Source organism: Chenopodium quinoa, unplaced genomic scaffold, assembly GCF_001683475.1.
Source record: "Chenopodium quinoa cultivar QQ74 unplaced genomic scaffold, ASM168347v1, whole genome shotgun sequence".
Lineage (NCBI taxonomy): Eukaryota > Viridiplantae > Streptophyta > Magnoliopsida > Caryophyllales > Amaranthaceae > Chenopodium > Chenopodium quinoa.
In genome coordinates, this window is record NW_018745281.1 from 462,744 (window position 1) to 569,710 (window position 106,967).

Consider the following 106,967-nt stretch of genomic DNA (forward strand, 5'->3'; position numbering starts at 1 on the left):
TGATCCTTCAATTTTGACCAAAATCATGAAATACTGACAAGATAGCTGAGTTAGACACTTAGAGGACATGTACTCACACGATTATCCAAATCAAACAACATAGGTTGCATTTATAATTGCCTAAACTTATCAATCTACTTTGTTGGAACGATTCACTTGCTAGTTAATTCGAACATGTAGTAACGACCACTTGTTCGGTTTTGAGTCACATGACTAACTTTTTCAAATCCAAGTTAATTCTATCTCATCACACTACTTACCTTTAATTTATTCTCTTCATCTCTTGATAAATGTAAATAAGTGAGATTAAAAACTGATGGTCTTTTCCAATGTATATAGCTTTTGCAAAATCATCCTAGAAGGCCTTTTTTTTTTTCCTCTTTTGAATTGTGATTAAAATCAAAATTACTCTTTTTAAAAATATTGTAATATTCTTCATACTATTATTAGAGTAAAAGGATGGACAAGATGGTGGAGTTAAGAATCAAATCCTTGCTTTCTCGTACAAGAGAATGAGATGCTTGTTATCCAAATCTTTCTTTATAGTGTTGTTTTTTTCCTTGCAAAGCAAATTTGATGATATTATCACAAGCTTGAGAGACTAGCAAACTACCCAACTCACTAAGATGGAAGCATAGAGCTAGGTTGGGCTAAACCTATAGAATCAATGGACCATACTAAAGAAAAAACTACTGTACTAAATACTGAATTGCAGAATAGTTCATACTCTTAGGCCATGTTTGATAAATGGATTTTTGGTTAGCTTTTGGCTTTTTTATATGGTTAAACAACCAAAAAAAAGTGTTTGATAATTGGCATTTCATGCAGTGAAAAAGCTGACTTTTAAGCCAAAATGAAAAAGCTGCTATGAGTAGCTTTTTTGTTGGTTTTTGGCTTGTTGGCCTACAAATTATCTATTAAACAGCCAACAACCAACAACTAAATTTATCAAACATTTTTATAAACAGCCAGGTTAAACAACCAATTTCAAAGTCCATTATAAACAGCCAAACATTCCAGTTGGTCAAACAAGCCAAGTGAACCAGCCAACCAACAACAACCATTTGCCAAACAAGGCCTTAATTTAAGCGTATAAAAAGAAAAAACCAACTGCACACAAATAATACTCCCTTTGTTTCTATATCGACAAATAGATCTTGCTATTACCCGAACCAAATGACTCATTTATTTTAGTGGACCCACGTGAGGGTAAAGGAAAATACTGTAAACTATGCTTTGTGAGACAACTAACAACTCCTAATCACTGGCCACCTAAAACGTTGTCACCTTGTGTTTTCAATAATTGTATTTAGAATGAGTCTAAGTCTGTCTAACCTTCAAAAGAAAAGGTTATCCATTGGATTAATCTTTAAATACCCCTTTAATATAATACAGTAGTTGAATTGCTATAATGTCGTTGATACAAGTATATGAGTAACTTATGATGCAAAAATATTAGACTAATGATGAAAAGGTCCAATATGATTACTTGCTTAGAATTTAGCCAAATGGTATACTAAATGTCTTCACAATTCAGTTGACAATCATTTAACCTCCAAGACTGTTCTCAAAGTAAGGCCAAAAGGAAAGGCTATGCTTCTAGAATATGATGCTTTCCACAATTAAACAATTTGTTGATGAAGATTGAGTGAAAATGGCCTATTAACTTAAAGAAAAAAACTTTATACTTTTAAGATTTACTCTAAATGTATCATTACTATCTTTGATTATCTTAATGTATCATTATTTCATGCTCATCGGCTATTTGATTGTTTACGTTTGCTGATATACATATTTGATCATTGATATTTTAAATTACAGGAAAAAAAAAAAAAAACCAACGATATCGATCAATTACTTAAATTATAACCAAAAATAAATTTTCAATAAAATCAGTTAATTTATAAAATCAAAATCATTTCAAATTAAATTCAAAAGCAAATGAAAGAGAAAGAAAGACTTAAAATTTATTCAAAAATTATTAAATTAAATTATGGTCAGTCAATATATTAATGGTTTTTATACTATTTTTATATTAGTATTGATGATGTTCATACCTCAAATTTCAGTTAAATAAACTCATTTCGATAATAATTTTTTAATTTATCATATTCACCCCTTAGTTAAGGTGTTTTCACAAAGACTAATTCACTAGTCAGTTTAAGAATAAATCATGTATTAAGAAAATCCACGCACATATTGCATGCATAAAAGACTAGTGGTTATATATTCCAGCACACCCCCTCATACAATAGTCCATTGGGTTTGAAATGTAAATGCAGCATGGCGGACCCTACCATATCCAGTGCTGAATATTTCACTTAAAAAAGACTTTTTGTCACGTTGGTTCATGATATCATATTAAAGAACCAGGTTAACCAAAATCTTAAATTGATGATTAACCCAAGAAATAAGATTATATATTCTAGCAACAATAATGCACAATATTCCAAACAAGAACATGAAAAAAAAAAGAACGATGAAATGGTAAAAATCACAAAACATGATTAAAACTACTTTAAAAGAGTGTGTGATTAAATAATAAAGTCCAAGTGGTGAAAGGGTTAACAAACGAAGGAATTACTAACTAATTTTGGAGATGAATAATTAAAGGGACTTTAACTAGAGAATCTCTAATCCCTATAGGTATAATTAACCTTAATTCCTATGGCAGTAATAGGAGTCAGAAGATCAATGTTGCCAAGAATAATTGGCCAACATTGTTTTCTTTTCCCTTTTTATAATTGAAGTATAATACTTGTACTTCTTTTTGAAGGATAATTAAAGTATAATATTTTAATATAAAATAAATCATGTCTCAAGGTAGACTGGTCTAGAGCTAAAGGAAAATATATTTTGATAATGGCCGTGGTTTATGACCCCAAAATCATGGTCCTTTTGCCTATTATGCCTTGATTAATTAATTAAGCTTAAACAGGCCACTACTAGTGGTTTACCTAACAATAGGCCTTAACAATACAATATACAACCAAGGAAAACGTAAGAAAGGGAGAAAAAAGGGCTTTGTCACACTACCAATTCATCTAGTCATCTATATATGGCTTTAAGCATTTCATATTTTCGAAATTATCGTAAAAGGGTGGATAATATTAACTAGTTTTGGCTCGTAAATTCTCGGTAAATATCAATTTCAATCCATAAACATGAGTTTTAAACAATGATACTTACGGTTGAAGTAAGTTATTACAAAGTACTCCCTCTGTTCTTTATTTTTTGCCCCATTTAACTTTTCACGGTTTTCAAGACGCGTGTTCAAACGTATATATCTTAATTTCTATACGCATAAAAATTATAAAAGTTTGATATTAATAAAATATACAATAAGATGATTCTAACAAGACCCCACATGGATATATTATCACTTATAAATTATCGAGAATTTATGGTCAAAGTTTTATAAGTTTGATCCATAAAATTGCAATGGGGCGAAAAAAAAAAAAAAAGGGACGGAGGGAGTATTAAAGAGTACAAATAACTTAAATTTTTTTGGCTTATTTGTTAAGGAGAATTCCCTTACAAGTAGAGACGAGATTGATGATCGCAATTGTTTAGAGTGAGAATGGAACCCCTGTCAAAGAGTTGGAAGGAGTCTGAGCCGCCAACCAATTAGGAACCTTAATTCTCAAGCAAATAACTTAATGTTGGTAGATTTTGATTGATGAAAACTTGGTTTTTGTACAGCAGCCTACAGCTTTATCAACCAATTATGATCACATGATGATTTATGAGGTAAGATTATTTGTTGTGTATAAATAGTTGCATTAAATCAAATACAAACAAAATTATTAGATCATAAATCTGGAATTATTATCCCCAAATACCGATAAATTACCTACTAAAATTAGCGTACACCCACTAAATAATCTTATCTTGCTCTAATCACACCATTATTCCAAAGATTAACCTTTTAGAGTTATAGGTATATGTGGGTTATGACAAAGAGCAGCTTTTAGACGTGAAAAAGTGTGCATAATGTTAGGCAATTTTGCGTAGATGGTAGGATTTTGTATAATGTGGGAACTCACAAAACTGACAAAAGCCAAGGGCTCAAGGCAGAAAATCATACTCCCACTTACTTATTTTCTTTTTTCACTTGACCCGATTACACTTTGTAATATTCACATACATCATTTTGGTCAATTTTCGTGCTTTATAAAACTTGTTAGGCAAATAGTTGTTGACTGTTGGTGGTTGGTTGGTTCACTTGACTTGTTTGTTTAGTTGGAATGTTTAACTATTTATAATGGCTTTTGAAATTGGCGGTTTAAGCTACCTGTTTATAAAAATATTTGGTAAAATTAGTTGGTGGTTGTTGGTTGTTTATTAGATAATTTGGGGGCCAACAAACCAAAAAGCTACTCATAGCAGCTTTTTCATTTTGGCTTAAAAATCAGCTTTTTCGTTAAATGAAAAGCCAATTACCAAACACTTTTTTTTTTTTTTGTTTGACCACATAAAAAAAGCCAAAAATCAAAAACTAACCAAAAAGCCACTAAAAGCAATTTACCAAACATAGAGTTTGAAGTAAGAATCAGCGCAATGTATAATTGGCAATTATTATTATTGGTCGAAGATTTAAATTCTGCGTAGGCATATGTTACAATCAAATTAAGGTCTTGTTTGGTAAGAGTTTATTATAAAGTTTTGAGCTTATTAAACCCTATTAGATGTTTGACCAGTTTAAAAAGCTAATTTTGGTGTTTGACTGTTTGGTAAATAGCATATTAAAAGAGATTTTTGGGCTTAGAAAATCTTTTAGGAAAAAACTCATTATAAAAGCTTTCTAAAATTAACTTATTGAACAATTAGGTTTTTGGCTATTAATATACTAAAATAGCTAACAATCAACAACTATTTATCAAACACTTATACACAATAAGCTATTTAGAACCAGTTAGTCAAATCAACTAGTTATATTAATCAGTTACCAACTAATGAATCCATACTAAACAAGGCCTAAGACACTTAAAAGAACAGAAGTATTAAAAAAAAAAAACTAAATCAATATAATAAAATAAAAAAGACTGGAAAAAATTGTCAAAAAAGAATGAACTGGCCATGCATCGTGATTGGGGCTTTCATTACCATAGGATTCTCCCCATTTTAATAATTAAAAAAATCAATTTAGGGTCTTAACCAACATTTTGACCACCAAATAGTCGATAATGTCCTTTTTGTCAAGATATACTTAGCATTGTCTTGGAAACATCTGTACCCCATGTTCTTTCATGCTCATTTTCCATAATTTTTATTTTCTTAAATTTCATTTGTAGTCATATTATAAAATTTGTACCCACCCTTTTTTAGTACCCTCTAATATACCTTGCTTAAAATAAAACTATAAACATATGAAAGTGGTTTATAAATAAACTAGTTTAGCTCCCGTGCCATACACGGTAATTTTTAAAAATTACTGTCAACTTTTCATGTTAAAAAGTTAAAAAAAATCTTTAAAATATTAAAAAATATGCACATTACTTTGATGTGAATTCTAATCAATAAATAAATAACTATTTTTTATTAGGGAATAAATATGAATACTTTCTTGAAGTAAATCAAAATATGTCTCAAATCATGTTAATATTTTTTATTATAGTCATAAATGTTTTTGTGGAAAGGTATATCAAATCTTATTTATTTCAAGTAATTATCTCTGTTATTAACATATATAAAAAATTATTTTTGTATAAGATTATTTTATTATTTTATACTATAATTGATTTTTTTTCAAAAAAAATAAAATAAAATACTAAGGACACACCAGGAGATGATACGTGTCATTGATGGCGTGTCTTTTAATATATAGTTATTGATTAATAATGATAATAATTGAGTATATAAATGTTGATTAATTTGTGTTTAGGTGTTGAATCACAATAAGTGTGTTGGGCTAATTGAATTAGAAAGAGTTCCAAACACTCAACCTTATTGTTATTGTACGCTTTAAGTAATTTACTGATTAAATTTTACTCCGAAGTGGAATTTTTTATCCTAACATTAAGCAATTTTTTCACTAACACATCACTATCGATCCTTTTCTCATTATCTATCCCACGTCTATTTACTAGAAGACAATGACATAATCTAATGTTGATCGAATATTATTGTACAAACTTCAAAATAATACGCAAGTTTTTGTTTCATTTGATTTGTCATAATAGGTATTTTTAAAATACATTGTTTTGTTATATTATTGGTACGTAATCAAATATATTAATCGTAAAAAATATGCATTATACTTTATTGATAAACATTGTGAAAAAAGCAAATGTAAGTATTTTGAAATTTGAGATTAATATTATCTTAAATTTGTCTTTAAATTAGGTCTAGTATTATCATTCATTTATAACATATCTTATTATTACTCCGTATTATTTTATATCAAACATTATATCATACGTCAGACCTTTTTTCTTCATTTGGGATACCTTTTGGTTTATATTAACTTTATTCCTTTGTGCATCAATCGAGTGGAGGAACGATGGGTATCAAAGAATCAGAATTATTTGTTTTTTTAGCTTTATTTCTTTTTGGACAAAGCTCCACCCAAAACATAAAATTAAAAAAAAGAGGAATATATTAATAATGAGAAGTCATTGTTAAACTTTCTGGCATTTTTCAGAAATAAATTGAGACTTGTTAACATACCCTAATATACCATGTATACTTGATACTTGTGATAATTGTTGGACCAACAAATGAGGTTCCACAACTTCAAGCTAAGGTTCTTTCTTCATAATAATTATATAGCAAATAATATATTTTTAGTCACAATGTTTAGCAAAAAATTCATAGCATTGAAATCGAAATAAAAGAATTAAGATCTCACATTATAATGTTTATACTATACTCGTACATAATCCCCAGTCCCAATTTGAATGTCGTAGGAAGGTTTGCATAGTTTTAAGAGATGTGTCGCCATTAGCTTATCTAATATGTAACTTATGAATATTTACACAGAAAAATAGATGTGATAACTAATAAGAGCTAGTCAATAAATTTTTCAATTGAACAATGACAGCGTAAGTGAGACCTTATAATTATTTGTAGTACAAATAGAGAGGTGATAATATAGGGTTCGTTTGGCATCGATGTGGTTTTCTTTTTTTGTTTTTCAAAATCATATGATATATGTCATATAATGAATCAAAAATTAGTCAATCTTATTAAAATCATGATAATTTTGAAAACTGACAAAAGAATAGTGAAAATACCTTTTTCTTATTTCCTAAATTTGATTTTTTGTTTTCAAATAAATACAAAACTGAAAACGAAAAATGATGTCAAACAAGTACACTGTGGAATATAAAGCATGTTAATTAGGGATGGCACCGGGTCGGATTTGGAGCGGATTATGCTAAATCCGACTCCGATCCTACAGTATGTCGGAGGCTAAATCTAACTCCGACATCCGTCTCCGAGACTCCGACTCTGATCTGACCCGACTTCGAGTTTTTTTTCGGTTATTCAATATACTTTGAGAAATTGGACTATTTGGGCCTTATCAACCCACACCCACTGCCACCACGACCCACACCCAAATTCACGATCCATCGAAGTCGGAGTCGGATAATCTGTCGAAATCGGACATTTGTCAGAGTCGGATTTTTTTTGTAGGATCCGACTCCGACCCTCCTCTGACTCGGAGTTGGATTATTTTAACGAAGTCGGACTCGGATTACATTTTTCTCGGACTTGGAGCAGATTTTTTTTCCCCGGATCAGGGGGGAGTAGGGTCGGATCCGGAGTGGATTGCCATCTCTAATGTCAATTTAATTGGGACGAACTAATTAAGTAAATAATAGAAGGGGATGAGTACGATATACTCGTATATTTGCCAATTTTATTTTATATACTTTCTCTATTCTTTTTTACTTGACTTATTTCGTTCTTTTATCACGCTTGTCAATGTAAAACTTTAACGATCAATAAATTTAATATTAATACTACATAAGTAAAAATTATAAATGTTATACTACCACCGTTAATTATTATGTACAACAAAGGGTATTATTTGTGAGACATAAAATATTCCTTTGTTGCACATGATAATTAACAGAGGTAGTATATTATGATAGTGCTTATTGAGACAAATTCAAAAAAATCCCACATGAAATGTTTTTTCTTACATATTATTCACAAAAGACAGTTAAAGGAAGGGGTGGTGAATAGTGTAAAAGTCAAAGCGGGTCAAGTAAAAAAGAACGGAGGAAATATATAATACTCATTAAAAGTCTATATTACGAAGTACTACAAGGTCTCTTTCTGTCTTTAAGCATGCTTTTCTTGTTTTGGTTCACATGTTTGGCCCCAAATAAACAAACACAACCGAAGGAGCAAGCCATTTCAAACTTAATTTGTTTAAACATTTTGAGATACTAGCTAAGCCTAATGTAACATTTCAACTAGGTGTGATAACGTACGTATATATAATCATGTAGACAAAGTTTCAGTCACTATTAGAGTATTAGGTTAGGTGAATCGATGCCATGTACATAAAGCATGTTTACAAATCCCCAAACCATTGTGATAAAAGAAGTGTTATTAGTTAATTAGTTTAATTACTTTTTTTTTTTACGAAAAGTTAATTAGTTTAATTTAATCCTTAGTACATAGTAATTTTTTTCTTTTTTTTTTGGGTGAAATGGGTAATATTTAATTAAGTGTTAACATATAATACTTGCAAAGTCATAATTAGCCATGGTAAAAACCAAAACCATTTCCAAATAATAATAATAATGATGATGATACGGAGTAATAATAAAGTCAGATTTCACTTGTATAGTTAAACACTACATATATCCAAAGTAGTAACCTAACACGTTGCTTAGACCAAACATTAGTTTCCAATTATACATATGATAGGTGATGATTAATTAAAACCTTGGAAGTTTGGTTATTAATAATTAAAAAAAAAAAACTACATTTGATAAATGGATAAAAAAAAGGGATTTGTTAAACATCGCCCACAAATTACTACATAAAGCCCGCAAAATATATTTGGTTTGACACTTTTGCCCATTTGTGAATTCTTACCCAAAACGAAAAATTATGACATCGAAAAATCAAATTAAAAAAGACACTTGGTTTGACAGTTTTGGCCATATGTGAAATCTTACCAGAAACGAAAAATTCTGACATCGAAAAATCGAATTGAAAAAGACACTTGGTTTGACACTTTTGCCCATTTGTGAAATCTTACCAAAAAACGAAAAATTCTGACATTGAAAAATGTGGAGCCGTACTGGGTCCGCGCGGGAGACCGGAGAGCCGAGGGACGCCGAAGAGCCGTCGTCGTCGCAGCAAAATGAGGTAAAACATCGTCGGAGGCGTGAGCATGGACCACCATCGTCATGGTCTGGGCGCATGGCCAGGACGCCGGTGCCATGGCGGTGGCGCCTGGCCAGGACGCCGAAACCGTGGTGGTGGCGCCTGGCCAGGACGCCGGAACCGTGGTGGTGGCGCCTGGCCAGGACGCCGGAACCGTGGTGGTGGCTTCCAGGCTAGGCGCCACTCCCACGGTTCTGGCGTCCTGGCCAGGCGCCACTGCCATGGTGGTGGTGGTCCAGCCAGGCGCCACTGCCTTTTTTTTGTTAATAAATTTGATAAATTGAAATTCTTAAAAAAAAAAATGTTTTATTTGTAATTATGTTTTAAATATTTGTTAATAAATTTATTTTATAATTTTGTATGTGGAAATTAGATTTTTAATTTTTTTGTTTTTTTTTAATAAATTTGAGAAATTTAAATTGTAAAAAAAAAAATTATAACTTGAAATAATGTTTTACATATTTGCTAATAAATTTGTTTTATAATTTTGTATGTGGAAATTAGATTTGTGTTAATAATGTACAAAAAAATTAATTATGTTTTAATTTTGTTTGTGTATGAATACTTTTACACATAATTATGTTTTAATTTTGTATGTGTATGAATACTTTTATAAATGATTATGTTTTAATTTTGTATGTGTATGAATACTGTTATACATAATTATGTTTTAAATTTTGTGTTAATTTACGCTTTACATAATTATATGTATTTAAATATAATATCTAATTGATACAGGATTATGGTGGAGACGGAAATGATTACAGTGGGATATTTGTACATGATGGTCCCTTCGAAGATGCTCAACAAGCGATTGATTGGGCTAAACAGGTTGCAATTACTTCTGGTTTTTGCTTGGTAGTAACAAGTCATAAATCTCAACGGGATGGTAGAATGGATCGCATTTTGAGATGCGACCGTTATCGCAAAAGAGAAGAAAGAGATTTCAGTACAGCCACTCGGTTTGATACAAAGCGGAAAGGTTGTGGGTGTGAGTTCAGAGTAAAGGTTCAGCAACTAGAGAGTCGTGAAGGTTGGGAAGTGAAGGGTTACTTCAAATGGGGGTATCACAACCATGAGATGATAGTATATGAAGTGGGTCATCGACAGTTGAGCGGCTTAAGTCCTGCTGCAAAACTGGTTGTCAAAGAAATGAGTGATGCTCAAGTGAAGCCTGCTAAAATATTAGCATATGTGCTAGAGAAATTTCCTGAAGACCAACCAAACCGAAGACACATCTACAATGTCAGACAGCAACTGAGGTTTGAACGGTCAGAGGGAAGGAACCCTATACATCAGCTTCTACACCAGGCACAAGCACGTGGTTACCTGTTTTGGTATGATTCTGATGAAGATACAGCGGAGGTGACTCATCTATTCCTTGTGCATCCTGATTGTGCTTATATGATCAAGTCTTGGCCATCTGTGATTTTGATCGATTTAACGTACAAGACAAACAAGTATAGGTTCCCACTGGTTGAGATGATTGGATGACTCCAACGAACCAGAACTTTCTGATTGGCCATGCAGTCATCAAGGATGAGACGGCCGCGAGTTATCATTGGGTCTTGGAGAAGCTGAGAAACTACATCGGCCCTAATGTTCAGCCATCAGCCATCGTCAGTGATTGTGAGGGAGGTCTCTTTGCCCCCATAGCAGAGCTGTTTCGAGAATCGAAGCACTTATTATGCACATGGAACATCAACAACTGTGTGAAAGTGAAAGCCTACAACCTCTTCAACAAGAATTTGGAAAGTGCAGAGAGATTGGTAAATGGTAAGTGGCGGAAGATCCTGCAAGCTACCACGGAGGCAGAGTACGATCGAGCCTTGGCTAACTTCAGGGATTCGTACCAATGGTGTCCGGCACTGATAAACTATGTGATGCAGCAGTGGGTACCTCACAGGGAAAAGTTTGTCAAATATTGGACAAACCAAGTACTTCATTTTGGAAACACTACAACATGCAGAGTTGAGAGTGCTCATAGAGCTACGAAGGACTGGACTGATTCTTCCACCGCTGCTTTGGATACACTGTTCGAGAGAATAAACAAGGCAATTGAAACTCAGAAGAACGGCATCAGGAACTCTCTAGAGGACTCTAGGCGGCGACATGGTACGATGTATAGCCATTTCATATTTAAGATTCTACATGGGGGTGTGTCACACTACTGCTTGGGGTTGATTCCGGCCGAGCACAACAGGATGAGGGAGTTGGTGGATGAAGTTGATGTTCGGTGTGGATGTGCTATATCAGTAACTCATGGATTACCTTGCGCATTTACCATTCACCGCGTAATTACCCAAGATAGGACGTCGTTACACGTTGATCAGGTTCATCCATTCTGGCGGACGCTCGTTATTGGTGAGCATGCAGATACGCAGACGGTCGACCGCGAACAGGAGGAGTTGGAGCAGTTTCGTTCGATGTACGACCGAGTATCCTCTAGTCATCCTTCCATTATTCGTGATGCTACTCACGTATTGCATGACATGTTCAACACGTCCTGCTTAGATCACGAGGAACCTGAAGGGGTCGAACGACCTAGAGGTCATCAACGGCGGAACATGAGTGCGTTTGAGTACATTCGTGGTCGTGGTCGTACATCGTCATCCAGTCGTAGCCAGTCTTCTTCGTCTGTGAATATGCCCGGCACTGGTACAATAGCTTACTTTAATTTACGTTTTATAATGGTTTTGAGTTTACTGCTGACTTGTTTAATGTGTTTAATGATATGTTCAACAGGAAGATTTGATATTGACCAGTTTCCATACAAGGATAGGATACCTAACATCATCATGTCATACTTGGACGGCTTGAATGACGTAGTTGGAGATGGTAACTGCGGATTCCGGGTCGTGGCTGATGTGTTTCAGATGGGCGAAGACAACTACGGTTTAGTGCGTCAGTTGATGTACAGTGAAATTGCCTCTAACCGAGATGTTTATCGTCATGTGTACCAGGACGGTTTGGATAGTGCTCTGCGGCGTATCCGGTGGGGAGGAGGACCTTGCGGTCTAAATCACTATTTCGACGCGCCACTAGATCTCTTTGCCGTTGCAAACATTTACAAGTGCGCAGTAATGCATTTCGAGCTGGGATTGCATAGTCGAGCTTATTATCCTTGTACAACGGTTCTCCCTTGGTCATCGCGTGAGACCGTCACTACACCGGTCAGAGAGTTAGCTATTGCATTTCTTGGGTCGTCATACAAACATTTCATCCGACTGGACCTGTCATCCGATTTTCCTATCCCACCGATCATACCTCGGTGGTACGACATTCGCACAGCAAGCGTAGAGGGTTGGGATGCGCTGTATCATGACCGGATCCATCAATGGAACACCCTAGCAGCTTTTTAGTTTTTCTTTTGTACACTATTTCTGTGTAACCTTATTTTTGCATTGCTTATTATCCTCGTATTGTACTGTTGATTACATTTATATCTTGCATGCATACTTTCAAATGTTAAAAACTAAAACGATAATTTCAAATGTTAGAACCTAAAACGATAATTTCAAATGTTAGAAACTAAAACGATAATTTCAAATGTTAGAAACTAAAACGATAATTTCAAATGTTAAAAACTAAAACAATAATTTCAAATGTTAAAAACTAAAACGATAAATTCAAATGTTATAAACATCAACGATAATTTCAAATGTTAAAAACTAAAACGATAATTTCAAATGTTAGAACTTAACACGATAATTTCAAATGATCATGACTAAAACGATAATTTTAAATGTTAAAAACTAAAACGATAATTGCAAATGTTAGAAAGTAAAACGATAATTTTAAATGTTAGAAACTAAAACGATTGTATTAAATTCTGCAAACTACAAAGATAAAGTCCTATTTCACAAACTAATTTGATAATGTAAAAAATGTTCAACAAACAAAATGCCAATAACATCAGTAATCCCTCTTTGCCGCCGACTCCCAATGCGCGAGGGTCTGTTCCAACTCATCAACAACAACTCTCCCTGCTGCACTCATGCTGTCCTTCTCCAGGGAGAGTTTTTGTACGCCTTGCATTATCTTTCCCATCCACTACACACAAGAAAAAATAAAACATGAAATTGAATAACGATATATAAAACTTTAAAAAAAACGCAACAATAAATTTTTGTTCAGACATACCGCATCTACGGCAGTTGGCGGTGGCATATCATGATCATCGGCGTCGTCGCCATGGTCGAGGTCTCTAATCAACCTCGGGTGCGAATACCGGTTGTACCATTCCATGTAGTGCTGGTCACACATGGGAGGCACCCCAGTAGGCGGCCTCTGCAGCTCTGCAGTCCATAAGCGGGCAACCATCGGGAACTTCTCCCACGTGGCAATCATGCTATCCGGCCATTGGACGACGTACTCCTTCGACGATGCAGATCGGACCGCCTTACTCGGCCATGCCGGTGGAGGAGGTTGAACGAACCCAAGCTGGCGAAGACAGCGCTGGGGCATGTACGCCTCCACGATCTCACGATACTGTATGAGTCCCGTGTAGAGGGTCCTGGGTACCCTATTACTAGGGTTCTGGCCGAAAGGCATCCAGTTCACCTGCACAAAATGTTTCAAATTAGTAAGATTCATATAATAAATGCATTACAGTATAAATTTTGAAATAATTTATACACTTTACCTCTAAGGGGGACATCCTGTCAAGCGATAACCGTATCGATCGGAGGCGGTCAACAGACTTCTTCTCCAACCGCGGACTCCATGCACAGGCACGGGGCATCCCATCACCAATAGGAATCGGGTCACTGTGTGGTCGAAATGCAGGAAAATACTCGTATATCCAGGTCTGCAATAAAGTCAGACATCCAGTGATACCTGCCGCGTCAGCCCGACTCGAAAATCCTAGTTGGCGATACAGATACGCCAACGTAGGCGACCCCCATGAAAACTGACCAACAATGTCGGGCTCACACGCATCAACTATGTCGCGTGGCCTGAGCTTGTTTCCGCTCTTATCCAGAAACAAGGTACACCCGAGGAGAAGAAAAACATAAGCAGCCAGCTGTGCATCGTGCTTCCTACGTGCACCGGGGTGCAAACAACGCTGCAAGACGGATGCGATCTTCACACCGCCGTGGTCCCAAACACCAAGCGCCCCGGTGTACAGCGCAGCCCTGTCCACCGCCAACAGCTCCGCCAGCAAATCTGCCTGATCCGCATCAGTCACAACAGAAAGGTGTTTACCTTCTGCGCGAATCCCAAGAATGGCCTCGACATCATGCAACATGATCGTCATCTCACCGAATGGAAGGTGGAAAGAGTTCGTATCCGGCTGCCATCGCTCAACGAAAGCCGTGATCAGCGTCCAATCAATCTTATCGTGCATGGTGGCAGGAAGGTGATTCACCCCAGTGCCCTGCAGTCGGTCGAACATCTCGCTCTCCACCGGCCAAGCCTCAGCCCATCTGCTCAAAACGCTACAAGTCTTTTCCCGGGTTTGGCATTTCAAAATGCCCGTCACCAAACCCCTCTCCTGGTCCTCCCAGATACGGGTAGCTATGTGTCCTAGAAAGCTAGGAATCACACTCCCGTCTACAGGCCCCCCAGGCAGCGCACCCTTAACCACCCAAGAATCATTAACGGCCCTCGACCGTTTTCTGCTTGCCCCAGACACGGTGGACACAGATGATATGCCAGATCTACTCACAAACCTACCATCCCTACCCTTACGCACATCTACCCTATGCGTCTCGTACATGTCATCTCGCCTCTGACTGAATGGACCGTAATCATCATATGGTCCACTCCCATCGTCCACATCCTCATATGCGTCCTTTTCCTCCTCCTCCTCATCATCATCATCTTCATCCTCATCCCGATGGTGAACCCGTTCTCTACGAGTCGAGGCCGAAATACCACGGGATCTAAGATGTATGGGCCCCGAGCTCTCCATCGAGTAGTTTCCAGACCTAATAAGGTCTAGATTCTTCCCCGCACCATGACCAAAAATGCGACACCTTCAAAAAATTAAAAAATGTATACACATTAAAAAAATTATAAGAAAAATAACTACCAAAAACCAAATCAAATGAACTAAAAAAATACTAGCAAACTAACCTGAAAAAGAAATTAACAAAACACTTAAAATAAATTACAGAATAAAATATACACAAACAAAGAAAAAAAAACCAACACATACAAAATTTATATAAACATAAAAGAAAAAAAAAAATAACCTAAACGAAAATATATCAACTAAACTAAAAAACATACTAACAAATTGCAATAACAAATATAAAAAAAAATTTGTACAAAACAAACATACAGAGAAATGTAAAGGAAGTATAAACATAAAAAAAAATACAACAAAATTGAAAAAAACTTAAAAAAACATAAAACATAAACAAAATTTTAATTTCAAAAAAAATTACTGAATAAAACAAAAAACAAAAATATAAAAAAATTATGATTTTCAAAAAAATAAACAAAATAAAAAAAAAAAACTAATTTAAAAAAAAAAAAACCATAAAAAAACAAAATACCAAAAAAATTACTTGAAAAAACAAAAAACAAAAAAAAATTCCGATTTTCAAAAAAAAAAACTGATTTTCACAAAAAAAAAAACTGATTTTCAAAAAAAAAAAACTGATTTTCGAAAAAAAAAAAAAACAGGGGCGCATGGCTGGGACGCCTGGCTAGGACGCCATTCCGGTGGTGGCGGCGCCTGGCTAGGACGCCACACCGGTGGTGGCGGCGCCAGATCCAGACGCCATGGCCGTGGTTCCGGCGTCAGATTCTGGCGCCACCACCACCGCCATGGCGTCCTCCCCATGCGCCCCGCCTTTGCACGACGGTTTTTTATTTTATTTTATTTTTTTAACGGAAAAAAACCTACCTTTCACGATGAGACCTCCTTCCCTCCGCCGCCGCAAATTCCTTGCCTTGCCGCCTCGACATTGTCGGACTTTGAATTTTTTTTTTTAAAAACGTAGAATGAAAGTGGCACAGTTTTTTTTTTGGGTGATGAGAGAGTGTTTCTTTTTTTTTTTTGGTCAAGGGCAATATTGTCAATTCAATGGAAATTTATGGGCTTTAGTTGGTAATATGTAGGCGATGTTTAGCAATCAAATGTGGTATTTATATTATTTATGGGGTAAAAGCCAAAACATAAGATATGCACTAATCTTTTGGTCACCCAACATTCAATTCCCTTATTTTTTTCTTGTTGAACAAAATTTTTAATAAGGAAATGACTTACTTATTTATTTATTGTGCATGTATAGAAGCCCCAAGTCCCAAGGTGTGGAGAAGGCAGGGGATTAATCATTACTCATTTGCTAATAGCTAAAATTAAAAGGATCTTGCTAATGAATGCCTTCGGAGCGCTAGTTAAGTATTTAAAACATTTTCTAAAGTAGTATTAATTTGGGAATGCATGCCAAAATCATGCGTCGATAATCTGTGTAATTAATGTTCATTTTAATGATATTTCCACTTTTAGTTATTTTATCCAACGCCCCTTACACGTTTGTTAGCTTTTGCCAAATTAAAATGACATAAAATAATTAGAAGTGCAACCATTGTTTTACATACTCCAATCCACATAGTAGAAGAGATATAAAATTGCATTATTGATGATTTGATATAACTGATCTTGAAAATTTTGTTGAGTGCAATAAACTAAATTTGCTGTAGAATTATTGATGATCATTAATGCATTGATATATATGACTAAAATAATAAAAACAGGAAATGAAACAAAGTAACGTAACACAAGGACTTTACTTTGCTATTAATTAGAGACTATTCTTAACCATGTATACTCAAAATAAATGAAAATAAGGTGTGGACATATATCCCGAAACTCGTTGTAACAAAGATTAATCACATAATTAGTTGCTTACTTGCTTATTACGTATTTTTTCACTAAATAACATTGGCATGCAATCAATAACGTTGTAGACATTATCCAATTACATACTGACCAATAATGATCACCAAGGAAAGCTAATAATAAAATGCAAATTGAATAACCAAAAAAATAAATAAATGCATTTGTAGTTGGAAGAATCTAAATTATGTAGAAAGACCACCTAACAATCCATCAAGTCATAATATAAACTCTTAATGATTGTTAAGAATCAATAGAAACTTAAAAATAGGGCTATGCATGTGATTCATTCTTATATACTCGTACCTATCTGTGTATTGATGTCAAATGCAACGTTACATTATTGTTGAAAACTAAATACTACCAGCAAATCTTTAAGAAAATGCACATAAATATCTTCTATAATTAAATTTTAAGATTGGTTTGTAATTTAGCTTTTTATTGGGGTTATATTTAAATAATCTTTGACTACTCATATGATTACAAACATATGCTTCGTATTTGAATTATTGGGTATTTTGACTATTTTCTAGTCCAAAAGGATGGTTTTTTGGGGGTTAAAGGATACTGCATGGAATTTGAAGTCCATACACAATATTGAAGTACGATAAGCATGACTCGAGAAAGAGGAGCATCGTTTCATACCTTTTATTAGTTACAACCAACAAATAGGGTTCAAAATAAACTGGCAAAACCAAATTTAAATTTCAATTATCTAACTTAGTTTAAAAGTTACACGAGAAAATCTAACCATTAAAAGGCTTAGCACCATTAAGGAAGTTACACGAGTTATTGAATCTCAATACAAGATATAATGCGAGAAGGTTTCCAAATATTTTCTCCTTATTTTTAGTTGTTACTTTGCGGTTTTTACGCCTGCCAACGTACACGTACACCTAAATCACTCTCAAACAATTAAAGACCACTGGATCTTGTTATACTCTACTTTTGCTCGTAAAAGCACTCATAAACCATAAGTAGTAGTATTGCTTACCAAATTGAGTGCTTGTTTATTTAAAGACATAATACTTGTAATTATAAACATACATAAGCAGAGTTCTATTTCTTGTTGCAGGAAACATACATAAGAGTTGAAGCAAATAAAACTTGAATTACTGAGCATAAAAGCCAGTCAAAAATCACAAACACAAAGGCAAAGACAAGTTTTAAGCTTCACTTTCCTGCAAAAATAAGGGATATAAAAATATATTTGTATACATCAACATGAAAAATGGAACACATACTCAACCCACAAAAAGACAGCCTGGAAGAATCCAAATACAAGCCCCACCTCCTCTATTATTTTCTATTTTGTCCCTCTCCATAAAGTGCCTGTTTATTTATTTATTTATTTATTTTTATTTTTTTAATTAATCTTTTTTTTTTTTTAATTATTTCTAATTTTTCAATTAAAATTTCCAAATAATCCATTTCCATTCCAATTTTATAGAACCCTAGGGAAAAAAATAATAAGAACAATTCCGGAAAATCTCCAAGTTGATAGCTTTGATATATGTGTTAGATTTCGGGAAAACTTGAAAAAGTTAAGGAAGAACTAAAAACAATAAAAATTTGCGGAAGCTAGATCGAAAAACCTAAAGATGTGATACCATGTTAGATTTCGGAAAAACTCCTCAATTTGTAGTGTGTACCCATTGATCAATATATATAGAGTTTTACAAGACTAGTCCTAACACGTTAGGAAATCCAGTACGATAAAGATACAAAATATATACAAATATCATCCTACTCTACAACAAATATTATCATAACTATAATATCTATCGATATGCATTTGTGTGTATATTTAATAATCCTGTGGTGAAAAGAATTGAATATATTGTGTACATAATTAAATTCTTTTGTTAACAAATATATATAGTTTCAAAACCTATACAAATCATGATATACACGGAGTTTATAACGTCAAAATTGTTTAGTACATTATGCAATGTTTTATGGCTATCTTAAAGTTGGCAACAGGTTCAACATTCACATGATTGCTAATCACTGTCGAGGTAGTTTTATTGATTTTGCAAGCGCTATAGTCTAGTATTAATTTCACTTCTGTAATGTCCTAGTAAATATTTTTTCAAAGGTTTTGCAATTTTCACCTTAAAATTTGTTCTTGTTTGAATCAGATTCGATTAAATCAGACCAAATATATTATTTTAAAGATAAACATTTAGAATTGATTTGACCATAAAGTTAAATAAAATCAAATTAGAAAAATTTAAGAAAGATTAACATGCTTCATAAAAACCAATTTTTAACATTTTAAATGAGGTGAAGAGAACTTAGCTTAAACTTTCAATGAAATAAGTGGTTTAATGAGATAACAATGACTTCGAGACAATAATACCAATGAGATTATAGAATACACAACCCCACACCCCCAAAAAAATAAAATAAAAAGAATGAAAAAAATAAAATCAAGAAAGTAGTTAAATGGAGAAAAAAAAAAAAAAAAAGGATTCCCATGTTCTTCCCCTTTCCTGTTTCTCATCTCTTGCTTGTCTTCCCTCCACTTTTATTTCCTTTTTCTTGCTGCTACTGTTAAGCATCTTTACTCTTTACCTCTCCCACTACTTTTGTTATCTTTCCTTAAATTTTTCCTTTTTTTTTTACTCATTTGATTTATTTTATTTTCCTAATTTCCAAGCTCAAATTTTTCTGGTATATATCTCTTCCTTCCTCAGCTTAACACAAATTTTCTCTCTCCTTTTCCACTCATATTCTTCCTTTTGTTCTTTGCTTAGTTTAGCATTTGTTTGTTTGATCATAAAGTTTCTACTTTTTATTCTCAATTGAGTAGTTTTCACTTCAATTGTGCTAAAAATTTGATCTTGGTTAAAAATTCCCAGCCCTTTTTTTTGATTTTTAACCCCTTTTGAATTTCTGGGTTTTCCCTTCAGTTTTAGTTTTTTCTAGTACCCAGATTTATTGGCTAAGTTAGAGTGATTAATAATTTGTTCAATAATGTTTCCTCTTTATCTTCTTTAAGAGTTAATTGTATTTTTGTGGGGGTAGATTTCTGCAAAAATCTGGGTCTTTTTTTCTTGTTTTTCTGGGGTTTGAGTTAGTGGTGATTCAATTTCAATGGGATTATGTCATGCAAAACCCATTAAAATCCCAGAAACCCAGTATGAAAATGGAGAAATTAATGGAGAAATTCAACCCCAAAATAGTGGAAGTGGGAAAACCCCAAAATTCCCATTTTACAGCCCAAGTCCATTGCCAAGTGCTTTTAAGAACTCCCCAGCAAATTCTAGTGTAACATCAACCCCTCTTAGGTTCTTTAAGCGCCCCTTTCCGCCGCCGTCTCCGGCGAAGCACATTCGGGCTTTGCTAGCTCGGAGACATGGTTCTGTGAAGCCTAATGAGGCCTCAATTCCTGAAGGGAGTGAGTGTGACATTGGATTGGATAAAAATTTCGGGTTTTCAAAACAATTTGCTAATCATTTTGAGATTGGTGAAGAGGTTGGGAGGGGCCATTTTGGGTATACTTGTTATGGTAAAGGGAAGAAAGGTAGCTTGAAGGGGCTAGATGTTGCTGTCAAAGTCATTCCCAAAGCAAAGGTTGTATTCTTAATCTTCCAATTTTGATTCATTTTTGCTGCTTATTTCATTTTATATTCTATATGTGTGTTTATGTGCCATTATGAAGTTGATGTGGAGCTAGGAATTGATCTAATTGCTTTTGTTAATCATTAATTCTCGGTATTTTGGACTTCTGATTTTGGTCACTTTGGTGCTAACTGATGTAAATTTAGTTCCGTTCTTTTGAATTAGGTTGGTCAAATATTGGTGGTAGTTGGATGGTTGGATGCTGATGATGTTTGATGATCTAATGGGCATCTTTTTATGCCTTTGCTTTATTTTTAGTGTTGTATGACTTGCATAGTTATTTTAAAAGATTCTGAATTCTTGTGTGATCAGTAGCTCTTCTTAAGATTTTCTTGCTTGATGGAATTTATACTGAAGATAGTTTGGGTAAAAGGAGAGATAAGGGCCCTGCTATCATGATTTCGCGCTTTGTAGCAATTGCACGAATACGCCACTATTGTTAATTGGTACAATTATAATACGATATGGGGCCTTAAGTTGATTCAACCATTAACAGCTCATATATCATGATTAAGTTACCTTTTATTGGTATTAGTAAAATTTGTCTTTTGAGAGTGAAACTGTTTATGGCCTTGTGTAAAGTGGTCTATTTGGTCTGATGATTATTACCTGTCCAATTCTTGGCAGATGACTACAGCTATTGCAATCGAAGATGTCAGAAGAGAAGTCAAAATATTACGAGCTCTTACTGGCCATAAGAATCTGGTGCAGTTCTATGAGTCTTATGAAGATGATGACAATGTATATGTTGTGATGGAGTAAGTTAATTTTAGCTCTCAATATCATACACTCTCCTACCTCTATTCGAGAACGTGTCATGTTATACTCTTTCTTAGACACAAACACACAATTCAATTTGGTTGCGTTCTTACTACCAATGATATGGTTGGGCATGGTGGTGCTATCAACTAGTCATGGCGAATAATGAAAAATCATCTATAGTTTAGTATAATCCCAAGGATATGATGTGATACAAAATTGGATTCTGTTTTACTTGATCAGATAATGTTGCTTTCTATGGTCCTTTGAATAATTGATGTGTTTAGTTGTGGATTCTGTCTTTACTCCAAGTGGGACGTGTAAGCTGCTGGGTCTGATGCCAATGATATGGGTTATCTTTGCATTATTCTCTTTATCGGCCCCTCTCCTAGAATTTTTTCAAGTCCTTGTCCATCAACTCTGATATACTTAATGCATAGGAATGCTACTGTACATATTTTGTGTGTAAAATTATGCTCACTGTGTCCTTTGTTGAATCTTGTAGGCTGTGTCAAGGTGGAGAATTGTTGGACCGCATACTTTCGAGGTATTGATTATTGACAAGCCATTAAACCTTGAACCTTCACTATTAGTCTAATATGTGTATTATAAGAAGTATAATTGGCTAACTTTGGCTTATGATCATCAGAGGTGGAAAATTCTCTGAAGAAGACGCAAAGGCTGTCATGGTCCAGATTTTGAGTGTTACTGCCTACTGTCATCTTCAAGGGGTGGTTCACCGAGACCTCAAGCCCGAGGTAATTGACTCATGGCTCTTGCCCTTGAATGACTAAATAACAGTGTTCTTTTGCTTTCCTAGGCGGTTACTCTCTCTTCAATGATTTCAGATTGCTATTTACTGTTCCTGCCATTCTTTAATAATTGTCTTTTAAGGTTATGCACAGAGACAAAAGATATATTAGTTATTGCATTGGGAGTCAAACAAACAAGTAATAGTGCGTTGGCAATTTAAGTGACAAATGAAATGAACTATGGACAGTAATTAAGTGAACAGATTTTGAGTAATGGTGGAAGTATTTGCAACCCTCAGTAATTTTGTCGAAGGATATCTTTTTCTGTACATGTTTATCGGGTAATTTGATTTAATTGTTCTCGTGATTTAATTTAACATTTATCTTTCACCCTGATCCTTGATCCTTCATGCAGAATTTTCTATTTACATCCAAAGATGAGAATGCCGCTCTTAAGGCTATTGACTTCGGATTGTCTGACTATGTAAAGCCAGGTAACTCCACTACTTGATGCACAATTGCACATCTCTCTTGCAGTGTGTACAGGCCCTTAATGCTTGCCTATATTCTTGCAGATGAGAGATTAAATGATATCGTAGGAAGTGCTTATTATGTAGCTCCTGAAGTTCTCCACAGAGCCTATGGGACTGAGGCAGATATGTGGAGCATTGGGGTAATTGCTTATATTCTACTATGTGGAAGCCGTCCCTTCTGGTCTCGTACCGAATCTGGAATTTTCCGGGCTGTCTTGAAGGCTGACCCTAGTTTTGATGAAGCCCCTTGGCCTTCCTTATCACCAGAGGCAATCGACTTTGTCAAAAGATTATTGAACAAGGATTACCGAAAACGATTAACTGCTGCTCAGGCACTAAGTAAGTTCTAAAAAAAAAATTGTTGTCTAGAGATAAATTTTTGTGTACTGTTTCTGTCTTTTCTAGGCTTAACTGCTAGCGACTCTATTGCTAAAATACTTCTGCTTATTTTTGTCTAGGTCATCCATGGCTTTCTGGCTATCACCAGGACGATAAGATCCCCCAGGATATGATAGTGTACAGGCTTGTAAGAGCTTACATATGCTCATCTTCTTTGCGGAAAGCAGCTCTTGGGGTAGGCTGATACATTTGATTTTTCCTCTTGTTAGTGGAACTTTAGTATGGATCTTGTGAAACAAATTTCCTCAAGACTCCTTTTGTTGTAAATCTAGTAACAGTGCTTGCTGTTGACAGGCTCTTGCAAAGACGTTAACTGTGCCTCAACTAGCTTATATGAAGGAACAATTTCAGATGCTATCTCCAAGCAAAAATGGCTACATATCAATGCAAAATTTTAAGACAGTAAGTTTCACATAAACTATTACTTTATGTTGTGTCTGTATATCAGTAGTGTTGGGGGAGCGGATAGATTAAAAGGGAAGGGAAGGGAAGGGTTTGGTTTTTGTTAAGAAGGGGATCAAAATCATATCCTTCCCCCTCCTTCTCTTTCCCATTTCATATCGAAATAACAGAATATGGACCCATTACTCCCTCCATTTTATTCTCTTTAAATCCTCTCATCCAAACACACTTTTAGCTTCCTTGCTCTAAAGTCTTCCTAACACATTGCTGTTAATTTTATAGGCTGTATTGAGAAATGCTACAGATGCTATGAAGGATTCCCGAGTTATTGAATATGTCAACCTGGTTTGTGCCTTTTCCATTCATCTGTATCTTACTTATTGTGCGCTTCTCTTTTTGGACGTTGATTGATTAGCCTTGGAAGTATAAAATGACGTGAAGTAGCTAATGTGCTATGCAGGTTAGCTCAATCCAGTACAGAAAGATGGATTTTGAAGAATTTTGCGCCGCAGCCATAAGTGTGCATCAACTAGAAGCAATGGAAACCTGGGAGCAACATGCACGACGTGCTTATGAGCTGTTTGAAAAGGATGGTAACAGACCAATAATGATTGAAGAACTGGCCTCGGTATGTAATTTTTTTGCTGTTTCTTTCATTTACATGGGAAACTTTTTGGAACAGCTTTAGCTAAGAATAGTATGATAGTCTCTCTTTATGCTTTAATCCATGAATAGCAGTTGCCTTTCCACTGACTTGATGCGACTTTTATGATCATTTACTTGGCATAGTTAAATTAACTACAAATATTAGTATTACATTCCCCAGATGATTGTATGGCTTCTAGCTGTAGATACAAAGGTTACAAACTTTTAGTTTGAAAATATTCCTACTTATAACAGTTTATTTTGAATAAAGCTTACCAATCATATTTAGAAAACACTTGAACGATAATCCTGAATAACTCAAGTCATTTGGTTAGTTGAAAGCATTATTGTGTATCCTTATAAGAATCTTTTCCCGTTTTATGCTGTTCTGCGTGCGGCTTACTATCTGGAGAGTATACAGAATAGACTAGGGGTGTTCGTTCGGTTTTCGGTTTGGATTTAGGCCAAATCCGATCCAATCCGAAATATAATCCGGTTTTCAATTTTCCAATTCGATCCGATCCGAATTTCACTCCCAATCCAATCCGAATGAAAATTCGGTTATTTGGATCCGATCCGAAAATCCAAATTAAAGTACATTAATTTTTAGGGCCTAATATGATTATAAAAATAAAGCTTTTATATTAATACAAGTCTTCAAAATCATGATTTAAATAAATAGTTAACATCAAGTCCATTATACAAAGTCTCACTAATTTATTTATGTAGTACTAAGTATTTGGGCTAAACTTCAAAAGCCCAATCATAAAACAAAGAAATACATATTCATATGAGTTTAATTTTACAATTCGGTTTTCGGTTTTATTTGGATTCGATTAGGGTCAATCCGATCCAATCCGAAAATCCGAATTTTAAAAAAATCTCAATTCGATCCGAATTGATAATTCGGTTTGGATTGGATTGGATTTCGGTTTTAATCCGAATTATGGACACCCCTAGAATAGACTAGTTTGGAAACATAAAACCCTTCATAGAAGTGTATTTACTTTGAGCTAATTATGACGTGAATTTTAGAGGAACTATTTGCTTATATCACATACGTTTTTCTCAATGTCGTTATTTATTCCAACAGGAGCTTGGACTCAGTCCATCAGTACCCGTGCACGTGGTTCTTCAAGATTGGATTAGACATTCTGATGGAAAGCTTAGTTTTCTCGGGTTTGTTAGACTTCTACATGGAGTCTCTTCTCGCACATTTCAGAAGGCATAACTGGTGTACGAACACTTCTACAGTCTGAGTTTCTTAATACTCAGCGGGTAAATTTCCTCACAGCAAACCATCTTTTCTTAAGATGAAAGGTTCCTATTCATGAAAGCTCGGCTGCACATTAATGTTAACCCTTATATCTGACAACTAATGAGCCTCTGAAAGCTCCTGGATTATTTCAGTCTTTTTCTTTTCTTTGCTTCCTTCAAAATCATATAAATGTTTCGTCTAGGATAGTGTTTGCTGGTGCTGGAACTTAAAAGGTAGAGAAATGTACAGATGGAAATTTAGATTTTTAGAGTAGTGAACTGCTGGAAGCGAAAATCAAGGTTTTGTTATTTTTTAGGTACATCCTGTGTACTCTATGCATATGTTTTTCTCAGTAATTAGGGGAAAAAATTGTGCCTGATCACGTCAGTAGCAATATGGACTGACCGACGTATAAGCCGAAGATGATCCATGGCATATTATGTAACGAGACTTGCTATTGTATTTTGCTTATACTGATATACATAACTTCATCATGAATTGTCCTCCTCTTTATTTAGTCGCCGCCTCAACAGTGACCAACATCAAGCTGATTTCTATTCTTATATTATGATATTTGATGATATATTTATGCATTGTTTGGTTTCAACCACTCTTGTTTTGTACATCCACTAGATTTAGATACACAATAGATTTCAATTTGGATTGATCCTTTATTTTTTTCCCCAGTTGAATTGGCTCTTATGTCACGTATAACCTAACAACTAAAAGATGACTAAGTATATTTTATTATGTTACAACTCACAAGCCAAGAGTAACATGAAGAATAAAATGAGACATCTTGGAATAGCAATAAAGAAGATTAAAATGGGAATAAGTTCAGTAATGCCTTTCAATCTACCTTTGTTTGGATTCACACTTAAATTCAAAATTTATTTTATTGAATTTGGATTGGGATTTTCCTTTCTACTAGATTGGGCTTGAATTGGATTTGTACTAACTTGCATATCATCTATGTTTATATCTATACTTGGTATTTAAAAACACAAACCATCTTGCTCATCATGTCACATGTGAACTTTATTTTTCACCAATGTCACATGTCACTTCATTTAACCTTTTTTTTTTTTTTTTTTAAATCCCCTATCTCATATTAAAAAAAAAAAAACCCACTATCTTTAATTCAATACAAGTACTCCTATTAATGTTGTTTGGTTCACTTTCCCCCAACTTAATATCTTCTACAATTACATTTAATTTTCACCCGTTCTTCTCCTTTGAAAACTATTTATTTTCCCATAAAACCATATTATAAAAAAAATTAAAAAAAATAAAATTGTATTGTGTACCTATAAACAACCCGTGCATTACACGGGCCAGAAGGCTAGTTCAAGTAAATAATCCATACTTTTAAATGAGATAAGTACAATGATTATATTACAGAGCAGTTAAAAATTAAGGACTTATATGTACGTAGCCACATAGGTCACAACCCTCAAAGGTTCAGACTTCAAAATCCTCAACCTTTAACCCGGCAATTTGTAATGTCGTGGTGGCTCATTCGGATCAAAAAGAAAAAACAATTTTTAATTTTCTTCTTCCACTTTCGTGCCAAATTAACGAGAGTCGAACCAGAAATTCAGTGATCTTTCACACTGTTCGTTTGTTTCACGTAACAAGTACTCTAAACACTCAATCACTGATTCTCTCTCCTGCAAAATCTCCGAAAATGGGAAACCTTAAAAATCCGCCAAAACCCAAATCACACCTCTCTAAACCAATCTTACTGCTTGCACTTTCAATTACAGGCATTGCATTCTTATTCCTCTTCTCTTCTTTCATTTCTACAACTGGGTTTTCTTTCTCTTCTCCTAAAATCACTCCCCATGTTTTCAATAAATCTGGAACAATCTCCATTGATAATAAACACAAGTTCTTGTACTGGGGTTACAGAGTTGATTGCCCTGGTAAACATTGTGATACTTGTGCTGGTCTTGGTCATCAGGAATCTAGCCTTCGATGTGCCCTTGAAGAGGCCATGTTTCTTCAAAGGTATCATTTTTTTGAATTTTTTTGATTGAATTTTGATCTGGGTTAGGGTTTTTTTTGGGTGTGTTTGAGGGTTTTTGGGATTTTGAGTTCTGGGTGTTGTTGAATTAAATGTGTGATCCTTTTTTTGTTGTTTGAATGGTTGGGATCTGATTATTGTTTGTTGTTTGAGAATGTGATTGCTGAATTAGTGTAGACTTTGTGCATTTGTTATGAATTATTGATTATGATTTGAGTGGGATAATGCATTGCTTATTAGGGGTTTGGAGTTCGTTATCGGGGGTTAGAAATAGGATGTTTTTGTTGTTTGATTGTGAAAGATATGCACATTGATTATGGGGTTTATTATATTTTGGTTGATGTGATTAGTATCAAGCTTCAGAAATTATGTGCCTCTTTGTTTGCTTCTTATGAATTCACGTTGGTAAATAATACAAGTAGAAGATAGTGTAACAGTGTAGATACTTGCTAACTTAGATGATTAGTTTCCAAGAAAAAATTAAGCATCGGTTTCAGGTTTTTTTTCAATGGTAACTTGTCATTTGGTTTATGGACTAAACAAGGAAAAGTTAATCAGGAATGTAATTTCGAGTTTTTTAATCGTCTGAACTATGTCCTTTGAAGTGAACTTCGGTCTTGCATACCAACTTCTTCATGTCCTTTTGACTCCTTCTATCCAGTCATCTTTGGGCTTTCTCTGCCTCTTCGGAGATTCTCTTTCTCCCAACCCTCTACTTTCTTTCGTGACTGGTGCGTCTTCTGATCTGCGCCTGATTTGCCCAAACCAGTGTAACCAATTCTCATTTATGTTATTCTCAATGTCCACTCCTCCAACTTTTCTCCTAATATCTTCATTTCTAATTCTATCCTCTAGCTGTCCCAAATATTCATATCAATGTAAACATTTTTGCTACTTTCATCTTCCGAAAATGTTCTTTTTTTGGAATTCCCAACATTTTAACCCATATAAAAATGCTGGTTTGACAGTCATTCGATTTAGCAGAAGAATGGAGAAGAATTTGACTAAGATGTAAGTATGTAACCCACAGGTTTAAGTCTGTTTGGCTCAAATGGAGATTAGCAAGTGGGGTATTGTGTGACCGTAACATACCTTTGAAGTTAAAGGGAAAAATGTAGAGGTGTAATAAAATCTTTAATTATATTCTTCACAGTGTTGCATAATTTTGTCACATTTGGTTCATCAAATTGCTTCCATGTATATGCTCTCATTATCTCTGGCGCTCTTATTTTGTTAGTGTTAGACGGCTGTTTGTTTTTCATTATGTGAGGAAGCAAGATATATTGTAAATTCTTGAGGCAAATGGTGGTTGTGTGGTTGGCTTCAAATTAGTTCGATTAGTGTCTGCAAATTATGTTGCTTAGTGTTTCCTGTTCTAATTTTTCGACCCTCAGCTTTCTCAAAATCGAGGAAACTCGTTGTCATTGAATTATTTTAGTTTTACGCCTTCTATGTTTTAATTCCACTTACCTTTCATTTCTCTTTCCTTTCTACTTGTGGGATATGTATTTAAAATGTTTTATAGATGAACTAGGTGTCATATCTTTAATTCCAATTGAACAAATTGTGATAGTTTTGATGCCTTGATTTGTGTTTCTTTTATGCTGCAGGACTTTTGTGATGCCTGCTCGGATGTGTATTAACCCAATCCACAACAAGAAAGGGCTATTGCATCAATCAAGTCAAGCGAGTTCAGATGAGGCGTAAGTTTCTTTGGTACATGACTTTACCTGCAGAATTTCAGGGTTCTGTACATTTAGCTCTGAGACCTTCATTTTCCTCCCTCATTGTCTCAAAAATGGGAAGACCTGTTTTTGCAGCCAGAAGGAAAGGATTTGATGGTAGCTGCAACCAATCTTGCTTGATGCAAATCTAAAACCATTTGCGATGTCTTCTAGGTGGATCGCTACCTCTTGTGCAATGGATTCTTTGTACGACTTGGACCTTATATCCACCAAGATACCTGTGATTCTAGACAATTCAGAAGTTTGGCACCATGTATTATCAACTGCTATGAAACTGGGGGGCAGAGGTGTGGCTCATGTGAAAGGAGTTAGCCGAGTGAATCTCAAGGAGGATCCTCAATATGCAAATCTCTTGCTGATAAATCGAACTGCGAGCCCTCTTGCATGGTAAATGATTTTCACCAATACTTAAATTTGGAATTGCTTCTATGTGGAACAATTGCTAGTTTGTGTATTTTGAGCTTTATTGTTTTAATTTAAGAATTGTTCCTGTTTTCTCTTTCTTTTGTCATATTCCTGCATTTACTTTTTTAGCGGGCTGGCAGCTATGTGGAATTTAATTGTGTTATTATTGCTTTCTGGAAGAATTGCAGGTTTGTGGAATGCAAGGATAGGTTAAACCATAGTTCCGTCATGCTGCCTTATACTTTTCTTCCATCAATGGCAGCCAAGAGATTTAGAGATGCTGCAGATAAGGTATGCATGTGTATCACTTTTAGCTAACTTGTTCACTATTTAGGGTTATGATATGCTAAAACTTGATAGTGTTGCTTATTGGGATCAAATTTTTTTGAAGTAATCATAATTTGATCAAACATTGTGAATTGAATTATGTTAAATTCTAAGTGTTGCTTCTTTATTGTGATTGTTATGCTTGTCTGAACCAACGTTAAATGGTTATCCTTCTCTGAAAATTTTATTAAAAATTGTTGATCACCATGTTTTCTTCTAATTCTGAGAAGATTTTGTCCTTTATTTTCAAGCTCCAAATTATTGGATTGAGTTGCTATGTGTGACATATCTAGATTTTCTACTCCGATAGTCTGATATACTGTTGAACCTTTTTTTTTTTTTGGTTCAAGGCTTAACATGACAAAGGTGCCACATTTATTATGTTTTTGTCCTTTGTATTTGTTTGGTGATTTTTTTTCTACAAAATGTATTTTCTTCAATGTTCCATGACGACAACTTGTTCGACATAAATCATTTGACTGACAGTAATTCATGTTAATGAACACGGGGATGGTGATGGGAGTCTATGTTCAAAAGTTGGAGAAGTCATCTATGAAACGAAGTTTTAATTCATTGTAGTATATAGCTTATTGAGATGAATGTCTGTCTAGCTAGAGCAGATTTAGGAGGTTGTAATGAAGTAGATTTGCGTAGGGACATTTTGAGATAATCCAACTGTATCTCGTTACGTAGGGGGAAGGAGAATCTCTGTGCTTTTGAAATTTAATGAACTAGTGGTATCAGTGCATAGTTAGTTTGAAGTTTTGAACTCTAAATGTGTTTTGAGATAGTAGGACTTTTGAATACCCTGGTTTCTTAAGGAAACTGATGATGAGAAATTGTCACGAGGAAGAGGTAATGAACTGGAAATTGGAGATAGCGATTCTGTTGATATATTGGAAAATACTGAAATTAAAGTAGAAGTATGCAAGGGGCTTGTTTCCCTCTCAAAACTAACAAATTAAAAGCAAGACCATTTTCTCATTTTTTCTTTCCGATATCCTCTTTTCTCTTCTCTCCCCTATTTATAGGAATTTTGAATTCCGTTCCCCCTCTCTCCAAAAACTAAATTTTAGCTTTTTCTCCAAGCTACCTATAACAGAGTAATGAGGTCATTCCTCATGGTACCGCTTTCCTTTGACTGGTTCATCAACTTAATCTCTTCACTCTTCACTGGAATAACTGAATGAAAAAAAAGAATTAAAAGTAAGAAGTCATTGAATTAGTGAGAAAAGGAACTAACTTTTAACTAAAATATGTAATTGATGGCAATGCTGATCCAAATAAGGGTCTGGAGCTCTTTAATATCTATCCTATTGCTGCTGAATATCATGAAAACCGTAGTAAAAAGAAGTCCTAACAAAGTCCAAAACAACATCTATTTATATTTAGAAAGTATTATGAAGATCTTGATGTCCTAAACCTCCTTGTAACTGGATAATAACTATACAAGTAGGCCACCAGACTGGCTAGGCCCACAGAAAACAAGCTATGCACAGCTCATGGAGTAGGTTGGTTGGACTGTTGTTAAGTGCCAGTGCCATGGCTGATGTTGAGCTTCATGGACTGGGTGCATTCACTGCATCACTCGTGTCGTGAATAGGTCGTGGCTACCTTGAATTTACACACTAAATGTGCTGCTCATTGGTGTGTTTATGTGAACTACTCGTGGCTTGGTGCACGAATCAAGTCTAGTTTTGTTGCTGTTTACAATTTCTATTTATTCATGACTCCAAAGGCAACTCCATTAATACTTGCATGTTCCTGAGATCCTTGCAAGGGTTGCAACTCCCTCCCAACTGATGTAAGCCAACTTGGGGATAAGAGCTGCCCCGATGCAAGTTAGTCATCAGTTGACTATATGACACCTGAATTGTGCTGCAACAACGATGCATTACACATCCGGTTTCAAATAGCCTCATTAATGTAGCATCATTTCCAAGCATTGAGATCCTTGCAAGGGTTGCAACTCCCTCCCAACTGATGTAAGCCAACTTGGGGATAGGAGCTGCCCGTTGCAAGTTAGTCATCAATTGACTATATGACACCTCAATTGTGCTGCAACATCGATGCGCCACACATCCAGTTTCAAATAGCCTCATTAACGTAGCATCATTTCCAAGCATTAGAGGATTTCCTAAAACAATTAGTAAAGCCCCCCGAGGAGAGAGAAGTGAAATACAACAAAAATTCACCATATTATAACTAAAGTAAGGAAAGAAAACGACTTAACAATAGTATATAAGGCGTATATAAAATTATTTTCTTGCATCGTATCATATAAAAAAGCCAACCAACTCTTTTGTTACCTTTTAAAGTCGATTACAGTTAGGTTTTGTAGATTCTGAGATTCAAATTAGGTTTTAAATTCGAGAATTCTGTGTCAAATAAGAATTTAAACAGTTGTGTCAGAACTCAGAAGTGTCTTTTATCACTGGAAACTGTAGAAGAGCCGTTCTTTAGGCTTTGTAAATGATCTTGATACCTAATGAAAGAATGAAATAGTTTGACATTTTGGATATAGAAGGTTTTCAATAATCTCATAAGTGTATGTCTGAGTTTAATGAACGCCAATTTTTTTTTCAGTTATGTTGTGTCATCTTTCTACATAAATAATAAAATGTGTGTTATTTCATATGAAAGAGTATTCAAGTTCTCCATTCTGACCTTGGATTTATGAAATAACTGTACATTTCATTTGTGAAAATTTGCTTAAAATTGGGAGCCATCACTCCTTGTCATTTGAAATGTACAGGTAAAAGCAATGCTTGGTGACTATGATGCTATGCATGTCCGTCGGGGTGATATATTAAAAACAAGGAAAGATAGGTTTGGTGTTGTGAGGAGCCGACATCCTCATGTTGAGAGGGATACAAAGCCAGAGTGTATTCTTAAAAGAATAGCAAAATGGATCCCACCAGGACGAACCCTTTTTATTGCATCAAATGAGGGGAAACCTGGATTTTTTTCACCCCTTGGTGTCAGGTTACCTTCTTAGCTTTCTCCAACATATTTATGGCATATCTTATGTGGATTGTAACATAATGGTTTTCTTAATCTTCAATTTCTAGTATAATGAATGGGCTCTATGGAATGTATCACTACATATTAATTGATCTGTTTACACCATGTTGTTTGTGTGTATGTGGCTTGAGACTTTTTTTATTCAAATGTGAGAAGTCTAGTTTCTTGTTTACAATTTCTAATTTGACATGAGTATTTAACCGTCATGGTTTTCCCTTACCCTGAGCTCAATTGCCAATTTTCAATTCTCATGGCACCTTGCAAAACTTCACGTAGTGAATATAGTGATCCTGTAGAGCTCTTAACCAGCCTGATATTGTACCTTCCTTTTTACGTCTACAGTTGTGCAGTTAACAAAATTTGTTAGCCTATGTGTTTGACCAACTTGATGTAGGATAGGAATTGAAAGAAAAGGGAGATAGAGGGAGAGATGGGAATTGTTTGGATAGAAAGCTCAAAATCTATCTTATCTCTGCTCGATTACCAGTGTGAGTTATGGAAGCTTTGGGATCTTTGCAAATTTGGGAGTGGAGGGGCTACTGCCTGTTCCCTCTGACACTTTTAGAATTCTGTGATTATGCTAGTGTAGCATGCTCCAAAACCCTTTGTTATTATAGGTATTGCTGTTATGTGTAATGAATATCATGCAAACTACCAACACACCCTATTAGATAAAAGTTAGCCTGCCTATTCCTTGTCAGCATGTGAGATATTTTGTGATAGGAAAACAATCCCGTTTTCCCAGTAAATTTAATTGACGTTCCCATACCTTTTATGATTTTGGTGATTACCAATTCATTATGGATGAAAATAGATGTGAGAGTAGAAGACAGAAATCCAAAGTTGGAATTATTGTTAGGTCATGATGAGATTTAATGTAGTACCACCTCTAAATCTCTAATGACATAATTGGTGCAACTTGTATTCCACATTCCAACTTTTTTTTTTGGCAAGAGGTATACAAGACAGTTATGAATTTTTTGATTTGAGAGAGTTTCGTTTGGTTTGTGAAGGGGCGGGAAATTTTTCCCATTGGTTGAAAATAATTCTCCGTATAATAACAAGCATTTTCCTTTAAAAGCCCCCCCCCCCAAAAAAAAAAAAAAAAAAATCTCGTCCCATCTATCCTCTCTTCCACTACCATTTTCCTTTTATGTATAACAGGTATGGGGGGTAAACTAGGTTGTAGTTGTGTTTTCCCTTGACAAATTGTTACCCAAAGAAAATAAATTTTCACTGAAAATGTACTGCCTAACCATACGAAGCCTTAAGTGAAAGGTTTTATTCTCTTTTAGGAACGATATCTTGTATTAGGACTTTCTGTATTAGACATGTCAAATTACTTGTTGTAAAGTAGAATTATATTTTGTTCTGTATCAATGAATGTATTTGTTTAATTTTATTTATTTTTTAATTAATGAAGAGTGTGCCTAAGATGTATTCCTTAGTCTTTCTTTGCCTATTTATTTATTTATTTATTTATTTTTATTTTTTTTATAATGCGACTCTGCCTTTATTTAGAAAGATTATTACAGTGAGGTCAGTAACTGACTTAACTGATATCTACATTGTACTTTGGTATTTGCAGGTACAAATTGGCATATTCATCAAACTACAGTTGGATCGTAGATCCTGTGATAAAGAATAACTACCAGTTGTTTATGATAGAGAGGCTCATTATGATGGGAGCAAAAACTGTCATCCAAACCTTTAAGAGTGAAGATTCAGATCTCAGTCTGTGTGATGACCCGAAGAAAAATACCGAGGGATGGTTAAAAGTTGTCAGTGAGGGCTGCTGAAGAAACAGAAATTGGTCTCATAATCTACCTGGAATGGAGAAGTGTTGTGACTAGAAAACTATAAGGACTTTCTCCAACATAGCTGCTTGGCTGTAGCTGTGTGCCTGACAACGGATAAATCTATGCAAGTGAATAGGAAGAGTTATTAAAGGGCTCTTAATTACACTTCCAGAAGTTTGGATGTGTCGAGTGTCGATATGTGATGCCGTTGTATACTTTTAGCTTATTATGTAGAGTTTAGACTGAATGGAAAACACTCCAGCATGTGGGATTCATAGGATGTCGTCCCTAATTTAGCAACCATTGCCCATTGCCAATATATTTGACAAAGAGCTCGGAAAATTAACTGGAGGACATCATGTAAAGAAGAGAATTAGAAGTGTTATATTTTATGTGAAAGGCAAACACCAATCTGTTATGCTGTGTAGCAATTGCTCTTTATGCTATCTGGGTGCTTACACTTCTTTTCGCATCTCCCTTGTTTGACAGATCTTTGGTGTAGGGCGAGATAAGGCTTTTTGGTTAACTTTTACTCTGTAATGTAATAAAGTTTGATCCATTTTACTAAATTTTCACCATTAATATATACCTCGTACTTGATTAACTCAGTTAAGATTAACTAGCATGGGATAAATTAATTTTACACAAATTAATACTCTTATGAATTGACTGTAAAAATGATTGTCACAATTTGACTTTTTAACCTAAGGTGACACATTAACAACTTTTCCATGCATATCGTTTCATCCAATTCTAATTAATGGCTCACCCTATACCATTTTTAACACCTTATTGCCGATCCCACGTTTCCACCCTCTAATTTCCAAATTCTCATTCCCACATATCAAACGTGTCCATTGGCCCAAGTTCTTAATGTCACTTTTAAAATCGGTTTATCACGAAACATGGACTAATGGTTGCCTAATGGATCAACCCTCTCCAGCTCTATGAGACTTGGCCATTTCATACATATGATACATTATAGCCTGGCCCGTAATGACCCAAAATTAGTCGGGTCAGCCCGCCCATTGCAGAAATTTGATCAATATTGCATTATTTGACTTGACCAGTTGACCCGCAATTTTTCTTTCTCCAGCGCTTTGCCTTCATCTTCAACCTATTGATTAATTATTCCAAAATTTCAACCTTTGTGATATTTACGCAATTATAGAAACTGGGTAATTTCTCTCTGTCTATTACAATGAATTAATTTTCGATTTTTCGATGTATTTGTTTTAGGGTGTGGGGGTATTTGTTTGCAGAATTTCAGAATGATTATATTTTGATACGATTAGTTACTCCCTCCTTTTCTTTATTAGATGCCTATTTCACATATTAAAGAGAAGTAGGCATCTAATTAAGACGGAGGGAGTATTATTTGATATACATGCTTATTCTAAGTTTGATTTTTGTTTGAATTGCGAGAATTCCTAATTTGAATTTGATTTTGTTTTGAATTATTGAAATTAATTTGATTGTGAAAGTGCACAATTAAGAAATTAGAATGTAATACAAGTATATTTACGTGATAAATTTATGAACTATTTAGACAATGAAAATCTGATTTTATTTTGATTAGTGGCTAATTCTAGGGAGGATTGAGTATTTAGCGGATGAGATTTTGGTGCAAATGAAAATTTGTATGAAAATTATCAAGTACTATTTGATACTGGTAAATCATAACCATACTATTAGTAGAATTATCAAGTGATTTTGATATAATTTATGTAGTAAGATTTTCAGTAGGAGTAGAGTTTGATTCGCCTCAATAAAAAAAATGATTTTTCATTTTTTCCTGATGACTTTTGGTGATTAAATTGCTGAATGCTGAATCTAATGTTAATCTACCTGTCTCACACAATCCTTTTGGTGAGACAGGAGCACGCAGGATTTATGGTCTAGTACGACCTGCATTTCTTGTTAGTAAAAAAAAAATTGGGATTGGTGGGCAAATAATGATTATATAGAAAACTGCTCAAAGATTAAGAAGAAAAACAAAAGAATAACTTTCAAATCTAGGTTCTTCAGTGTATAAGAATTTTTCCACCCATTGGTGGTGGTCTGCGGGTTGTGTTTAGATGCTTAGATACCAATACATTCTACATGATAATTTGGTGAATGTTAAAACTGTGGTGTGATTGCTAAGCAGCTATCACTGGTTAGCTTATGTCTTATGTCAAGGATGATAGGTTGTTCTAGTGATTTGGTCATAATCATAAAATAGTAATATTCAGCTCATCTTTTTAAAAGAATAAAACGACCTCTCATTACTTCTTTGTCATATGGGAATTTTGATTTTGGCTTCAGGGATGATGAAAGGTGTTTATACGTTTGAGAAGGGTTGTTGATACAGCATTCAGTTTGTTTTTTTTGTTGCCATATCTGCAATGTTTTTATCAAATGTTCGTAATAGACCTTTGTTGAGGAGGGCTTTTTCGTCTTTTCATTCATCATTTGTGATGAGCGTGGAGGATCAATTCAGTATTCAGAAGGGGGAAAGCATTGATGGTGTTTTATCAGGCGGCTTGTCAACATTAGGCTGTATATCTGGGAAAGATGCAGCTGCAGGTGACACATATAGCAATGGATGGAAGGGTCAGCAGCTTCCAATCGCTGACAAGTGAGTAGATGAGCTAGATTTAGTCTTCAATATTTTTGGATAGAGCACCGTGCGTGTTTAAGCACCCAAACATTGGATTTTTCTTTTTTAATATTTACAATGAAAGATGGTAATTATTTGTTCTAGAAATTAATTTTATTACCATAAGTTGATAACACATGTATTTTTCTATTCTCATTCCCCAAAATTGTTTTCCTTTACGTTGTATGAAGTCAAGATTTTGTTGGTAAACTTTAGAAAGATAATTCTAAAGCCTCATTCTGATACTGTTCAGCAGGATATACCATGGAGTGATAGCATACATTTTCTTTTCTTTCTATTCTCCGTTAGTTGATGACTTGACTCATTGAGCTGTCTATGTTCTAACTTGAAAAGAGTAGAAGCAAATGACTAGCATATAGCATGCCAAGAACTGAACAGATATAACCTGTTAGATAGAAAGTTGTGGTCTGTTCCACCGAAGAATTTGTCTTGTTATGACAGAATTTTTGCAATTCCTCAATAGCACAGATAACTTTATGTAATTAGAGTTTGATTTAATTTGTCTACTTGTTATATAACTAGCAATCTAGCATCCTGTGCATCACAAGGGATCATGTTATTCTGAGTATTTTTTTCCCTTTTTCTTTTAGAGACCATGTTATTTCCTAAATGTACTAACTTACTTTTTTTCCCATCGCTTCCAGTGGTAAAATAGTAAGATCATATATGTCAAGGAGAAATGCAGTTGAAGTTGTGTTGAGCTCATCCGCTTTTGTATATGGGAAACACAGAGTAGCTGTGAGTCCTCATCATGCTTGTTCTATGCAAACTCATCACTACAGTTCCCAGGGCAATGATAAGAACAAGGTATGTAGAATCTAAGTTTGTACACTGTTTGATTTTATTAGAATAAGCTTATGCTTTTGGACCTCCTTGAGATAAATTTCTTTATTTTTGTTATTGCTTAACATGTACACTATTTCAGTGCAGCTGCTGGAGAGGATACCCAAATATGTGAAGATAGTAGAAGTTGGTCCCAGGGATGGCCTGCAAAATGAGAAAGATATTGTACCTACTGATGTGAAAATTGAGTTGATAAAGATGCTTGCATCTTCTGGTCTGCCTGTTGTTGAGGCCACTAGTTTCGTGTCACCGAAATGGGTTCCTCAGGTAAGAAATTTTTCAATGATTCACTCTTTTAATCAATGCTTATAAGAGTTTCATGTCTGGTGTGCACTTTGGTTCTTCCTATTCTCTGGGTCTCTGGCCATGAGTGGTTTTTTTTTTTTTTTGTGTGTGTGTGTGTGGGGGGGGGGGGGGGGAGATTCTGTGATCTTATACAAAGTTCTTCCCTGTGAATTTGAAATGCTATTTTCATCACTGTTACTTCTTTGATACAGCTAGCAGACGCAAAGTTAGTAATGCAAGCTGTCCAAAATTTACAAGGCAGTAAATTTCCTGTATTAACTCCTAATCTTAAGGTAATCCCTGTTCCAGTTGTGCATGCAAATCTCAGTGAGAGGAGACACTTGTGGTTGACATTGATATTTCATGATCCCAATTGAATAGGGTCTAGAAGCAGCTGTTGCAGCAGGTGCCAAGGAAGTAGCAGTGTTTGCTTCGGCTTCAGAGTCCTTTTCAAAGTCAAATATCAATTGTACTGTTGAAGAGAGTCTGATCCGATACCGGGATGTTGCTAGAGCTGCAGAAAAGCTTTCTTTACCTGTCCGTGGGTGCGTATTGCAGTTCTGATTAATTATAACTTTATGGAAAAAATCGTGTCACTAAGCATATAAAGTATTTCTGTTTTAAATCTTGCAATGGCTCTTACCTTTCAGCCTACTTTCATGTGATGTTTTTGTGTGCCAAAGCTCCCTCCCTTTAAGATTTATTTTTTACATCACAGAAAAGGAAACAGTCACTGTCCTTTTGTATCATATAAACCATCTCTAGATGGCAACGATGGCATTTAGTGCAAATAAAATAATAGTTCTATTTATCATTGCATTTGTATTAAAGAATTCAAAGATTTCTGTCTCTGGTAAATTTGTTTTCCTGTGGAGTATTCTGAAAGCTATGACTTTCGGTCATGCCCTTCAAAATTTGAGTTGCTTCTCAGAAGAAAAAAAAAGTATGGAATATAAACAGCAAAAGATAACCTGATGAACACCTATATCAGCTATATGCATTTTTCTTCCTCTGATGTCCTTAAGATTGCAGGGGGAAGAGGAGGAAGAGGAGGAGGAGGGGGGGCAAACATTTGAAAGAGAATTTCAACCTTGGTGTTGTCTTTACTTCACTTTTGGTTGTGTAATCTACAGAGAACTATTGGTTCTGGATACTGCTATGTGAGCCTGCAACTTTTTTTGCTGTACTATTGATTATAAGATATTGATTGTAAGATAGACGCATAGTTTGGTATGTTCATGCCCCATAAAATTGAATTATGGTGGAACAGATTATTCTGTAGCAGTGTATGTGATTTGCCTGTGATTGTGGTTGAGAAGGTTTGATGGTCTCCGATGATTGAGAATCTGAGATGTTTATAGCTCTCTATTTTATGTAGCAATACTTTTCAATTGATGGTCTCCGATGATTGTGTCTTACATGTCTTATCTGAGATGTTGATTCATATTAATTTAGGATGGTGCTAACAATTGAAAATTTTCTCACAGATATATATCATGCATTGTGGGGTGCCCAGTTGAAGGAGCAGTCTCACCCTCTCAAGTAGCATATGTTGCTAGAGAGCTATCTAATATGGGCTGTTACGAGATCTCTCTTGGTGATACTATAGGAGTTGGGACTCCAGGTAACCTTCAATATTGAGGTTCCACTTTGATGATTTTTGTTGAATCATGTATCAAATATTATGTGTCATCAATCATCATGGTACGAAATTGTGGTTTTCGTGATTTGTTTGTAGAACTTGTCTCCTTCATTACAGTGATGTAGTCTGATCTGTCAGCATCCAAGATATTTGGAGCTTATAAGAGAATGGGTACTGACTACCGAGCAATTCTCAAAGTGTTTTTGATGACTCTGTCAATCAAGTTCATATTTTTTAATTTTTTTTTTTCAAAATTTTCCAGTATGTCCATTATCTATTATCACTGTCAAGTACAGATCACCTACAGCAAGTACCGATCACCTATAAACTCCAGATATCTAATTCTATTGTGATCAGGGAATGGAACTGGTATACCTGAGTTGTTACGAGACTAAAGTGGAAATTTCTTGTAACCTCTTATAGTTTTCCTGAATCATACCTCTTTGAGAATTATACTGGCGAAATGCTCAACCAAAGCACCATCTATTTCACTAAGCTCACTGATACGAGAAAAAGAAAAGAGAATTTAGTCTGAAAAGGAGGCATTGTGAGAAAAAGGGATTAACATTTTCATGCAGATAACTTAGATGTGTTTTTGGTCAGACTCATTGTTTGTCTACCAAATCTGCAGTTAGCATTTGAAACATGTTGATGTATTTGTTACTCTTAATATTACTAAGAATATTCGTCATTTAGATGGGTTTTTGCCTCTAGAATGTTTTGATAAATCATTTGATTCTATGAAGAAACTGAAAAACCAGCAAATCTGTCTGTAGCAAATTTCTTGAGCACTGTTTTTCATGAGGGTGATGCTGTTCTGGTTGTGTATGTAAATATGTGACAATGACTTTTGAGATCCACTGGCGTGCCATTTTCTATCTAACTCTTATTTCATCCTGTTTGCTCATCTTTATTTAAGGCATCATTTTGCTCATCTTTTCTTCTCTCTATTTCAGGTACTGTTATTCCAATGCTTGAAGCTGTTATCGATGTTGTCCCTGTTGAGAAGCTTGCTGTCCATTTTCATGACACATACGGACAAGCTCTTTCAAATATTCTCCTTTCTCTCCAAGTAAGAAATTCATTGACGTATTTTAGTTTGTTGTTAGAAACCTCATAAATTGTACTACGTACTTAAGAACCTAAGCACTTGCTAAGTACCATCTCAAAATTTCTTATGCAGTCATACCTCCTCTGCTACCCCACTACAGTTGCTTTAAAATTGAATATATGTCAGCTTGTCATGTCATGTCCTGAATTTAGAAAACTTTTGTTGAACATAGTTGCATTAGCTGAGCAATTGCTTGAACCCCTATCAAGAAACTCGGATTTATTTTCTTTGTAGATGGGTATCAGTGCTGTGGACTCATCGATTGCTGGTCTCGGTGGCTGTCCATATGCCAAGGGTGCATCTGGTAATGTAGCCACTGAAGATGTTGTGTATATGTTGAATGGACTTGGAGTAGAGACTCGTGTTGACTTACAAAAGCTTTTGGTGGCTGGAGATTTCATCTGCAAGCATCTCAGCCGTGCATCTGGTTCAAAGGCTGCTACTGCTTTGAGTAAAACTCTTGCTCGTGCATCTAAGCTGTAAGATATGCACAATCATTCCTGTTTGTAAAACTATATTTATCTTTTCTGACTTGCTCTCTGGATCATCCATAACTATGCGGTATATATCCATGCTATTATTGATGTGCTTGTTGCGTGAAGTCTCCGGTTGACCAATTCATATCCCATACTGCATTTTCATTCTGTTTTCCGTAAAAATGCATTGCTGTTCCATTATAGAACATAGGGAGGTTTTGGAGTCATAGAAAGCGATGAAGGCTATGTTTGATCGGAAAGAAACTCCCTTTCTGGGAAAAGTAGGCATCCTATTTTCCTGTTTTTGGTACTTCAAGTGATTAGTTTATTTTTCTCGAGTTAATAATAGCTTTCCTTTTGGTTGAAGATTTTCCTTATAATAGGAAGGAATGGCATATTTTCAGCCCCATCCTTTACCTTCATCCTCTCTTTTCCTTTCTCTCCGTTCTTTGCGACCTTTACAATTTTTTGAACGAGAAACCAAACAAAGGTAAAAGTTCAGAAGTTACTGATTTCCATGAAAATATATGTGCTTTACACAGAAAATAAAATTAAGCTTAAAATCTGTTTACCTTTTCGAATGTAAGCTGTATTGGGAAAAACCGAGAGAGAAGCTATAGTAACAACCATGTCCCAAACTAGGTAGTGAGGAGGAGCTTCATCCTAGATTTTATGTTATATTCCATCCAAGTATACCAAGGACTTGGGAAAGTCGAAACAGTGAGAAGTGTAGAAGATTTTGCTTATCGTATTCCTTTGAAGCATCACTAGTACTTGGGACATATTTGGTGTTTTTCAAGAAGCCCATATTATCAATCCAGTTATCTGAAAAGAAATTGGTCTTACCTTAAGTCAATGCCCTCTATAGTCTTTAGAGGTTCCCATCGAGAATGGGATAGGGAGTTAGATGTACGCAACCTTACGCATAGGTTGATATGATAACAACGAGTGGTAGCTAGTACGGAGTAATATATATTTATTTTTTTAGTGTAGAATACAATGACTGTCTTATTAATATTAGTATTTGCAATAAACAAGACTACTTTGATGAGCCAATTATTCTTTATTATTGGTTCTGTTGAAATGGAATTGCATGAAGTAGAAGCACTAAGTTTTTGTTTGTTTAGTTGATACCAGAAATTAGTTTGTGTGTAGCTAGTGAGATGCGAGGATAGTACTTTATATTATTAGTTATGAACTGGAGATTCCTAAAATTATTCACAGCAACGTTAGAAATGAGAATTAATGGAATGATTGATAGAGTATAGAGAGCAAAGCATTAACCAAAACTCTATATAGAGTACTTTGTAGATGAGCGAAGTTAAATGGTTAACTGTTAGCTACCTAACACCCGATAAAATAATTTAAAATTCGATTACTTTTCTCTTTTGAGCAGTGAACTCTATTTTAAATACTTGTATATAATTCACTCGTTTTAGGATATTTTTGCGAATTTGATAGTTAAATAGCTAACAAATTAGTCGTTTAGATTTATTAATTAATTTTTAAGAAATGTAAATCCGAAGGAGGAGAAGAGAACAACTTTACAGCCAGATGAACACACGAACAAGAAGCCAACAAAGAACAACAAAACTGGCCGAAAGAAGTAAGCAAACCAGTGTCATTGAAATTGATGTTCAACCCCAAAAATGGATTCTTAGCCATATTAAGTTTGAAACAAACAACCTGTATGATATGACATACGAAGTACTTTGAAGAATCTAACTCCTAAAATAAGAAAACAATCTTATTCTGAAGCAAAAGAATTGGAATATGCTTCACTAACCAGTGAAATTAAGTTAGTGTAAAATGTTGACAGTCCATATTTTCCCTTGAATAATTTTGAAATGGTCTTCTATTATTCTTAATATTTTCGAAATGCTCTTCAAAAGCACCCCAAAAAAGACTAATAGTACTCTTGATACACCTATCATAGAATCATCCCTTTGAAATGAAAAGTGAAAATCGATCTCCATTTCATAGCTATTACGTTAATACCTTTAGAAGTGCCAACTCTCTACTTCGGCTTACTTGCCATCAACAATGACATAAAGAGTAGGCTTCAAATGGCCTCGAATCCAATCTTACAACATCCGTGAGCAAAAAAATTTGTATTCATTACCCTTGTACTCAACTTTGTAATTAGATGAAACATCTTCCTACGCATCTTGACAAATAGTTAAACCATATGTAGTCACAACTCGCATCCAACTTATATGGTGGACTAGGGTATCATACATAATAAAAACACTAATAGTTGTGTAAAAGAACGTGACATTATAGATTGTAATCCTTCTCTTAATACGATCAAAACCCTACTTAAATAATAAGTTATGAATAAAAATGACATGCCAAAAACAGAAAAAGATGGTGGAATTCGAGACACATTGTGGTATGCAATATTTGAAGTGTAGAATATGATAAAGTAGTAACTTTTGGTTAAGCTTCAAATCAGTTACTCTTACATTACCAAATCCCAAGTATAAACTATCGAGATTCGAGGCTAGGCTTTCAGATTTCAGCCTCTTTCTTCCCTAAAGTTCTGATTTGACTGTAGATTTCATCTTGTATGCGTGTAAACTTTGTAAAGTCTTTGCTATAAAGTTTCACTTTCAACTTTTACTTAGCTTATCAACCTGATTGCTTCTTGATTTTAACCTCATTGAATTTTTTTCACTCATTCCGTACCTCATGAAAATGCTAAATATACTCCCCTCTTGTTTAATACGGAGATTTATTTGGTTATGGAGTAAAGAAAGCCACAAGAATAATGCTGTAGAAGAGATTCAATCACATGCTTTAATTATCATACCCGATACTTCAACCAACTAACTATCCAAGCCATCCACTTCACTTGTTTGATTGTTTCATAATGCTTGTATCAGTTTTTTTTGACATACTTGCATTGTCAAAATACAAATTTGACTATAAATATATGCAATTATGTATTACAAGTAGTAAAAACTAATAAGTAAAATTGATATTTGTAGAATATACATTGTAAGTATGTAACTCAGTTTCCATTTGTTTTCCCTCAAAAATTCAATTTTGCAAAGTCCTCATGTCGTTTGATGTTACCTACTATTATTAACTACAAATTGCTTAATCCAACATAGCCTAAAGATAACATCGAACAACATGGAAACTGATTATAAATCTCTAATTAATTTAACTTTATTGAACTCAATACAAAGTAATGAAATATATTTGTATACCCATATTATCTCCCCATATCTCCAAGGGTTATATATCATTAGCAAAATCCTTGTATATATTGGACCGTCCTTTATCCTTAGTCGTGGAGATTGATGATGCAATTATATGTGTAAAATGTCGCATAAAATAATGCAATAGTGATGGTTTGGTCGGTTTGGATTAAATCAATTTGTAATAATTTCTTCAACTTCCAATATACTAGTACTCCGTAGTAGTTTTACAGCAACCAGAGGCCATTGTTTTCACTAAATATTTTATACATACTTTAAACGCATGTCTGTCTTCATTAGGCCATTGTTTTCTTTCTATGTAATTCTCAAAGTATGACACCATTCATTACTTTATCATTGTTCAATTTGTTGTAGCCCTTCTAGGCAATATAATACCACCTTCGCTTTTTTAGCTGTTTCGCGAGGGTTTTGGACACCATTCACATATCTTACTTTTATCATGTATTTTTATCTATAGCAAAAAATAAAAGTAGTATATTATAATGCAAGATGTTTTTGCCCTTTTTGGATTTATCTCAATATATTAATGATTAAAATTGTGCATTAGAAAAACATGTTAAGTAATAGTACAACAACTAAAAAACCGAGGAGTAGAAGCACATGTTTTGCAATATGCTATAGGTTGCCCAAAAGGATTATATACAAGTATTTCGTATGAGATATAAATAAATTTCCACATAAAGTAACGAGGAAGCCCAAGTTAATCTCTGAGATTTAACATTTCATTTTATCTCCTCTCACAACTTTATGCATTTATTTATGTGTTACTTTACTATTTCACTTTTATTATTTAAAAAATAAAAGAAAAAAAATTATATTGTGAGAGGAGATTTATTTACAAATTTATCTCAGAGAGAAACTTTATTGATTCATGTTTAATATTTTCACTTTTAGCTTCTTTTGTACTTTTTACATACTTCGTATATCATTTGGGAGTACCAAATAATATACGAGACGATTATTTTATGTATACATGTATGGAGGGGCATTTAATTTGTTAGAATTTGTGCATAGAACAGCTTAAAGGCTTCGTCCATGCAATAGTCAGAAGGCAGAGAGAGTAATTAAAGGGGAAATAATACTAAAATCAAAAAAATGAAGTAAGGGTAGCTAGTTGTTTGGTCGGATAAAAAGCAGTGATGCTTGCTGGCTATCTTCAGGAGACAAAACTAGGTTTTGTGGATTATATTCATTTCACTATCATTCAATGCCTTGATTTATTTGCATTTACAACTTGGTCGGATCTTTATTCTATTTCTAATTAATTATTGTAATTATATAACCACTCTATCTAATTTACTAAATTCACATTCTCCTTTATTATTATTATTATTATTATTATTATTATTATTATTATTATTATTATTATTATTATTATATATATTTTTTTTTAATTTTTTTTTGGTGTGAACATTCTCCTTTATTATGAATTATGATATGAGTCATTGAATTTGGTTACATGAAGTTAACAAACATGTTTTTTTTTTTTTTGTTTTTAAATTTATGTTTAAGGTTCTATAATTACATTTTCTAACGAGTTTTCTTTTTGACGGTTATGATATACTCCGTACTGGCGTACTCTGTATATGATACGCCACTAAGTAAACATTAAATACGGTACATTTCTTTAAATGATATACTAGTATAGTAGTATGTTAGAGTATTTTATACTCCGTTATTAAATCATGAGTTGATCAATTTTATTATTGTTTAATATTTGGTAGGTTTTTTTTTTTGCTATCTTTTTATGTGTAGCCTTAAAATTGCATTTGTCATTTTTTGTTTTCTAATTATATACACGTATTACCAGCATTTTGTAAAAATTTACATTGATAGATATTGAAATTAGGTCAATTGGGTTAGGTTATTCTTGACTTAGACAATGCATATATGCACTTGGTATAAGAATATGCTAAAATTCAATGGACATGAATTGTAGTATTGCAAGGAACTTAAGCAATTACGCTAAAATTTAAATGATGTGAATCATAACAAGAAACTGTTAACGAATATAATTGTCGCATAAATTATTTACATTTTTGCATCGGAATAAAACATATTTCTCAAACCATTGTCCACGCACGTAGAATCGGTGTGATTTTTTTTTTCCCCTTCCTCCGATCCCTTTCCTAATAAAGATGCTGATAATTATGTTTAATGTAAAAATTAGGCCTCATTGGAGATAGTTTCTTTAATGAGCATCTGTGAACAGAACATTTGCTCCCTTGATTGAGAAATAAATGTAAAGAATTAAATAGGGTTCTGCAAGCTTTAAATGAAAATTGTATGTGTTATGATGTAACACTATATATGGCTTTTTCTCTGATTTGTGGTAGATACAGAGTATGGCCCTGACTTATTACTTCTTCTTTGAATTGCTTAGGGACTAGGGCACTTTTATTTTCTTTGGATTTTTTTGCATGGCCTCTGGATTTTTACCCCCAACTGCAACTTTTCCACATGCCCTACATACTAGTAATAGACTAATAGTATATCCATTTATGTTCCCTTGATTGAATTGTTAATGTTGGTAATCCTCTTTACGAGTTTGACGATATTTAATTTTTGTTTAGCTTTTGGGGTCTACTCTAAAACTTTGCTGAATTACGTATTAACTTTCAGCTAATTTGAGAATAGGACTTCGCTTGTGTTGTTATTGTAATGGATTCATCAACCATGTTTGAACTCCCTATTGGATCTACATTATTGTAATTTTAACCACGTCATAAGCTACTAATGTTTACTACAATGTGACATATTGTCGAGTGATTTAATATGCTTATCAATGCAATTATGCCAATCAAAGCATACAACATGTACATTTTAACCTTAAAGGTCGACGAATTAATCAACTCATCACTGTGTTGGGTCTATCACTCCTCAGTGTCCTCACACGTACGATAAGACTTATATAGTGTGATAGTAAGACTAGCGCATAACCTTAAAGGTCGACGAATTAATCTACTCGCCGTGACGGGTCTGTCACTCCTAGCACGCACAATAAGACTTCTAACGAATGATAGTAACACTAGAGCACACGATTGTCCTGCAAGTTTCTATTTCTACCAAACAATAAACATAACTCCTAGACATCCATACCATACTATAAGTTGCTATCACTGGTTTCTGATAGGTGACTTCTAAGAGCTGGCTCTTATTCGAAGGTTGTGGACCCTTTGTATAAAAAAATATTTTCATTTTGTCAGATGTAAACTTATTTTTTGGAGATATATAGGTTATTTGCCTCCTATTTTGATATAAAATTTCAGTTTTCTGTAAGTTTGTTGATGTCATATGCTTCAATATTTCCTGGTTTCTGCTTCTATATAAGTTTACAAGAAAGGTGTTGCTCAAGAATATCATGAGTTTGGAATGGTTGGAAGTTTTTGGATTTGTCTACCTAGTTGCCTGCTCTTGTGGAATCATATGACAACAGCATCCTCAATATTCTGTCAAAGAAATTTAGGCTAGAAACACGCACATGGATATTATAAGCTGAAGTTTGAGATTTATATAACAACCCGACTTTATAAGATCGCTAAAACTTATGAAGTACTCCCTCCGTCTCTAAAGTGTCACAAAAGGCACCAATCAAACAGTTAGGCACCGGTGCCTTTAAGCCATTTTGAACCAGTGCCTATTTTGTTTTTTACTACTAGTGATATAAGAATGGTTTCTACCACAATATTTTAGTGTGACCAATTTGAGGTGACATGTTATGTTGTTGAGAGTGTCATGTTGTTGAAAGGTATTAAGGTAACTTATAATGTACTTTTATTATTTGCAACTGATTTACTAAGCATTTTATATTTCACCCATATATAGAATGAGGCTGGTCTCACCAGACTAGATGTTAATAAAGGATTAGTCGTATTTAAAACGACATAAAACAATAATAAATGCTGTACGGAGTAATATATAGAGGAGAAAATTTTCTTACTTGCTCAACCCTTCAAACCTTTAATCCTCAAATATTATCAATTCTTTTGTTTCTTTTATTATTATTTTTTTTAATTTTTTATAATACAAATGACTTTCATCATTGTTTTTCTTTATGAGTTTGATATATATATTCCATGCAACAACACGGAAACATTTATAATGCCAATTAATTTTTGAGATAGTGTTAGCCAGAATCAAAGCTGTTAAACAATCTTTACTCTACAAAGCTCAATTGACATAATTGGCAAAACAAAACTACTTTTTCCTTTTCATCAATTAATGTTAAGAAATATTAATTGACTAATTTTAATTTTTTTTTTTAAAGAGAGAATACATTGGTTAAAAGTGCATAAATTTTAGTAGAATCATGAACTTGCCTTTTGACTTGTTTTTAATTATTATTTGTTCTTTTTGATAATTAGAATAATTGATTTAATTAATCACGTGATAAATTTCAACATTAAAGCCATACATTCCTTAAAAGTATGGGCGTAAACCTACATTCTTATACATTTATACGTAGACCTCCCTATATCCTATTATCGGTGGGTTGTTGGAGTAATAAAAGCAAACGGCATTCATTTAGAATAGTGGTCCTAGTGATCATGACCAAAGTTGTTTTTTGCCCTATAGATTAGGAAATCCAAAATTAAGAAGTCCTTACGAACATAAATACTCTCTCCATTTTTAAAAAGACTCTACAAACTTTGCTCGTATATTTTAATTGGTAAAAAAAATTATACGTGTGTACTTACGATTGACGAGTAAAAGACTTTACAGTATTCAATCGATTGTTTGACATTAAGTTCCACGTCCTGCATATTTTATGAAAATCAAACAAACACGAACAATTATACTCCGTAGTAAATTAAACAAGTCGATGTACAAGAATGAAAATATGGCCAAAAGACGAAGCATCTACCAATTGATATGCCGTGTAGCTAAAGTTTCATGGCAAATATTTTTTGTTTCCACTTATAATACTTGGATCCTGCTTTTGGATTCAGTTTTTCAAAAGTTTATTTCCTTTATTACTTTTTCGGTTCTTTAATAATATCTTCTCTGCTTAAGATGTTGGAATAATATCAGATTATATGCTAATTGTTTTACATCAATGTTTTATCTGTAATAATTATATTATTACTGTTACATAACTTTATTTCATGATATCATCAACCTTTTATTTTAATTTCCTGTTTTTGAATCATTATTACTTTTGAAATACACCTCCATTTTAAAGTTTTTCTTCCTTTCATCTAAATTTATGTGAGGAGACATCTATCCTGTAGTTTCTGACAATTAATTGATTCCACAATTAATGAGAAGAAGAAGCACAGTTTACATTACAGATTCCACAGTTAATTTATGAATTAAGTTTTCACGAATTCGAGAACATCACAAAAATAACATTTGTTAATACATAGGTTATACGTCAATATAATTAACAAATATAGTCGTGTACTATCGCTAGTTTTGTTTTGAGAGGATGTCAAGATAGCATAAAAAATCACGCATCGATTGGTGTATTGTTATCGTATAAAGCGTATTTGATATGCATAATGTTGTAATGACCTTTCATTAACAAAACTTTAAATCCTAATTAACAAACTATTTAAGTATGCATGCATAAAACAATGAGAACACAATAATCAAAAGAGATTGAAAAATGATACTGAGTAAATTTTTTTTTTTTTTTTAATAATCATCCTTTAATTTTCAACATTAGTAGCTATGTTCAGCTAGAAAAGATTATACTTCCACTCACACTCACAACAACCAACCTGGGGAAAAAAAAAGAAAAAAAGAAAAGACAAAATATTCATTACACCAACAACCCATTATTAATGTCATTAATAGCATATTAATGATCACAATTATTCTTTGAAAAATATAGTTTCATCCATACCTCAAATTTTTAAACAACAAATAATTACTACAGTATATAAAATTCCAAAAAAAAAAAAGCAAACTTCTCAACAAATTATAAAAATAAGATCAAAATTTTCATATACACTCCTAATTAACATAATCTGCAAATTTAGTTTCAAAAGATCATAGTTTTTTTCCCTTCTTTTTTCTACTAATTATAAAAATAAAAATAAAAATAAAAATAAAAAACTAAACTTATCTATTATGAAGTGGGTTTGGACCTGTATGAACTTTTCTCTTATCAGCTCCAAAAATATCATCACCACCATTTTTATTAATACTTTTTTCAGCTTTATTTTTCTGGTGATGACGTTGCTGTTGTTTTCCATGAAAATCGATGACGTCAGAAGAAGACGACGAAGGCCCGGATTTGAATTTGTTGAATCTACCATACCCGAAAGCAAATGTAGGAGTTTTGAAGATTAAGATTACGAGTAATAACAACGATAAACATGCTAGTTGTTGTTTTCTCATTCTACTGCGATGACCTCCCATACTTTGTTGATTTAATCTCTCGGATTTTCTCCCTTAGATTTTTAAACATAAGTGTGCGAGTGCGAGTGCGATTTTATGTATGTACTGCGCACGGAAACTCTCATAAAGGGGTCTCCCGATTCCGAAACTCGGAAACGGGGGTTTGATTTGCTGTGTTGTAAAAGAAAAAATAATAATAGAAAAATCGTATTTTTGCGGTTTGGTTTGGTTTGGTTTGATTTGGGGTTGGTTTACATTAATGTTAGGGGAAAAAAGTTTTGGGGTTTTGGGAACCTTTAGTAGAAGAAGAAAAGATTGTAAGGAGTCAATTGGAGGAGAAAGAGTTAAAATTGAAAATACATAGGTTTTGGTGCAGCTTACAATTTTTAAATGAAGGCTGTTGTTGGAAACTTCTTTTGGTTCTGAATTCTGATTTTTTATTTTTTATTTTTTTTTTTGAAAAGGGAGGAGAGAGAAAATGGTAGTACTTTGAGTGAGAGTTGAAAGTTATTTTTAACTTTGGGTGGTGGAGTGGAGTATTATAATTATAACATTTGGAAAGGGGGAGGAGCTATTTTTTTGTTGTTGTTGGTGGTGGGCTAAAAAAAAGTTTTTAAGTGGTGGTTCAATTGTTGAAAACTTGGTTCATGTGAGGTCAATCATTTTTATTCATTTAAGAGGGGTTTTTCATTGCTTTTTGGGGTTTATGACTTAGGGGTTAGTTGGTCAACATCTTCTTTCTTTTTTGTAAAATCTATGTACTATAATTAAGATTATTATAATCATGACTTATTCTTGGTTTTAACATAAGTATCTTTTGATATAATGCATTTACATTGAGGTAATTGTACTAATTGGCTTTCATTGTTGTTTGAAAATGACATGTTTTAGCTTTGATATTTTATACCGACACATGATACGGAGTAGATGATACTCCCTCCATCCCATAATAACTTATACATTTATCATTTTCGTTCGTCTCAAATTAACTGACACATTACTAATTATAGCATGAGACCACTAATTAAAAACTATTTTCCTCTACTCTTCCATGGCCCACTTATTTTTGGGAAAAAAAATTTCAACCACATAAAAAATCAAAAAGAAATTTTTTCACATTAAACAAATGTATTACATGATGTCACTCAAAGTTTTGTTAAACAATGTATGCATCCCAACGTCCCAAATATTCAAAGTAATAAAAGATTTGATCAATCATAGATTGAATTTACTCGAATTAGGGTAGGTTTAGAGGAATAAAATTCTACACAAATTAAATTTGGGCTATGGTTATCCTGCCCAAAACGTCAAGGAACTTTTCAACCCATCTTACATTTACAGTTTGTTTTCCTCTTCGGGATCTACATTTGTTGGGAGATTATCAATCTCTTGATAAAGTTGAGAAGTACGTCAAAGTTCTAAGTGATCATGTATCCATACTCTAAAACTAATAGCATAATAAATATTTGTATCTCTTATGAGAATGACCGACTCTAAGGTTAATGAATCAGTTTGACTTTTAGTAACTTATTATCTACATACTTAGTAAAAAATAACAGATGTTATCTCGATACTTGGTAAAAAAATAACAGATGTCAAAAAAAAAAAAAAAAAAAAAAGTTATCTTTATTAAGTGACTGAATTAGTGGTTAAAAAAAAATAATAATAACATTTCTTTGATGGGCAATGGTGCTCTTTTGGAGCTAACTAGGCTTGGGTGCCTGGGTGGCTAACGTGGCTTAAAGTCTAAGGGAATGTTGTTTTATTCAGTACCAATAATTAACAATAATAATCATGCTTAATAGTGGATAATCCAAAAGGAGCTTAACCTTTATTTCCTCAAAAAGTTGCAAAAAATCAGGTTTAATAATAAGGGTGATAAAAAGAAGAAAATGAATTGTTTTATGTGAATGTCTAAAAGAATTCATTACGAAGTATATATTACTACATACAACTGCTTCACTAATATCTTTGTCTTAAAATTATTGTCTTTCTTTCACTATTTTTTTTTAAAAAAAAATATTTTCAGGAAATTTAATGCTCCCTTTCTTTTAATACTGCAAATAAAATTCAATGCTTTACCTTACAAACAGTGTGAATTTATTTTTAGAAGGGTGGGAATATAATTCTGTCTTCGCTCTTTCATTGCATTAAACCAAAAATAATATAGAATGACTCACTGCCAGACATCTTATTATAGCATGAACTTTTGACTTTGGTATCTCATCTGTCATTTAGTAGTTAAAGCAATTACTTTAATTCTTTAACAGTTAAAATTGTTACAACTTGAAACAAAAAATGACACTATTTGGCTAAAAGTCGACTAAATTTGATTAGTCAAAACATTATCTCCTTATGAATGCATACTCTATCATAAATCTTTTTGTTATAAAATGGTTATATATATATAACACGGCTAACACGCATTTCTTATACATAAAGTTATGGCCTGGGCTATTAGTAATGCGTGATAAAGTCATCACGTGTTGATTAATATTATTAATGTTTAGTTACGTTAAAGTTGTTTATATTTACTATATATCACTTCTTTTCCCTTTAATTAGCATAAAAACGACCTCTTTATCATGAACTATGATGTGCACTTGATCATGAATATATCCTTTTTTGACTATATACATGATTATTTTTTGGTGCGATTGGTGTGTATGAAATTCAATCCAATAATCACCACACGTATGTACTAATTCCAAAAACTACGTCTAAGAAATTGTTGTGGCAATACACATAATTAATCATAATTATTTATGTACACGTAATGGGTTATAATATAAAGATCGAATGATATCATAGAATTTATTTCACATTGATCTTGAATATGAAGATTTCTTACAAAAAAGTAGTTATAATTGCAAAATTTCCAAAAGAAAATTAGTGAAATTGCTAAAATACTTAAGAATTGGTGGGGACGTAAAAGAAGTGGAATTTAGTAAGATTTTGCACCATGGGGCGGTGATTTTTCTTAAGAGAAATGATGGTGTTTTTGTTTACTTTTTCTTAATGCCTTTAAAAGGAAATATATATGAATATGAAAATTTTATTTTTTTCACTGTTTTGCAAGTCTTAAGATCGATGTGATACGAACATTTTGACCCACTTATTACTTTCATTCTCACTTTAAAGCTAGTCATGAATTACATTTCATAATTTAATCTCATTACATATTATATTATATGATCATTAATTTTTTAATAATAATAATTATTCAAGAGATCGATCTAACCTTTTGTTAACCTTTTTTCATTTGTAATAATATGTCGTTTGAAATATTGACATATTGAGTCATTTATTACTTCACATCGAAGACTCGAATTACATTTCATAAATATCTCATTATGTATAATCTAATCATTTAAATTTTCTTATAATCTTTTGAGAGTTCTAATCATTTAATTAACCTTAGCCTTTTCCATCTCTAAAGCCATGTTGTTTAAAATTTTAATAAACTATGTTCATACATTATCAGCTAACTTGTTAATTAACGAGGAACATAGGGAGTATGTAATTGAGCATATAATAATAAATATTTCCTTAGTTTCAGATCAGTTGACCCATTTCTCTAGGCGCATTTGTTATCAATGTATGACTTGAAATAATTTATTTCTTAGAAATAAATAACAAAATGAATTCAAAATAGGTTATATAAATAGTAACGAAAGTCAAAACATGTCAACTATAATAAAATGAAGGAAGCGATTCATTAAGGTTCAGCAGCATCCAGTCAATGTAGGTACAAAATTGGTTGTGGATAATGAACTCAGGAAATCTCTACAAAATAGTGGTCTTAAAGAAGCATATTCCCTTTTTATTTAGGACCACCTTATAGTATAGTATGTATGCATATAAACAGTAGTAAATAGAATGGAAATATATAGGAAAGTCCATCGATCCACCTCCTCCTATATAAACAAAGTTGAAGTGAGTAATGCCCTTTTTTTAGTAGTGGTGCAACTTGTATGGAGATCAATAGCCCTAATGTTTTGGACGAAAACTACTTTTTTTCTACCCACTTCCTCCTTTTTACCTCAAAGAATGCCTCATTGAGTCAAGAAATAACTTATCCTCCAAGAGAATTGATCATGGATTGGGTCAGGTTAGGTGGCTGAAAAATTACAATCAATTCAGCACATACAATGGGTTCAGTGGCGTATCCAAGTTTTAAAATCAGGTTATGGACAATTACATAAAGGAATTTAGATAACATCATGAGATGAGTCTAATACTAAATAGTACTTCGTCTAAACAGCACATTATTGAAACAAATCCAACGATATCTTAAATTACTACTCGTATTTTTTTATATTTTTTTGTATATATTAATGAGAATTAAATATGTAGTAAAAGTTATTTATATTTGACTATGATCATAGAAACAAGCGCTTAATTTTGAAACGGAGGGAGTAATAAATAAACCTACAGAAGTACAGGTGATTGATAAATTGCATATTGCAGTTTGTATGGAGCAGTTAATTAAAAATCTTTGATGAGAACATGAGTAGAGAGAGTTAGAGGAGATAATATTTCGTATACTATTTGCTTCAATACACTTTTTAGATTTTAACAGCTATCCACTATCCTTCTATTCCCTTATCTATATATGCTATATTTTGTTAAGTCGAACTCGTCAAAAAATAAAAAATTAACATGATTTGAGGGGTATGTTAGCTACATCCGCCCCTGTTATGGGTTGTATGTGTTAGCCCACATTTAAGGACGACCATGTCATTTAATAGACTGACTAGCTAAAACAATTTAAGCAATGGTCGATCATGTCATTTTAAGTATGACTAATTACTTGATTAGAGTACTACACTAGCTAGTAATTCCTCCATTTTTTACTTTATTTGTTATTTAATTATATATATCAAATTTGGCTACAGTTTATTACTAATATGTAAAAACACATCACTAATTTAATTGTTGATAGGTATATTTCAGCTGTACATAATTAAATAAGTATATTGACTGTCAAATTATATATGCACCGATGAATAATATAAAAGTCAAATAATTGCAACTATTGAGAAACTGAAGAATTAAATATATAATAGAGTATGATGCTTAGCTAACTCCGATCCATATAAATAATCTTACTACAAGACAAGAAGACACCTCCAAAGATCAAAGTCAAGGAACTCCCATTAAATGAGACAGTTGGAACGAGTAATTAAGTGCTAATTTAATTGAGTTATAGATGGGAAGATGGTCTCTTATCTTTACCATAGGGTTCATAAAACATAGAAATCGCCTAATACATGAGTACACAATTATTAAGGAACTTGATATTATGACATTAATATATATAAGGATCATGGTTTTAATTATTATTAGGTTAAATGCCCAGCCTCACACTTAGCTTGTTTGAATAGATGGTATTTTCTTTATTTAAGTGTTACTCCGTAATATAATATTATAAAGTTTACTACTATGCGCTCCGTAGTTGATCAAAGTAATACACAATTCAAATTTATAAGTGATTTGAGTATTACACAACTACATTATAAATTTCGAACTCAGACTAGCTAGAAAATTTTGTACATAGATCATATAACTTAGGATGAAGCATTTACATACTTCACCCATGGGAATAATTGGGTACTTAGTAATCCATGATCATATAAATCTTTTTTAGATATTTTTGAGAGATCAGAATATGAGAAATGTTTACCGTGCCTTTCTCATTGATTATACGTTCATATATATATACATGAGTATTCTAGGTTAAACTAATTAAAGATATACACAAAATAATATACAAAAATATTATTTACATAATTAGATTATTTGCATAATCTATAAGTTTTAAACTTAGTAAATTTATGAATTTGTCTTTCATTAACTCTTCCAAAAACATAGGAAGTGGTTCTGACAAAGATGCTTCTATTTTCAACCATTGGGGATAATGAAGTGTGAGTTGAAATCAAAAGAATAATATTCCATGCATGTATATGGTTGGTGACATGTACTAACAAAAACATTAAAATCATTAACACGCTGAATTAGTGGAGAAGAGTCTAATGGCTCAACTAATACGACTAAGAGTCTAATGTATCAGGGATGGTGTTGATGTTAATTAGTTAGATTAATTGGTAATAATGTTTTGGTTTGGCATGCGGTATCTAGCTTAGACTTAAGATCAAATCTCACACGTGTAACTTTCCTTTGTGGCTTTTCATTTGACTTTTTATACCGATCTACATTTCCACCATACAAAACTTTAGTCTTTAATTATCTCTGTAATTCTTGATAAAAGATCAATACGGAGTATCATTAATAGTACATATCATGAGAGAATTTATAATCTGTTTTTATCCATATGTTTTTACTAAATTTACGACTGAGCTGTCTTATTTCAAGCTATTCAAAAAGAAATATACTATTATTGAGGGATACATGGAGTATTAATTTAAATTTGGTACCTAATAACAACACAAAAGAAAACAAACATTTCTCATCACAATTACTTGATCTAATTTTTGGTAAATAAGCATAATATAAACACAAATTATTGCGTCAGTCCGGACTGACCAAATATTTCGTCAATCCAGCGGGTTTTTGCTTTATACCAATGATCACTCCCATCGACAGCGTAGTTATTGGCGGTGGTATCGTCGACGGCGAGAAACTCATTGATTGTTGATTATATTTGTCTATGATTTATGTTTGAATTGGCTTGATAATTGCTTGAAATTCTTGGATATTTCGAAAAATGCCCAAAAAAAATCAATTTGGGGCTTTCTTGTGTGATGTATAATTGTTGAAATTGATTGTCCTATGTGATTGTATGTTGAATTGTGAGCGTTTTGATAACAAATTCATGTATTTTGGTTGAGAAATGAGCATGTTAGCTTATACCCATAAGCTTAGTATGAGACCTTCAATGGTGGTTCTGCCATTGTTGACCTTCAATGGTAGGAAGACAATTATTGTATTTGTTTATTTTAAAAATAAAGATTACTAAATATAAAATATGTATAATTTTATTCATTCATTATCTAGATGATATCATCTAAAGACTGGATGATATCATGTATTGTATCTACAATATTATCTATACGATGGATGATATCTCCTCTATTGTTTTTTTTATATCCTCTATGTTTTTATGATATGAGTATCTTCAATGAGTTGGATGATATCCTCTATTGTTTGATGATATCCTCTATTGTTTTTATGATATCTGCTATAAGTTGGATGATATCATCTATTGTGTATATGATATTATCTATAGACTGGATGATATCCTCTATTGGCTACATGATGCCAATTATAATTGTGTTTATGATATCCTCTATTGGCTTGATGATATCCTCTATTGGCCATATGATATCATTTATAATTGTGTCTATGATATCCTTTATTGGCTGGATGATATCCTCTATTGGCTATATGATATCATTTATAATTGTGTCTATGATATCCTTTATTGGCTGGATAATATCCTCTATTGGCTATATGATATCATTTATAATTGTATCTATGATATCATCTATAGCAGGCTGGACGATATCCTCTATTGGCTATATGATATCATTTATAATTGTGTCTATGATATCATCTATAGGCTAGACGATATTCTCTATTGGCTATATGATGATATCCTCTAACAAACTGTAGTATCCTCTACCAAAAATAAATTGTACATATCCTCTATCACATACTACATTCCTATAACAAACAATACAATTCTACAACAAAACTGTACGTATCCTTTATTAAATAACACATATCCTCCAACAAGTTGTACATTTCCTCTATCAAATAATACATATCATGATCAAATACTGCATATCATCTATACTTAATGCACGAAATGTTTGGTGCGGTCTCTAATAAGGAGAAGTTACTAATACTCCCTCGATTAAATACTTAGCTTGCAATTGTATGACTCACATATAATATATAAAAATTAAATATTATTGTGTAATTTGATGTATACAGATACTCATCATATCAATTAACCAATACATACATTATGGAGTATTGCATATGATTTGCAGTCGAATTTGATCATCAACAAATATGTCAGTTAAACAGTTGCAATAACCATGACATAGGGAAAGTATATTACATACTCCCTCCGTTCCTAAAAATTCGACTCACTTTGCAATTGCGCGGTTTTCAATGAACATCTTTGACCATGAATAACTCTGGTTGTATATAAGTGAAATTTGTAAAAAGTTGATATTTGGATTATTTATAATAAGGAGAATCTAATATGATCTCACATGCTAATTTATTTATATTGTATAGCTCATAAAATGAGATCAAAGTTATTTTATTTTTACCACATGAATAATAAGTGAGTCAAACTTTCAGAAACGGAGGTAGTATATATTTTTTTTAAAAAAATTGTAGGTTTATTTAATAAGTTAACCAAAGAAAAATAATGTTGAAGTTTGAGTGGCAACAATTCTGATAAGTTGCGACATAAAACCAAAAGAAATCAAATCTATATAGATGGGAACTGTCGTAATGAGTACATACTACATCATTAGGGTTGAAGAATTATATAGTTTAGCCCTGCAAGCAATAACCTTTTTGGACCCTCCTAATCTTCCATTTTTTTTCCAATGATATTATCTTTTTCAAAGAACGACCCTCTTTAATTGTAACATTTTTTGTTGCAAAAAATTCTTCACTTTTTATTTTCATATTTATCGGTCAAAGTTATGGGGCTCAACATCATTAGAAAATCAACTACTATTAATACTACTTGAAAGTATGAAATATCTCATTAAAATGAGCTAGGTTGTCTATGGCTGACCTCATTAATTGGTAATCATGCTACTCTTCTTCACATGTATGACTCTTAAATATAGGATTAGCTTCTTTTACTTTGAATTATGTGGTATGTTTATTGTCATACAAAACTTTTTTCGTGTGACAACCGTTATTCTATTTAAGCGGGAACAACAAAAGAGATGGAGATATTATTATTTAACAAGCAAATAAATATTTGTCATTTTCTTAGTCAATATTCTACCCTGGAAGACAAGTTATGTGTTAAGGATAAGATGATTAATCATGGTTTGTAAGACCAATGGTTTTTGTACCACTCAAGCTGAGATGAATAAGAACAAGTTGAAACTATGATATCATAGGAATAAAAGGCCATAATACCCTGCCAATAATAAAGGCCATAACATTATTCTACATTAACATAGAATGTCTGGCTTTACAGCTTGTTCCTCGGCTAAATTTTATCATTTACTTCACCATTTGGTCACGCTAAAAAAAATCTTACCCGATAAGCAAGCAATACTACCCGTCAAATGGTTAGAGCTTCCCTCCCAATTCCAAGGGATCTTAGCTAGGATCGATTTTCATCACCCGTCCTTATGACTCTCTAATAAAAAAAATTATATACACCCAAGTGTAAGGTGCATCCAATGGTATTTTCTGTTCATTTAATATTTTTTGCTCATATAAGCATCTATATGAGCACTTGGGTGTATATAAAAGATGTTGGCTCTTTTAACAAAAAAAAAAAAAAAAAGTTAAACAAGTTAATAGTTAACTACCCTATATTAACAAATTGGGGTCTTGCACATTGTGCTAGTTTGAAAGTACTCTTAAAGAACTACCCAGTAATCAGATTTTTTAGTATTGCTTTGGATGATTTCGAATCTATTTTTGAAAACAAGTATTGCTTTTAATGATCATGGACTAATTAATATTTCTATGTTATTGCTTGTTTAAAAAATGTGTAAGATATTATTACATTATTATTTCTTATTATATATATACATATATACTCCTTGTACACTATATATCACTTGTAACATTTTACATATACCTTCAATAATAGATTTTCCCCTTTTTCTCAGTTTTCTCTCGTTTCTTCTTTTCTTCTTCTAAAGTTCATATGGTATCAGAGCCATTCTCAATCCGAGATTGCGATTTTTTGGTTTTGATCAATTGATTTCGTTGATTCTTGCCCCAATTCCTTCGCAATTTAAGGTCGCGATTGAAATCGAAGTTTCTACTTCTTGATTTTCCGATCGATTGCTTGAAGATCTGATTAATTGAGGTGAATCAAATGGCTTCTGGAAATGATAATGGAGGTGTTATTGGTGGCATTCATGGCGGAAATAATGTTGCTCTTTATTTCATTTCTAATTCGGATAATCCGAATTCTTCTCTTGTACCTGTTGTGTTTACTGGCGTCAATTATATGCGTTGGCGTCGGAATGTGTTGCGAGCACTTGGAGAGAAGAATAAGATCGGGTTCGTCGATGGATCGATTCCAGAACTTGTTGTGAATGATTCTTTGTTTTCTAAGTGGAAATGTTGTGATTACATGGTTATGAGTTGGTTGCTGAGCTCAATGAGTGCTGATATTGATGATGATTTTGCGTATGTTGAGAGTGTTGCAGAGTTATGGAGTGAAATCAAGGAGCGATTTGGTCAATCAAATGGTCCTTTGATTTCAGCGAGCTTAAGAAAGAGATTAACAATCTCAAACAGGATAATCTCTCAATTTTTGGCTCATTATGGAAAAATGAAGAGATTATGGGATGAAATGCAGAGTTTGCGTTGTTTTTCGACTTGTAGTTGTGGTGCTTTGGCTGGATGTAGTTGTGAATTTCTCAAGAAACTTCAAGATTTTGAGAGTGAAGAGAAATTGATGTAGTTTTTGCTTGGATTAAATGGAGGTTATGATAATGCTATTACTAATATTCTGACACAAGATCCTCTTCCTTCTATAAATCGAGCATAGTCGATTGCACAACAAATTGAGAAGCAGAAGGAGGTGAGTGGGAGTAATGATGTTGCAGAGAGCAGTGCTACGGCAGCTCAACATTTTTCAAGGAGTTCTTCTCAGCATCACGGTTTTGGTGCGATGATCAAGAAAGATTGGAAGAAGGAAAAATTCAATCGTGTGTGTAACCATTGTAAAGCTAAAGGTCATACTATGGACTAGTGCTTTAAACTCATTAGTTATCCTGACTGGTATAATGTGGTTAAGGCTAACAAATCTGGTGGTTCAAGAATGGTAGCTAATGTTGCTGTTGAAGATGGTATGGCTGATAGTCCTTTCAATCAGGGTAATATTGGAGATTCTGTCAATTCTGTTGTTGTGGCTTCGATATGTCAGGAGGTAATAAAAGCGATGAAGGATAAGCAAGGCTCAGATGGAGGATCTTGTTCTGTTAATTTTGTTGCAAATGCTGCAGGTATTACTTCTTATGCTCTTCACTGTGGTTCTGTTAAAGTTTTGAACAAGAATCTTTGGATTATTGATTCTGGAGGTATTGATCATATGGTATTTGATGAGTCCATTCTTGTGAATAAGTTGGTTTTAGATAAATCTGTGAAAGTTAGATTGCCTGATGGTAGTGTTAAGTATGTGAACATTATTGGCACAATGCGTTTAACAGAGTCTATTGTGCTTCATAATGTGATGTTAGTAAAGGGTTTTAAGCATAACTTGTTGTCTGTTGGGCAATTGATTGCTCAGAGTGGAGTTGGTGTTGTGTTTGATACTGGAGGTTGCAAATTTCAGGACCTTACTTTTGAAAAGTTGCTCGCTGTTGGACAAAAGTGTGGCGGTTTAAAAGTGAAGTGCATACGGTCTGATAATGGGACAGAACTTTTAAAGTCTCAATGCACTCAGTTGCTTCAGGCTAAAGGGATTATACATCAAAGGAGTGTAGTTGGTGTACCTCAACAAAATGGTAGAGTAGAAAGAAAACATAGGCATTTGCTTGAAGTGGCTCGGGCAATTAGATTACATGCTAATTTGCCTAAGAAGTTTTGGGGAGATTGTATCTTAACTGCTACTCACTTGATTAATAAACTTCCTACAAAAATTTTAGATTAGAAGAGTCCTTTTGAGGTTTTGTATGGAAAGGTGCCTGCTTATGATGAGTTAAAGGTGTTTGGGTGTCTTTGTTATGCCTATAACATAGATAAAACAAGGGATAAGTTTGACCCTAGAGCCAAGAAATGTATATTTCTAGGCTATCCTTTTGGACAGAAAGCTTATAAGGTTTATGACCTTGAATCTCATATTACATTTATTTCTAGAGATGTAGTATTCCATGAAAATATTTTTCCCTTCAAAGACTTTTCATCTAATGATTCTCATGTTCCTGTTATTCCTCCCCAAGTCACCTTTGGTGATGATAATCCAGAACACATACATATTCATTCTTCTCAACCCACATTACAATCCATACCTATTAATCTTCTTCTTCTTCTTCTTCTTCTTCTTCTTCTTCTTCTTCTTCTTCTTCTTCTTCTTCTTCTTCTTCTTCTTCTTCTTCTTCTTCTTCTTCTTCTTCTTCTTCTTCTTCTTCTTCTTCTTCTTCTTCTTCTTCTTCCTCTTCTCCTTCTTCTTCTTCCTCTTCTCCTAATAATTACTCTTTCTCTGAAAATTCCTTAAATATAAATTCTACCACTAATTCTGTCATGCAGAATCTTTCAGACACTTTCATGGATTTTCAAACTAGTTTTGAACCTGAAATTCCTATACAAACCAGAACTTCCACTAAAATTACAAAAATTCCCAACAAACTACAAAATCATGTTGTTCCTTATGCGCCTCATAGGCAACATAATTCACTTCCCTCGTCTTCATCAGCCACCTCAGAATCCATGTCTTTTGCTGTTACTTCAGATATAACAGAGCCTAAGACTTATGCAGAGGCTGCAAAGCATCCTAGATGGCAAGAGGCCATGCAAAAGGAGTTAGATGCTTTAGAGAGGAATGAAACTTGGATTGTTACTGATGGGAGTATAGAACGGTTGAAAGGAAGGGTGGTAGCAATTGGTTATCAACAAATTGAAGGAAAAGATTTCACACAAACCTTTTCTCCGGTTGCAAAACTTGCTACAGTGAGAATTGTCATTGCTTTGGCTGCAATATATAACTGGACTTTATGTCAGTTAGATGTAAATAACGCCTTTTTGCATGGTATGCTTGATGAAAAAGTCTACATGGTGCCTTCTTCTGGTCACACTAAAGCTAAATCTGGGCAAGTTTGTAAGTTGCAAAAATCGCTATATGGCCTAAGACAAGCTTCTAGACAGTGGAACAAAGAGCTGAAAAAATTTCTGTACTCGATTGGTTTTAGTCGGTCTACTCAAGATTATTCAATGTTTACCAGGATTTAAGATGGGGAGTTCCTGGTTATTCTTGTTTATGTGGATGACATGCTAATAACTGGTTTTACTATGACACAAATTACTCGAGTCAAGCAACAGTTGGATGATGCTTTTACCATCGAAGACTTGGGCGAACTGACTTATTTTTTGGGCATAGAGGTGCACAAGAATAAAAATGGTATTTTTCTGTCTTAAAGGAAATATATCAGGGATATAGTAAAAGATTCGAATTTGGATAATTGTAATACTACCAATGCACCTTTACCTATTGGTCTGAAGTTGTCTATTAATTCAGGTGAGTTGCTAAGTGATCCCGAAGTTTATAGGAGGTTAGTGGGAAGGTTGTTGTATCTTGGAATTACCCATCCTGATCTTTCTTATGAAACTCAGCATCTTAGTCAGTTTTTGCATCAACCACGAGTACCACACCTCAGAGCTGCTCTGCATGTTTTGAAGTACCTGAAAGGTACCTTAGATATGGGAATATTTTATTCATGTAATTCTAAGTTAGAGGTTCCTGCGTATTCAGATGCAGACTAGAGTGGTTGTCAATTCAGCAGTAGATTTTTGAGTTATGCTGTATTTCTTGGAGATAGTCTTGTATCTTGGAAAACAAAAAAGCAAGCAACAGTAAGCAAATCTTCCGCTGAAGCAGAGTATAGAAGCATGCCCTTTGCTGCTAGTGAGTTAGTTTGGGTAGAAGGATTATTGCAACTTCAGGTGCCTCTGCCCATCACTATTTATTGCGACAACAAGTCTGCAGAACATATGGCTCACAATCCTGTGTTTCACAACAAGACTAAACATTTGAAGAGAGACATACATTATATAAGGGAGCAGGTTGAATTGGGATTTATTTCAAATGATCATATGTTCCAAGTCATGCTCAACATGCAGATTTATTTACCAAAGCTCTTACTTCAGCTCAGCATCAGGGATTATGTTCCAAGCTTGGTCTGATTTCGTCCCAGTCTCAACTTGAGGGGGGAATGTGAGATATTATTACATTATTATTTCTTATTATACACACACACAATATATATATATATATATATATATATATATATATATATATATATATATGTATATATATATATATGTATATATATATATGTATATGTATATATATATGTATATGTGTATATGTGTCCTTGTACAGTGCATATCACTTGTAACATTTTACATATACCTTCAATAATAGATTTTCCCTTTTTTCCCTTTTTTCTCTCGTTCCTTCTTTTCTTCTTCTAAAGTTCATAAAATGCGTTGCAACAAATGCCAATTATAAAGAAAATTTCGGTTAATCCATGATCATGGCTTGACAAATCATGGCTAAATTTGCTTCAACTAACATACAATCATCATTTCAAATCTAGATTTTTAGGAATTGACATGATGCCAAACTTCGATAACTAACCCCTACAATTATGCTTCCATTTACATACTTCGTATTAGATTGAAACCTTGATTTTTGTCCCATTTTTATTCTTTATTTATTTGAACCATTTATTATTGAAGACTACACAAATTGTAATTCTATATGTACCCATACTACTATTCGAGAGCATGATGCGATTATATTCCCGTAAGAAAGGTCATAAACGGAAAAGAATGCTCGGAGTAACATACAGTGATATATATAGAGAAACTATAGCTAGTGATGTGTGTTGTCATATTATGTAGTCCCTCTAGTAAGTTGCTCCAAGAGTCCAAGCACATTTGAGTTTAGAACAACAGGTTGCACGACTATTCACGAACGTACTTACATTCTTTATTTTGTGCATAGTATGGCCTTTACCCACATTGGGTGTCCAACGTTGGACCTATGCCCTTTGAATATGTAGCTATTGAGTCCTTACAATTAAGGCCCTACAATGTCTTTGTTGTTCACTCAAAAGGCCATAAATCGAAGAATTAGGTTTGTAATTACACTGTTAATTTATCGATTATGGATTGAATTTGAACTATATACTTGATACATTGATTTTGTTTTTAGAAAAGAGAATTATAATATACTCGCCGATATAAACTCAATTACATACATATATAAATTAAGTTCGACTATCAACTTTGTTAACGAAAACATACATACGTGAAACGTATCTAGTAAGACGAGAGGTGATAATTCCTGCAAGAACAAACATAATAGGAGAATTTGTTCAATGTGCTAACTAAAAGAAGGGGGGCAATACTGTTGGAGATGACAATTGCTAATTATTCTAAACACAAAAACTTTTACGTAAAAATAATGATGTTGCTTTGTAATCTATTAGACACAATCGCTTTCATTAAAGTTAATCTAATGATAATAATTAAAGAGATTCCTAATGGTGAAAAATTATAATACATGTAATCCGATATAAGGTAGTCAGATCAAATGGCCCTAAAATAGTTTGTAACACTATACTATATATGATTATGTACCAAATTATTAAAACCTTTAGTGGGTTTATGAACTGGTGACAACCATGGGGTCATCATTTTGGAACAAGATCTCAAGTCACAACCAAATTCGTGAGTTGTTAGCTTGTGACATTGACAATCAAATTAAGCTACTATTCTAAATTCTATTACCTTGGACCGTTAGAAGTAGTACTTGGTGTAACTGTGCAAGTGTAACCTCTATATATATAACCTTGATTGACTATCTTCTCATGTGCTTCTTAGTCAAGAGTTCAATGATATTTTGATTAGCTAGGTTTAAGTTAAACTTAGCTGCTAGTAATAAGGAATCATCACTTGGTTTTATAGCAATATTATAGTAAAAGTTGGATCGATTAGTGCAAAATCTATTGTATACACGAGTGTAACTACTAGAGGAGTTTGTAGCTGCTAACAGAGTAACAGGTTTAATTTATAATCATTTACCAAATACATAACGTGACATGTTCGTATTATATTGAAAAAGTTAAAAGTGGTACCATCATTCAATCAAATAATACCTTTTATATAGTGTAATAGTAATACTAACATACTGTAGATGATTATAATGGTACTCACATGATGCAGTTCTCACCATAGATTTATCTCTCTTTTCCTATGTCTTTTTATTAGCTAATGGGCCCCAATTACACCACCTTTTATCTCCATCTCTCTCTCTCTCTCTCTCTTTCTCTCCCACCACATTTTAGCTCCATGCTATCAACTTATATAAGCTGAATTGAACATAACCTTAGTTTTAAATATTAAAAAATACTAGTAATAATTATCTTAGTTTATTACACTCCTAAAGTTGGTCAAATAAACTACTCTTTATCAAGGGTTCTAAGAAATTCACTAAGCAATTAATTGTTCCAATGTTCTTATTGATCATTTTATACAATTAAGTAGATATCATCTAACAATTATTTCCCTAACACTTTACCATGTGAATAACTAAACAATAAGCAAGTCAAACCATCTAACACAACTAGCGAACCATAATCAACTAAACAACTAGTTAACAGTTAATTAAGTGTCATTAAGGTCTATATTTACCTTCGTTTACATCAATTTATATTTACATTTAGTTTCTCATTGTACACCAAAGTATACTTATACTTTCACACACATCATGATTTTGTGGCTTATGCAATGTGCCGAGTGTGAATCTCATGCGCCCAAACACATGCATCAATCACATGTAATATCCTTATATTATTTTTAACAAATTTATGTACACTCGAGGAATACAATAGACATGATAAGAACGACCACGACAATGTTAAATAAATTAAGGATGGTATGTTTAGTAACCCATATAAATTTTGTATAACACACAAAAGAAGAAACCCAAAAGATAAGAGAATTAAACCAAGACCCACAACAATTGGGCCAATCTAGTATTTCCCTAACCTCATTAGAGAAGACTAGAACCTTCTAATTTGTTGACTTAAAGGGCATTTCTGCAATTTATGCTTGATAATTCATAAACCCTTTTCTCTTACATAAACCCTAGTTAACTGATTTAGGGTTTTTCTTCCGTCTATTTCACCTTCCTCTTTCTTGTGATTTTTCTGGAAAAATGGCGAAGCGTTTGATGCCATTGTTGAACAGAGTTTTGGTAGAGAAGATTGTTCCTCCTGCTAAGACTCATGCCGGAATTTTACTCCCTGAGACCAGCAATAAGGTATCAATTTCCTTCAAATTTTTAGTTTATTTTTAATCAAATTTATATTTCGTTATTGTTTTCTGCTTTTATATGACTAATTTGTGGGGGAACTTGTTGTAAAAATGTGTTTTTATGCTTGATTTTGTAATGGGTATGTTGCAAATTGGTAGATTTGTTATCTATCTGCTTAGATGTGTAAGAAATGCGAAGAAAATTAATGGGTTCATCTTATTTTTTATTAAAATTATGCTACATTATTGAGTTTTATGATTCTGATTGAATATATTGTTGATTAGGTTATCTGCTGATTACAATGGCAGTATGTTCTGCTATTCATCTGATTTATTGTGAGATGATGTTGGGGTTATTATGCAAATTAATTGTATGTTTGTTCTTCATAGATCAATTGATTATTATTTCCAAGCTGTTGCTGGCTGTAAAATTTGTTTATGATGCTTTGTTTTGGGGAGTTTGATTTTTGTTGATTGAATTAGTTATAGCTTATAGGATTATTACTGAAATTTCTTACTTGGATCGGATTCAGCTAAATTCTGGAAAAGTTCTTGCTGTTGGACCTGGCCTTCGTGACAAGACGGGGAATCATATTCCTGTGGCTGTCAAAGAAGGGGATACTGTACTCCTTCCTGAATATGGAGGAACTACAGTGAAGCTTGGTGAAAAAGAGTGAGTTTATTGTTCCCATATATATATATTTTTTTGTTTGAGATGCTTAATTTCTTTGTCGAATTTCTATAATTGATTGTTTTGACCCTCGGTCCTAAGAACAACTCTAATATTAATACGGATATCATGCTATACATTTACACCTGGTGCTAATTGAACTAACATGACAACTAAATCCAGATAAAAGTCGTAACTTTAGTAGATTTGCGCTGCTTGTTTCACTAAGTGTGATGGGGGCTCCTGATTTGTGTAACTGGTAAATGTGATATTCAATGTGAGAAGTCCATATGATGGTAATAATGTTAGTGAAGGGAATGTATTTCCTGTTGTATCCAAGTGTGTGTCTATGATCCATCTGCACTAGGAATAAAGTAATCTTCAGATTTGCTTATAAAAGGTCCTACATGAAAAAAATAAAATAGTTTTATAGCATTTGTTTGAATGGTAAAGCAACTAAGCAAGTAGTATCCATGAAGCTTTTGTGTGGAAAAGAGTAAAGCACCTGCTTCTAGAGTACATGGGGTTTACTAGTATTTAAGCTAGTCAATATACTACGAGTTTGCTGATTTTCAGCCCTTGTTTCTTTTTTAATGAGAACATTGGGTTTCAAAAGTTGATAACTAGCATTGAGGCTTCAGCAAGCTCTGCTTGACTTGAATATAACATGACCAGAAGTGTTTTAACTTTTTACATGTTAAATGACCTTGGAAGATGGATAAGCTGTTGCCTTTTCTTTTCTTTTTATTTTGGAGTGGGGAATTATATTAAGCAATGTAAACTTCTGACTCTGAGTATGTTGCATTTTTAGAGACCAACATGCTTATTGAAAATGTTAATGGGAATTCTCTTTGTACACACCCTTCGATGCCCCTAAAAAATGGGAATAGAGGAGACTAGAAGTCTGGAGTTTGTTAAAATAGGGGAAAGGTAACAAAGGGTTGCTAACTTAGCTGGAGGAAAAAAACAATTACTAAGCTAAAGTAGTTGTGATGCCTACATCAGGATTTTTGTTTGGTTTAACTTGAAGAGTGAGAGTCTTAAGAAACCATGCATATCATGCTAATGGGCTTGTTCCCCCTGTTTGCAATTCATGTCTTTTACCTCTTGTTAGCTATCAAGTTTTTTTGGAAGAAAAATAAACCAGCATTATTTATTGTAGTGGTATTTTTTTTCTGTTGCATTTTTTATTTTCATCGAGCCATCATTTACATAGGTGAGATTTGAAACACTTGTGTGCATTAACTCTGTTTTGGGGCATCAAGAAATGATAGTTTTGACTTTTATTAACAAAAGGATTGAATTAAAATACAAAGTACATTTAGACGGAGCCGGAGTTTGGACTTAACGAGGTTGTGGGTCAAGTTGATTTCTGCATAGTTAGAGGCTCCGATAATGTAATGTGTCTCTCTAGTAGGCTAATAACTTGTGTCAATAAAGGAAACTTGCCCTTTGGTGTGTTCTACCTGAAGACTATAGATCTTGCCAATGAGGTATGATGTAGCAGAGTTTATAAGGCATGAATATTATACTTGGCACTGGCCTATACGATGAAGCATTCAGTAATATATTTTGTTGTGTGTTGTGTTCCACTTCTCATCTCATTCATGACTCTGCATATCTCGTGGCACATGACTTATCTTGATTTTGATTCTAAAATATGTATAATGTACTCCAAAATGCATCTAAGTTATGCCTAATTTTCTTCTAACTAGTCAGTAATCACCAATTTCAGAAATGTATTCTGATGATGTTCTATGAAATGCAGGTATCACTTGTACCGAGATGAAGATATAATGGGAACACTGCATGACTGATTTTAGTGTCATTTCCTGGCTTGATCAAGTACACCCTATGATTTGTTATCTTAGGAAAATTTAAATTTTAGCACATTGTTGATGAAGCAGCTATCTTAGAATTGATATTCAAGATGGTAAAATGTGATAGAATGCGATTTTATCCTTTTGCGGACTGACCAATGTTTTTTACTTGAATGTGAAACTGTATTATGGATTCAAAATATTATGTTTCTTCTTTCAAGTACAACTTTTTTTTTTTTTTTTTTTTTACTTTTTTCAAATTCTCCGGAGTATTGCTTCATCATCCTCGTGGTGTCCATATTCGGATTTTTTGTCATTGCAGAATCAGTTATAACTTATAAGTGCTATGTCTACTAGTTATTATACTGGTTAAATAAGTGCTTTTACCCCATATTTTGGATTTATTAGTAAACAGGAGATTTCGGCCATACTGTTTCTCTGATCTCAATTTTTTGTTGGATTTTTTTTATGTCTAAAACATTGTACTTAAGTTGTAAACAAGCCATGTATGGTGGTCTGGTGGACCACGATACATCTCATATTTATCGTTCCTTACCTTCGTGAGAAATTACCTCTACACATTTCTGAATCATAGTTAATTAATCTGGTGCAGTGAAAGCAGATTGTATATCAGATTTTTATTTCATGGACTTGGTTTCACAAACGTAAATTGTTTAGCTTATAAACTCGAAGATTTGGTTGATCTTGGTTTTGTTCAGTTGAATGTTATCACAACATGTGCCAACAGTAATAAAATGGTATCTGATATAGTCGTAAATCATTGAAATTTCTTGCATTGTACGAGTAAATTAGCAATGCACTTTTGTATAATGCACTTTTGTGTAATTGATTATAACCAAATCAATCCATGCGGTTTCTGAAATTTCTGTTGTGAGGGTATGGCCGAATCAAATTAAGTGATTATAATTTTTGGTACGTAAACTCCATAGATTATTGAGCAAGTGAGACATCTGGAAGTGGCTTCCCATCCAGGAAGGAGCGGAAGAGCACGAGAGATCGAGCAGGTTGCGACAATGGTGCTTCATGGGAAGCTCCTCTTATAGTTGCATATGCAAGAATGTCACCATATACTTGCGTCCAACCACCAACCTGCCAAAATTAAGATGTTAGTTCTAATCCTTTTTATGCTCCTCTTGTTACTTCAAGTTTGGTTGAAGCAATTGTTTAGAGGAACCTAATAACAGTCAAAGAGGCATAATTAACGCTTGAATTTGGTCACTTCAATGGCATGTATATGTGTGCTATATATTATTATTTTTTTTAAAAAAATTTATTCGGTTTTGCAATTTGCGCGCATAACCAATGAATGTTCAATTTTCATACTAAAAAATTGAAACGGAAAGGATATTTTTCGAATTCATATAATGAAATGAGACGATGCTCAATATGTGAGGTCATATTTTGAGTGATTAGTCATTTGATTTAGCTTTAGAGAGTTTAGTTTCTACTCAAATCTATCGTACAGTGTATTAGTTTTTAGCTTGCATTGATTTAATTGGAGTCTATTTGATTTAGGATAGGGTAAGGTCATGTAATTGAAGTATAATTTGAGTTTGGATGGGGTAAATGGGTAAGGATTGATTTGTCATGTAAAATGTTCTTGGAATTCAAATTTTATTAGCGACTATAGTGGTTGCAGTTTGAATTTTATCACATTATTACTAGTTTAAATTGCACTATTAACATGATTATTAACTCTGATCATTATATGAAAATATGAGAAATCGACCTGTCTATTTGTTAGCCAAGTTCTATAAGGCACAGTAGTGTTTAGTCCCAACTCCTTTGCCAATCCGTTTATAAGCGTTCTAGATCCGATGAATGGTACTACCGAATCCTGATCACCACTGCACAAATAGAATTAAAATAATCAAAGGGGATGATCTTTTGAAGTTAAAGTCCATGAAGATTAACAATTATTGGTCACATGTAAAATAGCATAGAGCATTCATTCATAGACTTGTAAATTACTTGTATAAACTAGAAATATCTGATCTGTCATTATCATTAGTGGCTATTGTCCCTTGAAAGATTGCTACTTAGCTTGTATGATCATATCTAAGACAACCACTTAAGGCGTACTCCATAGCATAAACTCTTACAGTTACATGAACATGTGATTGACATGAGAACTTTAGTAAGGTAGGGTTAATATTGGGAGAAAATTGCCTTAGCATAACCTCGGTATAATTTACACTTTCAAAGAAAAAAAAAAAATCGAACTCGCATCAAGTGATTAGTAAAATTACCTGTAAATCAAAACTCGAACGCCACTTTTAGTGAAAGTGCCAAGTAGTGGAAGAGTAGGAACCTCCAAATCGTCCATGTGATAGTTGAGCACACTATACCACATTGTTAACAAAGTATCCAATGTTAAAATCTAATGGTGTTTAAACCAACTAACAATGCTAGCTAGAGAATAAGCTACGTGCAAGTGTGTATACAAGAATGCTATTGTAATGTAGAGTGTATCTAACTCATTTGTAGAGTAATATAAGCTCTATCTCTCTAAAAGTGGATGTAGCTTAGTTTGAATGAGTCGCTTAAATTCTTGTGTATGTTTTACTTTGTGTACTTAAAGCTCATTTTATAACTTGTATTGTCATTCAAACTAAGATCAAAGTCTAACTATACTTATGAATTCTGATAAGTTCGAACTAGATAAGTTGAATATTACGGAGTTCTACTTATTAGGGGTGAGCAAACCGGGTACCCGGTCAAAATTTTAGGATCCGGACCCGAAATTGGTTGGGACCGGGTCCTAAAATTTGGAACCGGAATTGGAACCGGTACAACCGGGTCCTAAAATTTAGGAATTGAAATTGGTTCCACCGGGTACCGGTTCCGATTCCGGGTACCCACTTATATATATAAGTGTTGAAATATAATACAAATCATAATTTTTTTTTGGTTTATTTTTACTTTTAGCGTTTAATACTTATATTTTTATATACATTAAGCTATTTTAATTATATTAAATATTATTATTATTTTTTATTTTACTAATTAGTTACATTCAACATATTTTTGTTTTTTAAATATATTTTGTACAATATATATTGGGTAACCGGTATAGTAGAGCGAGAGAAAAATCTAGAAGTTTTAGGATTTTGTTTGATAATGGGTTGAGAGTTTTATAAGCAATTGGGCTTAGAAATTAAAATGGGTTGTACATAACTCTTTAGTTTTTTAAAAATACAAACAATCCACATACTATATTATATACAACCAGGTACCCAGTGGATACCGAGTCCAAAATTTTAGGATTTGGAACCGGAACCGGTTACAACCGGATCCAAAATTTTGGACCCGATCTCGGAACCGGTGAGACCAGTTCTGGGTCCGGTACCGCGTACCCTGGATCTTTGCTCACCCCTACTACTTATGCGGTTATGCCTATGCTTAACTCTTGTGTCAATATTATGTATTACTGTGTCATTATATTGAATTATTGATATGCCATACAAGTATTGTAGTTCTAACAGAAAAAGTAGAATATTGTGCAAAAAAGTGGTGTCGTACTTAAGATATGATGTTCACGGGTTAAATAAAACAAGGACCAACTCTTGCTGACTCCTAACCCCCATGCTGCCGCTGCTAGTCTGATATTATTGTTTGGTTTTATTCTAAAAAGCATGTTTTTACAAAACTTTTATAACTTGGACCACAAAAACATGATATTAAATAATTATTCCATGTTTTACTTTCTGTGTGAATGAAAACAAAACTACAACTTTTAATTTAAGATGTCAAACAAACATATATAAACCCCATAAACAACATTATCTTAGACAAAAATATTTTTCTACAGGCAATGAAATAGTAAGAAATGATAAGAGTATAATATTTAATTCTAAAAAACTAACAATCAATTTAATAATTTTGATATTTAATTGATCTTTGACGTAGTACCTACAACCAACGTGACATAAAGGTCAAAATAAGGAACTCATGAATCATCGCCAGCTTAAATTCTGCTTATAAATTATCAAAGGTTTATTGCCAAAAACTATTTTCTATGCAATGAAGTGGAATATTTCTAATTCTACATATTTTCTATGCATTTAAATGGAATATCTCTAATTCTACATATTATCATCTCACATGGGACTTTACTAATATATCCTATAATCTTAAGTAGCTCGAATTTCTACAAACAAATTCCAATCTAGCCAATACAACTTGATCTTATCAATGTGCCATGTTTATACAAGTTTCCAAATTAGTATTGTATGTTATAACAGAATCTTTGGTGCAAAAACAGAATATTTAAGAAGAATCTTACTTGCTACAAGTAGCCCATTGAGTTACCCCAATAAGGTGTGCATGCATAGCCTTTTGTACATCTTTCCTATTCAGGTATTGGGTTGTTTCATCATCTAGACAAACATCAATTTTCTCTTCATCCTGCCATTAATTATCATTATGTCAAGTATCTCTGTTGAATACACACAACACTCAGACATTGATATGAAACTTAGCCAGTTCATTTTAAGACAATGTCATGCAATATTTTCATTAATGATCAACGTGTAACTTTGTATGACAATTTTAGCCGAGTTAAAGTAACATGCATAAGAGAGAACAAACAATGACAAGAACCAAAAACGAATAATCTGAATGAAAGCAACATGACTGCAAATACTTTGTACTTCGTATATATTACCATCATTTGGTTGAGGACATGAGCTTGTTGAGAAACTGAATGCAAACATACGTCCAGAGTGACATCGTACGAGTCAATAAACTTGCCAATCTCGCTATTAATTTGAGAAATAACCAATTTGCAAGGTGCGGAGAAAAATCCTTTCTGTGATTGTCTCCTAATTTGTGAATAATTGCATATTTTTTCAGAAATCTCATATGTTGCATCAGATATTAGTCCATGAGACCAAAGATATTCTGCCCTTGAATTGAAGTCATTGTTAAACTCTAGCAGTGGATTTCCTATCTGCATTTTAGGAGCATAATCATTGTATAAATTCACTCAAATAAAGTTAATTAATTGCATAATTAATTTGTTAATCATTGATTTTTACTTACAGCAACTCCCTTCAAATTTGACTTGAGGCTTGATTTTAGCACGAGGTTAGCAAGTTGTGGAACATAATGTCCTGTTTTTGAACAGGGGAAACAAACTTTCAACATATTAATTACGAGAAAGTGTCCTCGAATAATTGTCCTACATACTATTTTGGCCGTAATAAAAAATAAAATAAAATTATAGAATAAGAATATGACCTCCATAGCTCTCTCCAGTGAGGAACAAATCTCTATTTTTGTATTCTGGGTATTTTGCTAGAAATTTCTGAAGAAATACTAGATTATCTCTTGCTGAACATATAGTTTTACCATTCATTTTCATCAGTAAATAATAATTAATAGATAAAGTAGTCAAAACATATAATAAAATAAAATTAGTAAATAAAATAAAAGACCTGTCATTTCATCATTAACTCCATTATAAAATGATTTATTTACAGAATAAGAAAACCCAACTCCTGCTGGTGATTCAAGATACAACATATTTGCTTCTGCAATCAAATCAATAACAATGATATTAACCAACTAATTAATTTAATTAATTACCAATTACATTTTTTGCATTAGCTAACTTTTTCAAAAAATAAAAATATAAAGACTTCACCTTTATTCCAGCTGAACTCATTCTTAATCAATCCATTTCCACTTGGGCTAAAGGGTCCATGTTCACTGAATGCTCCTGCTCCAATAGATGAACAACCTGGCCCTGTAAACATTTGAAAATTTTAAATTAAAATAAATTATAATTTTTTTTATAAAAAATATAAAAAATAATAATGGTTGAAAAAAAAATACCTCCATTGAGCCAAAGAACAAGGGGTTTGGAGGAAGGGTTAGTTTCAGCTTGAACAAAATAGTAAAAAAGATTTCTTTTTTTGACTTCGTCTACGGTAATATAACCCGAAAATTGCTGGAAATTAACAGGGGGTTGCCCTGGTAAGCTTGTGATTTTATCATCTTCAGATGATAATGGAGTTACTTGTAATGCAAAGTTGCATAATAAAAGGGTTGCAAAGGTTATGACTTTTGTGAAAGACAACATTTTGCTACACTTGTGAAAAAAACTAAGAAAAAAAAAGTATTTATTATGTTTTGTAGTAGAATATTGTGATAAGGTAATACTACTAGTCAAATGAAATTTTGGTTGATTTTTATAGTGTGGTTCCTAGTGTTCTAGTGTATGAACTTAATACGTAACTACATGTCATTTGAGGGCCATGAAGAACTTTCCAAACGTAAAAATAATTAAGTTTATTGAAACATTGAAAGCCTCGTATAAGTGTAACCTAGCTAGTGTTTGTTTAGGACAAACTTTGTTTTCAAATTGCATCATTTATTGGACTATTAATTGAAAGAGACTAAGTACCGTTTATCTTTGTTTAATCTAAATATCGTTTCTACCAAAAAAATTGAAAAAGACTAGAGAGTCAACTAATAAGTCTTTTCACAAACGTGTAAGGGATTGAGAAAATTCAGAGCAGTTTTAAAGTTAAACCCTAATTGTGTTGATAAACCGATACAAGTTTATTGAATAATAACTTTTAAAGTGTTCTGCTTTAGAGTTTTTTGCACTTCCAAGATGTATACTATATAATCAATTTTTCTCATAAAGATTGTCATGATATTATTGACAAGCAAATTTGCTCACTTTGTGACTTGAATAATGTGACTATGTGAGTACTAGCTTGGTAGTAGTACTCACAACTGTAAATTATTGCGATTTTGAATAATTGGAGTCCCAAGTAATGTACTACCTTCATTCTTTTATGTTCTACTCACTTACTATAAGTACACAATTTTTAAATTGTTGAAGAATGTGAGTGGGTGTAAGATAAAATAAAAGAGATAATGTAAAAAGATGGGTTTGTGTATGAATAAAGTAAAAAAGAGATCGAGAGTATGGATAGGTATAAACGTTCTTCATTTGTATTAGGATAATCAACATGATCCTATTTTGTTTTCATAAATTGAAAATTAATGAAAGTTATTAACAATTAAATCTGTGAATTAATCATCATGTATGCATAGATGAAAAAGTTGTAACTAAAAAAGCGGAAGAATGTACATTTTTGTACAATGACATGCACTATGTATTTAAAAGTAGTGTTTTGATCACTTAATTTATAAGTGCACATAACGCGTGCTTAATTGATGGTCATGTTGCCCCACAAGGCCACACTTGAACCAGACACTAGTTTGATTATTTAAAAGTTTAATGGGTTTGCTTGAAATCACAACAATTTCATGTACTAAGTGAGTTCGTGAATAAAACATGCCAATTTTAATTTAATGTTTGAGAAATTCTCTTTGGTATTCACGTGTTTTTTTAATTTTCTTTATGATGAACAGTAAAAATTTCAATTATCTTGGATAATCATGAATTATTATTATAATATATAAACCATAACATTAATGATATATTTTGGTTAAAATATTTAAATAGGATTAGGTTTATTTTTTTTAATAATTAAATTATTTTAAAAATATTTTTTTTAAAAAAACCACCACTCAAATTCTACCGGCCCAGCCACGCCCTGGCCACCACGCAAGCCCAGACCACCCTCGGCGCCGGCGCGCCAAGATTCCTCCTCTCCGGTGGCGGTGCTGCGCTGAACTCCCCTCTCTTGTCGTGTCTCCCTTTCCTTTCCTTCCCAACGAAACCCCTAAAACCTTCTGATAGAATATAAGATATTCTAGGATATTCTATAAATGATATATTTTGTGTAAATATGTTAATATTATGTTTCTCTTAGAATTAGGGTTGTACACCTATATATATCAATCTAATGAGAACACTCCAATCAAGGGAGATTTACACACTTTTACATGGTATGACAGCCAATAGGATATTTTATTTTTCTTTCTCAAAATTCCTAACTCTAGTTCCTAGGACCTTCACCGTAGCCTCCTTCTTTGCCTCACGAATCCACCATGACTCACAGTGATGGTGAAACTCCACCTCCTCCTCCCCCATCTATAACCTTTCACCCGGCCTTTGCTGTTTCGAACATCAAGAATCTCATGCCTATTACTCTTGATCAAGAAGAAAGCCAATACGCTACATGGGTGGAACTTTTCCAAATCCATGCTTGTGCCTTCAACGTCTTGGACCATATAGACAACACTGTTTCTCGCGCCTTCTGACCTCGATGACTCTACCCGAAAACGTTTGGATGTCATTGTTAAACAATGGATATATGGAACCATCTCTAAGGACCTTGTTCACACAATCATGAAGCCCGGTGCAACCGCTCTTGAACTTTGGAAACGTTTGGAGGAGCTTTTCTATGATGATAAGCACACTTGTGAAATCTATTTGGAGGAACATATTAACACCACTCATCTCGAGAATTTTGCGAACATGTCCGAGTACACTAGGCAAATTAAACTTCTTGCGGATCAACTTGGTAATGTCGACAATCCAGTTTCGAAGAGCAAGATGTTCTTACAATTGATCACTGGTTTGCCTAAGGGAGAGTATGACACCGTGGCTGCTATATATGATTCAACAGTCCTATCCCCTTCCGAGTGTCAATTCCAATCGGGTGTTAATTCCAATGAACTGTTGAATCTTGATGGAAGGGATAAGCTTGCTCAATCTTGATGAGGGTTCTGATGAATTCATTAGATTTAAAGATGAGAATTCCTTATTAAAGATCCATAGTTGTTACATCAAGCATAATCATTTTGATGGAGTTGTTGTTGAGTTAATAGGTCAAAAGTAGTGCAGTGACTTGTTTTCTTAGAAAGGTCTATATGCCTTGAGTCCTTGGTTCAATTAGATGTTTTCTCTGGCAATTCCCAAGTAGAACCTATGTTGCTGATTGACATCCCAGCACATAATCTCTGACAATCCCAATCTAATCTCATTTTGGCATGGCCTCTATGCTTGGCGACACAATTGATTTGCTACAGATAGAAGACATTGCTCCCTATTTCGCTCAAACCATATTTTATAATTGTGTGAGATAAATCTATTAAGCTGTCTTAGCAGCTGCAGTTCAGATGGTTTGAGATGTTAGAAATGATAATATTTTCAACAGTAGAACTGTTTTGTTGTCAAATCTTTGATTTTAGTTTCTTGTAAATATTTGGGTTTTTGAATTTTTTGTTTTTATTATAAGTTTCCAACTTTTGGTTGGGAGAAATCGAGGTGATTAAGAAAGTTTATACTTATATGGGTAGCAGAAAAGTGAACTTTTGAGCAAAAATTGGTGCAAGCTTAACATCACGGATTCCTAGCTTTGTTCCTACCATCCCTATCTCTAATTCCATGTATGCTTATTCACCAATTTTGTCATTTTTCCAGTTTTATTTTTATGCACCCCACTTTTCTCAGGCCACCAATACATTGTGTCTTTTGGACGGCTTGGTAGTAAAGGTATTGACAAAATTAGCCCTCGATCAGTAGCTGCAAAAATTTTCTTGAATAAACTTTTTTGAATAAAGATTGATTCATAAATAAAAAGTCATACGACATCTACAAAGAGATTTAAATTTAATAAAGACATGACAATTGAATCAAATAAAAGCTTTCTTTCAGCAGAGCTACGATCGTTATTGCAAATCGTACATTCTTCATACCCTCTTTTATATCGATGTGATTTACAACTTTTTTCGACGAGGGAGTCTATCGATCGGTTGTACTCGTGAAGAAAATTTTCGTCTAATTCATCTGATTGTAATCAAAGGATTAACCTCTTTTTCAATCCCGCACAAATCTTTACTCATGAAACAACTTGTACCATACTAAACTCAAAAAACAAAAATAAAAACAAAACTAGAACAAAGCCCGCCATAGGAGCACTTTCTACACTCAAACCCACTATAGGGGTACTTACTACCTTCAAAGAGTGTATTTATTGAACTCAACAACAAAAACATAAAGAAACTAAAGGGAAAGGTCGGAAATTGCCAAATTTACGGAGAAATTTGACCATTTCCAGCCTATGAAACACTTTTTTCTTTAAAAGCCCTAAAGAGAAAAAATAGAGAGAAGACGGCTAGATTATCTTGAATAACCTCATTGTCCCATTTATTATAATGTGGGTCAATGAGATCAATAACACGCAAATTCATATCACTTGACGCATTCGGGGTTGGCACCAAAGCAGACGTATTACCTGGGAGCCACGCATCACTCCAAACCATTATGTCACTTCCATTCCCCACTCTCCACTTCATCCCCTCAAGAAGAAGAGCCTTAGCTCCCCCACATACTTCTCCATGTGTAACTCGGATCATGCCCACAACCAGCTTGCAGTACATCCCCATTCTTGAAATATTTTTCTTTTAAAATCGAATGTAGAAGTGTACCTGGGTTATGGTGTAGCCGCCAACATTGTTTTGCCAATAGAGCTTGATTAAAACACCGTAAGTCTCTGAACCCATACCACCCCGACTTTTCGGAAGACAAAGAACTTCCCATCGAGCAAGAATAGAATGGATTTCATCAATAATGCCATCCGGGATCTTGAAATTACTCATCATATATGTCGGAATAGCCTTTGCAACCGCTTTTAAGTATCTTTTTACTCGGTTTTGATAACAATATTCTTTCCACCCTTGAAGCTTCTTCCATATCCGCTCCTTAAGAGCCGTAAAAATAGCTTTTTTCAATCTGCCAATAATAGTAGGAAGTCCAAGGTACTTCTCATGTCGATCCACCTCATGAACACCCAAAGTATCAATAATTTCCTGTCGTCTACTAGTGCTCACCTTTTTACTAAAAACAACCTCGGTTTACTAAGATTGACACTCTGATCAAATGCTCTTTCATACTTGCTGATGATATCAACTATCATTGAGCATTCTCAAACATTTGCTTTAGCAAAAAGGATACTATCGTCGGAAAAAAAAAACAGGTGAGATACTGTAGGCACCCCTGTGCAGATTCTAGCCCCATGAATAAGATTTTTTCTGGCGGCTTTAACCAACGAAGTAGAGAATGCATCATCACACAATAAGATTAAATACGGAGAACTTGGATCACCCTGTCACAGCCCGCTCGAAGGAGTAACCACACCACTAATTTGCCCGTTTATTAAAAGCAAATTTTACACTTTCCAGATAACTCATAACACGTCAAATCTAATTTTCCGAAAACCCCATCTTCTCCATCACCATGACTAGAAACACCCATTTCACACGATCATAGGCCTTACTCATGTCAAGCTTCAAAGCTATAGTACCCTCTTAGGCCTCCCCACCTCTCTTCATAGCATGAAAGATCTCGAAAGCCACAAGAGCATTATCATTAATTAATCGATGTGGAACAAAAGCACTCTAATTTTTTGAAATAACCTCACCGAAAAACACTTTCAACTTATTTGCCAAAGTTTTGACACAATCTTATAAATACATTGCAACAACTAATTGGCCTAAACTGTGTAATACTCTTCAGATCATCACACTTTGGGATCAAAACCACACAAGTATTATTCACCTTCGACAGATCAACCTCACCCCTCCACCATTTTTTCACAAAACTAATAATATCAGGACTAACAATATGCCAAATTTTTTTTTAAAAATAAAGCATGCATACCATCAGGTCCGGAGCTTTATTCGGGTGCATTTGGAACAGGGCATCCTTTATCTCATCTCCCGAGGATTCACGGTCAAGCAACGCATTCATCTCATTCGGCACAACCCTCTCCAATCCCGCGCAAGAGCATCTTGAAACCCTGTGGGGGAGCTTGTGGCAAAAAGGTTCCGAAATAGGCTTCAGTTAATCTTTCCATTCGATAATGTAATGTGTTCTCTCTAGTAGGCTAATAACTTGTGTCAATAAAGGAACCTTGCCCTTCGGTGTGTTCTAGCTAATTAAAGACCATAGATCTTGCCAATGAGGTATGATGTAGCATAGTTTATCAGGCATGAACATTATACTTGCCTACTTGGCAGTTGGCACTGACCTATACGATGAAGCATTCAGTAATATGTTTTGTTGTGTGTTGTGCTCCATTCTATCCTCATTAACTGAATTCAGTAATATGTTCAGTTGAATTTGTGCTTTTACCTCATATTTTAGATCTATTAGTAAACAGGAGATTTTTGGCCATACTGTTTATCTGAACTCAATTTTTTGTCGGATTATCGTATGTCGAAAACATTGTATGTACGTATAGTTGTATACAAGCCATGTAGACAGAGGTCAAGAACAAAATGGTATAATTTAAGGCATGTATGCCTGTATGGTGGAATACGATACATCTGATATTCGTTGTTCCTTAATTACCTTCGTAAAAAATACATGTCTAAACATTTCTGAATCATGCTTAATTAATTTTGTGTATATCAGATTTTTATTTCATGCACTCGGTTTCACCATCGTAAATTGTTTAGTTTATAAACTCGAAGATTTGGTTGATCTTGGTTTTGTTTGGTTGAATGTTATCACAACATATGCAAACAGCAAATAGTGGTATTTGATATACTCGTAAATCATTGAAATTTCTTGCATTGTACAAGTAAATTAGCAATGCACTCTGGTATTATTTAATGTAATTGATTATAATCATTTCTAAAATTTCTGTTGTGAGGGTATGGCCGAATCAAATTAAGTGATCATAATTTTTGGTACGTAAACTCCATAGATTATTGAGCAAGTGAGACATCTGGAAGTGGCTTCCCATCCAGGAAGGAGCGGAAGAGCACGAGAGATCGAGCAGGTTGCGAAAATGGTGCTTCATGGGAAGCTCCTCTTATAGTTGCATATGCAAGAATGTCACCATATACTTGCGTCCAACCACCAACCTGCCAAAATTAAGATGTTAGTTCCAATCCTTTTCTTGCTCCTCTTTTTACTTCAAGTTTGTGTGCACTGTATTTTTTATTTAATTTTTTTAACATTTTTTTTTTCGGTTTTGCAATTTGCACGCATTGCTAATGAATGTTTAGTTTTTATGTAAAATATTAGAATTGGAAAGGACATTTTTCGAATCCATATAATGAAATGGGATTATCATCAATAAGTGTGAGGTCATATTTTGAGAGAGTAGACATTCGTTTTAGCTTTAGATTGCTTAGTTACTACTCAAATATATCATATACTCCCTCCGTTTTTAAATACTTGCTCGTTGCTCCATTTTTCCATGCGCGGAGTTTTAGGAGAAATTGGAGAAAGTAATAAAATATGGAGGTAGTGGGGTTGTTGAAAGAATAAAAAATTGTAAAAAGCAAAAAATAGCTGAGAGAATTGTAGGAGAGAGAATATGGAATTAATAAAATATGATTTTTGTTAGGTCCACTAGTTTAGAGAAATGAATTAGATATTGTAAAAACTTTCTAAACAAGGACATGGAGCAAGTATTTAAAAACGGCCAAAATTAAAAAGTGAAACAAGTATTTAAAAACGGAGGGGTAACTCATTAGGAAAAAAAAAGACAAAAACTACTAAAGTCATACAAATTGAATATTCTCATGCGAAGGACAAATTAGTAGTTTTTAATTTAATTGGAGTCTACTTGGTTTAGATAGGGTAAGGTCATGTAATTTACGTAAAACTTGTGTTTAGATGGGGAAAATGGTAAGGATTGATTTGTCATGTAAAATGTTCTACTTCGACTTCAAATTTTATTAGCGACTAGCCGACTATGGTGGTTGTAGTTTGAATTTTATCACATTATTAGTTTAAATTGCACTATTAACGTGATTATTAATTCTGCAAAATACATAATCATGATAACAAAAGAAAAAAGAAATCGACCTGTCTATTTGTTAGCCAAGTTCGATAAGGCACAGTAGTGTTTAGTCCCAACTCCTTTGCCAATCCGTTTACAAGCGTTCTAGTTCCAATGAACGGTATTATTGAATCTTGGTCACCACTGCACAAATAGAATTAAAATAAACATGTATTAATAACAGTTGGAAATCATTGTCCAAGATTGATAGATTGTTACTTAGCTAGTATGATCATATCTAAGACAACACACTTATAAGACGTACTCTGTAGCATATACTCTTACAATAACATGAACATGTGATTGACGTGAGAACTTTAGATAACGTAGGGGTTAGTATTGAGAGAAAATTGCCCTCATAACCTTAGTACATATAATTTACCCTTTCAAAGAAAAAAATACGTATCAAATACGCAGCGTTAGTGATTAGTAAAATTACCTGTAAACCAGAACTCTCACGCCGCTTTTAGTGAAAGTGCCAAGTAGTGGAAGAGTAGGAATCTCCAAATCGTCCATGTGATAGTTTAGCACACTATACCATTGTTAACAAAGCATCTCAATGTTAAAATATAATGGTGGAAAATTAACCAACTAACAATACTAGAGTATAAGCTACATGAAAGTATATCTACTAGTATATCCAAGAATTAGTATTATAGAGTAATATAAGCTCTATCTCCCTAAAAGTGGATGTAGCTTACTATGAATGAATCGCTATAAATTCTTGGGCGTGTTTTATATTGTGCACTTAAATGCTTTCTCATCTTACAGCTTGTATTGCCATTCAAATAAAGATCCAAGCCCCAAAGTCCTATACTTATAAATTTAGTTAAGTTCGAACAAGATAAGTTGAATATTACTACTTATGCTTAATTCTTTTGTCATCAATATATTATAGTCGTCATATTGATATGGCATACAAGTATGAACTATGAAGTAAAGTATTGTAGATCTAACAGAAAAAGTAGAATAGTGTGCAAAATAATGGTGTCATATATACTTCATTTGTTTTTTTTTTTACTTGACCTGTTTCTTTTATCACGTTTGCTAATGCAAAACTTTAACGATCAATAACTTTAATTCTCCATAAGTAAAAATTATAAAAGTTATATATTATAATAGTACTTATTGAGACAAATTCAAAAAGATCTCACATGACTATGTTTTTCTTTACTTATTATCATAAAAGATAGTCAAAGGAGGAGTGGTAAATAGTGTAAAAGTCAAAGCGGTTCAAATAAAAAAAACGGAGAAAGTAGTATTTTGGAGTTCCGGCTCACGGGTTACAAAGAACAAGGATCAACTCGATCATGCTGATTTTAACCCTCATGCTGCCATTGCTAGGATATAAGTTTTTGGATTTTTCTAATAAAGCATATTTTTACAAAATTTGTTAAATAATTTGGACCAAAAAAAGATTTTAAATAAACACTTATTCAATTCGATGGTTTTACTTTTCTGTGTGAATGAAAATAAAATTACTTTTAATTTAAACCCCATAAACAATACTCCGTATTATCTTAGAAAAAAAATTAATTTTTTACGGGTAATAAAATAGTAATACTAGTAAATGATAGAGTGTAAAATCTAACAATTACTTTAAACTTTTAATTTAATTGATTTTTGGCGTGCTATCTACAATCAAGGTGATGTAAAGGTCATGACAAGAAAGTCATGAGTTATCGCCAGCCTAATCTCTGATTATATATTATTGAAGTTTTATGGCCAAAACTATTTTGTATGCCTGTAAATGGAATGTATCGAATTCTACATATTGTCATCTCACATGGGACTTTACCAATGTATCTTATAATCTAAAGTAGCTCAAATTTCAACAAACAAATACCAATCAAACCAATGCAATTTGAACTTATCAATGTGACATGCTTATACATGTTTCCAAATTAGTATTGTATTTCGTCTGTTATAACAGGATCTTTGGTGCAAAAATAGAATATTTAAGAAGAATCTTACTTGCTACAAGTAGCCCATTGAGTTACCCCAATAAGGTGTGCATGCATAGCCTTTTGTACATCTTTCCTATTCAAGTATTGGGTTGTTTCATCATCTAGACAAACATCAATTTTCTCTTCATCCTGCCATTAAATTATCAATACGTCAAGTATCTCTGTTGAATACACACAACACTCAGACATTAATATGACACTTAGCCAGTTCATTTTAAGACAATATCATGCAATATTTTCATTTGATCAACGTGTAACTTTGTATGACAATTCTAGCCGAGTTAAAGTAACATGCAAAAGAGAGAACAAACAATGACAAGAACCAATAACGAATAATCTGAATGAAAGCAGTGTGACTGCAAATACTTTGTACTTCGTATTACCATCATTTGGTTGAGGACATGAGCTTGTTGAGAAACCGAATGTAAACACACGTCGAGAGTGACATCGTACGAGTCAATAAACTTGCCAATCTCACTATTAATTTGAGAATTAACTAATTTGCAAGGTGCTGAAAGGAATTTCTGTTCTTGTCTCCTAATTTGTGAATAATTGCAGATTTTTTCAGAAAGATCATAAGTTGCATCAGATATTAGTCCATGAGACCAAAGATATTCACCGATTGAATTGAAGTCATTGTTGAACTCTAGCAATGGATTTCCTATCTGCATTTTAGGTGCATAATCATTGTATAAAATCACTAAAAAAGTAATTGCATAATTATTTTGTTTATCATTGAGTTTTACTTACAGCAACTCCCCTCAAATTTGACTTGAGGCTTGATTTTAGCACGAGGTTAGCAAGTTGTGGAACATAATGTCCTGTTTTCAAACAGGGGAAACAAACTTTCAACATATTAATTACGAGTAAAATGTCGTCGAATAATTGTCTTGTATACTATTTTGCTCGTAGAATAAGAATATGACCTCCATAGCTCTCTCCAGTGAGGAATAAATCTCTATTCTTGTATTCTGGGTATTTTGCTAGGAATTTTTGAAGAAATACCAGATTATCTCTTGCTGAACAAATGGTTTATTTTATTATCATTCATTTTCATCAGTAAATAAAAATTAATAGATAAAATATACAAAATATATAATGAAATGAAATCACTAAAATAAAAGACCTGTCATTTCATCATTAACTCCATCATAAAATGTTTTATTAGCAGAATAAGAAAACCCAACTCCTGCTGGTGATTCAAGATACAACATGTTTGCTTCTGCAATCAATAATAATGATATTAACCAACTAATTCATCAATAACATAATACTAAAACAGACACCAAGAATGACTCGTGTCACTTCCTGGTGTTGTATTTTCCCTCCAAAACTCCCCTTTCTCCTTTTAGGATTTTTTTTTTTATTTTTGAAATATTTGTATAATACAACTAAAATAATATTATTCTAAATCTTATATATTATCTTTACATAAAATGTATTTCTTTTTATTTCGTATTTTTATTTCTTTCATACACATTTACCTAAAATATTATTCCTACTCTTTTTTAATTATAGAAAAAGTGATCCACTGGTTGAAATACAATATACTATTATTACCGCCTGGACATGTTTTAGACGGAGTATTATTAGATTAGTACCCGTGCGATGCACGGATTTAACCAAAAAATATTTCGTAAAGTTTTATATTATTAAAATTAAATTAGTTTTTTAATAAATAAGCAACTTACTACAATAATAATATTTTATACTCTTTAATTCAATGGTAGTTAATTTACCAAATATAAGGAAGTGTAGCGCTTAAATAAAAATGAAAACAAAAAATGGTGTAACAATTTAAAAAAGTGGAGTGAGTGATAACAATTATACTTTGTATGTGTAATGTTATTTTGTAAGATTAAGTTAAGATATTTCTAATGTGAAGTATAAATTGAATTGAAATTTTTTTGTAAAATTAAGTTATGATATTTCTAATATGAAGTATAAATTAAATTTTGTAAGATTAAGTTAACAATTATACTTTGTATGTGATATATTATTTGTAATTTGTATATTTGCATATATCTTGTGCTAATAGTTTTACTGTAGATTTTATTCTGTTGTTTGAGTAATATTTTCATGTTTATTAAAAAGCATTTATTAATAAGTCAATAGTCATATAGTCACTAGATTGTATAGTTTTATTAGGAAATAATATGCATCATTAATGTAATTTATTGTATACTACTTTTAAATATTTTCAACACAACTAATCAACAATAATTTTTTTTTTTCTCAATCGTAGTTTTAATAATTTTGTCTTATTATTTTATTTTTCTATATGCGTTGCATTTGTTTATTCCACATGAGTTGTCTCATTTTTATATTATATCGCAATTAATTATGGGAAAAAGGTTATTACAACCGTACATCGCACGGGCACTTAATCTAGTTATTTTACTAATTACAATTTTCGCATTAGCTATTTTTTTCAAAAAATATAATTAAAAAGACTTTACCTTTATTCCAGCTAAATTCATTCTTAATCAATCCATTTCCACTTGGTCTAAAGGGTCCATGTTCACTGAATGCTCCTGCTCCAATAGATGAACAACCTGGCCCTGTAAACAAATACAAATTTTAAATTAAAGGGATTTTAATTTTAATTTTTATTAAAAAAAAATTAAAAAAAAGGTTTGAAAAAAAAAAAAAAAAAAACCTCCATTGAGCCAAAGAACAAGGGGTTTGGAAGAAGGGTTAGTTTCAGCTTGAACTAAATAGTAAAAAAGATTTCTTTTTTGGACTTCGTCGACAGTAATATAACCCGAAAATTGCTGGAAATTAACAGGGGGTTGCCCTGGTAAGCTTGTGATTTTATCATCTTCAGATGATAATGGAGTTACTTGTAATGCAAAGTTGCATAATAAAAGGGTTGCAAAGGTTATGACTTTTGTGAAAGACAACATTTTGCTGCACTTATGAAAGAAACTAAGGAAGAAAAACAAGTATTTATTATGTTTTGTAGTAGAATATTATGGTAAGGTAACACTACTAGTCAAATGAAATTTTGAATGATTTTTATAGTGTGGTTCCTAGTATTTTAGTGTATAAACTCTATACGTAACTACATGTCATTTGAGGGCCATGAAGAACTTTCCAAACGTAATGACAATAATTAAGTTGATTGAAACATTGAAAACTTCATATAAGGGTAAACTAGTGTTAGTTTAGGACAAACTTTGTTTTCAAATTGCATCAATTATTGGACTATTAATTGGAAAAGACTAGGTAGTCAACTTGATAACACTAGTACAAGTTTGTTGAATAATAACTTTTGAAGTGTTATGCTTTAGGATTTTTTTTTTAGCTTCCAAGATGTATACTATGTAATCAATTTTTCTCTTAAAAGAATATCATGAAGTGATCCATTATCGGCAAGCAAATTTGTTCACTTTGTGACTAGAATAATGTGAGTACTGGTAGTAGTGTAATACGGAGTATTGCCTTTTTGAATAATTGGAGTCCCAAGTAGTTATGTTATACTTAATTATTATAAATGCGCAATTTAAGAAATTGTTAAAGAATGTGAGTGGGTGTAAGATAAAGTAAGTGATAGAATGTAAATAAAGTAAGATTGTGTAAGAAAAGGTGAATAAAGTAAGAGAGAGAGAATAAAAAAGTGTAATAATTGTAGGTTTGAGGGGTAAGATGGTAAAGGGAATGTGCCATAAATAGAATAAAACAAAGTAGTTAGTAAGTAGAACTTCAAATAAAGAACTCAAATGAAAAGTGGGTAGAACAAACAAAAAAAAAAAAAAAAACCCGCAGGGAGTATGTTATTATTTTCAGTTTAAGTGTTCTTCATTTGTATTAACAAGATCCTATTTTGTTTTCATTTATTGAAATTAAAGATAATAACAATTAAATATGTGAATCATTGTGTATGCATAGATGAAAAGGTTGTAACTAAATAGACATAAGAATGTATTTTCTTAGATAATGACAGGCACTATGTATCTAAAAGTAGTGTTTTGATCACTTAATTTATAAGTGCATATACCGCGTGCTTAATTTGATGGTTATATTGCCCCACAAGGCCACAATTGATGTAAACACTACTACTTCCTCCGTCTCATAATATAGTTTTTGTTTATGTTTTTTCACGGTATCTAAAAATTAGGAGGTAAAAGTGGATGAATTACATTAATAAAAGTGTAAAGTACAATTATAAACAAAAGTTAGAGAGAGAAAGTGGAAAAAAATACAAGGCATGTGCAAAATTCAACAGTAATTTAGGAAGTACATACAATGAATAAATATAAAAAAGTGAGGGTAGAATGGTCTTTACATACTATCCAAAAATAGAAACAAGAACAACATTTTGGATCTCCAAAATAGAAAAATAGGAACTATATTATGGGATGGAGGGAGTACTAGTTTTGATTTAAATGTTTAATGGTTTTGTTTGAAATCACAAAAGTTTCATGTAAGTGAGTTCGTGTATAAAACATGCATGCCAATTTTGGTTTAATTTTTTTTAATGGTTTTGTACAAACTCTCTGAGGAAAAAAAACAAAACAAAAATATAGTAAAATAAACAATCTTTAATTATACAACTGGTTGTACCTAGCTTGCAAGGTACAGCTACGAGTATTCTTGTAAAATGTGTTCATTTGCACAATCTACTTAATTGTGTAATTTGCTCATTCAATCATTTGGTAGAAGTTTTGAGATTGAATTACAACGTTACAAGTCTTATGTGAATTAGTGTTTTTACCCCATATTTTGTTGTGCTTGTATATCGGAGCTAGCTAGAGCTCAATTAAAAATCATGATACACGCACATATATATATATCTGAATTTTATTATTAAATCATTGTATGTATTTGATCATAATAACCAAATCAATCCATACGTACAGTTTCTGAAATTTCTGCTATGAGTGTGGCTGAATCAAATTCAGTGAATCAATTTATACGTACAGTTTCTGAAATTTCTGCTATGAGTGTGGCTGAATCAAATTCAGTGAGTTTAACTTTCGGTACGTATAGACTCCATAGATTATTTGAGCCAGTGAAACATCTGGAAGTGGCTTCCCATCCAGGAAGGAGCGGAAGAGCACGAGAGATCGAGCGGGTTGCGAAAGTGGTACATGATGGGCAGCTCCTCTTACGGTTGCATATGCAAGAATGTCACCATATACTTGCGTCCAGCCACCAACCTGCATGCCAAGAATAAGATGTTAGCAAACTATCCTTTTCTTGTTCCTCTTTTTACTTGAAGTTTAATTTGTTGAAGGCTTGAAGCAAATGTTTAGAGGAGCCTAATAACAGTCTAATAATAGGCAAGATTAACGCTTTGAAACATGGTCATCATTTAAGATGGCATGAAATTGCATGTTCTATATATATAGAGTATATTTTTTTTTAATTTTTGAAAGGCCGTTTTTTTTTTCTTTTTTTTTTTTACGGGAAGAAATAATATCATTGATGAATAGACATATGGCATCTACAATAATAATAAAGATTTGTAAACCACAAATTTTGATAAATTAACATAACTTTCATGTATAGCATGTTCAATTTTCATATATATGAAGAAAAACAGAGAGAATTGGAAAGGAAGAAAGTATATATAAAAGTGACATATAAGTCATTTGATTTAGCTTATACATGTTTGTCTCTATTTAAAGTTGTATCAATTAGGTTGTGCCGATTTGGTAGGATTCTTTTTGGTTTAGGGCAAGGTAAAATTATGTTAATTTTGAGAGGTGAAAGTTCATGATATTTGATTTGATTTGTCATGTAGAGTGTCTTGGACCTTAAATATTGTTAGCGGCTATCGTCTATTACTCTCATGGATCCAATTTTCTTATCACATTACTAGTTTAAATTGCAATATCTACTTGACAATTAATCTATAAAGTGCACAAGCAACAAATGAAAACATGAGAAATCGACCTATTTATCTGTTAACTAAGTTCTGTAAGGCACAGTATTGTTTAGTCTCATCTCCTTTGCCAATCCATTTATCAGTGTTCTAGTTCCTGTGAATGGAATTACTGCATCTTGGTCACCACTGCAAAAACAAAATTAGAATGTTTGAGTCCATAAATATCCATAATTATTGGTTACATACAAAAGAGTATGAGCATTTCCAGACTTATAATGTAAATTATGACTCTGTATAATTTTATACTTCCTCTGTTCTAGTAATATTGCAACAACTGAACTTTTGCACTATTCATCAGGCTTGTTTGACTACAAATTATGATTTATACGTAAAGTAAAATATAGTCATGTGGGGTCTTGTTAGATTTGTCTCGTAAAATACTTTTACAATATCAACTTTTTATAATTTTTACTCTTATATAATTATAAATATTTAACATATAAAATGTGTTTTGAAATACGTAATTTCATCCTTGTTGCAATATTTGTGGAACAGAGGAAGTATAAACTAAGAATATACGAAGTATATATAATTTTTTTTGGGTAAGGAAAAAGGATTATTAGGACCCCTCCTCAATGTATATTGTATATGTAATTAAAGGACAAGTTTATTGTCCTTATTCAATTTATGAGGGCCGATACACTACAACAAAATAAGGTATCTGTAACAATTGAGAATAACTGTCCAATATAGGAAGATTGCTACCTACTTACCTTTTTTGATCTTATGATTCTTGTCTAAGAAAACACGCTAAGACGTATGAGTAGCATTGAATCTTACAATTATATATATGGACATGTAACTAATGTGAGAACTTTAGATAAGGTAGAATTATATATTGAGAGATAAAAAATTGTCCTAATATCAATATACTTTACCTTTTAAAAAAAATACAGACTTAAAGTGCAAATTAAGGTGCAGTGATAAGTGCAAAACATATGAAATAAAATTACCTGTAAACAAAAACTCGAACGTCATTTTTAGTGAGAATGCCAAGTAGGGGAAGAGTAGGAACCTCCAAATCGTCCATGTGATAGTTAAGCACACTATACCATATCATTGTTAACAAAGCTTCTCAATGTTAGAATATAATGATGGAAAATTAAGCAACTAACAATACTAGAGAATAAGCTAACCAATATATCCTACATCTAAATTAAAGTAGCTCGAATTTCAACAAACAAATTCCAATCTAACCAATGCAACTTGAACTTATCAACGTGCCATGCGATTACATGTTTCCAAATTAGTATTGTACTCCGTACTTCGAAAGTTAGAATATATCTTAAAGAAAAATCTTACTTGCTACAAGCTGTCCATTGAGTAACACCAATAAGGTGTGCATGCATAGCCTTTTGCAAATCTTTCCTGTTCATGTATTGGGTAGTTTCATCTTTTAGACAAACATCAATGTTCTCTTCATCCTGCCATTAAATTAATCAATAGGTCAAGTACTCTATTGAATACACGACACTCGGATATTGATATGACACTTAAATTAAATGATTCATGATAAGATAATATCATGTAATATGTTCATAAATGATCAACGTGTAATAATGTAATACAATATCATGCAATATTTTCATAAATGATCAACATGTAATTATGTATGACAATTCTAGCCGAGTTAAGGTAACATGTGTACGAGAGAACAACATATGACAACTTGAACCATTTATAAGAAAGCAATGTGACTGCAAGTACTTTGTGTTACCATCATTTGGTTGAGGACATGAGCTTGTTGAGAAACCGAATGTAAACAAACGTCGAGAGTGACATCGTGCTAGTTAATAAACCGGCCAATCTCACTACGAATTTGAGAAATAACTTATTTACAAGGTGCGGAGAGAAATCCTTTCTGTGATTGTCTCCTAATTTGTGAATAATTGCATACTTTTTCAGAAACCTCATATGTTGCATCAGATATTAGTCCATGAGACCAAAGATATTCTGCCCTTGAATAGAAGTCATTGTTAAACTCTAGCAGTGGATTTCCTATCTGCAATTTTAGGATCATAATCATCATATAAATCACCAAAATTAAGTTAATTAATTGCATATAAATATATGGAAAATTTGTCAGAAAGATACTTATATGCTCACTTTTTTTTGCGAAGAAGGATTTTATATGTTCAAAATGGTGAAAAAGGTTCTGATAAGTCACTTTTATTGTGAGGAGGGACCTTGACGTCGAAATATGGTTGTTGACTTTATTTTTCCGGGGTTGACCATCACGCACGTGAAAGTGATGACATGATGTTTAAAAAGGCCCTTCAATCTTTTTTCCCCATTTTTTCACTTTCTCTCTTTTTCTATCTCCAAATTTTCTCTCAAATTTCTTCTCTTTCTTTAAAATCATGGGAAAAAAAGAAGGAAAGGCATTTTTTAAACATCACGTGCATTTCACATGATAGTCAACCCCGGAAAAGTAAAGTTAGCGGTCATATTTCAATGTCAAGATTCCTCCTTAAAACAAAAGTGACTTGTAAAGACTTTTTTTCACCATTTTGAACATATAAGGTTCTTTTTCACAAAAAAAAGTAAACATATAAGTACCTTTTAGACAAAGTTTCCTAAATATATTAATCATCGATTAATAGTTTATTACTCACAGCAACTCCCTTCAAACTTGACTTGAGGCTTGATTTTAGTATGAGGTTAGGAAGTTGTGGAACATAATGTCCTGTTTTTAAACAGGGGAAACAACTTTTCAACATATTAATTACGAGTAAGTGTTGTTGAATAATTGTCTTGTATACTATTTTACTCGTTATTAAAATATTATGGAAAAAGAATATGACCTCCATAGCCCTCTCCAGTGAGGAATAAATCCCTATTCTTGTATTCTGGGTATTTTGTTAGAAATTTTTGAAGAAATACCAGATTATTTTTTGCTGAAAAAAAGACATTAATTATTATTTTTTATCAGTAAACAAAAACAATGTGTTAAATTTTTAAGAAATGTTATAAAATGAAATTAGTACAACAAAAAAAATATTAAAAACCTGTCATTTCATCATTAACTCCATCATAAAATGATTGATTAGCAGAATAAGAAAACCCAACTCCTGCTGGTGATTCAAGATACAACATATTTGCTTCTGCAATCAAATCAATAACAATGATATTACTAACTAATTAATTAATTACTAATTACATTTTTTGCATTAGCTAACTTTTTCAAAAAAAAAATATAAAGACTTCACCTTTTTTCCGGCTAAATTCGTTCTTAATCAATCCATTTCCACTTGGTCTAAAGGGTCCATGTTCACTGAATGCTCCTGCTCCAATAGATGAACAACCTGGCCCTGTAAACATATTCAAAAATTAAATTAAAGAAAAAACAAAAAAATAATACAAAGTAATTTTATATATAAAAAAAATAATAAAAAATAAATAATAATAATAATAATAATTAATAAATATCTTATAATTCGGTACTATTTCCATCATAAAATTCGTTTTAAAAAGTTCTTTAAAATAAGATCCATTTATAATATATTTAATTTATTTACAAAAGAGAATTAGTGAAAATAAGTTTTAATCATGAAAAATAATTTTTGTTTTGGTAAAAATACTTTTAGTTCAGTAAAAATAATTTCAGTTCAATAAAATATATTTCAATTCAGTATGTCTAAATATCCTGCATTATCAAAAGGGATTATATGCTCGTATTTAACCTTCAATCCAAAAAGTTTATCCTAAACTTTTATCAACCATCTAGGCATCGCCCAGGCACACAACTAGAGAATCAGTGTCACAAACTTTTATACGTAGCTTGTCAAACCGTGTCACAAACTACTTCGTTAATGCTATAGGGGTTACTTAGTCGGTGTTATAGTGGTTACTCAATTAGTGTTATAGATAGGGGTTACTTAGTCAGTGTCAAAGTTTACTCAGTTAATATTACAGGGGTTACTAGGTCAGTTTTATAGAGGTTATTTTGTCCGGCCAAATGGTGTCGCTAGCCGCATACAAAATGCATTGTTATTTAATTTATTTAAAAAATAATAGAGAATCAGTAAAAATAAGTTTTAATCAGTAAAAATAATTTTAGTTTGGAAAATATACTTTCAGTTCAGTAAAAATAATTTAACTTTAATAAAAATAATTTCAATTCAATAATAACATAAATATGTATTTACGAACAAAACTACAGAAAGTACACTATTATATTATATATAAATATAAGCCATATGATATCGTATGTCTAAATATCCTACATTATCAGAACGAATTATTTGACCGTATTTAACATTCAAGTAAAAATGTTGTCTTAAAATTTTATCAACTATCTGGGCATCGCCCGGGCACAAAACTAGTATATATATATATATATATATATATATATATATATATATATATATATATATATATATATTCATGTGAGAAAGTATGAGAAGCAATTACAGCGCTTAGATCTAGAAAATCCAATGGCTGTTATTTAACCCACCTCATTAATGGCATTATTGGTAATTTTCACCAACTTTTTAAATATGTTGATAAATGACGTTCAATTCTATTTTATGTTTGACTCTCCATTAACATAGTAGTATACTTTCTCTCTCCTCATATAAGCCCTTCCAGGCTTCCACTAATACCTTAATTTCATTATATTGTATCAATTATATGATTTTAATGTATCTATAATATATATTGAATGTATCTGTAATGTTCTTTTGATATTTTATCCTCATAACAACTACAACCCAATCTTAGCTAACCTTCAATCTGAATTTTCAAATTTGGATATCTTAATTCATCCAATTTTGTGTTGTCTTATGTAATGTAATTATAATTACGTGTGAAATTTTCTTGTAAATATCTGACAAATCAAAACTCAACTTAAACATCAAGAAAACAGAGTATCTTTAATTTTGGAGCAACATAGCCTAGAATATAAAATCTTCTTCAACTGAATGTTTGTGGTTAATTGCTGAAATTTTAAAGTGGACACTTATTTGATGACTTGGTGTGCCCGAGAATGACGAGAAAAGTACGATACGAAGTAAGCAGTATCTTAATAATGAGTAAACATGTTATATTTAATTTTTTCTCCTTGTTATAAATATTTGGTAATGGTAATCATAATTGGTTGATAAAAATTGGGTTAACATGGCTTAAACTCAAATCAGCCTTCCCACGCACCACACTGAATTTTAATGAATCTGCAACATATTTTGGATGTATTTATAGTGTACTACTAGTGTATACGCAATGTATTACTAATGTACTTACAATGTGTTACCAATATATTTACGCTTCTAACATTTCTCACGTTAAGTGTACTTCTCACTAGATCCTAACCCTATATATATATATATATATATATATATATATATATATATATATATATATATATATATATATATATATATATATATATATATATATATATATATGTGTGTGTTTTAGGCGGTAAAATTTTCTACAACAACTTGACATGTGTACACTTAGAGGAAAGGATAATGTTACCGGTTGTTATTTTATTACTCGTAATAGTTATAGATAAATTCCTCAATTTTTTTTTTAAACCACTAACACTATTAAAATCCATTAATTGAACACCAATATCAATTTTAAATTACTTAAATCAAAACATTTCTATCTGGAGCATTACTCAAAATCTCAAATGCCATAAGGATTTTTGAAAAATTTATTTATTTAAAATATTACTTCATTAGTGGTTTTACGCACAATAAAACTTAATATCAACAGCAGATTTAAGCCAGTAAAAAAAAAAAGAAAAAATAAAAAAAAAAAAAAAAAAGAAAGAAAGAAAGAAGAAGATAATTTATGTTTAAGCAACTATGTATGAAAATTATTAAGCTGACCTTAGTATGTTGAAAATAGTACTACCTCCAGTTTTTTTTTAGTTTTCACTATTTGTCTTTTACACTATTAACAAACTACACTTTAACTAGCTTTTGTGATTTATAACTACGATAAAATATAGTCAAGTGAGATCTTGTTTAAATCATCTCAATGTATATTCTATTAATATGCAATTTTTATAATTTTACAATGTCGGGAACTAGATATATTAATCGTTAAAATAGTGCTAAATAAAAACGGTGTTAGTATATCCTGAATGACAAAGTAGTCCACATCCATGATTATCTTTCTTTGATTACATGTGAATATGTGATTATCATCAAGACCTTGTGGAGTTGAACATATTGATAGAATATATGATAAATATTTTAGATATTATTCTGTATATTAGGATATAGTTTTGTGAATATTCTGTAAATATGTTTTGAGATTTTCTATATATATCAATCTGAGGAATTTCATAAAATCTAATATGATATTAGAGCTTAGGCATTTTGATCCAACCTTAGCATACACACTTTTTAACTTTTTTTTTTTTTACACACTTTTTAACTACTTTTTTTTTTAACACACTTTTTAACTTTTTTTTTCTTTTTCCCCAAGCCCTAGCCGCTGCCCCCTATTCTTCCCGTACCCACCCTAGCCAATCTATCTTCTTTTCTCTATTTTTTTTTAAAAAAAAATCTTTTAATTTACTAAACTAGTTCATAAGGTCAAACTTTAAGATTTTTGGAGGCGTCTTAGATGATCTATAAATTAGATAAATATGCACATTTCAGATTATGTAAAGATTCTTTTGAATGTCCTTTTTATAATTTATAGATCAATTTGAAAGAGCTTTTGGTAAGTGAGCCTTTAAAAACAACCAAAATCAAATTTTAATGAATGACGGATATGATGAGCTTATTAAGTCAGTAAGACTTCGTGCTTGTTTAATTAACCTTAGTTTTTGCTTATCTAATTTGATCTGAATTTATATGGTCTGATCTGATTTGAATTTCTAATTTGACCAAACTTTGACATTTGGTATACGATAGTCTATAAAGAAAAAAATATAAGTTGGGTTTTGTTAGATTCGTAATAAGATATATTTTATTACAGTATATCCAGTGATAGAAAAACACACATAAAACGATAAATTATGTCACACAACTTATTTTTTTTCTGATCTAATCTGATTCGAAATAAGTAAAAATATGATGAATTCATGACCTTATTCATACAAATATACAATATATACGAAGTATGTTTTTTTGGGTAAGTGAGGAAAAGTAAACATAGATAGTTTATGCAATTATGTCAACAACTAACTTTAATCATTCATATTTATTTTCATCGACTTTGATTTGTTTTCCTAGCATTAGACAAACACGGAAGAGTTTCTAAAAGAACAAAAGAACACAACCAAGTTTTTCACTAGTCTACAATTGTTCGAGTTAGGCTTGTTTATTAATCAAGCGTGTTTCATTGGTTTATTTAATGAACGAGCTATGACCATTCTTATTTACGAGTGTATTGCCTCATTGATATCTCTATCGTCCTTCATATTACTCTACCCAAACACATATGATCATTCTTATCTACGAGTGTATTGCCTCATTGATATCTCTATCGTCGTTCATATTACTCTACCCAAACACATATGACCATTCTTATCTATGAGTGTATTGCCTCATTGATATTTCTATCGTCCTTCATATTACTCTACCCAAACACATATGACCATTCTTATCTACGAGTGTATTGCCTCATTGATATCTCTATCGTCCTTCATATTACTCTACCCAAACACATATGACCATTCTTATCTACGAGTGTATTGCCTCATTGATATCTCTATCGTCGTTCATATTACTCTACCCAAACACATATGACCATTCTTATCTACGAGTGTATTGCCTCATTGATATCTCTATCGCCGTTCATATTACTCTACCCAAACACATATGACCATTCTTATCTACGAGTGTATTGCCTCATTGATATCTCTATCGTCGTTCATATTACTCTACCCAAACACATATGACCATTCTTATCTACGAGTGTATTGCCTCATTGATATCTCTATCGTCGTTCATATTACTCTACCCAAACACATATGACCATTCTTATCTACGAGTGTATTGCCTCATTGATATCTCTATCGTCGTTCATATTACTCTACCCAAACACATATGACCATTCTTATCTACGAGTGTATTGCCTCATTGATATCTCTATCGTCGTTCATATTACTCTACCCAAACACATATGACCATTCTTATCTACGAGTGTATTGCCTCATTGATATCTCTATCGTCCTTCATATTACTCTACCCAAACACATATGACCATTCTTATCTACGAGTGTATTGCCTCATTGATATCTCTATCGTCGTTCATATTACTCTACCCAAACACATATGACCATTTCTCTATCGTCGTTCATATTACTCTACCCAAACACATATGACCATTCTTATCTACGAGTGTATTGCCTCATTGATATCTCTATCGTCGTTCATATTACTCTACCCAAACACATATGACCATTCTTATCTACGAGTGTATTGCCTCATTGATATCTCTATCGTCGTTCATATTACTCTACCCAAACACATATGACCATTCTTATCTACGAGTATATTGCCTCATTGATATCTCTATCGTCCTTCATATTACTCTACCCAAACACATATGACCATTCTTATCTACGAGTGTATTGCCTCATTGACATCTCTATCGTCGTTCATATTACTCTACCCAAACACATATGACCATTCTTATCTACGAATGTATTGCCTCATTGAGATCTCTATATATCTCCCTTCATATTACTCTACCCAAACACACAGTACAAGTACACGGCATGACGTATCACGTACCTGCCTTTTGAGACTAATCAATTACTCGAAAACTAGGGAGTAAGTATGAGCCACAAAGAAAAATATCATCCCTAACCCCTTACTTACGTTGGACCAGCTAGGTGGGACATATCACTTGATCACCTAAACCCCAAAGGTTTCTATAAGTACACATGCATCTAACTCTTGTTTATATGCAAAGTAAAAAATACTAGAAGTTGCAAAACTAGCCAAAAAAAATGCCCTCGTTATTTGCATTTTCTTATCTTGTTAGCTTACTAGCCTTATCCTTTTTAACATTTGATCATCCCTTAATCCTTCTCGTAGAGTCGAATCTCGACTCAGACAAGGATGCCTTAATCTCATTCCGATCCCAATTAAGCCTAGATAATCCTTCCAATAACCCTTTATCTTCATGGGATCGAAACTCGTCCCCTTGCAATTGGACAAGAGTTGTTTGTAACAAGATTGGTGATAGAGTCATTGGGCTAAACTTGTCAAGCTTACAACTTAGTGGACAAATAAGCCCTCATATAGGTAACCTTTCATTACTCCAATCTCTACAACTTCAAAACAACCAACTTACCAACACAATTCCAAAGGAAGTATGTGTTGAGTCCCTTAGGTTTTGATTGATAGTTTTGAATGATGACAAACAGCTAAGGGAAACAGGTCTTTGAAAGTGTTCAATACAGTTGGGGGAACCAACTAAAATAGAACACTGTTTTCCTAGATAAGTTATTGATTATATGAGTTATCTATTGAACTAACTTATCTATATACAGGAAACAGTTAGATGATAAATGTGCTATGTACTGGTGGGGAACCAGTATGAACCGTTTCCTTGACTGCTATGCGGAAAAGCAGTCACATACTCTTTATTGTGCATTAACCATGTTACATGTGCAGTAGTTGAGTTGATTCCAAGACTTGGAGCATAGAAGCCTTTCGAAGATATTTCGAAGAAAGATTGTTTGCTCATAATAGAAGTATTCAAGGAAGATTCAAGTCTTGAAGATTACATGAAGAAAAGACGATTTATGCTTTAATATGTTATCTAGGTTTTCATGTAATATGCTCCGTAGTATGCTTGCATGTTTGGGTTATATAAGTGCTTAAAAGTATATTGAAGTATGATATGAAATCTGGTACAAAGTTGGAACAGGTTTCATAACATGTTTCAATTCAGGGAACCAGGTCGGGGAACCAGGTTCACTGTACGAAATATTCGAGCTGCCGTTTTGGAAAAAGATTTTACAAAAAGATTTTTTCGAAAAGATTATTTTGAAAATATTTTGTGCAGCTGGAAATAAGATGAAATATTCTTGGTTACCTAAAAACTAGGAGTATTTATCTTAATTGATTCTATCTTTGTGATTAAATCAAATAAGATAAATACTTTCCTAAAATTACAATATATCTTATTCTCTAAGATTGTGTGATTTAAGGAAACTAGGTTTTAGGAATCTAAGCTTATATAAACTCATCTTATTTCACATATTTCGTGTGCCTCTCCAGAAATTAAAAAGAGCAATTATTTGAGAGCATATACTTAAGCACTAATCCCATTCATCAAGTCATATACAAGAGCATTCTAGTACAAAAACATTTTCTCTTAATTAGCTTCGTAGAAGTGAGATCAAAGGAGAGTTCTTGATTCTTGTATTGAGTCTTTAACAAAGGGGTTAAAAGCTGGGTGAGTGTTTGTGAGTTCAAACACATTGGGCTTACGAGTGTAAGTCGAGAGCACACTCGGAGTAGAGTGTGGGGTAGACTGGTTCCCGGAGTAGGGAAACAGTAGAGTGTTCTTTGTCTTTGTTTTTCGGAGTAGATTAATAAAGGACTTAGGATAGGAGGACGTAGGCCTGAGTTGGCTGAACCTCGTTAAATTTGTTGTGTTCTTTATTGCTTTGTTTTATTCCGCTGCATAAGGGAACCAGCACAACTGGTTCCTTACACATAATCCGAAAAGAAGAAAAAATCTCTAACGATTACTTAACACTCAATTCACCCCCCCTCTTGAGTGCCCATTGAACCTTCAATTGGTATCAGAGCCTAAGCTTCTCGAAAGAGTAACATCTAGAGGAGTTAAGAATGAGTACTCAAGAATTAAGTGCAATCGGTTATGACAACAAGTCACCCAAGTTTAATGGAAATAATTATGCTTGGTGGAAGAACAGGATCCAGAATGTTATCATGGGTATTGATTATGAATGCTGGCTCGTAGTTAAAAATGGTCCTAATATCATTCTCAAGACAGATGTTGAGGGGAACCAGGTTCCCAAGAAAGATAGCGAATTGGTCACTGCTGATCACAAGTTACTGGAAAAGAATGCTAAGGCAATGTCAATACTACAACAAGCAATAGGTGAGACCGAAACAAATCGTATATCTGGCTGCAGTAGTGCTAAGGAGATATGGGACACCCTTGAACTTGCGTTTGAGGGAACCAGTGAGGTAAAACGGTCTAAAATTGATTTAATCATGTCTAAATATGAATTGTTTGCCATGAATAAAAATGAAAAAATCAATGATTGCTTTCGTAGGTTTATGACTATTGTAAATGATCTTAGATCTCTTGGTAAAAATTTATCTGACGAGGATCTTGTGAGAAAATTATTGCGTAGTTTAACAGATGCATGGACAGCCAAGGTAACAGCAGTATACGAAGCAAAGGATCTGTCTACCTTGTCTCTGGAACAGCTGATTGGTTCCCTTATGACTCATGAGATGCTGATTGACTCTAAGTCTGAGAAGGAACCAGCAAGAGGCATGGCGCTTAAGGGAACAGTAGAAGATGATGAAGATGAAATTAGCATGATTGCAAAAAGATTTGAGAGATCTCTTCGAGATCAAAGAAAGAATTTCAAAGGTAAGCATTTTAAAAACTATAAAAAATCTAACTCTAATTATTCTTCTACAGGATGTTTCAAGTGTGGAGAAAAAGGACATCTTATTCGAGATTGTCCTAAGTGGAATGACAAACAGTCTAAATCCGGAGATAAACAAGCATACAAGAATGCCATGATAGCTTCCATGTGGGGAGACTCTGACTCAGGGTCAGATGAAGAAGAAGGATCACCCAACTCAGATGTTTGCCTAACTGCCTTTACAAACATCAAGGAAAACAACACTGGTCCAGGAACCAGAGGGGGAACCAGTACATTCAACAAATGCTTTATGGCAAAGAAGGATGTACTACATGAACGCAAGGTAAGCTTAGAGCAAATTAGAGAAGATATGCATGAATATGATAGAGAAAATATGCTTGCTTGTATTGATTCCTTACTAGATGAATGCTATAAATTAAGTGAAACATACATAATTTGCAAAAGAGAATTAAAAGAAAAAAGTGGTGAATGTAATATTGCTATTGCTAGCTGTGATCATCTAGAAGGAGTCTGTTATGAACTAAAAAATCAAGTAGCAGAACTAGAGTTGAATTGGACAAGTGTAAAGTGGAACTAGAAAAGGAAAGATCGTTTGAACCAATTGATGGTGAAGAGGATCTGACCTCCTGGTTCCCTAGAGACTTATCAACCACTAGTGATACTCTTGATTTTTCAGTAGCTATAAGTAAAGCAAATTCATGTACTAGAACTTCCTTGTTGAAGGCCTTTGAAACATTGGCTTACAACCTGGAAAATTCTCACAAGGAAATTGCTTCACTTAAAGCTGCACAGTTCACTGTTTCCCCTACAGGTACCAGTGTAGATGTCAGTAATATGATTGATAAGTATGAAAGTAATATTTGTGATTTGCATGCGGAAATCAATCAACTGAAAAAGGACAAGCAACCAGTGGTTGTTGACATGTCTATTGACCGTATGGTTTCAAAGCTTAATCTACAATTCGAAGCTTTAAAAAGTAACTTTGATTTTCTTAAAGAGAAAAACGAATTGTTGACTAAGACACTTGAAACCAGAGAAAAAGAACTTAATGATAGTCATAGACATGTGGACAAATTATTGAATGCTCAAAAATCCTTAAATTACCTGACTTCATCAAGAGGAAACAGAGGAAAAGTTGGTCTCGGTTATACTAGACAGAGAACCAGGACTAACTGGTCTCCCAGAGAAACCACCTGGATCAAAGAATATCAACGAGGCAAGTATGTCATGACTAAAGAGATGCATGTGTGTTTTCATTGTGGTAAAAATGGACATAAGATACATGAATGTCCAGCTAAGAAAATTAGTGCTAATAAGAACAGCAAGGGTGCAAAGTGTGTTTGGAGAAGAAAGGATCAACAAGTTGTTAATATTGTTGAAAAGGGACCCAAGTATGTTTGGGTTCCTAAATCTAATGTTTGATTTGCTCTTGCAGGCTAGAGTGAAGGGAGACACCTATTGGTATTTGGACAGTGGTTGCTCAAGACACATGTCCGGGGATAAAGATCAATTCCTTTCACTAGTGGCCTTTGATGGAGGAAGTGTCACCTTTGGGGATAACAGCAAGGGAACCATCACTGGTTTAGGTAAGGTTGGTAAGACACTTTCTAACGCAATAGATGATGTTTATTATGTTGAAGGCTTGCAACATAATCTCTTGAGTATTTCTCAATTATGTGACAAAGGTAATAGAGTTGAGTTTCAAGCCAACCTATGTCACATAGTTAACTCACAAACAGGAGAACTTGTATGTGAGGGAACCAGGAAGCATGATGTTTACATCACCTTCTTAGATAAAATCCCTCAAGACAAGTCCATCTGTTTGAGAGCTGTTTCTGACAATAATCAATGGATTTGGCATAAGAGGTTTGGACATGCTAGCCTAACACTTCTAAACAAACTTAAAATACGTGACTTAGTTGTAGGCCTTCCTAACATTAAGTATGAAGCTGATAAAGTTTGTTCTGAATGTGTAAGGGGGAAACAGGTCAAAATTTCTTTTAAGCCTAAAACTATTATGAGTACCAGCAGACCCTTCGAACTTGTACATATTGACTTGTGTGGTCCCATGAGAGTACAAAGTCGAAGAGGTCATAGATATGTCTGTGTTATGGTTGATGATTATTCTAGGTACACTTGGGTAATGATGTTACACACAAAGGATGAAACGTTTGAAGAATGGGTAACATTGGTGAAACAAGTGGAGAACCAGCTCACCCACAAGCTGGTCTCGGTAAGATCAGACCATGGTACTGAATTTGATAATGCTAACTTTATTGATTATTGTAGGGAACATGGAGTTAATCACAACTTCTCAGCCCCTAGAACACCTCAACAAAATGGTGTTGTAGAAAGGAAGAATAGAACTCTTGAGGAGATGGCGAGGACGATGCTCATTGAGAGTGGTCTCCCAAAGAGTTTTTGGGGAGAAGCTGTTGACACTGCTTGCTATATATTGAATAGAGGTCTCATTAGACCAAAGTTAAATAAGACTCCCTATGAACTTCTTAAAGGTCGAAAGCCCAACATCACATACTTTCGTGTCTTTGGATGTAAATGTTATGTGC

General features: G+C 33.1%; 8 protein-coding genes and 1 pseudogene across 9 annotated transcripts; 6 read left to right on the plus strand and 3 right to left on the minus strand.

Moving 5' to 3' along the window:
* Nucleotides 1–19,389: 19,389 nt before the first annotated feature.
* Nucleotides 19,390–26,086, plus strand: LOC110711783 (CDPK-related kinase 7-like). Its single transcript, XM_021890205.1, has 11 exons — nt 19,390–20,785; nt 21,461–21,591; nt 22,098–22,139; nt 22,242–22,350; nt 22,760–22,838; nt 22,920–23,216; nt 23,336–23,451; nt 23,571–23,678; nt 23,961–24,023; nt 24,139–24,306; nt 25,417–26,086. Exons 1-11 carry the CDS (start codon nt 20,306–20,308, stop codon nt 25,552–25,554), a joined length of 1,731 nt encoding a protein of 576 aa, XP_021745897.1. The 5' UTR covers nt 19,390–20,305; the 3' UTR covers nt 25,555–26,086.
* A 705-nt stretch (nt 26,087–26,791) lies between these two features.
* On the plus strand, nt 26,792–35,489 carry LOC110711648. Its single transcript, XM_021890064.1, has 6 exons — nt 26,792–27,591; nt 29,218–29,310; nt 29,506–29,739; nt 29,946–30,048; nt 32,840–33,069; nt 34,697–35,489. Exons 1-6 carry the CDS (start codon nt 27,269–27,271, stop codon nt 34,905–34,907), a joined length of 1,194 nt encoding a protein of 397 aa, XP_021745756.1. The 5' UTR covers nt 26,792–27,268; the 3' UTR covers nt 34,908–35,489.
* Nucleotides 35,490–35,975: 486 nt separating this feature from the next.
* Nucleotides 35,976–42,051, plus strand: LOC110711671 (hydroxymethylglutaryl-CoA lyase, mitochondrial-like). Of its 2 annotated transcripts, XM_021890088.1 has the most exons (9): nt 35,976–36,085; nt 37,215–37,527; nt 38,214–38,376; nt 38,500–38,679; nt 38,910–38,990; nt 39,079–39,242; nt 40,185–40,321; nt 41,296–41,411; nt 41,685–42,051. In XM_021890088.1, exons 2-9 carry the CDS (start codon nt 37,295–37,297, stop codon nt 41,931–41,933), a joined length of 1,323 nt encoding a protein of 440 aa, XP_021745780.1. In that variant the 5' UTR covers nt 35,976–36,085; nt 37,215–37,294; the 3' UTR covers nt 41,934–42,051. The 2 variants fall into 2 exon arrangements, with proteins under 2 accessions (XP_021745780.1, XP_021745781.1); XM_021890089.1 differs by lacking the exon at nt 37,215–37,527 and having other exon boundaries at nt 35,994–36,085.
* Nucleotides 42,052–61,558: 19,507 nt separating this feature from the next.
* Nucleotides 61,559–62,152, plus strand: LOC110711548. Its single transcript, XM_021889960.1, has one exon. It carries the CDS (start codon nt 61,559–61,561, stop codon nt 62,150–62,152), a length of 594 nt encoding a protein of 197 aa, XP_021745652.1.
* Nucleotides 62,153–64,698: 2,546 nt separating this feature from the next.
* On the plus strand, nt 64,699–65,589 carry LOC110711549 (uncharacterized mitochondrial protein AtMg00810-like). The gene is made up of 3 exons (XM_021889961.1): nt 64,699–64,807; nt 64,925–65,084; nt 65,187–65,589. Exons 1-3 carry the CDS (start codon nt 64,699–64,701, stop codon nt 65,587–65,589), a joined length of 672 nt encoding a protein of 223 aa, XP_021745653.1.
* Nucleotides 65,590–68,505: 2,916 nt separating this feature from the next.
* Nucleotides 68,506–71,611, plus strand: LOC110711495 (10 kDa chaperonin, mitochondrial-like). Its single transcript, XM_021889896.1, has 3 exons — nt 68,506–68,737; nt 69,264–69,403; nt 71,169–71,611. Exons 1-3 carry the CDS (start codon nt 68,633–68,635, stop codon nt 71,215–71,217), a joined length of 294 nt encoding a protein of 97 aa, XP_021745588.1. The 5' UTR covers nt 68,506–68,632; the 3' UTR covers nt 71,218–71,611.
* A 225-nt stretch (nt 71,612–71,836) lies between these two features.
* On the minus strand, nt 71,837–79,464 carry LOC110711550 (serine carboxypeptidase-like 45). The gene is made up of 11 exons (XM_021889962.1): nt 79,225–79,464; nt 77,080–77,449; nt 76,889–76,990; nt 76,680–76,775; nt 76,483–76,575; nt 76,285–76,355; nt 75,908–76,192; nt 75,527–75,648; nt 73,491–73,583; nt 72,971–73,088; nt 71,837–72,330 (listed from the first exon to the last, which is right to left on the minus strand). Exons 1-11 carry the CDS (start codon nt 79,462–79,464, stop codon nt 72,172–72,174), a joined length of 1,749 nt encoding a protein of 582 aa, XP_021745654.1. The 3' UTR covers nt 71,837–72,171.
* Nucleotides 79,465–83,692: 4,228 nt separating this feature from the next.
* LOC110711523 (serine carboxypeptidase-like 45) lies at nt 83,693–89,930 on the minus strand. Its single transcript, XM_021889932.1, has 10 exons — nt 89,595–89,930; nt 89,395–89,496; nt 88,062–88,157; nt 87,862–87,954; nt 87,686–87,756; nt 87,319–87,600; nt 86,943–87,064; nt 85,408–85,500; nt 84,995–85,112; nt 83,693–84,042 (listed from the first exon to the last, which is right to left on the minus strand). The coding sequence occupies exons 1-10, from the start codon at nt 89,839–89,841 to the stop codon at nt 83,884–83,886; spliced, it is 1,383 nt and encodes a 460-aa protein (XP_021745624.1). The 5' UTR covers nt 89,842–89,930; the 3' UTR covers nt 83,693–83,883.
* A 1,704-nt stretch (nt 89,931–91,634) lies between these two features.
* On the minus strand, nt 91,635–96,186 carry LOC110711525 (annotated as a pseudogene).
* Nucleotides 96,187–106,967: the final 10,781 nt, after the last annotated feature.

Coding starts and splice junctions, on each gene's coding strand:
- LOC110711523 (XM_021889932.1), bottom strand. CDS start 89,841: ATGTTGTCTTTCACAAAAGTCATAACCTTTGCAACCCTTTTATTATGC. Junction 87,955..88,061: donor AGTTAATGATGAAATGACAG/GTCTTTTATTTT, acceptor CCATTTGTTCAG/CAAGAGATAATCTGGTATTT. Junction 87,065..87,318: donor ATGTCCTCAACCAAATGATG/GTAATACGAAGT, acceptor ATTTAATGGCAG/GATGAAGAGAAAATTGATGT.
- LOC110711549 (XM_021889961.1), top strand. CDS start 64,699: ATGACACAAATTACTCGAGTCAAGCAACAGTTGGATGATGCTTTTACC. Junction 64,808..64,924: donor GGTGCACAAGAATAAAAATG/GTATTTTTCTGT, acceptor CTATTAATTCAG/GTGAGTTGCTAAGTGATCCC. Junction 65,085..65,186: donor GCTGCTCTGCATGTTTTGAA/GTACCTGAAAGG, acceptor TTGTCAATTCAG/CAGTAGATTTTTGAGTTATG.
- LOC110711783 (XM_021890205.1), top strand. CDS start 20,306: ATGGGATTATGTCATGCAAAACCCATTAAAATCCCAGAAACCCAGTAT. Junction 20,786..21,460: donor AAGTCATTCCCAAAGCAAAG/GTTGTATTCTTA, acceptor AATTCTTGGCAG/ATGACTACAGCTATTGCAAT. Junction 22,839..22,919: donor GTCTGACTATGTAAAGCCAG/GTAACTCCACTA, acceptor ATATTCTTGCAG/ATGAGAGATTAAATGATATC.
- LOC110711648 (XM_021890064.1), top strand. CDS start 27,269: ATGGGAAACCTTAAAAATCCGCCAAAACCCAAATCACACCTCTCTAAA. Junction 27,592..29,217: donor GAGGCCATGTTTCTTCAAAG/GTATCATTTTTT, acceptor TTTATGCTGCAG/GACTTTTGTGATGCCTGCTC. Junction 29,740..29,945: donor ACTGCGAGCCCTCTTGCATG/GTAAATGATTTT, acceptor GAAGAATTGCAG/GTTTGTGGAATGCAAGGATA.
- LOC110711671 (XM_021890088.1), top strand. CDS start 37,295: ATGTTTTTATCAAATGTTCGTAATAGACCTTTGTTGAGGAGGGCTTTT. Junction 38,377..38,499: donor AGGGCAATGATAAGAACAAG/GTATGTAGAATC, acceptor ATTTCAGTGCAG/CTGCTGGAGAGGATACCCAA. Junction 39,243..40,184: donor CTTTCTTTACCTGTCCGTGG/GTGCGTATTGCA, acceptor ATTTTCTCACAG/ATATATATCATGCATTGTGG.
- LOC110711548 (XM_021889960.1), top strand. CDS start 61,559: ATGGCTTCTGGAAATGATAATGGAGGTGTTATTGGTGGCATTCATGGC.
- LOC110711495 (XM_021889896.1), top strand. CDS start 68,633: ATGGCGAAGCGTTTGATGCCATTGTTGAACAGAGTTTTGGTAGAGAAG. Junction 68,738..69,263: donor TCCCTGAGACCAGCAATAAG/GTATCAATTTCC, acceptor GATCGGATTCAG/CTAAATTCTGGAAAAGTTCT. Junction 69,404..71,168: donor GTGAAGCTTGGTGAAAAAGA/GTGAGTTTATTG, acceptor TATGAAATGCAG/GTATCACTTGTACCGAGATG.
- LOC110711550 (XM_021889962.1), bottom strand. CDS start 79,464: ATGACATCCAAACGTTTTCGGGTAGAGTCATCGAGGTCAGAAGGCGCG. Junction 77,450..79,224: donor GGTGGAGTTTCACCATCACT/GTGAGTCATGGT, acceptor CTAGAACACTAG/GAACCACACTATAAAAATCA. Junction 76,356..76,482: donor CACTGGAGAGAGCTATGGAG/GTCATATTCTTA, acceptor GTTCAAAAACAG/GACATTATGTTCCACAACTT.